The sequence below is a fragment of the Nematostella vectensis genome, chromosome 10, assembly GCF_932526225.1.
Source record: "Nematostella vectensis chromosome 10, jaNemVect1.1, whole genome shotgun sequence".
Classification (NCBI taxonomy): domain Eukaryota; kingdom Metazoa; phylum Cnidaria; class Anthozoa; order Actiniaria; family Edwardsiidae; genus Nematostella; species Nematostella vectensis.
Genome location: NC_064043.1, coordinates 1,378,851 through 1,507,803, shown reverse-complemented (window position 1 = coordinate 1,507,803; position 128,953 = coordinate 1,378,851). Strand labels below are relative to the sequence as shown.

General features: G+C 42.1%; 7 protein-coding genes across 14 annotated transcripts; 2 read left to right on the top strand and 5 right to left on the bottom strand.

The window, feature by feature from the left end:
- Positions 1-7,386: 7,386 nt before the first annotated feature.
- LOC5512143 (tenascin) lies at positions 7,387-18,131 on the bottom strand. 3 transcript variants are annotated; one of them, XM_032381518.2, is made up of 6 exons: positions 16,221-18,131; positions 15,594-15,952; positions 14,331-14,585; positions 10,063-10,419; positions 9,235-9,762; positions 7,387-8,796 (listed from the first exon to the last, which is right to left on the bottom strand). In XM_032381518.2, the coding sequence occupies exons 2-6, from the start codon at positions 15,787-15,789 to the stop codon at positions 8,150-8,152; spliced, it is 1,983 nt and encodes a 660-aa protein (XP_032237409.2). In that variant the 5' UTR covers positions 15,790-15,952; positions 16,221-18,131; the 3' UTR covers positions 7,387-8,149. The 3 variants fall into 3 exon arrangements, with proteins under 3 accessions (XP_032237409.2, XP_048589312.1, XP_032237410.1); XM_048733355.1 differs by having other exon boundaries at positions 15,594-18,131; XM_032381519.2 differs by lacking the exons at positions 15,594-15,952; positions 16,221-18,131 and adding an exon at positions 15,115-15,231.
- Positions 18,132-18,283: 152 nt separating this feature from the next.
- On the bottom strand, positions 18,284-24,764 carry LOC5512144 (lipoyl synthase, mitochondrial). The gene is made up of 11 exons (XM_001632437.3): positions 24,632-24,764; positions 24,047-24,204; positions 22,552-22,645; positions 22,218-22,298; positions 21,931-22,087; positions 21,540-21,597; positions 20,914-21,042; positions 20,090-20,235; positions 19,691-19,761; positions 18,877-18,988; positions 18,284-18,753 (listed from the first exon to the last, which is right to left on the bottom strand). The coding sequence occupies exons 1-11, from the start codon at positions 24,710-24,712 to the stop codon at positions 18,695-18,697; spliced, it is 1,146 nt and encodes a 381-aa protein (XP_001632487.3). The 5' UTR covers positions 24,713-24,764; the 3' UTR covers positions 18,284-18,694.
- Positions 24,765-24,805: 41 nt separating this feature from the next.
- Positions 24,806-35,928, top strand: LOC5512130 (ubiquitin-protein ligase E3A). Of its 2 annotated transcripts, XM_001632475.3 has the most exons (12): positions 24,806-24,956; positions 25,145-25,189; positions 27,400-27,626; positions 28,784-29,838; positions 29,949-30,093; positions 30,441-30,646; positions 31,522-31,686; positions 32,813-32,866; positions 33,014-33,115; positions 33,504-33,577; positions 34,184-34,327; positions 34,478-35,928. In XM_001632475.3, exons 1-12 carry the CDS (start codon positions 24,901-24,903, stop codon positions 34,596-34,598), a joined length of 2,394 nt encoding a protein of 797 aa, XP_001632525.2. In that variant the 5' UTR covers positions 24,806-24,900; the 3' UTR covers positions 34,599-35,928. The 2 variants fall into 2 exon arrangements, with proteins under 2 accessions (XP_001632525.2, XP_032237408.2); XM_032381517.2 differs by lacking the exon at positions 32,813-32,866.
- LOC5512129 (putative ammonium transporter 3) lies at positions 34,897-44,805 on the bottom strand. Of its 2 annotated transcripts, none has more exons than XM_001632436.3 (5): positions 44,202-44,805; positions 38,418-39,165; positions 38,082-38,141; positions 37,903-37,979; positions 34,897-37,288 (listed from the first exon to the last, which is right to left on the bottom strand). In XM_001632436.3, exons 2-5 carry the CDS (start codon positions 39,161-39,163, stop codon positions 36,633-36,635), a joined length of 1,539 nt encoding a protein of 512 aa, XP_001632486.1. In that variant the 5' UTR covers positions 39,164-39,165; positions 44,202-44,805; the 3' UTR covers positions 34,897-36,632. The 2 variants fall into 2 exon arrangements, with proteins under 2 accessions (XP_001632486.1, XP_048589314.1); XM_048733357.1 differs by lacking the exon at positions 44,202-44,805 and adding an exon at positions 40,358-43,280.
- A 138-nt stretch (positions 44,806-44,943) lies between these two features.
- LOC5512125 (uncharacterized transmembrane protein DDB_G0289901) lies at positions 44,944-51,609 on the bottom strand. 3 transcript variants are annotated; one of them, XM_032381520.2, is made up of 9 exons: positions 51,336-51,609; positions 49,944-50,044; positions 49,372-49,449; positions 48,442-48,939; positions 47,716-47,898; positions 47,402-47,446; positions 46,912-47,316; positions 46,386-46,760; positions 44,944-45,399 (listed from the first exon to the last, which is right to left on the bottom strand). In XM_032381520.2, the coding sequence occupies exons 1-9, from the start codon at positions 51,338-51,340 to the stop codon at positions 45,368-45,370; spliced, it is 1,722 nt and encodes a 573-aa protein (XP_032237411.2). In that variant the 5' UTR covers positions 51,341-51,609; the 3' UTR covers positions 44,944-45,367. The 3 variants fall into 3 exon arrangements, with proteins under 3 accessions (XP_032237411.2, XP_032237412.2, XP_048589313.1); XM_032381521.2 differs by lacking the exon at positions 51,336-51,609 and adding an exon at positions 50,445-50,704; XM_048733356.1 differs by lacking the exon at positions 51,336-51,609 and adding an exon at positions 50,268-50,413.
- A 6,302-nt stretch (positions 51,610-57,911) lies between these two features.
- On the bottom strand, positions 57,912-68,428 carry LOC5512145 (MAP kinase-activated protein kinase 2). Its single transcript, XM_001632434.3, has 10 exons — positions 68,115-68,428; positions 66,969-67,108; positions 66,427-66,491; positions 65,884-65,963; positions 65,298-65,424; positions 62,542-62,617; positions 61,895-62,019; positions 61,666-61,751; positions 60,982-61,062; positions 57,912-58,954 (listed from the first exon to the last, which is right to left on the bottom strand). The coding sequence occupies exons 1-10, from the start codon at positions 68,280-68,282 to the stop codon at positions 58,844-58,846; spliced, it is 1,059 nt and encodes a 352-aa protein (XP_001632484.2). The 5' UTR covers positions 68,283-68,428; the 3' UTR covers positions 57,912-58,843.
- A 1,255-nt stretch (positions 68,429-69,683) lies between these two features.
- LOC5512140 (zinc metalloproteinase nas-4) lies at positions 69,684-80,984 on the top strand. 2 transcript variants are annotated; one of them, XM_032381560.2, is made up of 9 exons: positions 69,684-69,934; positions 73,365-73,424; positions 77,126-77,323; positions 77,398-77,577; positions 77,993-78,166; positions 78,616-78,742; positions 79,117-79,292; positions 79,696-79,763; positions 79,843-80,984. In XM_032381560.2, exons 1-9 carry the CDS (start codon positions 69,823-69,825, stop codon positions 80,029-80,031), a joined length of 1,284 nt encoding a protein of 427 aa, XP_032237451.1. In that variant the 5' UTR covers positions 69,684-69,822; the 3' UTR covers positions 80,032-80,984. The 2 variants fall into 2 exon arrangements, with proteins under 2 accessions (XP_032237451.1, XP_032237452.1); XM_032381561.2 differs by lacking the exon at positions 69,684-69,934 and adding an exon at positions 73,089-73,291.
- The last annotated feature ends 47,969 nt before the right edge of the window (positions 80,985-128,953 follow it).

Genomic DNA, 128,953 nt, shown 5'->3' with positions numbered 1-128,953 from the left:
GAGGAGAATGAGGAGGAGAATGAGGAGGGGAATGAGAAGGAAAATGAGGGGGGGAATGAGGAGGGGAATGAGGAGGAGAATGAAGAGGGGAATGAGGAGGAGAATGAAGAGGGGAATGAGGAGGGGATAGAGGAGGGGAATGAGGAGGAGAATGAGGAGGGGAATGAGGAGGGAAATGAAGAGGAGAATGAGGAGGGGAATGAGGAGGGGAATGAGGAGGGAAATGAGGAGTTGAATGAAGAGGAGAATGAAGAGGAGAATGAGGAGGAGAGAATGAGGAGGGGAATGAGGATGGAAATGAAGAGGGGAATGAGGAGAGAATGAGGGGAATGAGGAGGGAAATGAGGAGGGGAATGAGGAGGGGAATGAGAAGGAAAATGAGGGGGGGAATGAGGAGGGGAATGAGGAGGAGAATGAAGAGGGGAATGAGGAGGAGAATGAAGAGGGGAATGAGGAGGAGAATGAAGAGGGGAATGAGGAGGAAAATGAGGAGGGGAATGAGGAGGAGAATGAGGAGGGGAATGAGGAGGAGAATGAGGAGGGGAATGAGGAGGAGAATGAGGGGGGGGATGAGGAGGAGAATGAGGAGGGGAATGAGGAGGAGAATGAGGAGGGGAATGAGGAGGGGAATGAGGAGGGGAATGAGGAGGGGAATGAGGAGGGGAATGAGGAGGGGAAAGAGGAGGGGAATGAGGAGGGGAAAGAGGAGGGGAATGAGAAGGGAAAAGAGGAGGGAAATGAAGAGGAGAATGAGGGGAATGAGGAGGGAAATGAAAAAGAGAATGAGGAGGGGAATGAGGATGGAAATGAAGAGGAGAATGAGGAGGGAAATGAGGAGGAGAGAATGAGGGGGAGAATGAAGAGGGGAATGAGGAGGGAAATGAAGAGGAGAATGAGGAGGGGAATGAAGAGGAGAATGAAGAGGGGAATGAGGAGAGAATAAGGAGGAGAATGAGGAGGGGAAAATGAGGAGGGGAATGAGGAGGAGAATGAGGAGGGGAATGAGGAGGAAAATGAGGAGGGGAATGAGAAGGAGAATGAGGGGGGGAATGAGGGGGAATGAGGAGGAGAATGAGGAGGAGAATGAGGGGGAGAATGAGGGGGGGAATGAGGAGGAAAATGAGGAGGGGAATGAAGAGGGGAATGAGGAGGAGAATGAAGAGGGGAATGAGGAGGAGAATGAGGGGGAGAATGAGGGGGAGAATGAGGGGGGGAATGAGGAGGAGAATGAGGGGGGGAATGAGGAGGGGAATTAGGAGGAGAATGAAGAGGGGAATGAGGAGGGGAATGAAGAGGGGAATGAGGAGGAGAATGAGGAGGGGAATGAGGAGGAGAATGAGGAGGAGAATGAGGGGGAGAATGAGGGGGAGAATGAGGGGGGGAATGAGGAGGAGAATGAGGGGGGGAATGAGGAGGAAAATGAGGAGGGGAATGAAGAGGGGAATGAGGAGGGGAATGAAGAGGGGAATGAGGAGGAGAATGAGGAGGGGAATGAGGAGGAGAATGAGGAGGAGAATGAGGAGGGGAATGAGGAGGAAAATGAGGAGGGGAATGAGGACAAGCACAAGGAGGGGAAGGAGAAAGAGGTGACTCCTTGTCATGACGGGCAACAGCTTATTAAAGATGAAGCCACGAAAACCACGCAAGTCTGAGAAGAAGAAAAGGCAGAAGAAGATGATGAATAAAAAACAGCAAAAAAGAATAGAAGAAGAAGAAAATAAGAATATGATGATCGATGAAGATGTTGGATAAACCCATGATGAAGAACGCAGAATTCCACGATAAATATTTCCCGTTTTTAGTGAGTGTATTACACACTATTGCATACTACCAGACATCGGGCATGTTCACCAGGCGTTCAAACGTCACAGAAACTCGCATGTATTAAAAACTAAGATGATAAGCATTTATTAGTGTATTCAATTGTAACTTGTCAAAAGTATTCACAGGTTAAAAACCTGACGTATATATTATTAAGCATATTATTTGAAGATTCCTTTATGCGCGTGCACTCCCCTAGTACGAGCCTGCTACTGAAATCCAAATCTGTGGATTTGAGATGTTCGTTTTTATTCAGTTAAACATTGTACTATAACTGCCCTTTTATCCGCCCAATGCTTACCTTTCTCACAACTGGGATTTAGTTTAGAATATTATTTAAAATTACTCCTTAATCTTAACACATTGACCCCTCAACCGGCCTGTACCGGCTTTGGGAAGTACCCACAACCCAAAAAATTCATAAATTCAAAATAAACACAACAAGATGAAGATACTCAGGCATCAGTCTAAGGGATGAATGGTCTTGCAGATATGCATCCAACCAAGGTGTTGGCATCTACTCTTAAGCCAAATAATAGCGCAGGTTCTTCTTTTCTCTCCTTGTTCGATCTCAAATCGAACAAGGAGAGAAAAGCAGAATCACCCCTCTCAATAAAACGCCCAAAATACCACACAAGGGAGAGAGATCAGCAAACACAGCTCAAGACACAAATAGATACCTTTATTCTGATCCTCCAGATACATTTCCTTGGCCTCAAAACACAATGTCCATTCCTTGAAGGATTGTACAACCACGAAAATATCTTTACGTATTGCAAAGCATTCTGGGAGATCCAGGAGGATCCAGGGAAAATTCACGAGGGGAGGGCCAGTCAACACTCCTCTCCCCAAATGGTCTTTTCACCCCGAAGCCAAACAAATCAATTCCAGGTTATACAGACCCAGAATAGCAGTGTAAACAATTTTGGAATCAATTTGGTTTCAGAAAAGACAGCATTTAGGAGAGCTGTGGTGATTCATTAGAAAATTATTTTCTCATCCGGGCAAAGCCAAACAAGAAAAAATCATCATGAATCCACCTTTGCTTGCAAATATCCATAAGCAAAGCACTCAATTATGCCCCAAAAGACTCAGCACAACGACGAGGGATTAAAAGTGGGGACCGCAAAGCACTGTTGGAAAGCTTGGATACCGCTGACTAGGTGCAGCTGTGTTTGACTTTGACGGGCTGTATAAAACTCAGAATAGGGGGGAGGTATCTGTTTTCAGTCTGTTTTTTTTTTGTAAATTCAGCTCCATAAAAGCCAGGAGTCAATGGGTTAACTAAATTTGCCTATGTTGTTCTGAGATCCATTGCGTGACTACATGGCGTGACTCTTAACTGAAAACAATGCGTGACTACATGGCATGACTCTTAACTGAGGTTATTGCGTGACTACATGGCGTGACTCCTAACTGAAAACAATGCGTGACTACATGGCATGACTCTTAACTGAGGTTATTGCGTGACTACATGGCGTGACTCTTAACTAAGGGCAATGCGTGACTACATGGCATGACTCTTAACTGAGGTTATTGCGTGACTACATGGCGTGACTTTAACTGAGGTTATTGCGTGACTACATGGCGTGACTCTTAACTGAGGGCAATGCGTGACTACATGGCATGACTCTTTACTGAGGTTATTGCGTGACTACATGGCGTGACTATTAACTGAGGTTATTGCGTGACTACATGGCGTGACTCTTAACTGAGGTTATTGCGTGACTACATGGCGTGACTCTTAACTGAGGTTATTGCGTGACTAAATGGCGTAACTCTTAACTGAGGGCAATGCGTGACTACATGGCATGACTCTTAACTGAGGTTATTGCGTGACTACATGGCGTGACTTTAACTGAGGTTATTGCGTGACTACATGGCGTGACTCTTAACTGAGGGCAATGCGTGACTACATGGCGTGACTCTTAACTGAGGTTATTGCGTGACTAAATGGCGTAACTCTTAACTGAGGGCAATGCGTGACTACATGTCATGACTCTTAACTGAGGTTATGGCGTGACTACATGTCATGACTCTTAACTGAGGTTATGGCGTGACTACATGGCGTGACTGTTAACTTAGGGTATTGCGTGACTACATGGCGTGACTCTTAACTGAGGTCAATGCGTGACTACATGGCATGACTCCTAACTGAGGTTATTGCGTGACTACATGGCGGGACTCTTAACTGAGGTCATTGCGTGACTACGTGGCTTGGCTGTTAACTTAGGTTATTGCGTGACTACATGGCATGACTCTTAACTGAGGTTATTGCGTGACTACGTGGCGTGACTGTTAACTTAGGTTATTGCGTGACTACATGGCGGGACTGTTAGCTTAGGTTATTGCGTGACCACATGGCGTGACTCGGGATGATTTCCAGATCTGATGTCTACTTGGTGCAAACCACACACGTTAGCTCCTTGTATCCCTGATAATGCTTGCACTGCGGCCTTCGCATGAAACCTGCACCGGCGATTCGCGTGGCTGCCTGGGAAGGCCTGCGCGTTTGTGTCGACGCAAACGTATTCATAATCATGCCTTTGAGCGTAATGTGACGTCATCAAGTAGCTCCAATACTCTCGGGTCCAGCCGCTCGGGCAGTCTGTGGTAGCGGGTATCATAATGTTAGCGGTGCGTGTTGGCGTGTTGGTGCGTGTAGTCATAGAGACCACGAGCGAAAATGGAGTTGTCGTTTACTTCGTACTCTGTTTGGTAGATGCAGCCACCGTTCTGGTACCCGTTTTTGAAGCGAGTTAACGAAGTAATAGATAGATAGGACTAGAAGCTCTCCAACACCCAGCTTTAATCGCCAAACGAAAATGGCGGCTATGCGATATCATGCGTCAAAACGCCCAAAGACGCTTGTAAACCAGCATAACAACCAGAACTCAACGCAAAAATCGGGCCCGTACCCAGGATTTTTCTTTGTGGGGGGGGAGGTGGAATCCGAAAAAGTGGACCTAATTTTTCTGGGGGCGGGAGGTGAATGAGTTCTCTGATAAAAATCTAACCAACCCCGAAAGAACAAAAAGGGATTTTTTTATGCCTTTGCAGTATCTTCACGGGACGTTTATTGTCGGATTTGGCTACGTACCAGAGTGATCTAGTTTATAGCTTCATAGTTTTGTCTACAAATAGCACGTCCATTGGGAACAGAAAGTGGACCTTCGGCTCCCTGGGTACGGGCCTGCAAACCAATACAAATCTTGTTATAACGGTCACTGGCTAAAATGAATAAATCATTTTAGTCTTTAGCCATACGATCGTAGAGACCTTAATCACTCCCTTCGCTAACATGATCTTATAATACTAACTTTAACCTTTCGATGGTGAGACTTGAATCACTCTCTTCTCTAACATGATCTTATAGTACTAACTTTAGTCTTATCATCGTAGAGACTAAGCAAAACAACCGCATGGTCAACAGCATTAAAACAACAATTAAAACAACAACAGCATTAAAATGTTTTGTTCATATTTTAGATATGGAACATAAGCACTTTATAATATTATATATTGGAAACCATAAAAAGATGTCCATAGGGTGTATACAGGTCTGCATTGCAAAGATAAAATGTGGCTTAATACGTATCCTGGATTGTGCATGCCAAATAACTTCCCCTACCCCCCCCCCCCCTCCCTTGGGATAATAAATGAACTATAATAAATGAAGTATAAAATTCTATGTACAGTTGCTATGGTTTGAAATTTGGGGAATTAACTATTTACATTATTAAGAATGTCAAAGGTATAAAAATATTGGCTATAAAGAGCCAGAAAGATCTAGTTCATCTATACCCCGCTTAAATGCGCGGTACCCTTCTATTTTTCTAAGTCCGTTTGGAATAGCATTCCAAATCCGGAGGGGGGGGGGGGGGGCAGATATCTAAACGATTTCAGCCCATATGTAGTTGTATTTACTTTTGGTAAAGTCATTTTTACATCGGGGGTTATAAATGGAGTCCCTGATATTGATCAGCCCAGAAATACTTGGAGCACCTTACTACTTTTAGAACCAATTTTGAAAACTATAGATAGCATTTTTTCTAGCCTTTGATTTCATACAGTTTTATGGCCGTTTGATTCTAGCAGTTTTTTGTAACCTGACTGGTGGTCACAGTATACGAAGCGAAGCACCCTTTCATTTACTTTTTCTAGTTTGTCAGAAAGTTGCGCTTGCTGCAGAAATGCCACGTTTCGGAGCAATCTAGCCTTTGATTTGCTACAGTTTTAAGGCGATGACGGTATTCACTGGACGAAAACCAGACAATGTTTGCTACAGAAATCCAGGCCACTGCCTAGGCGAAACATGGCATAAATAATGAATCAAAATGTTCTGACCGGCGGAACAGAAAAGCCGTAAACCCCCTAGGGAATGATAGCACTTTTCAAAAACATTTTTTAACCCTGTATAGATAGCACATTGGGTGAGGTCGAGGCAACTTCTAAAAATCCCTGTGATACCTGTGGGACCCCCAAAGCGATTGAAAAAGCGTAAGAATTTTATAGCAGTTGGAGGGGATGGACATCGCTATACATCGATTTAAATATGTATCTAGAATTCTTTAAAATGTATTCTTCGAGTGTCAGACTTTGCCAACTTCCTCTAAAAACAAATGCACTCGTATATATAACCACACGCTAGACGGAGCGCAACCACACGCTAGACGGAGCGCAACCTGTCAAATTTATGCTCGCACATAGAAGGTAGAGTGGACAAGAAAACTGAAGCTGCGAGGAACGTATCAACATGTCCCACTGGCAAAGCTTTATCAGCACCAATACAAGTATCCCTGGCTAAAAATGAGATTGACTTGACCAACTGCCGCGGGCATAGGCATATTAGTTCACCATGAATGAGCTCGGATAAGAAAGGAGGTTATGTGGGAATAGCTTTAAGTTAGCACCTGATGCCGAATATCAAGGATGCTGCCTTCATTTACTGAATCTAGTCATTTGCCACGTCTGCAATTCAGACTAAAAAAAAATCTGCTAAATTTTGCAGATTTGTTTCCTGAAGTTAAATAATCATTTGACTACCAGGTTGAGATATAAAGATGACGGTAAAAGTTGTAACCACACAACGTTCTTCAGCAATAACTAATGCCTAGTGCACACTAGCGACATAACAACATAACGGCATGGGTGCGCGCACTCTTATCTTCGACATAACGACATGGACATAACGACATGAGAGAAAAAACATGTTTTTTCTTTTATGTCATTATGTCCATGCCGTTATGTCGGGCTAAACATAGTGCGCGCGCCCATGTCGTTATGTTGCTAGTGTGCACTAGGCATAAGAAGACATGAAGATGGGAACCGGTTTAGCGCGCGCATATGTTTTCTCGTGTAATTTGGTTGACATCTCGATCTACGTCACAAATTACTGGACCCGGGCCTTTCAGTTTATGGCCTTTTTTCCGAAGTTTGACCAAAATACCTCAATATTACAGATTTTAGTTATTCGCGCGAACGCGTGTTTTATATGGTCCATACGAACCACATACCATTTGGAAGATGAAAATATAAAAAAAATTACAAAGTCTATCAACTCTGAAAGGTTATATGGACTTTAATATGTAACAGGAATTTGAAGCAGTCAACAGATTTGAGAACGTTATCCTCTCAAACGTCTTGCAGTCTTATTGGCGTTCCCAACAGATTTGATAACGTTATCCTCTCAAACGTCTTGCAGTCTTATTGGCGTTCCCAACAGACATGTGTATTAGCTATTAGAGCTAGTTAATTTAGTTCATTTAGGGGCACAGTAGACAATAATATCATGATCGAGACACTATTTAATAGTGTTAAAACATGTTAAAACATGGAAAGAATTGCACTAAGGTGTCTAAGGTTTAAAAACCTTTTCTGATTGCGATGACTACAGAATTTCCCTCTGAAAACGTGCCTGTAGTTCCTCGTGTTTCTAATTTTATCGACTGTTCCTATATTTATAAAGTTGAATTTAAATTTAAAATGGATAGACGACACAATGCACTTGAAAATCTCGTCATCCAAGGCGTTACAAGTATTTAAAAGCCATCAGCGTGTAGTTGATCACACCACAAAAATTCAATGTACTAGACAACAAAACGCGCTGCAATTCTATTGCATTTTGCGGAGTTTGTCTGCTAACAACGGCTGCTAACACGAAAGACCTTTATACTTAGCAGGGAAGGGAATAATTCAGGGATTGGGTTATATTGGTTCTTTGATTCCTCCGATGGCTGCCCATGACCATGTGGGCAGCGGTAATGCGCACAGTAATGTTATAGTTGCGTGAGATATTTGACCCACGTGGCCTTCATAGTCCATTGAATCATGGTTTCTTGGTTTTCTTGCGCTTTGGTCGAACCGCCATTTGTGTTTCTTTCATTGTGGACTCGTTGTTCTTCAAGAAATACCAAACCATGCCTTTTGGATCCTTATCACTCTGTTTGTATTGACCGTTCAGGTTCGAGTCGTGACAACTTTTGTACCACCATGCACCAATACTGGTCACCGCGCAGTTGGCTTTCGTATTAAGATCATTATCCCGGTCGAGCGTGGTCCACTGCATCCCATTGCTATAAGATAGCGAGTCGCCCGCGTTTCCTTCATACGCCCCTAAACTCAGGCGATAGTTCTCTTTCTCTTCGGCAATCTGAAAACTAGCGTATTTTGCAAATGCTTCGGTTCCTGCCCAATCTTTCACGTCGACGCGAAGCTCCATTTGATAGGCGTGCGACAGTCTGTAGATCTTGCTGTTACCGAGCCAAAACTCCTTGCTGCGGTCACCAAAGCCTGTTTTGTAGTCCCTCCAGCCACGGAAGAAGTTAACAGTCCCGGTGTACCTTCGCTGAAACACGTTCCATCCCCCCCTTGCCATGTCACAGTATATGTTGAAAGGGCCACGCCCATCAGGGTTGATTCGGTATACTCCATTCTCACGCACGCCACGCGCATACAGCATGGAGCAGTCTTTGGCTAAAATCACAACAAAACAGAATTCAGTTTACCTTCTACTATTTATGCGATTATGTTAAGAAAACTTTAAAACTTTAAGTTAAGGGAACTGTAGCATTTGGTTGCATACTGCCTCAACTTCTTCTTTTTATGAAGTGATCGTCTAGTTTTCCTTAATCTTCGCACCCCAGGGTTCGCCTCTGAGAAGGTAAAGGGATCTACCCTTATATACCTGACACTAGGAGGGGAGGAGATCTACCCTTACATACCTAACACTAGGAGGTGAAAAGATCTACCTTTACATACCTAACACTAACAAGTGAAAAGATCTACCTTTACATACCTAACACTAACAGGTGAAAAGATCTACCTTTGCATACCTAATACTAGGAGGGTAAGGAGTGAAGGAGAAAAGGTACGATAAGAGAAACAAGGAAAAATGTTCTACTGACGACTTACCGATCTTGACCCTTATCACAAAAGACGTCTTTGCGAGCAGCGGTCTACTGGTGGCTGTGCATGTGTACGTCCCTGTGTCTTCATACCTAAGATTCCTCAAAACCAGGGACTCCCCACTGGCTATGACCCGGGTCCCCCCCTGACACCGTTCCCATGTGATCTTAGGCGGTGGCTCGGCGCTTGCACTGCAGTTTACCCTTACAGTGGCTCCTGCGTATTGCTTGATTTTTCTCGGAGGGCGGACGGTGAATTTGGGACGGACGGCGACAACGAGATGTGTAGTAGACTTGGAGGATCCCAAAGGACTTGTCGCAGTGCACAAATAAAGACCGGAATCCGATCGACGGGTTTTTAGAATACTTAGTGTTTGGTCGGAGGTAATCGTCCGGCCCTCGGGCATTTTGTCGAAGACTTTTTGCCAAGAGACCACCGGGTTTGGGTAGCCTGTTGCCCGGCAACGGGGCAGTGTGATATTTTCACCTCTTACTGCGAACACTGGACCGCTGTCTAGATTGATGCGGGGCGCGCCTTCGAATGAAAATTGAACAAAGGTGTTATGGGTAATGTATAGCAGAAGAGTGCTTAGTGTATTTTGTAACTAAGAGGCGGGTGTGAAGAGAATTTTGGGGTAAGAGGATGAAGTCAGCTATGGAGCTTTGTCTCTATTTGGTTAATCATTTTTTAAGGAGAAAGATATTTTTTGTTTAGACTATTCCCAGAGGGTGGAAATAGATGTCACTTTGTTGTTCTTATGCCGAAATGTAACCTTACAAGAAAACGGGCTCACACCCCTTGATATTCGGACCACTAACATCCCTACTGACTTACCTCTGACTTTCAGCGTAACCAGGGCCCTCGCCATTCCGGACACGCTGTCCACTGTGCACATGTATGTACCGCGGTCCCGAAGCCTCACACGGCTGATCTTTAGCTTTCCCTGTCTGACCTTGATCGACTTTCGTCCAAGCATGTTTCCGTCCACCCTGCTCCACATTATGGTCGCCTTACCGGGGGTGGTGCTGGAACACGTAAAGGTCGCCGCGGCGTTCTCATTGACTGTTAGGGATGAAGGTTCTACCCTGATACCCGGAGCATTGATGGAGCCTGTTCTTTCCTCCTTGGGGTAAACTATCGGTTCTTTGCCATCATCGCCTGTATCGCTCTTCTGTGCAATCACGCTCCCGCCTAGATGGAGATGTTAGAAATGTAGATGTTAGTATTTTTTGTCTGCCTCAACATGTTCACAATAATAAATATGAGTCATTATGTAAGAATCGTCCTTGGGAATGGTAATTCTTATTTAAGGGACAAAGGATTCACATTCTCCATTGTAGAGTTGCTAAGCCAGGACAACTTGGATGATTATCGTAACTAGCAGTGTCTAAAAAGACGGGTTCTCTACCAAAAGGATGTTTTTTTTGCAGTTTTTTTTTTTCAGAGAGCCACATATCTTTAGTCCTGAGCCGAACCCAGACCCTCTGAAGTTAGGATCTGTTCATCAAAGCTTTCACTTCCCCGGTCCCCCTCCTTACCAGTACTAGACAGATATTAACCCATACCATTACCAGACAGATATTAAGCCATACCAGTACTAGACAGATATTAAGCCATACCAGTACCAGACAGATATCAACCATTACCAGTACTAGACATGTATTAACATATACCAGTACTAGACAGATATTAACCTATACCAGTACTAGACAGATATTAACCTATACCAGTACTAGACAGATATTAACCTATACCAGTACTAGACATATATTAACATATACCAGTACTAGACAGATATTAACCTATACCAGTACTAGACAGATGTTAAGCTATACCAGTACCAGACAGATATTAACCATTACCAGTACTTGACAGATATTAACCTATACCAGTACTAGACAGATATTAAGCTATACCAGTACTAGACAGATATTAAGCCATACCAGTACTAGACAGATATTAACCATTACCAGTACTTGACAGATATTAACCTATACCAGTACTAGACAGATATTAACCCATACCATTACCAGACAGATATTAAGCCATACCAGTACTAGACAGATATTAAGCCATACCAGTACTAGACAGATATTAACCATTACCAGTACTTGACAGATATTAACCTATACCAGTACTAGACAGATAATAACCCATACCATTACCAGACAGATATTAAGCCATACCAGTACTAGACAGATATTAAGCCATACCATTACCAGACAGATATTAAGCCATACCAGTACTAGACAGATATTAACCATTACCAGTACTAGACATATATTAACATATACCAGTACTAGACAGATATTAACCTATACCAGTACAAGACAGATATTAAGCCATACCAGTACTAGACAGATATTAAGCCATACCATTACCAGACAGATATTAAGCCATACCAGTACTAGACAGATATTAACCATTACCAGTACTAGACAGATATTAAGCCATACCAGTACTAGACAGATATTAACCATTACCAGTACTAGACAAATATTAAACTATACCAGTACTAGACAGATATTAACCATTACCAGTACTAGACAGATATTAACCTATACCAGTACTACACAGATATTAACCCATACTAGTTAGTACTAGACAGATATTAACCTATACCAGTCTTAGACAGATATTAACCCATACCAGTACTAGACAGATATTAACCTATACCAGTCTTAGACAGATATTAACCCATACCATTACCAGACAGATATTAAGCCATACCAGTACTAGACAGATATTAAGCCATACCAGTACTAGACAGATATTAACCTATACCAGTCTTAGACAGATATTAACCCATACCAGTACTAGACAGATATTAACCTATACCAGTCTTAGACAGATATTAACCCATACCATTACCAGACAGATATTAAGCCATACCAGTACTAGACAGATATTAAGCCATACCAGTACTAGACAGATATTAACCTATACCAGTCTTAGACAGATATTAACCCATACCAGTACTAGACAGATATTAAGCTATACCAGTCTTAGACAGATATTAAGCCATACCATTACCAGACAGATATTAAGCCATACCAGTACTAGACAGATATTAAGCCATACCAGTACTAGACAGATATTAACCTATACCAGTACTAGACAGATATTAACATATACCAGTACTAGACAGATATTAAGCTATACCAGTACTAGACAGATATTAACCTATACCAGTACTAGACAGATATTAACCATTACCAGTACTAGACAGATATTAACCATTACCAGTATTTGACAGATATTAACCTATACCAGTACTAGACAGATATTAACCTATACCATTACCAGACAGATATGAACCATTACCAGTATTTGACAGATATTAAGCCATACCAGTACTAGACAGATATTAACCTATACCAGTCTTAGACAGATATTAACCCATACCATTACCAGACAGATATTAAGCCATACCAGTACTAGACAGATATTAACCCATACCAGTACTAGACAGATATTAACCCATACTAGTTAGTACTACACAGATATTAACCTATACCAGTACTAGACAGATATTAACCTATACCATTACCAGACAGATATGAACAATTACCAGTATTTGACAGATATTAAGCCATACCAGTACTAGACAGATATTAACCTATACCAGTCTTAGACAGATATTAACCCATACCAGTACTAGACAGATATTAACCTATACCAGTCTTAGACAGATATTAAGCCATACCATTACCAGACAGATATTAAGCCATACCAGTACTAGACAGATATTAAGCCATACCAGTACTAGACAGATATTAACCCATACTAGTTAGTACTAGACAGATATTAACCTATACCAGTACTAGACAGATATTAACTTATACCAGTCTTAGACAGATATTAACCCATACCAGTACTAGACAGATATTAACCTATACCAGTCTTAGACAGATATTAACCCATACCAGTACTAGACAGATATTAACCTATACCAGTACTAGACAGATATTAACCATTACCAGTATTTGACAGATATTAACATATACCATTACCAGACAGATATTAACCTATACCAGTACTAGACAGATATTAACCATTACCAGTATTTGACAGATATTAACCTATACCAGTACAAGACAGATATTAACCTTTATATCCCAGTGATGAATTTTCACGCGCGCTCTTTGGTCAATACGGGTCACGTGCACAATTTCACAGGACAAATATCAGTCGATAACGTCCAGCCAAAGTGACATCTGTCCTGTGAACATTTTTGTGCAGTCAAAACTCACTTTTCGTCTGCTCAATAACTCCTCAAACAAACACCAATGTTTTCAAAACTCTATGAAGGCAGAGGAAGAATGCTTTATTTCTTTCATAGAATTATCATCAATATGTTTTTTTAGAATTTATCCTGAAAACGCGAAAGAAAAAGCACTGACAAAAAAATTCACAACAGCGCGCGCTCGTGGCGTCATTCCCGTGCACGTCAGCGGTCGCAGAAGACATTTCAAAATTGAAAACTTTTGCTTCAATTTCTATTTCAGCTGATATTAACCCATACCAGTACTAGACAAGCATTGCTTGCCTACTCCTTTGTCTCTTTTTTTTCTCCCCCCACACAACACCCCCCCCGTCCCTCAACTCTCCCAGGGGGGGTGGTGAATAGGGGTATGTAAATCCGCCGATCCGCAACATTTTCGGGGCAAATCCGTGGATCCACAGATATTTTTAGCTTCATGGTTTGACAGATAAACAATAGCATCGATTGAAATTTATTAAAGATTCAAATTCGACCGTCAAAGCAGTCAAAATCCGAGATCCGTGCCCAAATTGTCAACAGATCCGTGATCCGCCGTATTTCCAAAATCCGCCAATCCGCTGAAATAATAATCAAAATCCGTAATCCGTGAGCATTTCGGGGCTGAATCCGCCGATCCGCGAACCTATTCACCCCCCCCCCCCCCCTCTATGAGTACTCGGGAAGTTAGTTGGAATGAGCCTTGTATAATGAAATCCTAAGGAAATCAAATTACAAAAACGGGTATAAAAAGGCGGAACTATAGAAAGTTACCATCACACAAATATACATTTATTTGGAGTAACGCCTGTGAACTGCAAGACCAGTATTACTCACTCACCTACTCCAGGAATTCCTCTGTCTCCCTTCTCCCCCCGTACACCGGGATCCCCCTTAGGTCCTTGCGGGCCGGGCGGCCCAGGTGGACCACGCAAGCACAGTTTATCCTTTGGCTTACAGAATTGTTCGACAGCATACGAGACGGAGTCAACGACTTCTTCTCGAATCCATGGTTTGACGCACTGTTGACAGATAACTGGCATCGTGGGGTTGGGTGTGGGGTCGATTGCTCGTGCAAAGCGGTTGTGAAGGGAAGCTGTGGGATATAATTAAGGTAGATTTTCTTTGAAACGAGACCTAGAACATTCTTAAACATGGTTTTCGCCCCATTAATTATGACCTATAAGCTATGAAATCATGACCTGAATCATGATGAAATCATGACCTATAAAAGGTGAAGTCCCTTAACTGGAAGGGTTCAATGTGGGCCAGTTGTCTCTTTATTTTGTCCGTGTCTTTGTCACCAGATTACGTCCGGTCAATTACGTAATAATCTCCGGTGATTTTTAATGGAAAAGCGAAAAATATTTAAAAATTGTAAAAGTAGTGTCTGTTAGAAGTTTAATTGAGGTTGTGACTAATTGTATAGGCTAGAATCTTTAGGTTCTAAATTATTACTGTCTTCAGGCTCTTAATTGTTGTAATCAGTTAAGTGCTATATTTTTATTATTATTTTGATATGAATCTAAATAGAGACGGTTCAACTGGAGAGCAGGGTCATGTAGAAGCTATCAGAAGATTTCACCACATAGGATTGGTGCACCAGAGACGAAGAAAGAGGATACAATAGAACAATGTGGTAATCTATCCAATCCTTGTACCTTACACGGCATCGCAGTGCTCTTGTTCCTAATACGCCAGAGCTCTTGTCTCTATTCCTAACAGGAGTGTTAAGTGGCCGGAAACTATAAAAATATCGAACAATCACAACTCGCTGAGAATTTTAAAAGCCTGTTATTGGATTAAAACGATTATTGGCAAATCCTTAATTTTATATCTCTGCTATTACACGCGCACTGACTAAAAAAACGAGTTTAAGAGAAAAACATTATATGTCTTAGGAAATAAAAATCAGAGTCGGAAAGGCATGAATTATTGACATAAATTGTTTTCACATTTTTACTAATTTATTGGAATAATTGCGACTGCGTTTCAATAAAAATACAAGGATTTTACATACTTGCTCGTGACTTTCGTTTTCCTTACATCATAAAAAACCTCTTTCAGTCGAAGTTAATTGAAAAAGAGTAAAATAGTGACCTACCGTTATCTTTCTTGTAGCGCTCGTGCAGCAAAACCAACATTTGGACTTCTCTCTCTAGCGCTGCAATCTTGCCCTTGTGTGCTCCCAGCTGGACTTCCACACGAATAAAACCCGTGCAGCAAAGCATAACACACAGCGTACATAGCACAATGATCGCGACGAGCGCACACAACCAGTGATTGACTTTTTCGCTCATCCTTCAAGACGTCTCACAACACCAACATGTAATAACGGCTGAGTGCAGATTAAGATTGTTGTACCATCCTGGATCGTCAGAAATGCAAAAAGTCATATTTCGTAGGTCAAGCCCGCGGCCATGCCAACTGAAGGAAGATGATGGTTTTGCTGCATATAAATCCCTGTGGGACGCAAGGAGATAATCAGGATCAAATGGGGACAATCAAATGGAAAAATCGGTCTCTCTAGAAGAATCCCAAGTTGAACTTTGTTGTCCGCGCCGAGTCTGCGGTTCAATCGTTGAAACCCACGTAGCACTGGTTTCCACAAGCTATGCGACGCATCTTCACAGTGGCTACAAGAGCATGCTTATAATATATAGCCCACTTTGTTCAATCTTTTTGCACTTTTTATTGGTATATGTGCAACAAGATTTTTATGTCCTGTCACCTTTTAATCAACAAGTACTTCTTCTAACGAGAATATAAATGGTACCGATTCTTTACTCAGCTATCCTTGACAAAAGATGACTCCGTAATAGAATCTCAAACGTCCAGCATCCCGCCAGGCGGTTAGAATCTCAAACGCCGAGCATCCCGCCGGGCGGTGTCGACTTCTCGTATGGGGAAAACCGATCGTCAGATTTATTGGAGTTTTGCTTTGCTCGCGTTTTCACCTTTTCCTTACTTGCTTTCTTATTTGTGTTACTTGATTGTAAAACACAAAATCACGGAAGGCCTTGAAATAAAGCGGAAAATCATACAGACTTAAAAGGAAAAAATATATTGTTTAACGCGAATATATTCTGATAAGGTTTTGCATAGACAGCGCAAGCGAGACTCTATCCTCTGGGATATGTATCCCTCGGGTTCTATGAATAGTGCATGCAAAAATTAGCTGTTCAATGGAACAAAACAACCATTTTTAAGTAATAAAAAACAGTAAAAAACTTAGCTATTTTTATTTCCTTTCACCGCAAGGGGGTCTGCATTTGTCGCGACACACATAGTGTTTGTACAAAAACAGAGAAAGCCCCTCGGGCCGGCTCCTCTCCAACAGAGCCTTAACTACGGGGATCCATTACACCGTGAAAGGTGAGAAGTTTTTGTCTACAATACGTGTTAACTATATAAAAAAGGCGGCAGGGTAATCGGGTTCTGGTTGCTTTTCACCCGTGAATAGACATGAGGATGGTTGCTTTTCACCCGTGAATAGACATGAGGATGGTTGCGTCTCACCCGTGAATAGACATGAGGATGGTTGCGTCTCACCCGTGAATAGACATAAGGATGGTTGCTTTTCACCCGTGAATAGACATGAGGATGGTTGCTTCTCACTCGTGAATAGACATGAGGATGGTTGCTTTTCACCCGTGAATAGACATGAGGATGGTTGCTTTTCACCCGTGAATAGACATGAGGATGGTTGCTTTTCACCCGTGATTAGACATGAGGATGGTTGCTTCTCACTCGTGAATAGACATGAGGATGGTTGCTTTTCACCCGTGAATAGACATGAGGATGGTTGCTTTTCACCCGTGAATAGACATGAGGATGGTTGCTTTTCACCCGTGAATATACATGAGGATGGTTGCTTTTCACCCGTGAATAGACATGAGGATGGTTGCTTTCCAAGAGATTCCCCGTACCCTACACCCCTCTCTGTGGCATCGCCTTGTCACACACTCTCAGTTACTACTACAGACAGTTACTATCTTATCACCGCCCTCTCTGCCAGTCTCAAATTGCTCCCTAGACCTCCGTATCCGCCACACCACCCCTATCTGGCATCGTTTTGTCACAACGTACCCCCACACCACCCTCCCTGGTGGCGTATTTACCGTCTGAAGATGACCGTTGGCACGGAATGCCTTGTTAATGTAACCCAGGGGTCCTGGGTCTGGGGAGAATGCTCTTTAGATCTTCGCCTTGTCTCATATACAATCAAAGTGCACCATGGACAGTTTCATTTCCCCTCAACACCCATCTCAGGCGAAATTGTTTTACACTACCCCCCCTACCCTTAGTATCGAATTGCTCCTTGGATCTCGTGGCGAAAGGGAATCATAACCTATTAGCGCTCTGCTGTGATGACTATTTTAGAGCAACCGCAAAGAAGAATCTGGCATTAAGTCAAGCCCTACGGTGGAAGATGACCCTTAGGTCGCACGTAGGCCCAAGTCAAAAGTAAAGTAGAGGTCGTAAAAGCAGCAACAGGTGTTAAAAACAAGTTCCGTTCATTCTCCAGCCTTTTCTTGAATAATTCTAGTATAATTGTCAAGTATTTCAATACTTATTTAAAAATAACTAAAACATTCGCACGGGGCATGTGCTCGAAAAGCCGCAAAATCACAGCGGGGTGAGCACTTAATAAGACCACAAACAGCGCTTGGTTTTAGGACACAAAATTATGCTAGTGGTGTTATCTATTGAAAACACAGAAAAAGAATGTCGTATTACCGCAAATACCCGTTCAACCTAATGGCATACTGGGAAGGCAAATAAAGAGAGCGCTAAAAGATCAAGTTTATTTTACTTATTAAATGATTTCTCTGTTTACTCAAATCTTGAAGACTGTTACTTTTATATAATGTTATGTTCCTTCCAATAGTTTTACACCCTGATAACCTCGAAACGAATCTTGGCCATCTCTAAAAAATATTTAACGGTAGTTTACATTAGGCATGAGGCCTTTTTGGATAGACCAAAGAGTATATTGTTAGGTTGCATTTCATTGGCTAATGGCGCTGATTGGCTGTTGCTAGGTTGCCTCTGATTGGCTGGTTGTTAGGTTGCATCTGACTTGCTGTTGTCTTTGATTGTTGATGCTTCTTATTGGCTCTGTTTGTTAGGCACCCTCTGATTGACTGGTCGTAAGGTGTCATTTGATTGGCTGTTAACCCTGATTGGCTGTTGCTAGGTTGCCTATGGTTGGATCGGCCCACTACGCCTCGACTTCAATATGTTTTTGATGAAGAACTCGCCTAAACACAGAAACGTGGATAAAACGCCAACGGTTAGGTTCTTGAACAAGAATTATCGGAATAATGTCATAAGCCATTTAGTTTAATATCTGTGAAGAAACAGAAGGCAGGTTCAAGTCTTACCAGCTTTGTAGGATGACCGAACTAGAGGTCCGCTTGCTGTGTATGCAAAACCGAGCTCGTTACCAACATTCTCCCAGTGCTGGAACTTGTTTGGAGTTACATACTCTGAAACCTTGTAACAGAAGACCCCAAATAAGACTAAAGCATCGTGCAAATGCCGACAACACCTTCCAGTAGCTAGCACAGCTTTACTTGAGCACATAACAGGAAATGTCTGCACCTCTGAACAGGAAAATATTCTCTTATCCTCGCGAACGTGATAAAAAAGAAAAAAAAAAGAGCTCTGCTAGCAAGGAACCCCCAGCTGTACAAGTAGCGCCAGGTCATCAGTGCAGTGTGTTTCCAACAATCATCCATGCGCTTCAGGGCGGGGCTTAACAAATGTATTACATGCAACAGTAAGAGGCGCAATAAAATTGTTACACAACTGGTACTCTCGTATTCATCAACTTAAGCTAGCTGAGGCTCTGGAACCATGGAGTAACAAATGCTATAGATGACTGCTAAACAGGCAGCTAATATATATATAGCAACAACCGCGTACAAGGCAGTACACAAACGGCAACGTGGTCGCATAAAACATACCAACAGTACAGTCATTTTAAGGCACCGTCACCCTAGCTCATGGGGCTATGTTTGGGATTCCTGTGGTTGGCCTTGAGATGAGAGGAGCTGGGGAGAGTTTACAGGTGCGTCATATTATCAACCACAGGAATCCAAAAGCACCACAGGGAACCCGAAAAGAGCGCCAGGAACTAGACTGGACACACTGCAATATAAGTGCCAGTTAATGCTAACATGGAGTGTATGGTACCTTTAGGTGTAATCTAGTGGGTTGCATATACTGGCCAAGTGTCAAACAATCAACGCCAATACTCCTGAGATCTGAAACAACAACAGTATCAACACAAGCCAATACTCCAGAGATCCTAAAAAATAGTCTGTAACACATCATCTGTTTTGCTGCTATTTCCTCACCTTTCATGGTCTGTAACACATCATCTGTTTTGCTGCTATTTCCTCACCTTTCATGGTCTGTAACACATCATCTGTTTTGCTGCTATTTCCTCACCTTTCATGGTCTGTAACACTTCATCTGTTTTGCTGCTATTTCCTCACCTTTCATGGTCTGAAACACATCATCTGTTTTGCTGCTATTTCCTCACCTTTCATGGTCTGTAACACATCATCTGTTTTGCTGCTATTTCCTCACCTTTCATGGTCTGTAACACCTCGTCATCTGTTTCTCCCACACCTAACATAATGGAAGTCTTTGTTACCATCTCAGGCCGAACCTCCTTCACGTATCTCAGTACATCCAAAGACTGCTTGTAATTGGCACGTGGATCTCGCACTAACCTGGGTAGAACAAGGTCTCTATTATTTTAACAACCTACTAAAAAATACAATCTGCATCAACTGACTGTAATATTTCCTTGATTTGATTTGATAACACAAATATTTTAATTGGTTATTTTTTTGACATTTTACGACATTTTGTCTTCCTGATTGAAAATAAATACCAAAGGTGTGACTGTCGACCTAGATCGTACATGATATTTGGTTCTGTGTACTGTGGCAGCGTATGGATCAGAAGGTTGGGAAGCATCCAGAAAATGCCGTGACGTATAAATATAGGATGCCCTGATTTTTCAGGGGGGGGGGGGGGGGGTGCAACAGGGAAGAGAGGTAGAGTTCAAGCACCTTTTACATTATTTTGAATGAATGGCATTACTTAAGTTTGCATTTAAATTACTTTATTATTACTTTATTATTTTAAACTGAAGAGTTCATAAAGATGCATTATACAACTGATAGAGGGGTCTTCGCCCCCCACTTTTGGGACTGGTCCTACTGCCCCTGTTTTTTGCCTTTTAATAACTGTATATTTTACCATAATATTTTTGCTTTATACTCTGATTATAAATACTACTCAGGGTTTTATTTAGTATGCCACCTTAAGTTATCAAGATGTGTACAATTGTACAGTCAGACATTTGTTCCTAAACATCCAGTCATCAAGATGTATGTACATACAATTGCAGGCTCTTGACGGTCTCCACATTATGCGCATACACATCTAGTCCTGACTCTGCCACTGTTCTAATATGCTCACGGTTACCACGGAAATCTGGGGTCAGGCATTCTACCAACATCTTGGGGTTTCTGGGAAAAGCCAGGAGACAATTTTTAAGGATTTTAATCATATAAATAATTGCAGTAAAATGGTTAAATAGAAGACAATCTGTTTCAAAATATAAACAGGATAAAACAAATAAGCAAGGATTAAAATAAGTCCAGAAAATCATGTTTTATATTTATTGGAATTGGGCACATAGCTTAAGGGATCTTGCAAATTTAAAAAAAATATATTTGTAAAAAAACTGGATAGAGGTAGCCCTACCCATCGACCCTATCCAACTTTTTTGCACATTGATAAAAACAAACTCAACACTATATAATATGATATTCACAGCTCTTATATCTTGGTACAATATTTACAAAAAAAGAAATAGACATTGATTATCATTTTTTTTCGATCTTCCAATTTCCTATTATTATTTTTTTGAGTCGCACTCACCCTCCACCCCCCTTCCAAAGTTTCCTCAGATTTTGTATTTTTTTAAAAGATCCCTAAAAGATTCAAGAGAAAGGTCTCAAACCTTTTCTTTATCTGTCTGACAGTTTCTGCAAAATGCCCTGCTCCACCATCTGGAAGATCTGAAACAAGAATTTGGTGTTAATACAGTAGTATTAAAAAAAACCTTTATAAAACAAGTTGAATGCCAAATCTGGTTGGTCTGATTTTTGCATTTTCATAGTGGTCTGAAGGTCTGAGCACATCTATCAGTTAAGTAGCAACACAGAATGTATTCAAAGGGGTGCTGGCCTCCCTAGGAAAAAATACAACCAATTCCATGAAAAGGCCTCTTTTCAAAGAAGACACTATATATTTTTACTATAGTATAATTGATACTTTTGCGGGTCTCATAACGTTAGATAAGATTCTACTATTATTGGAATTTTTGTCCTTAAAAATCATTATCGACTTACCATCCCTGTCAACAGAAGTGATGACAATATAGTCCAGGTTCCAGCGGCTGATTGCCTCTGCTGTGTTGATTGGCTCATTGGGGTCTGGGGGGGGTGGAGCTTTGTTTGTTTTCACTGAGCAGAATCTACACCCTCTGGTACACTGGTCACCTAACACCTAAAAATGAGGTGATTAAAAAAATGCTTGATCAAGAAAATTGAAAAGAAGGAATACAAGGACAAAAACAAGACTCAGTTTGCAAGGTGTAGCAAAGGCTTCAGCTTAGTATTTTTATCATTGCAAGTACCATAATAGTCGCAGTTGCTGTGTTATCCTCGCCACCACCCCAACATTCTCCAATATTTGGACACTTTGCTTCTTCACAAACCTATGACAGAAAAATACCACCTTATCATTATGCGACAACATTAGGTAAAGACTGTCAAAAAGGGAGTCTGCCTAGAAGAAGTCTTTAAAGACGAAAATTTGGCAGTCTAATCCCAGTTTTTGGTTTATTGTATTTATTCTTCTGGTTCTCGAACATGACTATTTGGGCTCTTTGTATTTATTTGTCAAAAAGCGTGATATAGTAACAAAGCCATTGCTTGCTGATAGTTAGTAGCTTGTGTATAACTTCCTACCGTGCTCAGGTTCAACTCCCGAAGGTGGTCCTTGAGCTTTGAATAGTTCTTGCCAATTGGAATTTCTGTCTTCAGCCATGGGGCAAGTCTTAATCTATGTGTATCATATTGTTATTTTTACATCATCATATATATATCAGTCATAGAACAACTTTGGAAAGTTGCAAATTTTAACTCATAATCATCATCATCACCTTATTACCACTATCTGTTGCCTCATTGCATTTGAAATCACAGTCATGAGCATCACCATAACCATCATGATCTTCATCATTGTCATCATCAACATCATCACAAAAAACATTCCTACTCAATCTTGTTCCCAGAGCCCACATACCTTTGTGCCAGCGGCAAGATACAAGGCTCTGGGATAATCAATTTTTCACCAACAGAATCTGTTGGTTTCGGTTTTACTGCGCATGTCCAAACAAAATAGGGACCAAAAAGAACAAGAGCTGATCTCTTTCATTGATCGATCTAATTTGCGCTTAACAAATAAGAAAAAGTCGATGATTTTACGCTGAAAGAAATTTAATCCCAGATTTTGAAGTCAGTCATCGTTGATAGAAAGGATAGTTTTGGTGAATTTGTTGCCAACTGGTAGTGGTGAGGCATCCCTAATTCACGCAGTGCTTGGATTCACCAACGATTTGTTTGTGTCTTAAGGAGAGCGCAAATCCAGTTCAATTATTTTACTGATTTTGCCCTTGAATGCCTCAATGGAGGACAAGATTGAAAAGCTTTGCTCACACATTTTTTCTGTGCCCAGGCATGTGAGGATTCAATCGATTCACGATGTAAATATTGCATTTGTCCTCCTTGAAGTAGTTGTTAACGGACGGTGATTTTGATAATATTGCCTTCACATTGTCTCGTGTCGAAGAGCCGACACATACCGCAGAAGACTTTCAAAGGATTATTCCGCCGAGAACATGACCGGCATATATATTACGACTTTTCACGCTTCTGCATTTCTGCATAAGACCAAAAAAAAAACAATTGATTATTAAGGTACTAAACGTTTCTAGCAGCAATAATAAAATTTGGTTCTAAATGTATAGGCTGGTTTGTGGGACCGTTCTCTGCAATTTTATTTTCAAAACAGATCTTACTTGTAATGACAGAATGTGTGACAGGCATCGTGGACCTTTTCCATTGTTCTATTCACTGTCGTTTTATTTGCACATGCTCACTGAAGTAAGTTCGAGAGCCAGTAAGAATCGCCCTAGGAATTGATTATCCCAGAGCTTTGTACCTTGCCGCTGGCATAAAGGTAGTGGGCTCTAGGGACGAGATTGATCCCTAATCTACAGTACCATAATGGTTATTTCTACTATCATCATCACCATGATTATCACCATCATAATTTTTGTCATTTCTGCAATCAGTGTATTATAATTGACACCATCTACTATTACTGCTATCCTTTACATCATCTGTATGTCAACAACAACATCACCTGAGTGGCGTTGTCATCATGATCTCCTCCTCTCACCTTTTCCCTTTCTTTCTCTTGTATGGATTATCTTCTGTTTGGTCTGATCCAGAGATAAAGTCTCCAAGGCCTGGCCCCTGTGCTATGTGGTCCTTCTTGTCTTGTCTCAGTGAACTCAAGCTTCTGTGTGGTTGCCAGCGGCATGATTTAGAGGAGACCTTTCAACAAATATAAAAAAATCAAACAATGGTCAAAATGGAGGAGACAAATAATTATCATACTTTTAATAGATAAGAAAGTGATCAATCATCTAGTTAAACCGCTTTGTGACTGACAGACTTACTGATTGTTTGAGAAATAAGTATGAACACGGTTTGTTCAATATATTTGTTAGATAAATTAACACATTTTAAACACATTAAAGCATAAACTATAGCAACATTCTCTATTGCTGCAATTCAGTTATTAGCTCAATCTAGAAAACATATATATAAATCTACAATCTACATCTTACAAACAAACAAAAAGTTGCAATTTGTACATGATTACACGATTGATTGCATGATTACACACAATGACATCAGCAAATAAAAACATAATTTTGTAGAACACATAATTATGGAAAGTGTGCACATAGTTAACTACCTGGATATTTCGTAAAACGAGCCAATCAAAGACTGAATTAAAGGCAAGTCTTCTTGTTATAAAACTCGCTTTCGCCGCCATCTTCCTTATGCAACTAGTCACCAGTCTTACTCCCGGAAGTAAATAAGCAGGTAGAGCCCAGCCTACCCTCTCTATCATCTCCCATGCGGCATTGCGCTCACACGCTCTCTTCTCTGAAGCCACAGACATGAAAAATAACTAAATATAACGACGAATTTACCCATCCAAAATAACAATAGCTATCCTGAATGTCAAGTGATAACAACTGCTCGAAGACTGAATCAGAAAATTGTAAAACTTCAAGGTGAGAAACGGCATAGATTATGAGCTTTTTGTACCTTACACATATCACTACAAACGATGTGAAAAAGCTGTCACATCATCTGTAAAATTAGAGCCATCTTTGCTCTGTTATGGGATTTACTATAGATTGCAGAATTAATTTGTGCCTGGAGATTAATACTGCAGTTATTTGTGTGTTATATTTTATAGAGGATGCAGTGCAAAGAATGACATCAACCCTGAATCCAACAACATGTACGTGGAAACACTTTAAACGTGTCATGTTTTAGCCCAAAATGCCATAAATTAAAGTTAACTAGAGAAACCGTTAATATTGCTGAGGTTGACTGCCTTAATGTGATAAATTTGTTTAAACAAAAAAAGTAGAATATGCTTCAGTAGTTGTTGTTTTTGACATTAAGTATCATAATATTCAACCAAATTTATTTAAACCAAATCAGATGTTGTATATGGTATCTTAACACACATATCAAGAGATATATTGTAGACATTCTTGCTTTTACTTATACAGTCGAAGCGCTCTGAGTGACCGCTCTCGTAAGGGACCAGCCCCAATAACGACCACCATCATGAATCACCGATTGAATTGTCACACAAACTCTGTAATTCTAAGCTCTCGTAAGCGACCAACTTACTGGTGCGACCAGCTCCGTTAACGACCACAATTTCAAAACACCAACTGAGATTTTCTTTTATTTTTAAGCTCTCGTAAGCGACCACAATGATTTTTGGCATTACAACATCACTGAACACCTTTTAAACATCATATCCAATGCATGCTGAAATCACATATAAAGCAGAACTGTTGTAATGTTTCACAAAAGCTGCCTTTCCAGAAGGCAACCATTAAAAAATTTCATAATTTCAATTTTTTTACTTCAATTTCAACCATGGGATTGACATTTCTTTGTCTCCAGAAAATGTGTAAATGCAAGGAATCTCTAGTCCATTGCCAGCTCCACGATTTATCCTTTTTCCAGTTACAATAGCCATCCACTTGTTTGTTGCACGCTTTAGAAATTGACTATCAAAAGACGCCATGTGATCGTCGTAGACGCAGAAGATATTCTCATGACGAAAAGCTTAAGTTGTCGATATAAACGAGCATAACGAGCTACTTTGCGTAGATTTAATTGCTATTAAATTTAAGAAGTCACTCTCATGATAAGTCAAATACCTAGTTTTAAAATCAAGCAATAAACGAAAATATTACAGCGTTGTTATTATCACGATAACTTTTAGATTCCATTTTAATTAAGCTCCCGTAAGCGACCAACACCTATTGTTCAAGTTTTTGGCGCCCAGTGGTCGCTTTTGAGAGCAAGCTCTCGTAAAAGACCAGCTCCGTTAACGACCACAATTCTCAGTTCCCAAGGTGGTCGCTGACGAGAGCTTCAACTGTAATAAAAAGAACAGGGTGACTTATGGCAGGAGCATGCACTTGGACTGACCACTTGCAACACGGGCTCAAAATAATGCGCCATTGTTGTTCGTAATTCACTATTGTACGGGAATCACTTAAGCATTTCTGTATACAATCTAAATCTTGCCCTCAAAATGAATTTTTTTCTTGAATAGCTTTATTTCTCAATGAATTTTACACCGATTGCAACCAAATTTACCGGGAAATGTCAAGAGCTGCAAATAAACTATGTTTTTAACATATATATGACAGTTTTAATGATCAAATTGCTTAAATTTGTAATATGGCCTTTTGGAAGAACATTGAATATTTCCTCTAAAATCTGCTAGATGTCCAATTTTGTTATACTGTATATGCTTTGCAATGATGTATACAGTATACATATCAGTGTTTATGTTAAAAGGGAAGAACCTGTGTATTGCGCAAACCAAATAAACACAATAGATCAAAGTGAATCAAAAATTCATTAAAAAACTATTGAACTCAATTCCTACAAATTCCAATTTCTTGTTTAATCCACTAGCCAAATACTCAAACTTGAACAAGATTTGTTTTTCAGTCACAAATTTAATTAACACAAAATGTCATAATGTACAATACACTATGCGTAGTACTGAGCCCTTAAACTCTGTGTTGATTATAATTTTGCTTATTTGGTCGTATTCCGCTATTTTCCAAATTAATTAATCATGCTACCCATCTAAGCTAATGTTCATGGAACACACCGAGAGTTGAGATAGTGTGGTACAAAGCCTGCATTTTTTAGTAATTTGGTTTCAATAATTCTAGTTTTATGCAATTTCACAAATTTGTGACTAATTTACCAAAGTCTAGCTCCGCGAATCTAAGCTTGATTCCAACAGATAATAACAAACCTTTTACATCAGGAAATAGGGTATGTTTTTAATTCTTTGATTTCTACCTTCCAGTAGGTAGTTGGAAGTTGCCTGCAAAACTTGACAGAATGTTGGGAAATAGCAGTAATACACCTCCTAATCTAGCTGTATTTCCTGTTACCTAGGAAACGAGCAGAGCACTTGATAAAGCAGTACTTCTTCCAGCTGACAGATGGATGTGGTACGCCTGGCTGTGAAAATGAGAACTGCGCATCAAGTGGCCGCATTGGTAACCTTAGCAAAAATGAAGCAGCCGCCATGGCCTTGCAACTGTGTCAAAAGAAAGCCCGCCTGTGTGTCCTTAACCAGCCAAAGTCCAAACCAGAAAACAGTCATCTTAACAACCACGCAGGTACTGTACAGGGAAACAGTAATCTAGATAACCACACAGGAAAATTACAGGGAAACATTTTTATAATGGACCTTTAAGGCTTAAAGTTCCCCATTTTTATAAAGCTTTTGTGCAACTTATTTCAAGTTTTCAGTTCACACAGTTCAAATTTTGGTTTCATTCAATGGAAGCTTAGATTGGTTGTGCAACAGACTAACTGACATAGACCTTTGGGGCACATAGACCTTTGGGGCACATAGACCTTTGGGGCACATAGACCTTTGGGGCACATAGACCTTTGTAGCACATAGACCTTTGTAGCACATAGACCTTTGGGGCACATAGACCTTTGGGGCACATAGACCTTTGGGGCACAAAGACATTTGGGGCACACAGACCTTTGGGGCACATAGACCTTTGGGGCACATAGACCTTTGGGGCACATAGACCTTTGGACCACATAGACCTTTGGGGCACATAGACCTTTGGGGCACATAGACCTTTGGGGCACATAGACCTTTGGAGCACATAGACCTTTGGGGCACATAGACCTTTGGGGCACATAGACCTTTGGGGCACATAGACCTTTGGGGCACATAGACCTTTGGAGCACATAGACCTTTGGGGCACATAGACCTTTGGGGCACATAGACCTTTGGGGCACATAGACCTTTGGGGCACATAGGGGGGCGGGGCACATAGACCTTTGGGTCACATAGGGGGGCGGGGCACATAGACCTTTGGGGCACATAGGGGGGCGGGGGGGGGGGGGGGCGGGGTGTGCAGCCACACTTTTGCCACAATGCAAATCTAACCCTAACCCTGATCGCTATTCATAATGTAAAGAAACATTCTCTTCATATCTACATAATGGACACACTTCAAAGCTCTGAATTGAAATTCTTCAGTCAAACTCTGTACCTATATATCAAATTTATTTAGTAGTCGTTTTTTTTTTGCTCTGGAAGGTGTCTCTCATATGGAGGCTACATTGTGTGTTTTATTAAAATGATTAATCACTTGTAATCAGGAGGTTTTTGGCTGTCACTATAATATGTTATTTAAATGATTGATCTCTTGTTATCAGGGAGGTCTTTGGCTGTCACTATAATATGTTGATAAAAGTCAGTTTGGTTTGTCAGTTGGTCATGTTACTGATATAATTTCCTAAATTTCAGTCATTGAAGTCCCGTTCTTCACAGAAGAGTCCCTGCTATCTACTCTCAAGACTTGCAGAGATGAGGGGAGCTTCAAGAAGCTTGTTCATAGTATAGGTCAGGTATTCTCAAGTTCGGAGTCCCTTAATCAGAGCTTCCTACTCCCTACCCCTGCAAAGAGTTGTGGAATCCAAGTCTATGTTGATATCGAAGCTGTTAGGCGGTGCTACAAGGCACTCTTTGAAATAGGGGACGGCTCAATAGAGAATGCACTTCTTAATGCCTTGGTCAACCTTTCCCCTGAACTTGAGGTAGAAGTGAGATATAAGAACCCTTCTGCTAACCCACACTACATCAACCAATTCTTGATCATTATGGAAAATACAATGCTGCACAGTCCTGAATACCTGGAATCTGGACTTCCGAGCTTTTTGAAAGCCATGAGTCATCTGCCTGTGCCTGCTCAAGGACAGTTGGTGAAGATATGGTCCTGGTACCCTGTGGATCACATTAGACGCATGCTTGAGAGCCTTCAACAGCTCATCACATACCAGGTATTGACAGGACCAGCTGCAGTAGGGACTGCGCCGGTACATGAAGATGATGCTATTGTCAGTGCTACAAAGGTTATGAAGCTGATATACTTTGCTAGCATAATGGGTGGAGAGAGGCGTAATACGGTCACCATGGAGCAGGAAGCTGCAGTGGTGACACCAAGCGGAGCTTTCTTGGAAGACCCTTTGATGAAGGAACTTCAGCTCTTATCAATGGACTGCCGCCAGCCTTTGATTGATTATGAAGAATTTGTTAATGAACCACTGAATGACCAAATTGAAGTTGATAGGGATTTTACTCATTTCAAAAGTGAACAGCAAGGAAGGTTTTCCTTTCTAAGTCATAACTTTTTACTGAGTACAGCTACAAAGAGCTTAGGTCTGTTTTTTGACAACCGGGTTCGTATGTACAGTGAGCGTCGGCTAACACTTCTTTATAGCTTAGTGAGAAGGCAACAACCAACTCCTTATCTGCGCCTAAAAGTCAGAAGGGACCACCTTATAGAAGACGCCCTTGTCAGTGTAAGTCATCCTTACAGTAGTATTTTTATCCTGTAAGCCTGGTTCGTGGTGGTGCATTTTGAGGTTGAATTTAAAAATGTTCAAACTATTTTATGTTGTTATTTCTATAGCTAGAAATGGTTGCGCAGGATAATCCACTGGACCTGAAAAAACAGCTGTTTGTTGAGTTTGAAGGGGAGCAGGGTATTGACGAAGGGGGTGTGTCCAAAGAGTTTTTCCAGCTCATTGTTGAACAGATATTCAATCCAGACTATGGTAGGTGCTAAGAATGTAGATGCTGCTTATTAGGCGTGTATCCACAGAGGGGGTGGAGCGGGTTGGGGGGGGGGGGGGGGGGAGGGAGGCAAAGTGTCTGGACCCCAGCTATTAGAAATGTTGCTTTACCACTGAATATCAATTTGATCTTGGTTGACACCCTGTAGTTAGATGATTAATTTCAGGGTGCATATGGATATAGTAGAAGTTACTATGTAGATAGTTCTAGTGACCTATTGCCATAGCTAAGGATACCATATTAAAGCAAAGTCAGTAACCCTACCATCCCTACTCTGAACAGTTCCGCGTTACACATCTTTACTCTAAATACTTACCTTGTTCCACAGGCATGTTTACTTATGATGAAGCAACAAGAATATGCTGGTTCAACCCAACATCATTTGAGAGTGATGCTCAATTCTGTCTGATTGGCCTGGTTCTGGGCCTTGCCATCTATAATAATATCATTCTGGATATCCACTTTCCTATGGTGGTCTATAGGAAGCTGTTTGGAAAGCCAGGCACTGTAGAAGACCTAAAGGATTCACATCCAGTGAGTAACAGTGTCTGAGATAAGTCCTTATTGCCTGCCTGCTGATTCAAACATATTGTGATTAGAGGGGGCTGGCAAAGGCTAGGTTATAGAGGGTTAATACAAAAACATTTGTTTAATGAAAGGTTGGTGGCTAGCTACCCAGTCAACCACTTTCTTCCTACATCTACCCTTGTAAGGGACAATTAATAAAATGAAGGGGGAGGGGGGGACAAGAAACAAACAAACAAACAAAAAAATCATACACAAACCTGGAAAAAAATGTTTTGAATTTCTCCTGCTAAGAAGGGCTGGCTGAATTACTGTGATGCTTATGTATTATAGGGAACTAGCAGACAAATAATGCTTTGGGATAACCCTGGTGTGAATTACTATTGCTAAAACAGGGGGTGTAGTGGAAAATGGGGGGATTTTGCTGGAGACCACTTTCCATTGTTGACTTGCCCTAAAAAATCTCACAGAAGCTTGACTTTGACATTGAGAAAATCAGCATTTCAATCATGTTGTTTGGCATGCACGTTTTTACAGCACGTTAGGCAAGGATATTATAATCTCTCACTTCAAGAATTAATTATCAAAGAAATATCAAGAATTTTAAAAAATCACCTGCCCTAAAACTCTGCATGCATATGCATAGCATGGAAAAGGGCTGAATATTGTTCTAGGTCCTGTACAAGAGTTTGACATTACCCACCCCATATCTATAGCATTGAAAAGGGCTGAATATTGTTCTAGGTCCTGTACAAGAGTTTGACACCACCCGCCCCATATCTATAGCATTGAAAAGGGCTGAATATTGTTCTAGGTTCTGTACAAGAGTTTGACACCACCCGCCCCATATCTATAGCATTGAAAAGGGCTGAATATTGTTCTAGGTTCTGTACATGAGTTTAACAGAGCTGTTGACTTATGAGGGCAATGTGGAGGAAGACCTTATGTGTACCTTCAAGATTGGCTACACTGATGTGTTTGGATCTGATCTGACCCATGAGCTTAAGGCGAATGGAGAGAGCATACCCGTCACCAAGGAGAACAGACAGGTACTTGATGGAAAATTTGCTATAAAACTCTACTAATTTTTTAGATCTTCTAGCTCTCTACACAATATATATCAATCAATCCATTTTGTTTTCATCCTCACACAATATATTTACAATATACATTGTTTTGAGTTGTATTTGAAAGCAGCACTTGTTGGTCGTAAGAACCCAGGGTACATTTGCCTATATACATGCCTATTGTAGTGCTGTTATACAGTAGCTCAAACCAAAGGATTCACGTTCTATCGAGGGTGAAATCTGCCTTGTATATTTTTGTTTGATCTGATTTTCTACATTTCTACCAGACTATTGATCCCTCGTCTTATGATATAAAGGGAGTTAGGATAGTGTTCCAAATCTCTCATTGCACTTCTTAGTATCCATTTGTATTGAGAGATTTAACATGGTATTTCCCATCTTCAGTGACAGTGCTTACACACTGACCCACAGGCATGCATGTAGACTGTGTGGATCATTTTGTATGAGTTACACTCGTTTTCAGTCCCACGTACAGTCTGTGCCTTTCATTAACAAGTCACAACAGTGTTTTGGTGGACGTCAATCATGACTTTTGAATTCTTCCAATGTATCTGTCAGAGCTGTAGATCCATCACAACCAAACAATCACCTTCTTAGCTTCATTCACAGAGAAAATACCAACAAACACAATTTCATATTGTTTCTTAGCCTTGCCTTGTTGATTCAGTGTGTGTGCGTTTGTATCTCTTGTCTGCTTTGTTTACGCTTGGTGCTTTTTGGCGCTCTCTCATTGGTTTGTGGTCTAACGTCCACCATAACTGAAATGGCTTTGGTCATCAAAAACCAGTAGTGAAACGAAATCCACAAGGTGCATAATGTGTGGTTGAAAACGAGTATACAGTTAGTCAGTCGAGTATACAGTTAGTCAGTCGAGTATACAGTTAGTCAGTCGAGTATACAGTTAGTCAGTCGAGTATACAGTTAGTCAGTCGTATGTTAAGTGCACTCGAAAATGTCTTGTTAATTTTTGCAATTCAAATACATTTTTCCTTATGCAAGATTAAAGCTAAGGTTATGGTTAGACCTGGTTTGGGCTCTTATAAAATCCAGCACTTGAACCTGGCCAACTTCTAAGTTGTGATTGCAGGAGTATGTAAATCTTCACGCTGATTTTATCTTGAACAAGTCGGTGGAGAAGCAGGTGAGAGCCTAATCAAAGCGCTTAGCAGTCAAGGCCATAGCAGGCCTTAAGGGGGGGGATGAGGAGCCATGACCCTTTGGGGGGGCATATAATGCATACCATAATTGCTTTATCAATGTCTTGATTTTAAGTGCCCTTTATTTCTAGTTCACTGCATTCAAGCGTGGGTTTGATATGGTGGTAGATGAGTCCCCCCTGAAGATATTTTTCCGTCCTGATGAGGTTGAGATGCTTGTCTGTGGTAGCAAGGTCTGTACTACTTTGATTTTTCCCCAAAGCTATAACTGTAACCTACTAGAAAAAAAGGGAGGTTAGGTTAGGTTGGTGATGCTGTCCCAGACTCCCAGCTGTAAAAAGTGGGGTGGATGAACTATCAAATTGGGAAGGGGGAAGGAGGGAAGGGAGGGACACTACACCCCTCCCCCTCCTGGATCCACCCTTGCTTGTATGTATTTACTTGCTACTATGTATTAGAGAATCTATTACCTGTAAACTATGTTTGCTAAACCACAAAAGTTGGAAGTTGACTGACAAATGTTTTTTTTTTGTTAAGACTGGCAGTCGACTACCAGTTTTTAATTAGTAATTTGACTGCTATGTTATTTGCTATAGTTTATGGGTGCTTTTCTTTTTCCAGGATTTTGATTTTGATGCGCTAGAGAAGGCAACTGAGTATGATGGTGGACTAACAAAGGACTCTGCCCTTATAAGGTGATGTTTATTGACCATGAATAGCTTACAGTCCAGTCATGGTATTACCATGAACAGCTTACAGTCCAGTCCTGGTGTTATAAATACTCGGATATAAGGTGATGTTTATAGACCATGAACAGCTTACAGTCCAGTGGTGGTATTATGAACACTCGGATATAAGGTGATGTTTATTGACCATGAACAACTTACAGTCCAGTCATGGTATTAACATGAACAGCTTACAGTCCAGTCGTGGTATTATGAACACTTGGAAAATCGAATTTTTTCAGTGTGGGTGTCCAGTGAGTGGACGTCCCAGTGATGGGTGAGTGGGGAGGGTCTTGCTTCGATAATACTCATGTTTTTTTTTTATGTTGTGGAATAATATGAACCTTATTTCATAGTTAGACTAGGGGACTCTTGGGGATCGTTTCGGGTCCTGGGATCGTTTCGGGTCCTGGGATCGTTTCGGGTCCTGGGATCATTTCGGGTCCTGTACATCCCGACCCCTGTTATATGATATAATAGATGTCAATAGGAGTGAGATGTTCATACATATACATAAGGGGAGTATTGTCTTGTACAGAGGCTATAACTTGTGATATGTTTGGTTGGTGTGAGTAGGTGGTTCTGGGAGATTGTACACAGCTTTGATATGGAGCAGAAGAGGCAGCTGTTGATGTTTACCACTGGCAGCGACCGCATCCCTGTTGGTGGGCTCGCCAAACTCAAGCTGATCATCGCCAAAAACGGGCCAGACTCTCCTAGGTACCGAGCATGTTAACATTTACTCGGGATCACGGTCAGAATAGTGCTTCTTATTCACAGTCAACCCTAATTTTGTCATCCCTTTTCTCTCCCCCGTAAGAGGGTTAAATTATTTTAATTCAGTTTTTCTAAAGTAGGTGTTTTCTCTAGATTGCCTACCGCCCATACATGTTTTAATGTGCTGCTGCTCCCGGACTATGCCACCAAAGAGAAGCTTGAGGAACGTCTTTTAAAAGCCATCACACACGCAAAAGGATTTGGCCTGCTTTGATACTAGTCTCTGACCGTTTGGCGAAGTGTAGGGTGTTAAAACTAAAGCTTGCTTATGGATTGATCATGAGTTCATCGTGATGTTCAATCCTTGGAATGAGAATGTGGGAATTGCTAGGAAGAGGGGGGGGGGGGGGCGTTGTTGCTTTTTCTGTCATGGACTGATCATAGCTTCTGGGTGCCTTAAGGCCAAGCTTGCCTTGGGTCTACTGGATGTTCTCAGGTTAAAGTACTGTAAGATGTTTGGTAATTTGTAAGTTTTTTTGTATTATTGGCTTGATTAGACATGTAGAATGTTATGCAGTCATTCAACGTCATTTCTTGTTTTTGTGAGCTGATATTCTTTCAGTGAGATAAACTTTGAAGGTGGTATTCCAGCCACCCTTGCAGATTAATTGAGCTACTGTACTTTATGTCAAGGCAAATGTTTTTCAGGATTTCGCGGTATCAAAAGTACACTGGTACAGTACCAGAAAGATTGGAACATGTTTCTAGACAATGATATCGACTCCCTAGTCAAGGATGGGTGAAACACACTAAGGATTGGGGCTGATCGCTGAGCAGTTCGACCGTGGCCCACATCAGATCCAGGCACTATTCCATTAAGCGATCTGTAGTGTTTAATTAATGGCAAAATTATTGGGTAGTTCCAGAGGACTGGTTATTCATCTTATTTCTCTTAAAACAAAATGTTCCCGACTCCTTGCTCGATAGAATTCCTGACGTATTTTGTTGCCTTCACCTAAATGTCTTTAAAAACTTGAGCAGGGTATTGGGGGCAAACGTGGCATTATCATCTAATTGACGCAAAACTTGAAAAAGTCCAAACATTGACAACAAATAAGAAAACCCACAGTAATGCCGAGTGAACCCTCCTGTGTCGTTTGCACACTATTGTATGTACATACACCTATTTCAATAAAGGTTGTCAGTGCAAATGGCAAATGGCGATTGGCAAATGGCAGTTGAACGACCGAAAGTAACCATGCGTCTCGAAGAATATGGATAAATCAAAACAATTATCCATTTAAGGTTGCCAATGCTTGGCTCTGACATTACTGGACTTTATTTGACACCTTTAATTTTACGAATAATTAGTACCCATAAACCATTTGCCATTTGCACTAGGTGCAAATGGCGAATGGCACCTGAAATAGGTGTATGAGGTTGCGTGGTTTTGGGAAAACTTTGCCAGCATAGATTCAAAAACGTTGTGAAATGTTGCTCTTTCTGCAAGGGTTACAAGTTTAAAGTTTTTCTCACGCCAGGAATGTTGCTTGTTGGTAAACAGTACAGAGTGAAAATAATAAATGAAAAACAGTTCGACCAAAGCCATTATACTGTTTGAAGTGCAGTGTAGCCCTCGAGCACCCCGCTAACTGGAACTCAGATAACTCGAGCACCCCGCTAACTGGAACTCAGATAACTCGAGCACCCCGCTAACTTGAACTCAGATAACTCGAGCACCCCGTTAACTCGAACTCACATAACTCGAGCACCCCGCTAACTCGAACTCACATAACTCGAGCACCCCGCTAACTCGAACTCACATAACTCGAGCACCCCGCTGACTCGAACTCAGATAACTCGAGCATCCCGATAACTCATACTCAGATAACTCGAGCACCCCTCGAACTCGGATAACTCGAGCACCCCGATAACTCATACTCGGATAACTCGAGCATCCCGCTAACTCGAACTCAGATAACCCGAGCACCCCGCTAACTCATACTCAGAGAACTCGAGCACCCCGCTAACTCGAACTCCGATAGTCATGCACCCCGATAGTCATGTGCGTCACCACCATTAGCATAGAACCATCCCGGGATTCCGTTTTCTTAGGTGCGCCGTGCAAACACTAATGCTTTCGCTTTTAATTGTCTGATACCGTCATGCTTTGCAATCCATTGCGTAATACCGTCTCCTGTTGCCCTGCGCCCGCGGTAATTGTGTTCTAGTCTCTACTTATTCACACTTTGGCGATAGTGCGCTTCAAATACGCGTAAATAGGTCGTTCAGTAGTCTGAGGTAGGCCTCAGTTCACTAGCGCTGTTGTAGAAGCTCCGCGCGGTACTTGCCCTACACCTCCCGGTTTACTTTCCTCGAAATCTTCCATTGAGATAACATTTTCATTAATGCAGCCCGTGATGAAGTTATTCTGCATCACTGATGGCGCATGACATCTTGTGGACACCGCTGGGTTATTCTGCATCACTGAGGGCGCATGACATCTTGTGGACACCGCTGGCGACTCCCTCTCCTCGGCGTTATTTTCTTCATACTGACAGAACTGCAAATGGATGCCGTGCTCCCATATATCCGCGCCGTCAAGCTCCATGGCTAGTGGCATTCTCAACCCAACAACTTTATCGATCACGTACAGTAAGATGAAGTTTGTTACCGCCGCCCACGCGCCGATAGATACGACCACGAGAAGCTGGATCCCTAGCAGGTGCCAGCTACCACCCTTGAAGACGCCAAACTCCGCGGAAAAGTTCTCTAAATTATCGACCTCCACAAATAAGCCTACCGCAAGCAGCCCCCAGATACCGGCCATGCCGTGTGTGGCGATACAACCTACTGGGTCGTCTATACGCAGCTTTTTCACCAGTGCGTCACCAACACATGCTATCATTCCCCCGATAAAACCGATCAACAGGCTCTCCCACTGGCGCACCACGGCACAGATAGCTGGGGACAGTAGAACACTGTTAAAACTAAATGTGTATAGGCGTGGATTGTGTTAATGTATAAGGTGTAGATTGTGTTAATATATATAGGCGTGGATTGTGTTAATGTATATATGCGTGAATTGTGTTAATGTGTATATAGGCGTGCGGATTGTGTTGATGTATATAGGCGTGGATTGTGTTAATGTATATAGGCGTGGATTGTGCTTGAGAGGAACACATACATCATGGTATATGTGTTGTGAATAATTACAATTGGTGTGACTGGGGGAGATGGACAGCTGTGGCAGAGAGAGGCAGACAGCTGAGACAGAGACAGACAGCTAATGCAGAGAGAGACAGACAGCTAAGTCAGAAAGAGAGGCATACAGCTAAGGCAGAGAGAGACAGACAGCCAAGAAAGAGAAAGAGGCAGACGGCTAAGTATAGAGAGAAGCATACAGCTAAGGCAGACAGAGAGATGCAGACAGCTAAGGCAAAAAGAGGCAGACAGCTAAGACAGAGAGAGACAGACAACTAAGACAGAGAGAGATAGACAGCTAAGGCAGAGAAAGAGGCAGATAGCTAAGGAAGAGAGAGACAGACAGGCATACAAACGGAAATTTTATTGCTCACCTGTTATACCAACAAGGCCGCCCAAGATTCCCGTCACGAAGACATCTACCATTAGCTTGTTGGCATGCGCAATGTAACTAAAGAAAAACTGAATTGAAAACATGTGTGTACCCCACAAACTGTCCTCTTAAGGCAAACGCCGAATTAAGAAATAATATCTTTAACGATAAGAGCCGTACCTATAGAATGTGGCAAATATTCCTCCACCGATTGAGCCATTAATGGTCACGACAGCAGCTCTGTAAGAAGTAACAAGGCTCACAAGCATTTTATATCTTTTACTTGTTATATTGGATTTCATTTGAGGCTACATCCAAGCACCATGACGTGAAACTGTCTATGCTAGATAAAACACGAGCTCAAGGCCTGGAATACAGAAAGCGCCCGCCTATAAGATCCTAAAGGCTGAAATTCGGTATTATAAGCATCCATTTTATAAAACCTAATCAGCATGGCGGGAAAGAGTAGGTTCCTATTTGAAAGATCAAATGTTGTTTTAGTGATTATGTACAAACCTTGATGCCAGTTTCCACTTTCCGCCGCTGATCCCAAACGTGCTTCCGCAGTTGAACCCAAGCCATCCCCACCACAGCATGAAGGTACCAAGGAGGACATTGGTAGGGGATCCCATGGGTTTCTCCACCAGCTCACCCTTCGCGTTAAACCTCCCGGTGCGGGCACCGAGGAACAGGGTTGCCACCAAACCACTCACCCCTCCAACCAGATGCACGGGACCACACCCAGCGATATCAATGGCGCCCATGCGTGCTAGCCACCCGTCACCCGCCCACACCCAGTGCGCAGGGAAGCAATAAGATAGGGTGTTAAGGAAAGAGTACAAGATGTAAGCCTTGAGGGACACCCTTTCAGCCATCGCACCAGATACTATAGTCGTCGCGGTTGTTGCGAAGGAAAGCTGGAAGAAATACTTCGCGAACATCCCCATGTTACTTTCGTCGGCGTCCGCGAAAAAGTACGAGAGCCCACAAAAGGCGTTGCTGATTGGCTGGCCAAAACTGAATGCGAAACCAAATATCCAATAAGCTAGCCCCCCGTAAATGACGTCTATAGCATTCTTTGTCATAATGTTGGTCTCGTTTTTCCTAGACACCATTCCGGATTCCAGCAGTCCAAATCCCGATTGCATGGTAAAGATGATGAAGGCGCTGGTCAGGATCCACGTGGCGTCATCAGGGCGAAGGTTCATGGGGTATTCCATAGGGGGTGGGGTCAGGGTGGTGTTTGTTGTGTTATTGGCCATAACTGGGGTAAAATCATAATAATAGTTAACTATAACAATGATAATGTTAACCAAAAAGATTATCCAAACTAATGCAACAACAGATTCTTTTCTTTTCTAATATAATGAAAGTATAAGAAAGGAAATGCCGCACAGGCTACAACAAAGAAAACGAAAAACAGAAACTGTCGCTACATAGCCACCGCTCTGTACTCTTAAGATATTATCTAGCCTCTGATAAAAAATTCTTTACTCAAAAAATATATAATAATATGCAATAACATTTTTAATGAGAAGAATAATAATGATTATAAAATATATAGATTTAGGCATTGCTTAAAAGCGGAGCTCCAAACGACCAAATCTTTGGTTATTTTCTCTTTATGATTAAAGAAATATATATTATTATATTGTTACATATTGTTACATCCTCCTTGACACCTACATGACACCTGCCGAATTTGGTTGCCATATGATTTTTCCTTCGTGAAAAATTAATTATTTTTTATTTTGATGACGTTTTACTTCTAGTGACGTCATCGATGACGTCACAAATCACGTTGTCACAGTTTTGCACCTCCCTTGACACATACATGACACCTGCCAAGTTTGGTTGTCATACGATGCTTTTTGGGGACGGACGGACAGACGGACATCGCGTCAAAAAAACTCGAGTCGATGGGTTACCAATATATTATGATATAACAATAATAATATATTATGATATAACAATCATAATATATTATGATATAACAATAATAATATATTATGATATAACAATCATAATATATTATGATATAACAATAATAATATAATATGATAAAAAATAATAATAAATTATGATTTAAAATAATAATATACTATAATATAACAATGATAATATATTATGATATAAAAATAATAATATATTACGATATAACAATAATAATATATTATAATATAACAATGATAATATATTATAATATAACAATAATAATATATTATGATATAACAATAATAATATATTATGATATAACAATGATGTATATTTTTTGAGGGGAGGTAGTAGCTATCAAGGCCAAAGCTATCCTTAACCTGAAGTCTTTCAAATGAACTTCACGTTCCTAGTAGCAATGCCATGGCTCTTGTTTTTCGATAACTTGAGGGTTTGTTATTCATCTGGGGCAAAATAATATATAGATTTAGGCACTGCTGTTGAATATTCTGTTATAGCACCTTTTCGCGGACGCCAGCTCTCTCCTGCGCATCACTTTTACATCGCGACAAATTCTTATCTAAGGAAGTGACGGTGTTCAAGAGGCAGCCCCGCGTGACAAATTCTTATCTAAGGAAGTGACGGTGTTCTAGAGGCAGCCCCGCGTGACAAATTCTCATCTAAGGAAGTGACGGTGTTCTAGAGGCAGCTCCGCGAGACAAATTCTTATCTAAGGAAGTGACGGTGTTCAAGAGGCAGCCCCGCGAGACAAATTCTTATCTAAGGAAGTGAGTGACAGTGTTCTAGAGGCAGCCCCGCGAGACAAATTCTTATCTAAGGAAGTGACGGTGTTCTAGAGGCAGCCCCGCGAGACAAATTCTTATCTAAGGAAGTGAGTGACGGTGTCCTAGAGGCAGCCCCGCGAGACAAATTCTTATCTAAGGAAGTGAGTGACAGTGTTCTAGAGGCAGCCCCGCGAGACAAATTCTTACCTAAGGAAGTGAGTGACAGTGTTCTAGGGGCAGCCCCGCGAGACAAATTTTTATCTAAGGGAGTGAGTTATGGTGCTCTAGAGGCAGCCCCGCGAGACAAATTCTTATCTAAGGAAGTGAGTGACAGTGTTTTAGGGGCAGCCCCGCGAGACAAATTCTTATCTAAGGAAGTGAGTGACAGTGTTCTAGAGGCAGCCCCGCGAGACAAATTCTTATCTAAGGAAGTGAGTGACGGTGTTCTGGAGGCAGCCCCGCGAGACAAATTCTTATCTAAGGAAAAGAGTGACGATGTTCTAGAGGCATCCCTGCCAGAAAAATTCTTATCTAAGGAAGTGATGGTGTTCTAGAGGCAGCCCCGCGGGACAAATTCTTATCTAAGGAAGTGACGATGTTCTAGAGGCAGCCCCGCGAGACAAATTCTTATCTAAGGAAGTGACGGTGTTCTAGAGGCAGCCCCGCGGGACAAATTCTTATCTAAGGAAGTGGGTGACGGTGTTCTAGAGGCAGCCCCGCGAGACAAATTCTTATCTAAGGAAGTAAGTGACAGTGTTCTAGAGGCAGCCCCGCGGGACAAATTCTAATCTAAGGAAGTGATGGTGTTCTAGAGGCAGCCCCGCGGGACAAATTCTTATCTAAGGAAGTGACGATGTTCTAGAGGCAGCCCCGCGAGACAAATTCTTATCTAAGGAAAAGAGTGACGATGTTCTAGAGGCATCCCTGCCAGAAAAATTATTATCTAAGGAAGTGATGGTGTTCTAGAGGCAGCCCCGCGGGACAAATTCTTATCTAAGGAAGTGACGATGTTCTAGAGGCAGCCCCGCGAGACAAATTCTTATCTAAGGAAGTGACGGTGTTCTAGAGGCAGCCCCGCGGGACAAATTCTTATCTAAGGAAGTGATGGTGTTCTAGAGGCAGCCCCGCGAGACAAATTCTTATCTAAGGAAGTGAGTGACGGTGTTCTAGAGGCAGCCCCGCGAGACAAATTCTTATTTAAGGAAGTGATGGTGTTCTAGAGGCAGCTCCGCGAGACAAATTCTTATCTAAGGAAGTGGGTGACGGTGTTCTAGAGGCAGCCCCGCGAGACAAATTCTTATCTAAGGAAGTAAGTGACAGTGTTCTAGAGGCAGCCCCGCGGGACAAATTCTAATCTAAGGAAGTGATGGTGTTCTAGAGGCAGCCCCGCGGGACAAATTCTTATCTAAGGAAGTGACGATGTTCTAGAGGCAGCCCCGCGAGACAAATTCTTATCTAAGGAAGTGAGTGACAGTGTTCTAGAGGCAGCCCCGCGAGACAAATTCTTATCTAAGGAAGTGATGGTGTTCTAGAGGCAGCCCCGCGTGACAAATTCTTATCTAAGGAAGTGATGGTGTTCTAGAGGCAGCCCCGCGAGACAAATTCTTATCTAAGGAAGTGATGGTGTTCTAGAGGCAGCCCCGCGTGACAAATTCTGGTCTAAGGAAGTGAGTGACGGTGTTCTAGAGGCAGCCCCGCGAGACAAATTCTTATCTAAGGAAGTGATGGTGTTCTAGAGGCAGCCCCGCGGGACAAATTCTTATCTAAGGAAGTGACGATGTTCTAGAGGCAGCCCCGCGAGACAAATTCTTATCTGAGGAAGTGAGTGACGGTGTTCTAGAGGCAGCCCCGCGAGACAAATTCTTATCTAAGGAAGTAAGTGACAGTGTTCTAGAGGCAGCCCCGCGGGACAAATTCTTATCTAAGGAAGTAAGTGACACTGTTCTAGAGACAGCCCCGCGAGACAAATTCTTATCTAAGGAAGTGATGGTGTTCTAGAGGCAGCCCCGCGAGACAAATTCTTATCTAAGGAAGTGAGTGACAGTGTTCTAGGGGCAGCCCCGCGAGACAAATTCTTATCTAAGGAAGTGAGTGACAGTGTTCTAGAGGCAGCCCCGCGAGACAAATTCTTATCTAAGGAAGTGAGTGACGGTGTTCTGGAGGCAGCCCCGCGAGACAAATTCTTAAATAAGGAAAAGAGTGACGATGTTCTAGAGACAGCCCCGCGAGACAAATTCTTATCTAAGGAAGTGATGGTGTTCTAGAGGCAGCCCCGCGAGACAAATTCTTATCTAAGGAAGTAAGTGACAGTGTTCTAGAGGCAGCCCCGCGGGACAAATTCTTATCTAAGGAAGTAAGTGACAGTGTTCTAGAGACAGCCCCGCGAGACAAATTCTTATCTAAGGAAGTGATGGTGTTCTAGAGGCAGCCCCGCGGGACAAATTCTTATCTAAGGAAGTGATGGTGTTCTAGAGGCGCCGGAGCCCCGCGATGAAAACAGCTGTACCAACAGGAGTCGTTGGTGGATGAAAATCCATCGCATTCGATAATCATGTTTATAAAGAAGGATATCTTTTTAAGCTCTTCTAAAAAAAACAACAAATAAACAAATCTATATTTCGTTCAGTATACTACGATAAAGTAAATGCAGCCCTTTTTAGCGAGTAAATAGGTAAGACGACAATTTTGAAAAAAAACTTGAAATAAAAAAAGTATTTTTTTACAAACAAATTGTACCTTAAGCTTACTGCTTATTCCTTACAATTATTTAGAGATTAATTTTCATCTTTGAAGTGTGAATTTCTTGAAAAGCCAAAGAAAACCAGCAGTACATGTTCGACGAAAGTATCATCATGATGAAAAAAACCACCCATCGGGATATATAATAATTTTCTCTCCACTGGCAAGAAATAGAGAATGATTTTATATTGTCTGTTTGCTATGCAAATAGAAAATACTGTATAAACCGAAAAAGGCATATATTACTAGAATCCAAGACAACCTCTAATTACGTAATTTTTTTCTAACAAACGAGTGTCGAAACAGGTGTCGAAAAATATTGTATAACAAATATCTGACATTTATTTTTGTCCTTTAGTGGGGTAGCAATGGAATAATGGTTCTATATATTTTTTCGAACTCCTTCGGTTTAATTACACGGGTGTTGAAAATCTTCTTACATGTGTTTTTTCGTACTTTGTTTATTTTGAATTATGGACCTAAAGTATAAATTACTGAAATTGTTGTTTGCCACTGTTTGCCACAGGAACTGATATATATATATATGTGTTATATATGTTATACCCGTATGTTTGGTAATAAAAAAATCCTTCAACGCCCGATATCTCAACATCAATTTTACATGATACCTGCAGGTCATTTGTACTGTTAGTTTATTGATCCTCTTGAGTTACCGATAAAATAACGTGTTGATCGCGTTTGTCTCAAGCCTTTGCAGACACGAAAAACTTCTATTTTATTGGGGTCTTCTTTTGGGGTCTAGGCGACGCAATTGTGTTGATGTACTTGATATGAACAGTTCAACAGGCCGATTCATATAAAAAGAATCCATGTTACTTACTTGTTACTGTAGGTCGAGTGAGCTTTCTGGAAGGAGAAGATAACTTTTCTAAACTGCTCCTTTTCCGCTTTAGCTGGCGTTGGCCGGTTTGTTGTTATTGCGAAACGCAAACATTGAGCTGGGCTGCTCGGCCGCGAATTCCAAATGATTTCAAACCCGCGCCGCCAGAGAATACTTGCAGCTGTTGTGTGCGCATGCGTACTAAGATGAGCTACCAACAATTGCACATTGAAACTAAAGCAATTAGAGACACAATTCGCCTCGAATTGTCTACCATATAGAAAAATGGAGGAAATAAGAAAAAGTTTATTAGTGGAAAATTTTACCAGAGCAATACCCTCAGAGATAGACTAAACTTTTTCGAGAAATTTCATAACACCAATTAACGGTGAAGCCTTCCCTTCGGTAAACGTTTTTGAAGTAATGGGATAAGCGTGTACAATTAAGACCACTAATTGCATTTGCTGAGAGTTTTAAAATTTTGACCCATTAAATATTCATTTGTTCTAATGATTGCGTGCGCTAAGCTTCAACACTTAATAAGGTCTCCCCACACATAACCCTTTACAGGGGGTTCCAGAGTGAAAGACCCCCTCCCCTTTGGCTGTAAAGTGCATATATAGAAAATATCAAAACCGCGGAGTAAACAACAATCCTTCCATTAGCAAAGCCCTGAATCTGCCAAGAAAAGCTACTGAAATGGCTTATAAGGCCCACACACAAATAATTTCCATGACATTGGTCATGTTTTTAGACTTTGTTTATTGCTCGCGCACAAAATTGACATAATGAATTGTACCTTTTCTTTGCCAATCTTTTCTCTACAAGAACAACGCTAAAAATTCTAAAAAGCCAAGATCATTTATTTGTTTCCCTTATCATATATTTCAGCTTCCCCTTTTGTGATGTAATTGTCCATATTAATTAATTATTTTTGGCTACAAAGCGAGACTAAACACAGAAGCACGCATTAGAAAAAAACTAGTCGATACTCGAGTTAAGTTGATATGTTATCTTCAGAAATGACAAAATACCTAATCTGTGTTTTAGCAGAATCATTTCGCTGTTGATGGTAAGACAAGATTGAAATATTCCAATCAACAACTCCTGTTGTCGGCGCCTTATGGGACTTGGGGACTTGATCGCTTAAACAGCCTGTGGTGCGCTCACGCTGAGGAGGCAGGAGTGCATTTGCCATCTGAAAGAAAAACACATTACGATAAGCGGGTGAATCCCTACCACACAGACCATTTTTTCATAAATAATGCGGTAGGAATACAGCTAAACGAGAAGTCGTTGCACAATGCCGGTTTTTTTATGAATAATGCGGCTGGAATACAGCTAAACGAGGAGTCGTTGCCCAATGCAGGTCTTTTTCATGAATAATGCGGTTGGAATACAGCTGAACGAGGAGTCTTTGCCCAATGCAGGTCTTTTTCATGAATAATGCGGTTGGAATACAGCTGAACGAGGAGTCTTTGCCCAATGCAGGTCTTTTTCATGAATAATGCGGTTGGAATACAGCTAAACGAGGAGTCGTTGCCCAATGCCGGTCTTTTTTATGAATAATGCGGTAGGAATACAGCTGAACGAGGAGTCTTTGCCCAATGCAGGTCTTTTTCATGAATAATGCGGTTGGAATACAGCTAAACGAGGAGTCGTTGCCCAATGCCGGTCTTTTTTATGAATAATGCGGTAGGAATACAGATAAACGAGGAGTTCTTTGCCCAATGCAGGTCTTTTTCATGAAAAATGCGGTTGGAATACAGCTGAACGAGGAGTCTTTGCCCAAAGCCGGTCTGCTACAAGGCTACTAGTTATCATAGAATAAATCCTCATCCTATGGATGCCTTCAAAAGCTTAATAAATCTTTCCATCATATTTTAGAAATACACGGAAACATTACGTTGATAGACGGACATCCAGTGCGCATTTTCGGGTCCCCAAAATCTGTCATCACTAAATAAATAAATGGGCTACTCATTATTACGATACTGTGAGTTTATTACCTGGCTTCTATTCATAGCGGATTTATTATCTGGGAAAGTGGGTTTACTACCTGGAATAGTTATTTATTACCTGAAATAGTGGGTTTATTACCTGGAATAGCGGGTTTATTACCTGAAAGAGTTGGTTTATTATCTGAAGTAGCGGGTTTATTACCTGGAATAGCGGGCTAATTACCTTGCTTTTTTTCACAGACCACGCCCATCTTTGTTGTCCCGTCACCTTTCATCTGTAGCCCCGCCCTCTGACTGATGGATCCGTGCGTCCCCGAGCCCCCAGAGGAGGACGCCCACTGAGCATTGCCCAGGTTAGCGCCACTCGTCCACTTCCACACGCTACTCGCTTTCTCTAACCCGACATGCCACTCGTTACCATAGCCATTAGCCGCCAACTCCACAAGACTCTTGACGTATGACCACTCTCCGTCTGTTTCTATGGAAACAAGGTCCCCACCCTTGGACTGACAGGTTTTTCGGCCCTCGGCCCAGGACTCTCCCTTGGTTACGAGAGAGTAACATGAATCACCCGTGAAACCACCACTGGAACTAGTACCTAGAAACAGGAGAAATGTGTAATTTCATTACCAAATCATAATTCAATTCAAGAGCAAAGCTCCAAATCAAATCATTGACAAGTTGAGTCCTCGATATCAAATAAGTATGGACATTTAAAGTTGAGATCTAGAACTGAGATTGTGACTCACCATTTCCTGAAGGTGAGGCTGTCGGTGATTCAGTAGTTGCCGCCGGTGCCGCCGTGGTCCCTTCCGGTGCCGTCGTGGTCCCTCCTGGTGCCGCCGTGGTCCCTCCTGGTGCCGCCGTGGTCCCTCCTGGTGCCGCCGTGGTCCCTCCTGGTGCCGCCGTGGTCCCTCCTGGTGCCGCCGTGGTCCCTCCTGGTGCCGTCGTGGTCCCTCCTGGTGCCGCCGTGGTCCCTCCCGGTGCCGCCGTGGTCCCTCCCGGTGCCGCCGTGGTCCCTCCCGGTGCCGCCGTGGTCCCTCCCGGTGCCACCGTGGTCCCTCCTTGTGCCGCCGTGGTCCCTCCTGGTGCCGCCGTGGTCCCTCCCGGTGCCACCGTGGTCCCTCCTGGTGCTGCCGTGGTCCCTCCGGCTGCTAAAGTTGTCATTAAAGAGATTGTTCACAGTAAAAAAAAGGAAAAACTAAGATTTTTCTAGACTGACTAGTTTGCATTCCGAACCTGTTGTCTTATTTGCTCCAGGTGCTGATGTGGGTGCCGGGGACCCTGTGGAAAAGTGGATATGGCTATTATCAATATATCGAAATACCAGCTTATGTTTATAAAAATACGCGCCGCTGTATCTGGAGCCTACTTGTGAGCGGAGAGGGAACTGGTGTTTGAAGTGGCTATAGCAGGGCATCGGGCGTCTGTGTTGAGAAAAAGGCGTGTAGTCGTAAACATGGTTGGGTGTCTATGGAGGATGTTTTTCTATTTGAATGTAAGGGAACTAGGTGTGGGTTGTGTAGTGGGTGTGGTCCGGCTCCTGTACTCACCTCCTTTACGTGCGAAGCACCACTTTCTTCCCTCAGCGTCATAGAATTTGAGACTTTTCTCACTCATAAACATATCGTCATAGCAACAACTCGCCTTGACACATTCCTCGGGAGTGACAAAAGGTGCCTTTAGATCATTGTTACAGAGCTCTCTTTCGGTCGAGCGTAAGTCACATGCTGGCTCTAGATAAGATATTTGTATTTGTTATTTCGTGACAGGCATCACATCACATTAGATGGAGAGAACGTTGTAGGAATAGTAAGATCTAGAAAGCAGGTATAGGGAAAGCCATATACACCAATATTAAGTGAAGGGGGGGGGCAGAGGAAGAGAAGTCAAGGGGCAGGGGTTGGAAGGGGGCATGAAAGTGGACAGATGGGACAAAGGCACTGAATAAAGGCAGAAAAGGAAAAAGACAAGAGTAGGAAGATAGGGAGGGGAACAAATAGAGGGGCATGAAAGTGGGCAGAGGGGACAAATGCATTGAATAAAGGCAGAGAAGGAGGAACTAGAAGACAGGAGTAGGAAGAGAGGGAGAGGAACGAATAGAAGGGCATGAAGGTGTCCAAGGAGGATGAACAGGGGGAAGATAAGAAGGGAAAGGGATAGACGGGCATGAATGGGAAGGCGGGACAAGTGGAGGATGGTGAAGGAAGGGCCAAAAGAGGGAAGAGGACAGGCAGCTGAAGACGGGGTCAGAAGAGTAGGGAGATTGAAGAGAGTACCTGGGTCCTTCCTTGGAAGCACATTTGCCGGAGTAATCTTTTCAAGCTCAAAGCTTTGGTGAGGAGATGGCTGGTAATGCGTGGTTACGTACGTGCCATCATCTTTCTTAATATTCAACCCACAACCGATCTTTTCAATTGATTTCCATACCACTGCCTGGAAATGACCAACTGCCTTGCCGTTACCCTTGCCAGTCTGGTAATTATAGTCATTCTTGATCTCGGAATACCATCCTCGTACGGCACCAGGGATTGCTCCCTCCATGGTCTCCATCCCTTCCCATCCCCAGCCCTTCCATGAGATACTTTCTGTAACCTTTTTTTTGTCAAGTTCTTCTGGCTCCAAATGTTTACTGTTCCCCTGCCTTGCTTGCTCATCCGTCCACTCCTGTGCGGACTTGGCAATCGTGTTGTCGCACTTAACGGGAGGGACTTTATGCAAAGCGCGGTAGTAGTTGTGCATTTTCAGGCAGAGGAGCTGGCAGTCTGGGCCGCATGCTGAAACGGCAAATGAGAATCTGAGAAAAAGCATAATCGTACATGAGGAAGGATATTACATTGTAAAAACGGACATAGTGTTTGGTAAATTAACAATAATCAAATAAGAATAATAAAATAGTTGCTGGAGAGAAGGGCCATTTCTAGTAAACGTTATTATTATCATCATATCATCATTATCATCATCATCGTCGTCGTCGTTGTTGTTGTTGTTGCTGTTGTTGTTGTTGTTGTTGTTGTTGTTGTTGTTGTTATTATTATTTTATATTTTTCCTAGGGGCCTTTGAACCCTATCATTTCCCTTCCCATAAACCTCAATGCGCATTTCTTGTGGTTTTTTTTTCCGTTTTGCTCTTGCGTTCTCTTATATCTCCCTAACAGCCTTTATGTACCATAACCGACTACTGGGTTTCTTGAACATCAGACACGTACTCAGACCCTGGCCGCAGTCCCCCACTTTCATCCATGAAGTGTCGCCGTCACCGTAGACTTCGTCATTCAGATAACTCGCTAGAAGAGGACAGGTTGGGAGAAATAAGTCCTTATCACGCTACAATCTGCTTAAATACGATCCTAGGATAAATTAGAGTTAGTGTAAACAGACTGACACTAGTGGATCTAGGGGGAGGGTTTAGGGGATTTTTGCAACCCCTTTCTTGGGCTGCCAAGGGTAAGTTTCCTATGAAAAAAATGCATGCATAATGTTTCTATTGTGTACTTCTCTTTTGCTACGTTTTTTTCAGACAAATCCCCAGAGAATGGAGGAGCTTTAGAGCCCAGGAAGGTATAAAACAATACAGTACTTTCTTCATTCAAACACTTTTTTGTACACTTCTGTACATTATATAGATGAAACAGCCTTCTTAAAGATAGGAATGTGTCTTTGTGAGTCTTGAGGCCAAACGTATCGGAAAAAGTTGCATCTTTCCATTGTCATCGAGCCTTTCCATTGTCATCGAGTCAAACCACCCTTCATCAAAAAGCTATATCCGTCGCCGACTTACCTAACTCATAATAAGGGTGATTTACGGCCCAGGCATGTTGGGGCAAATGGTGTATCAGCACAGCAAGCGTGAAGATGGTCAGCATGGTGATGCAGTACTCTCTTTGGACGCAAAATTGAACAAGCAAAATATTCAAAGAAACTGTGACTTCCGAACATCATTTTCACTTTTTTATACTCGAGACTCACTTTAATTTATCAATTTACTTAAGTAAATATTTTTTATATGTTAATATAATTATTTTAAGAATGTGTGCAAACTGGAAGGAAGCAATCAACACGTTTTCACAGCCTCAATGAGGGTCAAAAACCCTCTGAAGACCACCTGCAAATGAGCCTCTTGAATTATCTACTTCTCCTCTCTGATAAATCAGGTTAGCAAATGATCCGTGCGATTTTCTTGTCGATTTAGTTTACCATTACCTTTCTTTACCTTAAAATAAATGAGACAAAGACTTATTCTTTAAGCATAAATTCACATAAACGGGTAATGAAAATGTACTTTTGTAGATGTTATTTCCTCCTTATTTGTTTGATCTTCTTTTGCTAAGGCTACAAAGCGTGACTGTTTGATGTTGTTGTTGTTGTCATCTTATTTGTTCAAGTTCGGCATCCGATTCAATGCGTGTTACTCAAGTAGCTTTTCTGTGGAAACATACACGGAATAGGCTGTATATGTCTTAGGGCGAGAAAAAAAAAAGAAGAAGAAGAAGCTGTGAAATAATGCAATTCGAAAGAGCACCGGCTCCGCCCCCCTATGATTGTAAGGGTCAACAAACCACTACATACCACCTGTTTTTTTTGCCGTTTTCGTTTTTTTAGCTGGCTTAGGTTTTAGAATACAAAGAAGCAGAAACAAATCCCTAAATAAGAGGAGAGGCTTTTATGAATCGGCAATTCTAAAAACGCCTTTTAAGATTATTCTTACCAGTTTGTTTAATCTTATTTGTTCAAGTAGCGAGTCGATCGATAATCGGGATAATAGGATAAATAGCAGTAGCTTAACTGAGATTGTGTTCTGAATAGGCCTGACATTTTAATTGACAGGATAGAAAACAAAGACTGCCATAAAGATAACCCGACTAAGACGATGCGTAAAAGTAGAAGCATTTTTTTCATCTATTTGGCGTGTTATTTGTTAAAGAAGCAAGTGGAATTTGTTAGTTATATAAAAAGACGTGGGATTGGTAGACCTGGGGTGGGATGGCTTTAAAGGTGTTTCCTGAGTTGAATGCTTGGATTCACGTGTTTTTAAGTAGCCCTTGCGTCTACTCCCCCTAAATCTTATTTCCAGACCACGTCACAGACCCGCATAGGCGGGACTAAAACTTGTCCTATATCGATATCAAACAGTTTCTTCATTAATTCCATTAACAATTGCATTCCCTCTTACCTCATTTAAAACTCTCCCCTTCTTTCCGCTGTTTCCCTGAATGAACTATAATTGAATGAATTGCTTGTCCGACCGTCACATACTCGACAAGCACAGGGTGCCACCGGACTCTATGTGTTTGTTGTTATTAGACCGTTAAGCTGGACATCGATCCCAAATAGCATGACATGTTTGAGGGATTCTGGCAATTATTTCGAAGATTGTTAAATAACGATAGTGATGTATTGAAACTTTTTTTTATCTCATGGCAAAAGAAAACGTTTTCTAGTTTCTGCGATAGTTCGGGTTTGCTGTGGTTTACCGGGAAGGGATTGGGTGAGAGGTTTCCCGATTGGCGTGACGTGACCTATAAACGTTTATTGCTCATTAACAAAACAAAAGCAATATTCTTATTGTGGTTGGTGTCCCTGGCCAAGTTCCCACACTTTCGCATCAGGGTAGAGGGTTTAACTATGGTCCTAGGTGTCGCATCAGGGAAGAGGGATCAACTAGGGTCCTAGGTGTCGCATCAAGGCAGAGGGTTTAACTATGGTCCTAGGTGTCGCATCAGGGCAAAGGGTTTAACTATGGTCCTAGGTGTCGCATCAGGGGAGAGGGTTCAACTATGGTCCTAGGTGTCGCATCAAGGCAGAGGGTTTAACTATGGTCCTATGTGTCGCATCAAGGCAGAGGGTTCAACTATGGTCCTAGGTGTCGCATCAAGGCAGAGGGTTTAACTATGGTCCTAGGTGTCGCATCAGGGAAGAGGGTTCAACTATGGTCCTTGATGTCGCATCAGGGCAGAGGGTTCAACTATGGTCCTAGGTGTCGCATCAGGGTAGAGGGTTTAACCATGGTCCTTGATGTCGCATTAGGGCAGAGGGTGCAACTATGTTCATAGGTGTCGCATGAGGGCAGAGGGTTTAACTATGGTCCTAGGTGTCGCATGAGGGCAGAGGGTTCAACCATGGTCCTAAGTGTCGCATCAGGGTAGAGGGTTCAACTATGGTCGTTGATGTCGCATGAGGGCAGAGGGTTTAACTATGGTCCTAGGTGTCGCATCAGGGCAGAGTGTTTAACTATGGTCCTAGGTGTCGCATGAGGGTAGAGGGTTCAACTATGGTCCTAGGTGTCGCATCAGGGTAGAGGGTTTAACCATGGTCCTTGATGTCGCATGAGGGCAGAGGGTTCAACTATGGTCCTAGGTGTCGCATGAGGGCAGTGGGTTTAACTATGGTCCTTGGTGTCGCATCAGGGTAGAGGGTTCAACTATGGTCCAAGGTGTCGCATCACGGCAGAGGGATCAACTATGGTCCTAGGTGTCGCATCAGGGCAGAGGGTTTAACTATGGTCCTAGGTGTCGCATCAGGGCAGAGGGTTTAGCTATGGTCGTTGATGTCGCATGAGGGCAGAGGGTTCAACTATGGTCCTAGGTGTCGCATCAGGGCAGAGGGTTTAACTATGGTCTTTGATGTCGCATCAGGGCAGAGGGTTTAACTATGGTCCTAGGTGTCGCATCAGGGTAGAAGGTTCAACTATGGTCCTAGGTGTCGCATCAGGGCAGAGGGTTTAACTATGGTCCTAGGTGTCGCATCAGGGCAGAGGGTTTAACTATGGTCCTAGGTGTCGCATCAGGGGAGAGGGTTCAACTATGGTCCTAGGTGTCGCATCAAGGCAGAGGGTTTAACTATGGTCCTAGGTGTCGCATCAGGGAAGAGGGTTCAACTATGGTCCTTGATGTCGCATCAGGGCATAGGGTTCAACTATGGTCCTAGGTGTCGCATCAGGGTAGAGGGTTTAACCATGGTCCTTGATGTCGCATTAGGGCAGAGGGTGCAACTATGTTCATAGGTGTCGCATGAGGGCAGAGGGTTTAACTATGGTCCTAGGTGTCGCATGAGGGCAGAGGGTTCAACCATGGTCCTAAGTGTCGCATCAGGGTAGAGGGTTTAACTATGGTCGTTGATGTCGCATGAGGGCAGAGGGTTTAACTATGGTCCTAGGTGTCGCATCAGGGCAGAGTGTTTAACTATGGTCCTAGGTGTCGCATGAGGGTAGAGGGTTCAACTATGGTCCTAGGTGTCGCATCAGGGTAGAGGGTTTAACCATGGTCCTTGATGTCGCATGAGGGCAGAGGGTTCAACTATGGTCCTAGGTGTCGCATGAGGGCAGTGGGTTTAACTATGGTCCTTGGTGTCGCATCAGGGTAGAGGGTTCAACTATGGTCCAAGGTGTCGCATCAGGGTAGAGGGTTCAACTATGGTCCAAGGTGTCGCATCACGGCAGAGGGATCAACTATGGTCCTAGGTGTCGCATCAGGGCAGAGGGTTTAACTATGGTCCTAGGTGTCGCATCAGGGCAGAGGGTTTAGCTATGGTCGTTGATGTCGCATGAGGGCAGAGGGTTCAACTATGGTCCTAGGTGTCGCATCAGGGCAGAGGGTTTAACTATGGTCTTTGATGTCGCATCAGGGCAGAGGGTTTAACTATGGTCCTAGGTGTCGCATCAGGGTAGAAGGTTCAACTATGGTCCTAGGTGTCGCATCAGGGCAGAGGGTTTAACTATGGTCCTAGGTGTCGCATCAGGGCAGAGGGTTTAACTATGGTCCTAGGTGTCGCATCAGGGGAGAGGGTTCAACTATGGTCCTAGGTGTCGCATCAAGGCAGAGGGTTCAACTATGGTCCTAGGTGTCGCATCAGGGAAGAGGGTTCAACTATGGTCCTTGATGTCGCATCAGGGCAGAGGGTTCAACTATGGTCCTAGGTGTCGCATCAGGGTAGAGGGTTTAACCATGGTCCTTGATGTCGCATTAGGGCAGAGGGTGCAACTATGTTCATAGGTGTCGCATGAGGGCAGAGGGTTTAACTATGGTCCTAGGTGTCGCATGAGGGCAGAGGGTTCAACCATGGTCCTAAGTGTCGCATCAGGGTAGAGGGTTCAACTATGGTCGTTGATGTCGCATGAGGGCAGAGGGTTTAACTATGGTCCTAGGTGTCGCATCAGGGCAGAGTGTTTAACTATGGTCCTAGGTGTCGCATGAGGGTAGAGGGTTCAACTATGGTCCTAGGTGTCGCATCAGGGTAGAGGGTTTAACCATGGTCCTTGATGTCGCATGAGGGCAGAGGGTTCAACTATGGTCCTAGGTGTCGCATGAGGGCAGTGGGTTTAACTATGGTCCTTGGTGTCGCATCAGGGTAGAGGGTTCAACTATGGTCCAAGGTGTCGCATCACGGCAGAGGGATCAACTATGGTCCTAGGTGTCGCATCAGGGCAGAGGGTTTAACTATGGTCCTAGGTGTCGCATCAGGGCAGAGGGTTTAGCTATGGTCGTTGATGTCGCATGAGGGCAGAGGGTTCAACTATGGTCCTAGGTGTCGCATCAGGGCAGAGGGTTTAACTATGGTCTTTGATGTCGCATCAGGGCAGAGGGTTTAACTATGGTCCTAGGTGTCGCATCAGGGCAGAGGGTTCAACTATGGTCCTAGGTGTCGCATCAGGGTAGAGGGTTTAACCATGGTCCTTGATGTCGCAAGAGGGCAGAGGGTTCAACTATGGTCCTAGGTGTCGCATGAGGGTAGAGGGTTCAACTATGGTCCTAGGTGTCGCATCAGGACAGTGGGTTTAACTATGGTTCTTGATGTCGCATCAGGGCAGAGGGTTTAACTATGGTCCTAGGTGTCGCATCAGGGCAGAGGGTTTAACTATGGTCGTTGATGTCGCATGAGGGCAGAGGGTTCAACTATGGTCCTAGGTGTCGCATCAGGGTAGAGGGTTTAACCATGGTCCTTGATGTCGCATGAGGGCAGAGGGTTCAACTATGGTCCTAGGTGTCGCATGAGGGTAGAGGGTTCAACTATGGTCCTAGGTGTCGCATCAGGGTAGAAGGTTCAACTATGTTATTTGGTGTCGCATCAGGGCAAAGGGTTTAACTATGGTCCTTGATGTCGCATGAGGGCAGAGGGTTTAACTATGGCCCAAGGTGTCGCATCGGGGCAGTGGGTTTAACTATGGCCCAAGGTGTCGCATCAGGGCAGTGGGTTTACCTATGGCCCAAGGTGTCGCATCAGGGGAGAGGGTTTAACTATGGCCCAAGATGTCGCATCAGGGCAGTGGGTTTAACTATGACCCAAGTGGTCGCATCAGGGCAGTGGGTTTAACTATGGCCCAAGGTGTCGCATCAGGGCAATGGGTTTAACCATATGCCCAAGGTGTCGCATCAGGGGAGAGGGTTTAACTATGGCCCAAGGTGTCGCATTAGGGCAGTGGGTTTAACTATGGCCCAAGGTGTCGCATCAGGGCAGTGGGTTTAAGCATATGCCCAAGGTGTCGCATCAGGGCAGTGGGTTTAACTATGGCCCAAGGTGTCGCATCAGGGCAGTGGGTTTAACTATGGCCCAAGGTGTCGCATCAGGGCAGTGGGTTTAACTATGGCCCAAGGTGTCGCATGAGGGCAGAGGGTTCAACTATGGTCCTAGGTGTCGCATCAGGGCAGAGGGTTTAACTATGATCCTAGGTGTCGCATCAGGGCAGTGGGTTCAACTATGGCCCTAGGTGTCGCATCAGGGCAGTGGGTTTAACTATGGTCCTTGATGTCGCATGAGGGCAGAGGGTTTAACTATGGCCCAAGGTGTCGCATCAGGGCAGTGGGTTTACCTATGGCCCAAGGTGTCGCATCAGGGTAGAGGGTTTAACTATGGCCCAAGTGGTCGCATCATGGCAGTGGGTTTAACTATGGCCCAAGGTGTCGCATCAGGGCAGTGGGTTTAACTATGGCCCAAGGTGTCGCATCAGGGCAGTGGGTTTAACTATGGTCCTTGATGTCGCATGAGGGCAGAGGGTTTAACTATGGCCCAAGGTGTCGCATCAGGGCAGTGGGTTTAACTATGGCCCAAGGTGTCGCATCAGGGCAGTGGGTTGACCTATGGCCCAATGTGTCGCATCAGGGTAGAGGGTTTAACTATGGCCCAAGTGGTCGCATCATGGCAGTGGGTTTAACTATGGCCGAAGGTGTCGCATCAGGGCAGTGGGTTTAACTATGGCCCAAGGTGTCGCATCAGGGCAGTGGGTTTAACTATGGCCCAAGGTGTCGCATCAGGGCAGTGGGTTTAACTATGGCCCAAGGTGTCGCATCAGGGCAGTGGGTTTAACTATGGCCCAAGGTGTCGCATGAGGGCAGAGGGTTCAAGTATGGTCCTAGGTGTCGCATCAGGGCAGAGGGTTTAACTATGATTCTAGGTGTCGCATTAGGGCAGTGGGTTCAACTATGGCCCTAGGTGTCGCATCAGGGCAGTGGGTTTAACTATGGCCCAAGGTGTCGCATCAGGGCAGTGGGTTTAACTATGGCCCAAGGTGTCGCATGAGGGCAGAGGGTTCAACTATGGTCCTAGGTGTCGCATCAGGGCAGAGGGTTTAACTATGATCCTAGGTGTCGCATCAGGGCAGTGGGTTCAACTATGGCCCTAGGTGTCGCATCAGGGCAGTGGGTTTAACTATGGTCCTTGATGTCGCATGAGGGCAGAGGGTTTAACTATGGCCCAAGGTGTCGCATCAGGGCAGTGGGTTTACCTATGGCCCAAGGTGTCGCATCAGGGTAGAGGGTTTAACTATGGCCCAAGTGGTCGCATCATGGCAGTGGGTTTAACCATATGCCCAAGGTGTCGCATCAGGGCAGTGGGTTTAACTATGGCCCAAGGTGTCGCATCAGGGCAGTGGGTTTAACTATGGTCCTTGATGTCGCATGAGGGCAGAGGGTTTAACTATGGCCCAAGGTGTCGCATCAGGGCAGTGGGTTTAACTATGGCCCAAGGTGTCGCATCAGGGCAATGGGTTTAACCATATGCCCAAGGTGTCGCATCAGGGGAGAGGGTTTAACTATGGCCCAAGTGGTCGCATCATGGCAGTGGGTTTAACTATGGCCGAAGGTGTCGCATCAGGGCAGTGGGTTTAACTATGGCCCAAGGTGTCGCATCAGGGCAGTGGGTTTAACTATGACCCAAGGTGTCGCATCAGGGCAGTGGGTTTAACTATGGCCCAAGGTGTCGCATCAGGGCAGTGGGTTTAACTATGGCCCAAGGTGTCGCATGAGGGCAGAGGGTTCAAGTATGGTCCTAGGTGTCGCATCAGGGCAGAGGGTTTAACTATGATTCTAGGTGTCGCATCAGGGCAGTGGGTTCAACTATGGCCCTAGGTGTCGCATCAGGGCAGTGGGTTTAACTATGGTCCTTGATGTCGCATGAGGGCAGAGGGTTTAACTATGGCCCAAGGTGTCGCATCAGGGCAGTGGGTTTAACTATGGCCCAAGGTGTCGCATCAGGGCAGTGGGTTTACCTATGGCCCAAGGTGTCGCATCAGGGCAGTGGGTTTAACTATGGCCCAAGTGGTCGCATCATGGCAGTGGGTTTAACTATGGCCCAAGGTGTCGCATCAGGGCAGTGGGTTTAACCATATGCCCAAGGTGTCGCATCAGGGCAGTGGGTTTAACTATGGCCCAAGGTGTCGCATGAGGGCAGAGGGTTTAACTATGGTCCTATGCGTCTCTGTCATCGCATCAGGGCAGTAATATTTTCGTGACCACAAAAGACATCAAATAACACACCATTAAACTTTCAAGACATTTATTAGCATCCAACGACATATTTTTTTACGATGTATACGATTAGGTTTGTAATCAAAAACTACATAAAATAATAATACATCATCTTGAAAATACGACTGGTTGTGACTGATAATATTAGATAGAAAATGTGAGAAAAGGTATAAAACCAGTAAAGTGACATTTTCTACTGATATCTGATATCCCTGTATATCTGTTCAATTCCTTATCAAATCCAACATCAAAACCAGCCACAATCGAATTTTCCAAAGGGTTAACTAAATAGTGCTTTTAATACAACAACCATATGATGAGTGATCTTAACGACGAATTCCCTAACCGGATATACGGAATACTTGATTGTCTTTAAAAATGTACAGCACGTATTGGTGACTGCGACCGCCCATTCTCTGGCCATCGCTATGAGATCACATGTACGATGGGTTAAAAAGGATTAAAAAGCATTATATCGTAGAAATCACGATCGAGAATTGATCTTATTTAAACTACTTTCCTTCCGTCTTTGAATATTCTTAATGACAACAATCCCATTGTTACCAAAACCCAGGGCTGTCTGGACAATAGTGCGAACATTACTTCTTAAAGCAGATAATCCAAAAATCACTTATCTACTGATAAACTACCAATTTTGAATAGGAAAATATCTTCAATTTTATTATTTAGCTACCTGACAATTCCTACTAATTCAATATGATATAAATAGCCTGTTAAAACCCAGGGGGGGGGGGTACGTTAGGCTGCTGCATAATGTATAGTGTTGGCCACACCCAGAAATGCTCTTTAAATGTAATGAGGTGTTCTATGTAAATTTAGTACCAAATGAGCAAAACTCTCGCAAAAGTTAACACCATATTCGAAATGGTATGGAAGCGAAATTAGACCTAGGGCTAAAAAACAGTTAGCCCTAGCGCACTATCTACCTCTTGCGCCTGTTCAGGAGAGGGTTTGACGACTGGCTCACGTCCTTCAGCTTCGTGACTTTGTCGTATTCCACCCGCATTGTGGCTAAAGCGTTCGTCATCTCGTCCTGTAAAGACAGAAAAGCGCCAAGTAGAATAAGTAAATTACATGCTGCTTGTATTACATACTCATCTCAAATAAGACTGTGTACGGTTAATCCATGTGTCGTAACCTGTACTGCTTTAGGGCTATCAAATACAAGCAAATAAGCGTAAAAAAATCCAGGTTTGGAAAGTTGAGGCATTTTTGTCTCTGTGTCACCTAACATCTAATGGCTTTCAGAGTCCAGTATTCAGCCAAAAATGTTATCCATGACCCATTGCGGGTTACCCCGCATGCATTATTGAGCGTAACCTATTTGAGATAGGAGGTCCGAAAACAAATCAAATCTTACCAATCTGAACACTTAAGGAAATCAGGAAAAAGCAAATAAGTAACATCTGATCTTTGGTCTATAATTCTAATAAAGGGCTAACAATCAGCAAAACTGCTCTGTGTTTACAATGGCGTAATTAGTTTGCCATCCCCTCCCCCTGATAACTACCTGCACGTCTTGCCAATTCTCTATTGGTGTAATAAGTCCGCCACCCCCCTCCCCCTGATAACTACCTGCACGTCTCGCCAATTCTCTATTGGTGTAATTAGTTCGCCGCCCCCCTCCCCCTGATAACTACCTGCACATCTTGCCAATTCTCTATTGGTGTAATAAGTCCGCCACCCCCCTCCCCCTGATAACTACCTGCACGTCTCGCCAATTCTCTATTGGTGTAATTAGTTCGCCGCCCCCCTCCCCCTGATAACTACCTGCACGTCTTGCCAATTCTCTATTGGTGTAATAAGTTCGCCACCCCCCTCCCCCTGATAACTACCTGCACGTCTTGCCAATTCTCTATTGGTGTAATAAGTTCACCACCCCCCTCCCCCTGATAACTACCTGCACATCTTGCCAATTCTCTATTGGTGTAATAAGTTCACCACCCCCCTCCCCCTGATAACTACCTGCACGTCTTGCCAATTCTCTATTGGTGTAATTAGTTCACCACCCCCTCCCCCTGATAACTACCTGCACATCTTGCCAATTCTCTATTGGTGTAATAAGTTCACCACCCCCCTCCCCCTGATAACTACCTGCACGTCTTGCCAATTCTCTATTGGTGTAATAAGTCCGCCACCCCCCTCCCCCTGATAACTACCTGCACATCTTGCCAATTCTCTATTGGTGTAATTAGTTCACCACCCCCCTCCCCCTGATAACTACCTGCACGTCTTGCCAATTCTCTATTGGTGTAATTAGTTCACCACCCCCTCCCCCTGATAACTACCTGCACATCTTGCCAATTCTCTATTGGTGTAATAAGTTCGCCACCCCCCTCCCCCTGATAACTACCTGCACGTCTCGCCAATTCTCTATTGGTGTAATTAGTTCACCACCCCCTCCCCCTGATAACTACCTGCACGTCTTGCCAATTCTCTATTGGTGTAATTAGTTCGCCACCCCCCTCCCCCTGATAACTACCTGCACATCTTGCCAATTCTCTATTGGTGTAATAAGTTCGCCACCCCCCTCCCCCTGATAACTACCTGCACGTCTCGCCAATTCTCTATTGGTGTAATTAGTTCACCACCCCCTCCCCCTGATAACTACCTGCACGTCTTGCCAATTCTCTATTGGTGTAATTAGTTCGCCACCCCCCTCCCCCTGATAACTACCTGCAAGTCTTGCCAATTCTCTAATGGTGTAATTAGTTCACCACCCCCTCCCCATGATAACTACCTGCACATCTCGCCAATTCTCTAATGGCGTAATAAGTTCGCCACCCCCTCCCCCTGATAACTACATGCATGTCTTGCCAATTCTCTATTGGTGTAATAAGTTCACCACCCCCTCCCCCTGATAACTACCTGCACGTCTTGCCAATTCTCTATTGGTGTAATAAGTTCACCACCCCCTCCCCCTGATAACCACCTGCACATCTTGCCAATTCTCTAATGGTGTAATAAGTTCACCACCCCCTCCCCCTGATAACTACCTGCACGTCTTGCCAATTCTCTATTGGTGTAATTAGTTCACCACCCCCTCCCCCTGATAACTACCTGCACATCTTGCCAATTCTCTTCCTCCTCCTTAAGCACAGCGGCCGTGTGTAGGGGTGTTGAGGGCACTTCAGTGTAAGCCTGGAAAAGACAGATAATATATAACCATCAAAAGTTTTTGCTAGGGTTGGGCATTGAGACTCAAGGCTGTTACTGTGAAGCCAAGGTGATTTCAAATTCCCATCTTTGGCATGATTTAACTCCCAGCAGTTAAACTTGTGCGGATGGCACAACAGAGCGGGCCTCCAAATCAAGTGTCCACATGTGTGTATTGTTAGTAAGCACTTTTACTGAGGGTGGTCACTGCCAGAGGGTTTATTGCACCCTTAGGGCACGTTGTTTTCCTATCATTCTGGAATGGAAATGGTTGCTAGAGAATATTCAGAATGGCATTGGATTCATTATGGGAACGTGGGATAAACGAAAGCATGCTTTTTCTATTCTAATCATTCTTATTCCGGTATCACAAATAAAAAAACCTGCCTTAGTGATTCTCTTTTGTCCCTTTGATTTGGGTTATTGAGATGCAGTTTGAAGAGACGGGACTTCCAGTTAAGAGTTGTTATCAGAAAAAAATTCCCAGCCATGTCCAGGATTCGCTTCTTGGCCACAGTGGCAATAGACCACCATGCTAAAACACTAGGCCACCAGTGCTCCCAAGGGACACCGATAGACCATACTAACCTTAATCCACGGGTTGTTCATGACTTCTTCTACTGTGAACCGTTTAGTTGGATCTGTCCTCAACAATCCCCTGATTAGATCTTTGGCTAAAAAATAGACACAGACCAAGAGATGAATGTGACTGTAAAAAGAAAATTGCCAGTATCACACGTTTTTTTAATTTGCCCCCTTTCGTTGTTACTCATCTCTCTGGGTTACTTTTAGCATGTGGTACTGTTGCTAGCCTCACCTTGCTGTGACACATAACTCCACTCTGGATTAGGGAAGTCATATTGACCCTGTCGTATTCTCTTTTTCATGCCAGGCGAGATGGCAGCTCCATGATTACTGTAGAATGGTGGGAATCCACATAACCTGAAAACAATATGCACACGAATACCAAGAATAAGCTATGTACACAAATACCCAATATAAGCTATGCACACGAATACCGAGTATAAGCTATGCACACGAATACCCAGTATAAGCTATGCACACAAAATACCCAGAATAAGCTATGCACACGAATACCGAGTATAAGCTATGCACACAAATACCCAGAATAAGCTATGTATGCTACAGGTGAAGCCCTAATTTTTTTTGGAAAAAAATTGTAAGGGATGGGATGCAAAAAAGAGTTGGAGTACCCTTAGTTTTGCAAACACAGTTGACATTAAGGGTGAGATCTAAGACATCGTTTATGGATATTCGAGGCATTGAACACTTCTCTACATTATGAGATGTTACTGTTCATCCTTATTAGTCTATTTTTCAGTTTGCTTTACTATCATGTTAAAAACCAATACCTACAGTTCAGCAAGGTCTAATGATAGTTATTTTTGGTACATAAATAATTTTGCTCAGCTCAACAAAGAAAAATTACCAAGTGTTACTTACAGAATATACATAATTACTCCTAATGACCACATGTCACATGACTTATCATATCGCTCAGGGCCCAACACCTCAGGAGCTGAAAATAAGATAAAATCAGAGTGGATTGTAAATAAGATAAAATCAGAGTGGATTGTAAATAAGATAAAATCAGAGTGGATTGTAAATAAGATAAAATCAGAGTGGATTGTAAATAAGATAAAATCAGAGTGGATTGTAAATAAGATAAAATCAGAGTGCATTGTAAATAAGATAAAATCAGAGTAGATTGTAAATAAGATAAAATCAGAGTGGATTGTAAATAAGATAAAATCAGAGTGGATTGTAAATAAGATAAAATCAGAGTGGATTGTAAATAAGATAAAATCAGAGTGGATTGTAAATAAGATAAAATCAGAGTGGATTGTGTATATTTCACATTTTTGAAAAACGATCATAGTCAACAGCTGCATGGCCATGATATGCTGGAGAATGGGGAGAGGGGGGGGTAAGTTTTTTTAAACTAACAGGGGTTGGGTAGTGCAGAGTGTCAGCCTCTGGGACCCACAGTAGGAGGGTGAGCAGCCATACTGTCGATTAAACATGCAAAAGAGCAGGGTGGGGTGGGGGTGCCCAATAACTACTTGTCTAGTCAATTAAAAGAAAGTAAGTACTGCTATACTCAGAGGAAGACATCCTGGGTGCCCTTGTGTACTCACACCAGTAGTTATGCCCTAGTGCATACTAGCGACACATCGACATAATGACATGGGCGTGCGAACTCTTATCTTCGAAAAAACATGTTTTTTTCTTTTATGTCATTATGTCCATGTCGTTATGTCAGGCTAAACATAGTGCCCGCACCCATGCTGTTATGTTTTTATGTTGCACTAGGCATTACTGTTTGTCATCTTGGTTGATAAGAATAAAAGATTCCTTACCAACATAGTATGGGGTATATCCAAATGCATTGGAGCCCTTACCAACTATGGGGTATATCCAAATGCATTGAAGCCCTTACCAATATAGTATGGGGTATATCCAAATGCATTGAAGCCCTTACCAACATAGTATGGGGTATATCCAAATGCATTGGTTGAAGCCCTTACTAACATAGTATGGGGTATATCCAAATGCATTGGTTGAAGCCCTTACCAACATAGTATGGGGTATATCCAAATGCATTGGAGCCCTTACTAACATAGTATGGGGTATATCCAAATACATTGGTTGGAGCCCTTACCAACATAGTATGGGGTATATCCAAATGCATTGGTTGGAGCCCTTACCAACATAGTATGGGGTATATCCAAATGCATTGGAGCCCTTACCAACTATGGGGTATATCCAAATGCATTGAAGCTCTTACCAATATAGTATGGGGTATATCCAAATGCATTGAAGCCCTTGCCAACATAGTATGGGGTATATCCAAATGCATTGGTTGAAGCCCTTACTAACATAGTATGGGGTATATCCAAATGCATCGGAGCCCTTACCAATTAGTATGGGGTATATCCAAATGCATTGGAGCCCCTACTAACATAGTATGGGGTATATTCAAATGCATTGGTTGGAGCCCTTACTAACATAGTATGGGGTATATCCAAATGCATTGGTTGAAGCTCTTACCAACATAGTATGGGGTATATCCAAATGCATTGGTTGGAGCCCTTACCAACATAGTATGGGGTATATCCAAATGCATTGGTTGGAGCCCTTACCAACATAGTATGGGGTATACCCAAATGCATTGGAGCCCTTACCAACATAGTATGGGGTATATCCAAATGCATTGGTTGAAGCCCTTACCAACATAGTATGGGGTATATCCAAATGCATTGGTTGGAGCCCTTACCAACATAGTATGGGGTATATCCAAATGCATTGGAACCCTTACCAACTATGGGGTATATCCAAATGCATTGGAGCCCTTACCAATATAGTATGGGGTATATCCAAATGCATTGGTTGGAGCCCTTACCAACATAGTATGGGGTATATCCAAATGCATTGGTTGGAGCCCTTACCAACATAGTATGGGGTATATCCAAATGCATTGAAGCCCTTACCAATATAGTATGGGGTATATCCAAATGCATTGGTTGGAGCCCTTACCAACATAGTATGGGGTATATCCAAATGCATTGGTTGGAGCCCTTACCAACATAGTATGGGGTATATCCAAATGCATTGAAGCCCTTACCAATATAGTATGGGGTATATCCAAATGCATTGGTTGGAGCCCTTACCAACATAGTATGGGGTATATCCAAATGCATTGGTTGGAGCCGTTACCAACATAGTATGGGGTATATCCAAATGCATTGAAGCCCTTACCAACATAGTATGGGGTATATCCAAATACACTAGTTGAAGCCCTTACTAACATAGTATGGGGTATATCCAAATGCATTGGAGCCCTTACCAATATAGTATTGGGTATATCCAAATACATTGGTTGGAGCCGTTACCAACATAGTATGGGGTATATCCAAATGCATTGGTTGGAGCCCTTACCAACATAGTATGGGGTATATCCAAATGCATTGGAGCCGTTACCAACATAGTATGGGGTATATCCAAATGCATTGGAGCCGTTACCAACATAGTATGGGGTATATCCAAATGCATTGAAGCCCTTACCAACATAGTATGGGGTATATCCAAATGCATTGGTTGGAGCCGTTACCAACATAGTATGGGGTATATCCAAATGCATTGAAGCCCTTACCAACATAGTATGGGGCATATCCAAATGCATTGGTTGAAGCCCTTACCAACATAGTATGGGGTATAACAGGGTGTCTGCAAGGTAAGTGCAGCATCGGTTTCTTTGGCAAATCCAAAGTCTGTCAGCTTCAATGCAGCATTCTCAGAGTGGTTAGCATAGAGTAAGTTCTCTGGCTGGAATAGAATAAAGTACTTCATTAGCTTTTTTGAGGAAACTTGCCAAACAAACAATGTGTTGGATTCTCCAGCATGTTTTGTAAAATTATTAAAGTCTACAGTCGAAATGGTGTACCATGTTTTTACGTAGTCTTAGGGGATAGCTTATACTACAGGACTGCCTATGACATTAAAATTTATGGAAAATCCTCCATATTAAAAAGAATAATCTGGCGGAACTACTGTACAACTAATTATTAACAGCAAATTAATACTTTTAAATGGAAACTTCATGCATTACTGATATTTCTACCTTATATACTTAATTCAAAGCATTAGGCTTTGGACTTTTCTGGTACATAATTTTTGGCAGCAACAGAGAGAAATTACAAGATATTCTGATGAAATTTATCTTTAAATCAAGACAGCTCAAGGCTTTAGTTCCAGCAGGGGTATCGATTTTAATAGATAACTCACCTTGAGATCTCTGTGAGCGATGTTTAGTGAATGAAGGTGTGCTAGTGCTGTGGTAACTTGTCTGACAACAGAGGCAGCTTCTACAGAAAGGAAAACAATAAGATAAAAGAGGCAGCTTCTACAGAAAGGAAATGATAAGATAACAAAGGCAGCTTCTACAGAAAGGAAATGATAAGATAACAAAGGCAGCTTCTACAGAAAGAAAAAGCAGAGAGAATGAATACAGACAAGTGGCATGCCAAATGCAAAACATATTAAAAATAAAATAAAATACAAATTAACATAAATTTTATTGATTTTACCAGGACACCCACCAGTGGAAAAATGCCAGAAATTTAGCCAGTTGAAAAGAATTGTTAATCTTTTGCTATAAAAAAAAGCTGATACCCTTCTCTCCCAACAAAAACATCCAGCTAAAAAGTGTACCCTAGCTAGAAAATTTTCTCTCTATATATATCAGCTTGTATTTGTATTTTTATTTTACCTAATTGCTCATATACTGTAATTCTTTCCCAAATGTAACTCCCCCTAAGTGGCAAATACCTCTTTCTGTGAAAGGATTGTCTCCTCTCCTTTGTATTCTTTCAAATAGCTCCCCTCCAGACATACTAAAGAAATAAGCAAATCTTTTCATGAAATAATATATAACAATTATTTCTACAGTATGACCATGAGACTGAGGCTATTGACCTAGAGTATAAAAGGTGAGAGGAATATAGTTGTTTTAGTCAAATCACACTTTAGTAGGTATATTTTGGGAGCCAAAAATGTTGTCTGGTCTGCTAATTTGCCATTTTTTTTGCTTCAAATTTGTCAACTTTCGCAACTGATAACCCACTTAAAGGTCAACCAATCAGAATGCAGCAATTATGATATAGACCACTAACACCAGTATGATGTGACCCATATACAATACTAAGAATGCTGCCCTATGTAGGACCATCTTCAGGGTCTTTTAAGTACGGTACACCATAAACATACATAAAGCTGTTATTTCTAGCATTCCATCTTAAGGTTGAAACCAAGCTTTCTCAAAAGAGGTGCCTTCCAAACTAATACTGATCACTAGATCAAACTTCACTCACCATTCCATGACAACCAAGAGGCAGTCATTCTTGGCATATTTATTCTCATATACATCTTTAATGCCAACTATATATGGACACAAGGAAGACTTCCAGTGCAACTCCACTTCACGACGTGCTTTTAAATTGTCATGTAGCACCTAATGAAGGCAATACAAGAGAGACAGGACCATCTCATACACACACACACACAAATATTTTTCAACATAAGGTTGAAACAGGTATGCTTTCTGCTCGGTGAAATGCTTGAAACATCAGAGAGAGACTTCTATGTTTTCACAGAGGCTCAAAACATACTGTTTTTACCTTGTGTTAAAAAATTATCTGATTCCACACTGCATAGTCTGTACTCTTTCACTTCAATAAGAAATTACACACTTTTTGGCGGCCAAAAGGGGTGGTTTTGTGCATTCCCCCTTAGTTATGTGCCTGAATATTATAATACAATAAAACAATAATATAACTAGCTCACATAGGGTCTAGCTAATAGTTTAAGGAAATCAAGTCACCAGTAACAATTTATAAACAATAATGAATTTCTGACAATCAAACAAAGATGTGTGGGGATTTAATAATTGAATAAAATACATTGATTTTGAGGGACATTCATCATACATTATAAATTGACTTTCTCTTTATGAAACAACAGACCATAAAAATATAAGCTAAGCAAGAACTAAGTTATATTTCGACACATGTCATGTGATATTTTTTATGCCATTTCACAATCATCAAAAAACCAAACATTATAAAATCAATGTAAACTTTAAAAAACACAGTAAGCTAGCCTAATTGAATAGAGCTGCAAAAATAACATTCAGAAGCTTTTGAGAGAAATAGACATCGTAAATTTGGTAGACACACTAAAAAATGTGTTTGACATCAAAATGTTTAAACACAGATAATTTCTCACAAAATCAAAAATCATGACTGTCATTTCATTCCAAAAACTAATTGGCTAGAAAAAAAAAACAAACACGGAATTGTTCGGCTTGGTAATTCGAGACGGAAGTATTTACGCAAAGAAACAGTACTTTATAAATACAATTCTAAGCATTTTTGAACTTTCATTTTCCATAAACGATGGCCTTTTGAGATATATAGACTAAGCGTCTAAATCAATTTATAGCTACATATCTCCTCTACCTTTAGCGCGTGTTTATCGTTGGTTTTCTTATCGAAACACTCCAGAACTTTTCCGTTTATGCCAACACCAAGAACTTTCTGTGTTATATTGTAGTCGTTGGTTATAAGCGTTTTCTTCGGTTGTAAGGCCGGCGGAATCTTGAATAAAGGTTTCATCGCTTTGGACATGCTCCTACTACAAAATGAAGGAGTTTTGGGCTGTTTGTTCCTCAACTGAGCTCTTTTAGCTCGTAAAACAGCGCTATCAATGTTGCACCACAAAAATACAGCTTTACTTATCGGAAAGCCGCCATTACGAACGTGTGAAGGACTGGGCTCTAGTCGGCTGCGAGTTATTTCTAGAACTCAATACAATACTCAATACAACATCCACCTGCCCGAAAACACGGAAAATAATCCAACTAGCTAAAAATGGCGCGAGACCTCGCACAAAGAATTACACACGATTTTTTGAGAGTTATATTACGAATTTTTATATCCAACATGGAAGAACAAGTGGATTAATTAAGAACACCCAGACCTCATTTTAGGGAAAAAACAGTACCATTTATATAAGAAGACATTTAGCCTAAAAAATGAAAGTTGTTCTTATATGAGAAAATATTAGACATCAACACTACTTTTCATTGCACCCATAATAGTTCCACCCAATTTTATGTAACAAAATATTTAACGAAATACTGATTTAAATCATTTTTTTGCTTAAAACATACTTTGTATCACACATTTCCCGAAAAAGCTTATTCTATTTACTTTGTTTTAAGAACACTTAAGAACACTTTGCAGGCTGATTTTGCAGATTATTAACCATTATATAAAAAACAAATCAGCCTGAACCGCCAAAATAGGTGTTCTAATATACTAGAGTATATAGCACCAGTCCGTTTTTTTTCTTGGGGGGGGGGGGGGGGGGGGGGGTGGGAGGGGGGATTGTGAAGGGTATTTCAGTACTCATGCCTATTTTCGTCCAGTCCTCGTTTCCGTGTGTGTGGTATCTCCGAGGATGTGTGATAACTACCATTCCGGTGATGGAGGCATTTTTCGCGGAAATAATAATCCACCTAAGTAGCCTAGTTTACCTTCACTTCTTCGTGAATCGTGAAGACCTTCCCTTCCCTTCTTTTCCTTTCGAACAATGAACAATGCGCACGATGGCTCTTGAGTTCTTGCTCGCCTACATTTCTAAAAAAAATTGAGGAGCGCAAAAGGCGCACACAAAAACAAGCGATTGTTTTTTCAATGTTTTGTTTTGTTTATTTGTTTATGTTCATGTTGGTTTGTTCGCGTTTAATCAAACACTCTTGAATAAAACTAGCCGTTCTCGCATTGCCAAAAGTCTAGCCATAAAAAGCTCTCGCACAAAAAAATTAACCAAGAACTTTAGATGGCCCTAACAGCACTTTCTAATACAGTAGCGTTACTCTGTCACACTCGTCATCATGCCGTTGCTGTCACACTCAGCATGGCGTTACTGTCTTGTGTGACCTCTAACTCCTTCTCAGCTCACTACATATCAAATTGCGCATTCCCAGCCCGCGCACATCAAATGCTTTCACTGGGTGGTATGCGGTTACATGTAAACGAACAAACACTTCTCGACCAACGTCATATTTTTAGTTCTCTGGCTTGAAATTATTTCATGTAGTAACTTCTTGGCCGGTGCCAAGTCCCTAAAGATGGTATAGACGACGTTTTGAGTGTGTCAAGGATGGATATAAAGATTTTAGCGGTGTTATTTGCTTTTCTGGCAGTTTGTTGTGCCGCGTTTCCTTATCAGGAGAGACGGACGTTCTACCGAAACAACTGGGGACCGCGTACAGGTAAAAGCTACATTTTGTGACAAACTGTAGTCTCTGGCTTGACAAAATAACTTTATCTCGTATGTTGTTTTTTAATAATTTTACCAGAACAAATAGTATCTGCGTATCTTGTTCTTTGGTATAACTTCCTCTTACAAATTCCATCTTATTTCTCTAGATTTCCTCTTACAATACAAACAGTTATCAATCCAGGAATATCTATCTACCCGGACACTGCAGCTCAGTACACAGAAATGCCCCCTTTTTCAAGATGATTGTTATTCATATAGAAATTATTTTTAAATAATACTTAATAATACTTAAAAGTTTTGATAAGAAATCAATGGTGACGTCATATCGTCTGCATGAATTACCAACTAATGTCCCGGTTTACACCGCGCGCAGACATTTCAGCCTAATTTCAGCCCGGCTTGTCAGTAATAAGTCGGTTCACCCATTGTTTAGTTGCTATAAGTCTTCAAGTTGCGGTATTTTAAGAGCCATAAGAGTGTTTTAATTTACGCGCAATCGGGTAGGTCTCCCAAACACGAGACAGTGATCGGGAGAGAAGAACAAGCGACTGTGAAAGCGAAAGTCAGCCCTCCTTCTAAGGGACTTTGTTTTTAGTTTTAAAATGACGTCTGGAATAAGATAACAATGGCATCCTCTCACTTTTAAATGAGAGCTTAAAAGCTTTTCTTTTGTTTCCTGTTTGTTAAGGTTCTCCCTCTATTAGGCAACGATTCATATTTGAATTGTATGTATTTGAAACGGTACAATAATTATCAGGAGTCGGTTATGAAGTCTGGTAAGAAGGTTCAACTTAATTTTAATCACGCTGCGCTCATTCTTGCCCCCCCTCCCCCCACCCTGGGTCCCCTTGCACCGCCCTTGTTTAGAACCGTAATTTAGCCTATAAGCGCCTGCTCATCTTTAGAGATGTATTCGGATATAACAAATATATAATAATGGAAATCCTGTAGCGTATGCGAAGGCCGGAGGTGCACAAGCGTAGTGTTCCCCAATGCACCTCGGCCTTCGCGCGCCACAGAACCCCCGAAAATAAGACATATCCATATAAGCCCCGAGTGAGAGCCGGGGGACTAGGGGATAACAAGTGTAAGGTCTCTGAAACAAGGCTGGTAAAAATCATGTGTTTACAGAGTATAAAGCAGCTAAAAGCGGCTTTTTCTCATTCTTTGAAAATAATAAAGCATTGCAAACTAGCTCGACTACCAATCAAGCGCGTTAATTAATTAAGCTCAATTTCTATAGCCCGATAAAAAGAATTAAAGTAGCCCATTCAAAAGAATTACAATCTAAAATGATGTCGTTTTTCAAGTGAAATTTAACGTGGAATTCAGGAATCGATGTTGAAGTATTCTTATGTTTAAATTATTTCCGATTGATGTTTAATGTTGTGTAGTTGCTGTCGTTACAAGTATCTATCTGCTTTATTTGTAGTTTAAAGAATGCTTAAACAAAGAAAACACGTCAGCTATTTTATCTGTCCCCCGCATCTACCCACGCAAGTGACGTCTGCCCAACATTACGCCTCGTACAAGACATCCGTACACGGGATATCTATTAGGCATTTTAGCCTTTTGCGCATGCTAGCATTTCTAACGTTAAAAGTTGTCACAAAATACTGAGTATTTTTGCTTGGTTTCGGACTATGATAAGATTTTTTTTCTGTTATTAAGGCAAAGTTGGTGAAAAAAATCATTAAACATTTGATTAGAGAGTGTAATTCGAAAAAGCCTATTAGCAGTATCGAATTTATTACTTCTTTTAGCTTAATTTTATAGCTTTATAACGGACTTCCATTTGATTCAAATGATAGAACCTCGATATGACAGACCCCGCGGGACCCTAGCTGAAATGTCGGATATAATATGGCCACCATGACAAACGCCCCCAGAACTCAAGCAAATGCTCGCTAAATCAAACTTCACTAATAAGCAGGGTCGCTTATTAGGGATGCTGGCATAAGCTGAGATTAGGATAATACTTAGGAGAATTTTGTCATGGTATTAGAAAACGCTTTCGCTTTTTAGCGTGGTTATTCCCTGTTAACAGAGATCTCTTTTCTATGTTTTGCGCCGGTCGCGGGGCTGGCATTCGCGGCAACAGCTACAACCGTTTGTAAATAAAAGTGTGCCAAAGGGAGATCGTTATAATGCCCACAAATATAAAAAAGTAATATATAGTAATATATTAAAAGGAATGGGAAAAAAATAGGAAATAAGAAGAAATGGGAAATTAGAATTATTGAAATATGGAAAACAAATGCCCAGGCAAATACGGTGAATAGCGCACAGTGTGTATTTAAAGAAAGAAACGTTTTCGAGATATGTGATAGCAAGGTTTTTTTGTATGTGTGACGGATCTTTGAAAAGCCCTAATTTATCATCCATTCTGTCTGTTCGCTATTTATTTAGTTGGTCGTTTTTGTTTCACATACAAAAAATTGTGAAATTGATACATGTGTAGAATAAATATTGAATTTTCAGACCAGCATTTTCGAGTACAAATATCGTCGCTCCAAAATAATGAGTTTCTAAGTACAAGGAATAAGAACTTATTTAGCCTTCCACCTGCAAACGCTGGATTTCCTTATCAATTTATTTTCCTTTTATTTTTCATCATAAAGATTATAAGTCTTTTTTTTCTAGCATGGGTCTCTTTAATGATACAGTGTAAGATGTTTTTAAGCGTGTCTGGAAAGTGTTTTAGCAAATAAATACATTTTTAATCTAATTTGTTAAATTTTCCCGCCGAGGAACTAAAAAATGAACCCTAATTTGCTGAGGAGTATATAAGTTTTAAGTATTTCCAACAGCGATCCAGGAAACAAAGATGTCTTGTTTTCTACTGACGTGAAACGCCTTAAGTTTGATCTCTGATCATATAATGGAGATATTAGAATAATACGAAGCAGAGAGAGGACATAGCACAGACATCTAGATATATACAAGCATATCGAGTTTATTACGAAGTTTGTGCTTTACGGCTTTCAATTACTCTACAAATTACCCCCATCTCCTCTTCATCTGATGAAAAATCGCATACTCTATCCTCTTCTAGGTCACCATGACGATTTTGAATTAATTCGCGCTCAATCCATCCATGTAGAAACAATGCAAATATAACCAAACACATTAGCATAAAAACAAGAGCAAAGTATGTGGGACATTTCAACAGACAGTTGTATTGCTAATAAGGACTTCGATATGCATTGCCTTCACCATTGAGTTGAATCGTTACCTTCTTTCGCCATAATGGGACATAAAAATTGGCGAAATTTTAGTTTACTGTGGTGTTTACTGTGTATTGTAGTTATTGGGGGGAGTCAACAGGCTTCGTTAACCAGAGAAGGTAGGAAAGACTACTTGGACTGTAGCATGTTCTCTCCGGGTACTCTGTACTGATGGAGTTTTGCTTGTGTCAGATAACGGAGGGATATTCGAAGGCTATAACGACTATGACGATACAGACGGCGAACTATCAGGTATGAAAACCTTTTCAATAATCAGTCAACGGGAAGCTTTGCCCCCACAACTTACATTAACCATCGCAACACTTGTTTTATTAACATGATTAAATTCATCATTTACTTCTAGTCTTTACGTGTACAAAATGCCCACTTCTGTAGCCGTACTAAAGAAATCATTTTGCTATCATGATCAGATATTACACGCAAAAAAAAAGAAAACGTTGTTTCTGTATTGTAGAAGTTATTATTTGATTTCGGGGGGCGTAATGGTTTAGAGTTAACCAAATCTATGGCGTATTTCTTCCTGAATAGGCGCAGTTTCATGACAGGAAAGTGAGGATTCGTGTTATGACTGCGTTGTGTGTAACTTTTTATTGCTCTTTGTAGGGGTAAGGATATATGGTTTTTTCAATAGGCGTCAGGAAATACAACCTGTAGTGTTGTGAGTGATCAGAACAGGGCGATTATTCTTGCAATCGCACCGCTATGAAAATATAACAAACCGTCTTATATGAATATTTAAAATCAAAGGCTTATGGCTTCAAAAAGTCGATAGAATCAGCCCAATTTAAACTATACAATGTACTCCCTTTTGCTCTCTCAAATAAAGTTTTGCGTTTCAAGTCTCTTCGTATATTACAAGCAATTTATTTTGTTGATAAGTAAAGAGAAGTCACTCGCGTACAATAGTCATGGTTTTTCATGAGCCTATTCGGCATTGCGCTTTCGGTATACCGTTTAAACTTCGCCATAATGATTTTCTAAGTGTGGCTGATATTTCACCATGGATATAAGTCTAAATAAAAAGAAATCTCATCTATAATCTTTACGTAGCTACCCTAGGTGTAATTACAGTTTCTTGCCTTTCTCTTGACATTATTTATTCTTTAGTTTCCGTTCACTGCTGATTAGTTTCAAAGCTCCTAAATTGAAATTGTTTGGATTGCTTTTATTTCGCCCTCCGCTGTGACTTGAGCAATGTTCTCAAAGTCTTCAAAACAGGATACAAAAAGGTGAAAATTTACAAAGTTCCTGCTGAAGTAATGTGCGCATAATTTATTTCGAACTAACTTGATAATCAAATTTTTCTCCCCACGGCTGTAAAGAAGTAGTTTGTGGTTTTGCTGTGGACAGAATGTAATTTTTTAGATTGAGCTGTTTTTAAAATTTCGGTTCTTTCCCCTGAGCATGAAACAGGATGCGCCATTTCTCAGTTTTGATACCAAATAAATCACTTTATATGCATAAAGTTCCTTTTTCTTGTTTGAGACGCGGAGCAGAGATAATAATTATTACCCCGAGCCGCTATTTAGTCTAAACCATCATTCACCCATTTGCCGTATTAAAGCAATTTGTGGTTATACCAATTCGTGTATTTTTCGGAAACTCGTGCCTACCTATAAAAGAGAACCAATCAGCATTTTCTAAAAACTATTTCAATTCTAATCATTGCAAACTGTTAGGAAATTATTTGTTTTTCAAATAATTTGGTTGCTTTTCCACTTGAAGTGCATTTTTCAGAAAAGAATGTGATATTTTCAAATTTTTTTTATATTATTAACAATTGATAGCGTTGAGTACATCCGAAAAAATATTTTTTGTTTTTGTTTCTGATTTATAGAGAAGTTTACCGTAGGAGTGTTGCGTGTTTTATGATATTATATTTTCTGCTTCCTGACTCACGCACTAAATCGCTTTTGATCGCCTACGGTTGGCTTGTTCTGACGTGGATGAACGATATTCGTTTAAACATGTTCCACTTCGATAATCATGACCCGCTTATTGTACGATTTTGGCTTGAACAATGTCCTCCAATCAATCTCACGAAAAAATAGTAATAAAATAAATAAGCGCGACCTTATATAGAATTCAAACTTGACCGAGTTATTTCAGAAAAGCGTTTTATTAATCCCTAACTCGAGCGCAACAAGATAATGGTCACCGTTTCGGGGACTACGAATAATGTTTGCAGCGGCCATTTTTGTGTGGGCGAAAATGCAAAGCTTGGAGCTGAGTTCAGTCAAAATTGATCCGAAATTCTTCCCCTGCTGCGCCATTCGAAATTCCATTGTGTTCGCCATTCCACCTTGTGCTATTTATTTATTTGCTTATTTATGTCTGAAGATCGTTCTTTTTATTTTTTTATTTTTTTGGTCACATTTTTCAGCCGCTGACATTACTTACAAGAAATTTACAGCCTTTTTTGTCTTCCAGTATATTGATTTTGAACCTTTCATGGACCTCATACTAGCCACCCCCCCCCCCCCCCCCCAAAAAAAAAGAAATATTTTATACCTGGTGACACTTCTAACAGTGTATCCATTCATATCAAGATTATTTGGCAACTTGACACAGTGCTGTCTTAGGAAATCTCTTTCCCTTTTCCCTAATCTGTGTGATATCCCGAACCCGGTTTGATTAGTTTTGATATGTCACTTTTGTCACTTCATTATTGTACCCATTGAACTTGTAGCTCTAATAAGATCACAGCTAGTCGATTCAATATCGCCTATATAAAAGCTCTTGTCAGATGGCTTACGACTATTCCATATTTCCGGTAGACACTGACTTGAAATGCTATCTCTGTATTCTATTATAGGCCCTCTTGCCGCCATCTCGCGCCCTTAATTTTCAATATCACAATGAGTGGGGGACTAGAATGATCTAAAAGGCTCTTAAATTGAATATATTACCGGAAAAATAAGTATTACATCGAGAGCATATAGAAACATTACAATACTTTATTTGGTCTGCTATATTTAAAGCGGATTATTTGAGATAAGGGTCTTTTTATCAGTTGTTTCTGAGCTCTCATTTGGCATCTTTTGGTGTTGTTAAAGCCCTTTTCAATATAATATTTTAAAATATATTTCAGCACAGCAATACATGTATTACCCGCGCATCTTATTTTAACATCTATGCCGCTTTTATAAACCAATAATTGCCGGCTTTGAAGTTCCATTTTTTGGGGAAAAAATTCGTGTGTATTCACTGCGGTTTCGTGTTCGTTAAACCTCAAATATCACCCAGTCATGTGCCGTTTTTATCATAATTTGTGAAACTTCATAACACATCTACGTTAATCCATTATTTTTCCCGGGTGATTTACCTCTAATGGAAATTTGCCCCTTCAACTAAAGACGCTTTTTATCAATGTAGAAGCCAGCACATATATATAGCAGATAATGTTTTAAATTTGGTAACATTGAATTGTACTCTGCAATTACTCTGAAGTCTGAGCTTTGGTTTCCGATTTATTTTTCGATAAATTGGTGTGTTTAATCTTTTTGCAAATCGCTGATGTTTTTATGCCAGATTTCTTTTAAAAGAGGTTAGAAGAAAGTGAGCACACATCCATTATATCCGACCATTCGCGCTATTACGTGCTAAAAGGAAGTTAATTGAAATTGGGTTAAACTTTGAGCCTTTAGTTGTTCATCTTTGGATCAATGTGTCTCACGTTCTCAAAACAAAGGCTGCGGTAATGCGGTTCTTGTTTTTTTGTTGCTGAAAATTTGTACTCCTCTTACAAAAAACCTTCTATAGTTCTGGCTTGATACGTGTTATAGATAAGACAAAACCATAGTAATTGCCCCGATGGTCCCATCAAATTCACCAGAGTGCCTTTGCATGGTAAACCAGAGTTTTACGGAAAATGTGCGAGGCTTCCTTTTATCATCAGGACTTAATAAACGCATTTTATTTCATGATAACAGCTCAACAGAAAAAAGAGTACGCTTGGCGCCAAGCGCAGCGAACACGTGACCAAGCTGACGATGACGTATTGCGCGGCACGGAGTCTGAGGACGAGTCTGTGGAGGACGAGCGTGCGCGGCAGAGGAAAGAATGGTTTATGAATGCTATGGAGAAGTTCACAGACGTGACAAATAACGACAACTTCGAAGTTAACTTTAGTAAGTCGTATCTGAAGCATCATTAATGCAGCAGACAATTTAATCCTTAGTGAACTCTCCAAATCATTTCTTAGAAACAAAAGAAGCATCACGTGATGACGCCCACGACAAAACAAGTCAGCGGCTAGAACCAGGAGAAACCGATGAGGATCGGTTGGCGTTGCTACGCGAAGAGGCGAAGATGAAGAGACAGGAGAAGAAAAAGAAATCTAAAGAGTCTGAGAATAAGAAAGACTTCGTCCCCATCCCTGGCCGTAAGTGCTGCCTACACTGACGAAAAGATGGACGTGGAGGTGGTGTGTGTGTGGAAGGGGGGGGGGGGGGGGGGGGCTGGAGCTTTGGGTATTCAATCCCGTTCCTGATTTTCCAATGATTTGAGATTCCAATTCACTGCATGGGGGGAGAGGGGGGTATGTAACTGCGATTCCAGATATCTTTACCATTGCGGATGGGATTGACATACCCAAGCCTTTTCTTTTTGTTTCCATGTTACAAGTAACTTTTCTTTTTTTTTTTTTTAGAGAATAATCCAGTACAGTCGCAATCTATGTAGTAGTCTCTATTTAGGACCAAACTCGCTGAGCTAACTGAAATATGCTTCATTTGTTTTAAACCAAATCAACTTCTCACGATGTATATACCTGACTGATATTTTAATCCAACCTTTAGAGCTCTTCGAAGGGGACATTGTTATGACGGAGCACTTTCGTAACCACGTATTGGGTAATAATGTGAAGAGGGATGGAATGCAAGACAAAGATAAGTTATGGCCGAAAGACGAGAAAACCGGACTTGTCAGAGTTCCGTACGTCCTTAGCAAGGATATCCACTACAACGATTATAGTAAGTGCTCCATACCCCTCGAAATAATGTTCTTGTACAATAATAAACGAAACATGTCTCGCAGCCTAATCACGATCAACCCTCCCCAGTATTAGCGTAAGCTACTTTATACTATTGTATAGGGGAGTAATTTATTAAAGTATATTAAAGGAATAGAGTCAGTTTACGGTCGCTATCTCCTCGCCTCATGCGCAAATTATTGCTCGCGTGAGCAAGTAAAGATTACAAATCGACTGATTTGTTAGGGATTTGTTTACACGTTTACGCTGACGAACACGGCATCAATAATACCATAATAACAGTCAAAAGTACTACACTACCCCCAGTAAATTGTACTAAACTTCCGCCAGTATATTTTTTTGTTAAGTTGTTACATAACCCACAGACACAATAGGAACAGTTGAAAATGATAAGTTAAAAAAAATCCAAGCCGTTGTCTTTGTTAACAGGCAAGACAGAGAAGAAAATTAGGATTGATGATGCAATCTCAACCTTTAATCGCTTATCCTGCATTCGATTTGTGGAGAAAACGCCAGAAGACAAAGACTACGTCCATTTTATCGTCAACAAGTCGATGTGAGTACATCAGTTTAGTGCCAAGGCTTTGCTTCTGAAGCAAGAAGAGTCACGCAAGAAGAGTCACGCAAGAAGAGTCACACTTAATCCAGGGTTACTTTTTATGTTGTATATCCCTCGTATTCTAAGTACAAGTCTTGAAATCCTATAACAAATGTGAATGAAAATTTCAGTGGACAAAAAAAATTTTTTGGGAGAGACAATAATACCTTATTCTCAAACAAATATCGTTTTTTTTACTCGGTAGGGTTTGATAATGGCTGAAAGAAGCCTTGACCTGATAAGTATATCATTGTTAGGAGGGATGTGGGGCCCCACCTATACCTCTCCACCTCATTCCCTCTCATTTTTCTTATTCTACTGTTGATTGACAGGTGCTACTCAAGTGTTGGTCGTCAGGGTGGCGAGCAAAAGATCTCTATTGGTAATGGCTGCGAGCGATTGGGCACTGTTGAGCATGAGATGCTTCACAGTTTGGGCTTTATACATGAACAGTCACGTCCTGACAGAGATGACTACGTAGAGGTCAAATGGGACAACATCAAGAAAGGCAAGTAGCACTTTGACTACACAAAGGTCAAATGGGACAATATCAAGAAAGGCAAGTAGCACTTTGACTACATAGAGGTCAAATGGGACAACATCAAGAAAGGCAAGTAGCACTTAACGGAAATGTTTCTTCAAAGGTTTATACTTTTTTACTCCTCCTCCTTTATTTTTCTTCTTTTTCGATGATGATGATGATGATGATGGTAATTACAAATCTTCATCATTATCATTTTCATTATCTTTTTTTTCTTCTGTTGATGAAGTAATGATCATTGTTACATTTCCAGCTTCATCATTATTTCTACTTTTACTTTTTACCTGTTTAACAACCTTTGTAAGAAAAATCCTTTTACAAATGTGTCACATACTGCATAAGGTCTAAAAGAGCTATTTTTGAATTGCAGGATTGAGTCACAATTTCAGGAAATACCCCAGATACCTCGTCAAAAGCTTGACACCATACGACTTCGATGTAAGTATTCAACTGAACATAGACAATAGATAAGAATTACAAATAAAAGGATTATATTGATAATGTTATTACGTTCCAGTCATGTCTGCATTACCACAACAAGGCGTTCACAAATGATGGAGAGCCCACCCTTATAGACAAGGAGGACCCCAGTAGAGTGTTTGGACAAAGAAAGCAAATGAGTAAAAATGATGTCCGTCAGCTGAACAAAGAGTACGCTTGTGAAGGACCGTCCAAGGAGCTATTGGACGAACTCGAATACGAATAAGATCAGCATTAACTGATTAGGGGTTCCTTATAAGACCTACTCATCTCATCCCTACCTGTAGATAACTCGAATTTCCCTTTAACTCCAACACGAATAACACGAAATTTCCCTTAACTTTTTAATCCATACTATCACGCGAGATTCCATGCATTTTCTGACAGCCTATTTTATTCTTCCTGCGAAACGAGAAAATTAGAAAACCGAGCTTATATTGAGTGTTTGGAGGGTGTTCTTTCTTCACATACCGTTAACTGGGCTTGTAAATCTGCTAAATGTCCGGGCAACGTTTTTCAAACATTGTATTCTCGTAATCCAAGGTTGTTGTTCAATTTTTTCAATTTTATTGCTTGTCATTCTCGATTGTAGCGAGAGTAGTTTATAATGCCTGCATTTTCCTACCCTTTCAAAATGGGAATAATTGTTGTTGCTTACTGTGGAGTACCTGATTTTCTCCCAATGATTTATTTGGTTGTTAACCATCGCACTTTTACAACTCATCGTAAAGTAAATCCGAGCCAGGACATCTACAGTAGAGCAATAATATTGTTATTTTAATTTATTTATTGATTGTGATATGATGGGGCATGGTGTAATTATGGTTACCATAAAGGTGGAATCATGCTTATTCCTTGAAGAGCTGTGTCGCTCGTCTTTTCTTCTAAGAAAAACAAGCAATCCACAAAGCTCTTCAACGAGATTTATTTAGTTAGTAAAAAAGGGTTAAAGTAATGATAATTTGAATGTGCCTTTGGTTCTTTCATCGTACTTTTCTACGTTCGAGCACTGACATTAGTGTGTTGCTGTATGGAGAGATACCTCGCCGTGCAGTGATGACGTATCTTGCGCTTAACCAATAACAACTCGAGGTTGAGGGAGGTTCTAACGTCAAGTCACCGCAAGCAACTTTTCATACTTGCAGAAAAAGCATGTTGAATAAAATAATCGTTACCGTATGTGTATACTGCGTATTTCTATCTCTATTTTCTAGACGAAATAATCCGAATCTTATTTATTCCTTGGCTACCAACATATACTGTGAAAGTGCAAAAAATATGGAATGGGTCCTAGCAAAGGGGGAATATGGAATGGGTCCTGGTAAAGGAGGAATATGGAATGGGTCCTGGCAAAGGCGGAATATGGAATGGATCCTAGCAAAGGGGAAATATGGAATGGGTCCTAGCAAAGGGGGAATATGGAATGGGTCATAGCAAAGGGGGAATATGGAATGGGTCCTAGCAAAGGGAGAATATGGAATGGTTCCTAGCAAAGGAGGAATATGGAATGGGTCCTAGCAAAGGGGGAATATGGAATGGGTCCTAGCAAAGGAGGAATACGGAATGGGTCCTAGCAAAGGAGGAATACGGAATGGGTCCTAGCAAAGGAGGAATATGGAATGGGTCCTGGCAAAGGAGGAATATGGAATGGGTCCTGTCAAAGGAGGAATATGGAATGGGTCCTGGCAAAGGAGGAATATGGAATGGGTCCTGGCAAAGGAGGTATATGGAATGGGTCCTGACAAAGGAAGAATATGGAATGGGTCCTGGTAAAGGAGGAATATGGAATGGATCCTGGCAAAGGGGGTTTGGGGGATTCCCTAGTCGTCCTTGCTGCCGAAAAAAGGAAGCACCGGATCCACGAGCAAAACCCTTGTCTCATTAGGGGCAAAAATTAATGATGATGCTGGTTTAATAGACAGGATTTTGGTCTCGCACAAAGCAATCACCGGATACACGAGCAAAGGGAAAGGGGGGAATTTCTCTTACAAAGATAGGCTTAATGACTGAAGATGTTTCTACTGATTTTCTTTAAGAAATAAGCATTATAGCCAGGATCGTTGCTTGAACACACAGAAAACCTTTGTCTCTTTACTAGGGCCAAACGGCGCGCTGATTAAATAATAGACAGAATTTTGGTATCGCACAATCTCGCGATCACCCGATCCTAGATATGATGATTTCTAGTATACAAACGAGTCTCTTAGTATCGCGATCACCCGATCCTAGGTTAGCGATTTCGTGTATACAAACGTTCGAGTCACTAAATCTCGCGAACAACTGATCCTAAGGTATGTCAATTTCGGGTATACAAACGAGTCACCAAGTCTCGCGATCACCTGATCCTAAGGTATGTCGATTTCGGGTATTCAAACGAGTCACTAAATTTCGCGATCACCTGATCCTAAGGTATGTCGATTTCGGGTATACAAACAAGTCACTAAATCTCGCGATCACCTGATCCTAAGGTATGACGATTTCGTGTATAAAAACGAGTCACTAAATCTCGCGATCACCTGATCCTAAGGTATGACGATTTCGTGTATAAAAACGAGTCACTAAATCTCGCGATCACCTGATCCTAAAGTATGTCGATTTCGTGTATAAAAACGAGTCACTAAATCTCGCGATCACCTGATCCTAAGGTATGTCGATTTCGGGTATACAAACGAGTCACTAAATCTCGCAATCACCTGATCCTTAGGTATGTCGATCTCGGGTATACAAACGAGTCCCTAAATCTCGCGATCACCTGATCCTAAGGTATGTCCATCTCGGGTATAAAAACGAGTCACTAAATCTCGCGATCACCTGATCCTAAGGTATGACGATTTCGTGTATAAAAACGAGTCACTAAATCTCGCGATCACCTGATCCTAAGGTATGTCGATTTCGTGTATAAAAACGAGTCACTAAATCTCGCGATTACCTAATCCTAAGGTATGTCAATTTCGGGTAACAAACGAGTCACCAAATCTCGCGATCACCTGATCCTAAGGTATGACGATTTCGTGTATAAAAACGAGTCACTAAATCTCGCGATCACCTGATCCTAAGGTATGTCGATTTCGGGTATACAAACGACTCCCTAAATCTCGCGATCACCTGATCCTAAGGTATGTCGATTTCGGGTATACAAACGAGTCACTAAATCCCGCGATCACCTGATCTTAAGGTATGTCGATTTCGGGTATACAAACGAGTCACTAAATCTCGCGATCACATGATCCTAAGGTATGTCGATTTCGGGAATACAAACGAGTCACGAAATCTCGCAATCACCTTATCCTAAGGTATGTCGATTTCGGGTATACAAACGAGTCACCAAATCTCGCGATCACCTGATCCTAAGGTATGTCGATTTCGGGTATACAAACGAGTCACGAAATCTCGCGATCACCTGATCCTAAGGTATGTCGATTTCGGGTATACAAACGAGTCACGAAATCTCGCAATCACCTTATCCTAAGGTATGTCGATTTCGGGTATACAAACGAGTCACTAAATCTCGCGATCACCTGATCCTAAGGTATGTCGATTTCTGGTGAAAAAAACGAGTCACTAAATCTTGCGATCACCTGATCCTAAGGTATGACGATTTCGTGTATACAAACGAGTCACTAAATCTCGCGGTCACCTGATCCTAAGGTATGTCGATCTCGGGTATACCAACGAGTCACTAAATCTCGCGATCACCTGATCCTAATTTATGTCGAATTCGGGTATTCAAACGAGTCACTAAATTTCGCGATCACCTGATCCTAAGGTATGTCGATTTCGGGTATACAAACGAGTCACTAAATCTCGTAATCACCTGATCCTAAGGTATGTCGATCTCGAGTATACAAACGAGTCACTAAATCTCGCGATCACCTGATCCTAAGGTATGTCGATTTCGGGTATACAAACGAGTCACTAAATCTCGCGATCACCTGATCCTAAGGTATGTCGATTTCGGGTATACAAACGAGTCACTAAATCTCGCGATCACCTGATCCTAAGGTATGTCGACCTCGGGTATACAAACGAGTCACAAAATCTCGCGATCACCTGATCCTAAGGTATGTCGATTTCGGGTAACAAATGAGTCACCAAATCTCGCGATCACCTGATCCTAAGGTGTGACGATTTCGTGTATAAAAACGAGTCACTAAATCTCGCGATCACCTGATCCTAAGGTATGTCGATTTCGGGTATACAAACGAGTCCCTAAATCTCGCGATCACCTTATCTTAAGGTATGTCGATCTAGGGTATACAAACGAGTCCTTAAATCTCTCGATCACCTGATCCTAAGGTATGTCCATCTCGGGTATACAAACGAGTCACTAAATCTCGCGATCACCTGATCCTAAGGTATGACGATTTCGTGTATAAAAACGAGTCACTAAATCTCGCGATCACCTGATCCTGAGGTATGTCGATTTCGGGAATACAAACGAGTCACGAAATCTCGCAATCACCTTATCCTAAGGTATGTCGATTTCGGGTATACAAACGAGTCACGAAATCTCGCGATCACCTGATCCTAAGGTATGTCGATTTCGGGTATACAAACGAGTCACGAAACGAAATCTCGCGATCACCTGATCCTAAGGTATGTCGATTTCGGGTATACAAACGAGTCACGAAATCTCGCAATCACCTTATCCTAAGGTATGTCGATTTCGGGTATACAAACGAGTCACTAAATCTCGCGATCACCTGATCCTAAGGTATGACGATTTCGTGTATAAAAACGGGTCACTAAATCTCGCGATCACCTGATCCTAAGGTATGTTGATTTCGTGTATAAAAACAAGTCACTAAATCTCGCGATTACATGATCCTAAGGTATGTTGATTTCGGGTAACAAATGAGTCACCAAATCTCGCGATCACCTGATCCTAAGGTATGACGATTTCGTGTATAAAAAAGAGTCACTAAATCTCGCGATCACCTGATCCTAAGGTATGTCGATTTCGGGTATACAAACGAGTCCCTAAATCTCGCGATCACCTGATCCTAAGGTCTGTCGATTTCGGGTATACAAACGAGTCACCAAATCTCTTGATAACCTGATCCTAAGGTATGTCGATTTCGGGTATTCAAACGAGTCACTAAATCTCGCGATCACCTGATCCTAAGGTATGTCGACTTCGGGTATACAAACGAGTCCCTAAATCTCGCGATCACCTGATCCTAAGGTATGTCGATTTCGGGTATACAAACAAGTCACTAAATCTCGCGATCACCTGATCATAAGGTATGTCGATTTCGGGTATACAAACGAGTCACGAAATCTCGCGATCACCTGATCCTAAGGTATGTCGATTTCGGGTATACAAACGAGTCACGAAATCTCGCAATCACCTTATCCTAAGGTATGTCGATTTCGGGTATACAAACGAGTCACTAAATCTCGCGATTACCTGATCCTAAGGTATGTCGATCTCGGGTATACAAACGAGTCACAAAATCTCGCGATCACCTGATCCTAAGGTATGTCGATTTCGGGTATACAAACGAGTCCCTAAATCTCGCGATCACCTGATCCTAAGGTATGTCGATTTCGGGTATACAAACGAGTCACTAAATCTCGCGATCACCTGATCATAAGGTATGTCGATTTCGGGTATACAAACGAGTCACGAAATCTCGCGATCACCTGATCCTAAGGTATGTCGATTTCGGGTATACAAACGAGTCACGAAATCTCGCAATCACCTTATCCTAAGGTATGTCGATTTCGGGTATACAAACGAGTCACTAAATCTCGCGATTACCTGATCCTAAGGTATGTCGATCTCGGGTATACAAACGAGTCACAAAATCTCGCGATCACCTGATCCTAAGGTATGTCGATTTCGGGTAACAAATGAGTCACCAAATCTCGCGATCACCTGATCCTAAGGTGTGACGATTTCGTGTATAAAAACGAGTCACTAAATCTCGCGATCACCTGATCCTGAGGTATGACGATTTCGTGTATAAAAACGAGTCACTAAATCTCGCGATCACCTGATCCTAAGGTATGTCGATTTCGGGTATACAAACGAGTCCCTAAATCTCGCGATCACCTGATCCTAAGGTATGTCGATTTCGGGTATACAAACGAGTCACTAAATCTCGCGATCACCTGATCCTAAGGTATGACGATTTCGTGTATAAAAACGGGTCACTAAATCTCGCGATCACCTGATCCTAAGGTATGTCGATTTCGTGTATAAAAACAAGTCACTAAATCTCGCGATTACCTGATCCTAAGGTATGTCGATTTCGGGTAACAAATGAGTCACCAAATCTCGCGATCACCTGATCCTAAGGTATGACGATTTCGTGTATAAAAACGAGTCACTAAATCTCGCGATCACCTGATCCTAAGGTATGTCGATTTCGGGTATACAAACGAGTCCCTAAATCTCGCGATCACCTGATCCTAAGGTATGTCGATTTCGGGTATACAAACGAGTCCCTAAATCTCGCGATCACCTGATCCTAAGGTATGTCGATTTCGGGTATACAAACGAGTCACTAAATCTCGCGATCACCTGATCATAAGGTATGTCGATTTCGGGTATACAAACGAGTCACGAAATCTCGCGATCACCTGATCCTAAGGTATGTCGATTTCGGGTATACAAACAAGTCACGAAATCTCGCAATCACCTTATCCTAAGGTATGTCGATTTCGGGTATACAAACGAGTCACTAAATCTCGCGATTACCTGATCCTAAGGTATGTCGATCTCGGGTATACAAACGAGTCACAAAATCTCGCGATCACCTGATCCTAAGGTATGTCGATTTCGGGTAACAAATGAGTCACCAAATCTCGCGATCACCTGATCCTAAGATGTGACGATTTCGTGTATAAAAACGAGTCACTAAATCTCGCGATCACCTGATCCTGAGGTATGACGATTTCGTGTATAAAAACGAGTCACTAAATCTCGCGATCACCTGATCCTAAGGTATGTCGATTTCGGGTATACAAACGAGTCCCTAAATCTCGCGATCACCTGATCCTAAGGTATGTCGATTTCGGGTATACAAACGAGTCACTAAATCTCGCGATCACCTGATCCTAAGGTATGACGATTTCGGGTATACAAACGAGTCCCTAAATCTCGCGATCACCTGATCCTAAGGTATGTCGATTTCGGGTATACAAACGAGTCACCAAATCTCTTGATCACCTGATCCTAAGGTATGTCTATTTCGTGTATAAAAACGAGTCACTAAATCTCGCGATCACCTGATCCTAAGGTATGTCGATTTCGGGTATACAAACGAGTCCCTAAATCTCGCGATCACCTGATCCTAAGGTATGTCGATTTCGGGTATACAAACGAGTCACCAAATCTCTTGATCACCTGATCCTAAGGTATGTCGATTTCGGGTATACAAACGAGTCACTAAATCTCGCAATCACCTGATCCTAAGGTATGTCGATTTTGGGTATACAAACGAGTCCCTAAATCTCGCGATCACCTGATCCTAAGGTATGTCGATTTCGGGTATACAAACGAGTCACTAAATCTAGCGATCACCTGAAAATAAGGTATGTCGATTTCGGGTATACAAACAAGTCACGAAATCTCGCGATCACCTGATCCTAAGGTATGTCGATTTCGGGTATTCAAACGAGTCACTAAATTTCGCGATCACCTGATCCTAAGGTATGTCGATTTCGGGTATACAAACAAGTCACTAAATTTCGTAATCACCTGATCCTAAGGTATGTCGATCTCGGGTATACAAACGAGTCACTAAATCTCGTAATCACTTGATCCTAAGGTATGTCCATCTCGGGTATACAAACGAGTCACTAAATCTCGCGATCACCTGATCCTAAGGTATGTCGATTTCAGGTATACAAACGAGTCACTAAATCTCGCGATCACCTTATCCTAAGGTATGTCGATTTCGAGTATACAAACGAGTCACTAAATCTCGCGATCACCTGATCCTAAGGTATGTCGATTTCTGGTATAAAAACGAGTCACTAAATCTCGCGATTACCTGATCCTAAGGTATGTCGATTTCGGGTAACAAATGAGTCACCAAATCTCGCGATCACCTGATCCTAAGGTATGACGATTTCGTGTATATAAACGAGTCACTAAATCTCGCAATCACCTGATCCTAAGGTATGTCGATTTCGGGTTATTTAAACGAGTCCCTAAATCTCGCGATCACCTGATCCTAAGGTATGTCGATTTCGGGTATACAAACGAGTCACTAAATCTCTCGATCACCTGATCCTAAGGTATGTCGATTTCGGGTAAACAAACGAGTCACAAAATCTCGCGATCACCTGATCCTAAGGTATGTCGATTTCGGGTAACAAATGAGTCACTAAATCTCGCGATCACCTGATCTTAAGGTATGTTGATTTCGGGTATACAAACGAGTCACTAAATCTCGCAATCACCTTATCCTAAGGTATGTCGATTTCGGGTAACAAATGAGTCACCAAATCTCGCGATCACCTGATCCTAAGGTATGACGATTTCGTGTATAAAAACGAGTCACCAAATCTCGCGATCACCTGATGCTAAGGTATGTCGATCTAGGGTATACAAACGAGTCCTTAAATCTCTCGATCACCTGATCCTAAGGTATGTCCATCTCGGGTATACAAACGAGTCACTAAATCTCGCGATCACCTGATCCTAAGGTATGACGATTTCGTGTATAAAAACGAGTCACTAAATCTCGCGATCACCTGATCCTAATGTATGACGATTTCGTGTATAAAAACGAGTCACTAAATCTCGCGATCACCTGATCCTAAGGTATGTCGATCTCGGGTATACAAACGAGTCACAAAATCTCGCGATCACCTGATCCTAAGGTATGTCGATTTCGGGTAACAAATGAGTCACCAAATCTCGCGATCACCTGATCCTAAGGTATGTCGATTTCGGGTATACAAACGAGTCCCTAAATCTCGCGATCCCCTGATCCTAAGGTATGTCGATTTCGGGTATACAAACGAGTCACTAAATCTCGCGATCACCTGATCCTAAGGTATGACGATTTCGTGTAAAAAAACGGGTCACTAAATCTCGCGATCATCTGATCCTAAGGTATGTCGATTTCGTGTATAAAAACAAGTCACTAAATCTCGCGATTACCTGATCCTAAGGTATGTCGATTTCGGGTAACAAATGAGTCACCAAATCTCGCGATCACCTGATCCTAAGGTATGACGATTTCGTGTATAAAAACGAGTCACTAAATCTCGCGATCACCTGATCCTAAGGTATGTCGATTTCGGGTATACAAACGAGTCCCTAAATCTCGCTATCACCTGATCCTAAGGTATGTCGATTTCGGGTAAACAAACGAGTCACCAAATCTCTTGATATCCTGATCCTAAGGTATGTCGATTTCGGGTATACAAACGAGTCATTAAATCTCGCGATCACCTGATCCTAAGGTATGTCGATTTCGGGTATACAAACGAGTCTTTAAATCTCGCGATCACCTGATCCTAAGGTATGTCGATTTCGGGTATACAAACGAGTCACTAAATCTCGCAATCACCTTATCCTAAGGTATGTCTATTTCGGGTATACAAACGAGTCACTAAATCTCGCAATCACCTGATCCTAAGGTATGTCGATTTCGGGTATACAAACGAGTCACCAAATCTCGCGATCACCTGATCCTAAGGTATGTCGATTTCGGGTATACAAACGAGTCCTTAAATCTCTCGATCACCTGATCCTAAGGTATGTCCATCTCGGGTATACAAACGAGTCACTAAATCTCGCGATCACCTGATCCTAAGGTATGACGATTTCGTGTATAAAAACGAGTCACTAAATCTCGCGATCACCTGATCCTAAGGTATGACGATTTCGTGTATAAAAACGAGTCACTTAATCTCGCGATCACCTGATCCTAAGGTATGTCCATCTCGGGTATACAAACGAGTCACTAAATCTCGCGATCACCTGATCCTAAGGTATGACGATTTCGTGTATAAAAACGAGTCACTAAATCTCGCGATCACCTGATCCTAATGTATGACGATTTCGTGTATAAAAACGAGTCACTAAATCTCGCGATCACCTGATCCTAAGGTATGTCGATCTCGGGTATACAAACGAGTCACAAAATCTCGCGATCACCTGATCCTAAGGTATGTCGATTTCGGGTAACAAATGAGTCACCAAATCTCGCGATCACCTGATCCTAAGGTATGTCGATTTCGGGTATACAAACGAGTCCCTAAATCTCGCGATCCCCTGATCCTAAGGTATGTCGATTTCGGGTATACAAACGAGTCACTAAATCTCGCGATCACCTGATCCTAAGGTATGACGATTTCGTGTAAAAAAACGGGTCACTAAATCTCGCGATCATCTGATCCTAAGGTATGTCGATTTCGTGTATAAAAACAAGTCACTAAATCTCGCGATTACCTGATCCTAAGGTATGTCGATTTCGGGTAACAAATGAGTCACCAAATCTCGCGATCACCTGATCCTAAGGTATGACGATTTCGTGTATAAAAACGAGTCACTAAATCTCGCGATCACCTGATCCTAAGGTATGTCGATTTCGGGTATACAAACGAGTCCCTAAATCTCGCTATCACCTGATCCTAAGGTATGTCGATTTCGGGTAAACAAACGAGTCACCAAATCTCTTGATATCCTGATCCTAAGGTATGTCGATTTCGGGTATACAAACGAGTCATTAAATCTCGCGATCACCTGATCCTAAGGTATGTCGATTTCGGGTATACAAACGAGTCTTTAAATCTCGCGATCACCTGATCCTAAGGTATGTCGATTTCGGGTATACAAACGAGTCACTAAATCTCGCAATCACCTTATCCTAAGGTATGTCTATTTCGGGTATACAAACGAGTCACTAAATCTCGCAATCACCTGATCCTAAGGTATGTCGATTTCGGGTATACAAACGAGTCACCAAATCTCGCGATCACCTGATCCTAAGGTATGTCGATTTCGGGTATACAAACGAGTCCTTAAATCTCTCGATCACCTGATCCTAAGGTATGTCCATCTCGGGTATACAAACGAGTCACTAAATCTCGCGATCACCTGATCCTAAGGTATGACGATTTCGTGTATAAAAACGAGTCACTAAATCTCGCGATCACCTGATCCTAAGGTATGTCGATTTCGGGAATACAAACGAGTCACGAAATCTCGGAATCACCTTATCCTAAGGTATGTCGATTTCGGGTATACAAACGAGTCACCAAATCTCGCGATCACCTGATCCTAAGGTATGTCGATTTCGGGTATACAAACGAGTCACGAAATCTCGCGATCACCTGATCCTAAGGTATGTCGATTTCGGGTATACAAACGAGTCACGAAATCTCGCAATCACCTTATCCTAAGGTATGTCGATTTCGGGTATACAAACGAGTCACCAAATCTCGCGATCACCTGATCCTAAGGTATGTCGATTTCTGGTATAAAAACGAGTCACTAAATCTCGCGGTCATCTGATCCTAAGGTATGACGATTTCGTGTATACAAACGAGTCACCAAATCTCGCGGTCACCTGATCCTAAGGTATGTCGATCTCGGGTATACCAACGAGTCACTAAATCTCGCGATCACCTGATCCTAATGTATGTCGAATTCGGGTATTCAAACAAGTCACTAAATTTCGCGATCACCTGATCCTAAGGTATGTCGATTTCGGGTATACAAACGAGTCACTAAATCTCGTAATCACCTGATCCTAAGGTATGTCGATCTCGGGTATACAAACGAGTCACTAAATCTCGCGATCACATGATCCTAAGGTATGTCGATTTCGGGTATACAAACGAGTCACTAATTCTCGCGATCACCTGATCCTAAGGTATGTCGATCTCGGGTATACAAACGAGTCACTAAATCTCGCGATCACCTGATCCTAAGGTATGTCGTTCTCGGGTATACAAACGAGTCACAAAATCTCGCGATCACCTGATCCTAAGGTATGTCGATTTCGGGTAACAAATGAGTCACCAAATCTCGCGATCACCTGATCCTAAGGTGTGACAAATTCGTGTATAAAAACGAGTCACTAAATCTCGCGATCACCTGATCCTAAGGTATAACGATTTCGTGTATAAAAACGAGTCACTAAATCTCGCGATCACCTGATCCTAAGGTATGTCGATTTCGGGTATACAAACGAGTCACTAAATCTCGCGACCACCTGATCCTAAGGTATGTCGATTTCGGGTATACAAACGAGTCACTAAATCTCGCGATCACCTGATCCTAAGGTATGACGATTTCGTGTATAAAAACGGGTCACTAAATCTCGCGATCACCTGATCCTAAGGTATGTCGATTTCGGGTGTACAAACGAGTCACTAAATCTCGCGATCACCTGATCCTAAGGTATGTCGATTTCGGGTATACAAACGAGTCACTAAATCTCGCGATCACCTGATCCTAAGGTATGACGATTTCGTGTATAAAAACGGGTCACTAAATCTCGCGATCACCTGATCCTAAAGTATGACGATTTCGTGTATAAAAACGAGTCACTAAATCTCGCGATCACCTAATCCTAAAGTATGTCGATTTCGTGTATAAAAACGAGTCACTAAATCTCGCGATCACCTGATCCTAAGGTATGTCGATTCCGGGTATACAAACGAGTCACTAAATCTCGCAATCACCTGATCCTCAGGTATGTCGATCTCGGGTATACAAACGAGTCCCTAAATCTCGCGATCACCTGATCCTAAGGTATGTCCATCTCGGGTATACAAACGAGTCACTAAATCTCGCGATCACCTGATCCTAAGGTATGACGATTTCGTGTATAAAAACGAGTCACTAAATCTTGCGATCACCTGATCCTAAGGTATGTCGATTTCGTGTATAAAAACGAGTCACTAAATCTCGCGATTACCTAATCCTAAGGCATGTCAATTTCGTGTAACAAACGAGTCACCAAATCTCGCGATCACCTGATCCTAAGGTATGACGATTTCGTGTATAAAAACGAGTCACTAAATCTCGCGATCACCTGATCCTAAGGTATGTCGATTTCGGGTATACAAACGACTCCCTAAATCTCGCGATCACCTGATCCTAAGGTATGTCGATTTCGGGTATACAAACGAGTCACTAAATCTCGCGATCACCTGATTTTAAGGTATGTCGATTTCGGGTATACAAACGAGTCACTAAATCTCGCGATCACATGATCCTAAGGTATGTCGTTTTCGGGAATACAAACGAGTCACGAAATCTCGCAATCACCTTATCCTAAGGTATGTCGATTTTGGGTATACAAACGAGTCACCAAATCTTGCGATCACCTGATCCTAAGGTATGTCGATTTCGGGTATACAAACGAGTCACGAAATCTCGCGATCACCTGATCCTAAGGTATGTCGATTTCGGGTATACAAACGAGTCACGAAATCTCGCAATCACCTTATCCTAAGGTATGTCGATTTCGGGTATACAAACGAGTCACTAAATCTCGCGATCACCTGATCCTAAGGTATGTCGATTTCTGGTATAAAAACGAGTCACTAAATCTCGCGATTACCTGATCCTAAGGTATGTCGATTTTGGGTAACAAATGAGTCACCAAATCTCGCGATCACCTGATCCTAAGGTATGACGATTTCGTGTATAAAAACGAGTCACTAAATCTCGCAATCACCTGATCCTAAGGTATGTCGATTTCGGGTTATTTAAACGAGTCCCTAAATCTCGCGATCACCTGATCCTAAGGTATGTCGATTTCGGGTATACAAACGAAACACTAAATCTCTCGATCACCTGATCCTAAGGTATGTCGATTTCGGGTATACAAACGAGTCACAAAATCTCGCGATCACCTGATCCTTAGGTATGTCGATTTTGGGTAACAAATGAGTCACTAAATCTCGCGATCACCTGATCTTAAGGTATGTTGATTTCGGGTATACAAACGAGTCACTAAATCTCGCAATCACCTTATCCTAAGGTATGTCGATTTCGGGTAACAAATGAGTCACCAAATCTCGCGATCACCTGATCCTAAGGTATGACGATTTCGTGTATAAAAACGAGTCACCAAATCTCGCGATCACCTGATGCTAAGGTATGTCGATCTAGGGTATACAAACGAGTCCTTAAATCTCTCGATCACCTGATCCTAAGGTATGTCCATCTCGGGTATACAAACGAGTCACTAAATCTCGCGATCACCTGATCCTAAGGTATGACGATTTCGTGTATAAAAACGAGTCACTAAATCTCGCGATCACCTGATCCTAATGTATGACGATTTCGTGTATAAAAACGAGTCACTAAATCTCGCGATCACCTGATCCTAAGGTATGTCGATCTCGGGTATACAAACGAGTCACAAAATCTCGCGATCACCTGATCCTAAGGTATGTCGATCTCGGGTATACCAACGAGTCACTAAATCTCGCGATCACCTGATCCTAATTTATGTCGAATTCGGGTATTCAAACGAGTCACTAAATTTCGCGATCACCTGATCCTAAGGTATGTCAATTTCGGGTATACAAACGAGTCACTAAATCTCGTAATCACCTGATCCTAAGGTATGTCGATCTCGGGTATACAAACGAGTCACTAAATCTCGCGATCACCTGATCCTAAGGTATGTCGATTTCGGGTATACAAACGAGTTACTAAATCTCGCGATCACCTGATCCTAAGGTATGTCGATTTCGGGTATACAAACGAGTCACTAAATCTCGCGATCACCTGATCCTAAGGTATGTCGATCTCGGGTATACAAACGAGTCACAAAATCTCGCGATCACCTGATCCTAAAGTATGTCGATTTCGGGTAACAAATAAGTCACCAAATCTCGCGATCACCTGATCCTAAGGTGTGACGATTTCGTGTATAAAAACGAGTCACTAAATCTCGCGATCACCTGATCCTAAGGTATGTCGATTTCGGGTATACAAACGAGTCCCTAAATCTCGCGATCACCTTATCTTAAGGTATGTCGATCTAGGGTATACAAACGAGTCCTTAAATCTCTCGATCACCTGATCCTAAGGTATGTCCATCTCGGGTATACAAACGAGTCACTAAATCTCGCGATCACCTGATCCTAAGGTATGACGATTTCGTGTATAAAAACGAGTCACTAAATCTCGCGATCACCTGATCCTAAGGTATGAAGATTTCGGGAATACAAACGAGTCACGAAATCTCGCAATCACCTTATCCTAAGGTATGTCGATTTCGGGTATACAAACGAGTCACGAAATCTCGCGATCACCTGATCCTAAGGTATGTCGATTTCGGGTATACAAACGAGTCACGAAATCTTGCGATCACCTGATCCTAAGGTATGTCGATTTCGGGTATACAAACGAGTCACGAAATCTCGCAATCACCTTATCCTAAGGTATGTCGATTTCGGGTATACAAACGAGTCACTAAATCTCGCGATCACCTGATCCTAAGGTATGACGATTTCGTGTATAAAAACGGGTCACTAAATCTCGCGATCACCTGATCCTAAGGTATGTTGATTTCGTGTATAAAAACAAGTCACTAAATCTCGCGATTACATGATCCTAAGGTATGTTGATTTCGGGTAACAAATGAGTCACCAAATCTTGCGATCACCTGATCCTAAGGTATGACGATTTCGTGTATAAAAAAGAGTCACTAAATCTCGCGATCACCTGATGCTAAGGTATGTCGATTTCGGGTATACAAACGAGTCCCTAAATCTCGCGATCACCTGATCCTAAGGTCTGTCGATTTCGGGTATACAAACGAGTCACCAAATCTCTTGATAACCTGATCCTAAGGTATGTCGATTTCGGGTATACAAACGAGTCACTAAATCTCGCGATCACCTGATCATAAGGTATGTCGATTTCGGGTATACAAACGAGTCCCTAAATCTCGCGATCACCTGATCCTAAGGTATGTCGATTTCGGGTATACAAACGAGTCACTAAATCTCGCGATCACCTGATCATAAGGTATGTCGATTTCGGGTATACAAACGAGTCACGAAATCTCGCGATCACCTGATCCTAAGGTATGTCGATTTCGGGTATACAAACGAGTCACGAAATCTCGCAATCACCTTATCCTAAGGTATGTCGATTTCGGGTATACAAACGAGTCACTAAATCTCGCGATGACCTGATCCTAAGGTATGTCGATCTCGGGTATACAAACGAGTCACAAAATCTCGCGATCACCTGATCCTAAGGTATGTCGATTTCGGGTAACAAATGAGTCACCAAATCTCGCGATCACCTGATCCTAAGGTGTGACGATTTCGTGTATAAAAACGAGTCACTAAATCTCGCGATCACCTGATCCTAAGGTATGACGATTTCGTGTATAAAAACGAGTCACTAAATCTCGCGATCACCTGATCCTAAGGTATGTCGATTTCGGGTATACAAACGAGTCACTAAATCTCGCGATCACCTGATCCTAAGGTATGTCGATTTCGGGTATACAAACGAGTCACTAAATCTCGCGATCACCTGATCCTAAGGTATGACGATTTCGTGTATAAAAACGGGTCACTAAATCTCGCGATCACCTGATCCTAAGGTATGTCGATTTCGTGTATAAAAACAAGTCACTAAATCTCGCGATTATCTGATCCTAAGGTATGTCGATTTCGGGTAACAAATGAGTCACCAAATCTCGCGATCACCTGATCCTAAGGTATGACGATTTCGTGTATAAAAACGAGTCACTAAATCTCGCGATCACCTGATCCTAAGGTATGTCGATTTCGGGTATACAAACGAGTCCCTAAATCTCGCGATCACCTGATCCTAAGGTATGTCGATTTCGGGTATACAAACGAGTCCCTAAATCTCGCGATCACCTGATCCTAAGGTCTGTCGATTTCGGGTATACAAACGAGTCACTAAATCTCGCGATCACATGATCCTAAGGTATGTCGATTTCGGGTATACAAACGAGTCACCAAATCTCGCGATCACCTGATCCTAAGGTATGTCGATTTCGAGTATACAAACGAGTCACGAAATCTCGCGATCACCTGATCCTAAGGTATGTCGATTTCGGGTATACAAACGAGTCACGAAATCTCGCAATCACCTTATCCTAAGGTATGTCGATTTCGGGTATACAAACGAGTCACTAAATCTCGCGATCACATGATCCTGAGGTATGTCGATTTCTGGTGGAAAAAACGAGTCACTAAATCTTGCGATCACCTGATCCTAAGGTATGACGATTTCGTGTATACAAACGAGTCACTAAATCTCGCGGTCACCTGATCCTAAGGTATGTCGATCTCAGGTATACAAACGAGTCACTAAATTTCGCGATCACATGATCCTAAGGTATGTCGATTTCGGGTATACAAACGAGTCACTAAATCTCGTAATCACCTGATCCTAAGGTATGTCGATCTCGGGTATACAAACGAGTCACTAAATCTCGCGATCACCTGACCCTAAGGTATGTCGATTTCGGGTATACAAACGAGTCACTAAATCTCGCGATCACCTGATCCTAAGGTATGTCGATTTCGGGTATACAAACGAGTCACTAAATCTCGCGATCACCTGATCTTAAGGTATTCCGATTTCGTGTATAAAAACGAGTCACTAAATCTCGCGATCACCTGATCTTAAGGTATGTCGATTTCGGGTATACAAACGAGTCCCTAAATCTCGCGATCACCTGATCTTAAGGTCTGTCGATCTAGGGTATACAAACGAGTCCTTAAATCTCTCGATCACCTGATCCAAAGGTATGTCCATCTCGGGTATACAAACGAGTCACTAAATCTCGCGATCACCTGAACCTAAGGTATGACGATTTCGTGTATAAAAACGAGTCACTAAATCTCGCGATCACCTGATCCTAAGGTATGTCGATTTCGGGAATACAAACGAGTCACGAAATCTCGGAATCACCTTATCCTAAGGTATGTCGATTTCGGGTATACAAACGAGTCACCAAATCTCGCGATCACCTGATCCTAAGGTATGTCGATTTCGGGTATACAAACGAGTCACGAAATCTCGCGATCACCTGATCCTAAGATATGTCGATTTCGGGTATACAAACGAGTCACGAAATCTCGCAATCACCTTATCCTAAGGTATGTCGATTTCGGGTATACAAACGAGTCACCAAATCTCGCGATCACCTGATCCTAAGGTATGTCGATTTCTGGTATAAAAACGAGTCACTAAATCTCGCGGTCATCTGATCCTAAGGTATGACGATTTCGTGTATACAAACGAGTCACTAAATCTCGCGGTCACCTGATCCTAAGGTATGTCGATCTCGGGTATACCAACGAGTCACTAAATCTCGCGATCACCTGATCCTAATGTATGTCGAATTCGGGTATTCAAACAAGTCACTAAATTTCGCGATCACCTGATCCTAAGGTATGTCGATTTCGGGTATACAAACGAGTCACTAAATCTCGTAATCACCTGATCCTAAGGTATGTCGATCTCGGGTATACAAACGAGTCACTAAATCTCGCGATCACCTGATCCTAAGGTATGTCGATTTCGGGTATACAAACGAGTCACTAAATCTCGCGATCACCTGATCCTAAGGTATGTCGATCTCGGGTATACAAACGAGTCACTAAATCTCGCGATCACCTGATCCTAAGGTATGTCGTTCTCGGGTATACAAACGAGTCACAAAATCTCGCGATCACCTGATCCTAAGGTATGTCGATTTCGGGTAACAAATGAGTCACCAAATCTCGCGATCACCTGATCCTAAGGTGTGACGATTTCGTGTATAAAAACGAGTCACTAAATCCCGCGATCACCTGATCCTAAGGTATGACGATTTCGTGTATAAAAACGAGTCACTAAATCTCGCGATCACCTGATCCTAAGGTATGTCGATTTCGGGTATACAAACGAGTCACTAAATCTCGCGATCACCTGATCCTAAGGTATGTCGATTTCGGGTATACAAACGAGTCACTAAATCTCGCGATCACCTGATCCTAAGGTATGACGATTTCGTGTATAAAAACGGGTCACTAAATCTCGCGATCACCTGATCCTAAGGTATGTCTATTTCGGGTGTACAAACGAGTCACTAAATCTCGCGATCACCTGATCCTAAGGTATGTCGATTTCGGGTATACAAACGAGTCACTAAATCTCGCGATCACCTGATCCTAAGGTATGACGATTTCGTGTATAAAAACGGGTCACTAAATCTCGCGATCACCTGATCCTAAGGTATGTCGATTTCGGGTATACAAACGAGTCACTAAATCTCGCGATCACCTGATCTTAAGGTATTCCGATTTCGTGTATAAAAACAAGTCACTAAATCTCGCGATCACCTGATCTTAAGGTATGTCGATTTCGGGTATACAAACGAGTCCCTAAATCTCGCGATCACCTGATCTTAAGGTATGTCGATCTAGGGTATACAAACGAGTCCTTAAATCTCTCGATCACCTGATCCAAAGGTATGTCCATCTCGGGTATACAAACGAGTCACTAAATCTCGCGATCACCTGAACCTAAGGTATGACGATTTCGTGTATAAAAACGAGTCACTAAATCTCGCGATCACCTGATCCTAAGGTATGTCGATTTCGGGAATACAAACGAGTCACGAAATCTCGGAATCACCTTATCCTAAGGTATGTCGATTTCGGGTATACAAGCGAGTCACCAAATCTCGCGATCACCTGATCCTAAGGTATGTCGATTTCGGGTATACAAACGAGTCACGAAATCTCGCGATCACCTGATCCTAAGATATGTCGATTTCGGGTATACAAACGAGTCACGAAATCTCGCAATCACCTTATCCTAAGGTATGTCGATTTCGGGTATACAAACGAGTCACCAAATCTCGCGATCACCTGATCCTAAGGTATGTCGATTTCTGGTATAAAAACGAGTCACTAAATCTCGCGGTCATCTGATCCTAAGGTATGACGATTTCGTGTATACAAACGAGTCACTAAATCTCGCGGTCACCTGATCCTAAGGTATGTCGATCTCGGGTATACCAACGAGTCACTAAATCTCGCGATCACCTGATCCTAATGTATGTCGAATTCGGGTATTCAAACAAGTCACTAAATTTCGCGATCACCTGATCCTAAGGTATGTCGATTTCGGGTATACAAACGAGTCACTAAATCTCGTAATCACCTGATCCTAAGGTATGTCGATCTCGGGTATACAAACGAGTCACTAAATCTCGCGATCACCTGATCCTAAGGTATGTCGATTTCGGGTATACAAACGAGTCACTAAATCTCGCGATCACCTGATCCTAAGGTATGTCGATCTCGGGTATACAAACGAGTCACTAAATCTCGCGATCACCTGATCCTAAGGTATGTCGTTCCCGGGTATACAAACGAGTCACAAAATCTCGCGATCACCTGATCCTAAGGTATGTCGATTTCGGGTAACAAATGAGTCACCAAATCTCGCGATCACCTGATCCTAAGGTGTGACGATTTCGTGTATAAAAACGAGTCACTAAATCTCGCGATCACCTGATCCTAAGGTATGACGATTTCGTGTATAAAAACGAGTCACTAAATCTCGCGATCACCTGATCCTAAGGTATGTCGATTTCGGGTATACAAACGAGTCACTAAATCTCGCGATCACCTGATCCTAAGGTATGTCGATTTCGGGTATACAAACGAGTCACTAAATCTCGCGATCACCTGATCCTAAGGTATGACGATTTCGTGTATAAAAACGGGTCACTAAATCTCGCGATCACCTGATCCTAAGGTATGTCTATTTCGGGTGTACAAACGAGTCACTAAATCTCGCGATCACCTGATCCTAAGGTATGTCGATTTCGGGTATACAAACGAGTCACTAAATCTCGCGATCACCTGATCCTAAGGTATGACGATTTCGTGTATAAAAACGGGTCACTAAATCTCGCGATCACCTGATCCTAAGGTATGACGATTTCGTGTATAAAAACGAGTCACTAAATCTCGCGATCACCTAATCCTAAAGTATGTCGATTTCGTGTATAAAAACGAGTCACTAAATCTCGCGATCACCTGATCCTAAGGTATGTCGATTTCGGGTATACAAACGAGTCACTAAATCTCGCAATCACCTGATCCTTAGGTATGTCGATCTCGGGTATACAAACGAGTCCCTAAATCTCGGGATCACCTGATCCTAAGGTATGTCCATCTCGGGTATACAAACGAGTCACTAAATCTCGCGATCACCTGATCCTAAGGTATGACGATTTCGTGTATAAAAACGAGTCACTAAATCTTGCGATCACCTGATCCTAAGGTATGTCGATTTCGTGTATAAAAACGAGTCACTAAATCTCGCGATTACCTAATCCTAAGGTATGTCAATTTCGTGTAACAAACGAGTCACCAAATCTTGCGATCACCTGATCCTAAGGTATGACGATTTCGTGTATAAAAACGAGTCACTAAATCTCGCGATCACCTGATCCTAAGGTATGTCGATTTCGGGTAAACAAACGACTCCCTAAATCTCGCGATCACCTGATCCTAAGGTATGTCGATTTCGGGTATACAAACGAGTCACTAAATCTCGCGATCACCTGATTTTAAGGTATGTCGATTTCGGGTATACAAACGAGTCACTAAATCTCGCGATCACATGATCCTAAGGTATGTCGATTTCGGGAATACAAACGAGTCACGAAATCTCGCAATCACCTTATCCTAAGGTATGTCGATTTTGGGTATACAAACGAGTCACCAAATCTTGCGATCACCTGATCCTAAGGTATGTCGATTTCGGGTATACAAACGAGTCACGAAATCTCGCGATCACCTGATCCTAAGGTATGTCGATTTCGGGTATACAAACGAGTCACGAAATCTCGCAATCACCTTATCCTAAGGTATGTCGATTTCGGGTATACAAACGAGTCACTAAATCTCGCGATCACCTGATCCTAAGGTATGTCGATTTCTGGTATAAAAACGAGTCACTAAATCTCGCGATTACCTGATCCTAAGGTATGTCGATTTCGGGTAACAAATGAGTCACCAAATCTCGCGATCACCTGATCCTAAGGTATGACGATTTCGTGTATAAAAACGAGTCACTAAATCTCGCAATCACCTGATCCTAAGGTATGTCGATTTCGGGTTATTTAAACGAGTCCCTAAATCTCGCGATCACCTGATCCTAAGGTATGTCGATTTCGGGTATACAAACGAGTCACTAAATCTCTCGATCACCTGATCCTAAGGTATGTCGATTTCGGGTATACAAACGAGTCACAAAATCTCGCGATCACGTGATCCTTAGGTATGTCGATTTTGGGTAACAAATGAGTCACTAAATCTCGCGATCACCTGATCTTAAGGTATGTTGATTTCGGGTATACAAACGAGTCACTAAATCTCGCAATCACCTTATCCTAAGGTATGTCGATTTCGGGTAACAAATGAGTCACCAAATCTCGCGATCACCTGATCCTAAGGTATGACGATTTCGTGTATAAAAACGAGTCACCAAATCTCGCGATCACCTGATGCTAAGGTATGTCGATCTAGGGTATAAAAACGAGTCCTTAAATCTCTCGATCACCTGATCCTAAGGTATGTCCATCTCGGGTATACAAACGAGTCACTAAATCTCGCGATCACCTGATCCTAAGGTATGACGATTTCGTGTATAAAAACGAGTCACTAAATCTCGCGATCACCTGATCCTAATGTATGACGATTTCGTGTATAAAAACGAGTCACTAAATCTCGCGATCACCTGATCCTAAGGTATGTCGATCTCGGGTATACAAACGAGTCACAAAATCTCGCGATCACCTGATCCTAAGGTATGTCGATTTCGGGTAACAAATGAGTCACCAAATCTCGCGATCACCTGATCCTAAGGTATGTCGATCTCGGGTATACAAACGAGTCCCTAAATCTCGCGATCACCTGATCCTAAGGTATGTCGATTTCGGGTATACAAACGAGTCACTAAATCTCGCGATCACCTGATCCTAAGGTATGTCGATTTCGGGTTATTTAAACGAGTCCCTAAATCTCGCGATCACCTGATCCTAAGGTATGTCGATTTCGGGTATACAAACGAGTCACAAAATCTCTCGATCACCTGATCCTAAGGTATGACGATTTCGTGTATAAAAACGGGTCACTAAATCTCGCGATCACCTGATCCTAAGGTATGTCTATTTCGGGTGTACAAACGAGTCACTAAATCTCGCGATCACCTGATCCTAAGGTATGTCGATTTCGGGTATACAAACGAGTCACTAAATCTCGCGATCACCTGATCCTAAGGTATGACGATTTCGTGTATAAAAACGGGTCACTAAATCTCGCGATCACCTGATCCTAAGGTATGACGATTTCGTGTATAAAAACGAGTCACTAAATCTCGCGATCACCTAATCCTAAAGTATGTCGATTTCGTGTATAAAAACGAGTCACTAAATCTCGCGATCACCTGATCCTAAGGTATGTCGATTTCGGGTATACAAACGAGTCACTAAATCTCGCAATCACCTGATCCTTAGGTATGTCGATCTCGGGTATACAAACGAGTCCCTAAATCTCGCGATCACCTGATCCTAAGGTATGTCCATCTCGGGTATACAAACGAGTCACTAAATCTCGCGATCACCTGATCCTAAGGTATGACGATTTCGTGTATAAAAACGAGTCACTAAATCTTGCGATCACCTGATCCTAAGGTATGTCGATTTCGTGTATAAAAACGAGTCACTAAATCTCGCGATTACCTAATCCTAAGGTATGTCAATTTCGTGTAACAAACGAGTCACCAAATCTTGCGATCACCTGATCCTAAGGTATGACGATTTCGTGTATAAAAACGAGTCACTAAATCTCGCGATCACCTGATCCTAAGGTATGTCGATTTCGGGTAAACAAACGACTCCCTAAATCTCGCGATCACCTGATCCTAAGGTATGTCGATTTCGGGTATACAAACGAGTCACTAAATCTCGCGATCACCTGATTTTAAGGTATGTCGATTTCGGGTATACAAACGAGTCACTAAATCTCGCGATCACATGATCCTAAGGTATGTCGATTTCGGGAATACAAACGAGTCACGAAATCTCGCAATCACCTTATCCTAAGGTATGTCGATTTTGGGTATACAAACGAGTCACCAAATCTTGCGATCACCTGATCCTAAGGTATGTCGATTTCGGGTATACAAACGAGTCACGAAATCTCGCGATCACCTGATCCTAAGGTATGTCGATTTCGGGTATACAAACGAGTCACGAAATCTCGCAATCACCTTATCCTAAGGTATGTCGATTTCGGGTATACAAACGAGTCACTAAATCTCGCGATCACCTGATCCTAAGGTATGTCGATTTCTGGTATAAAAACGAGTCACTAAATCTCGCGATTACCTGATCCTAAGGTATGTCGATTTCGGGTAACAAATGAGTCACCAAATCTCGCGATCACCTGATCCTAAGGTATGACGATTTCGTGTATAAAAACGAGTCACTAAATCTCGCAATCACCTGATCCTAAGGTATGTCGATTTCGGGTTATTTAAACGAGTCCCTAAATCTCGCGATCACCTGATCCTAAGGTATGTCGATTTCGGGTATACAAACGAGTCACTAAATCTCTCGATCACCTGATCCTAAGGTATGTCGATTTCGGGTATACAAACGAGTCACAAAATCTCGCGATCACGTGATCCTTAGGTATGTCGATTTTGGGTAACAAATGAGTCACTAAATCTCGCGATCACCTGATCTTAAGGTATGTTGATTTCGGGTATACAAACGAGTCACTAAATCTCGCAATCACCTTATCCTAAGGTATGTCGATTTCGGGTAACAAATGAGTCACCAAATCTCGCGATCACCTGATCCTAAGGTATGACGATTTCGTGTATAAAAACGAGTCACCAAATCTCGCGATCACCTGATGCTAAGGTATGTCGATCTAGGGTATAAAAACGAGTCCTTAAATCTCTCGATCACCTGATCCTAAGGTATGTCCATCTCGGGTATACAAACGAGTCACTAAATCTCGCGATCACCTGATCCTAAGGTATGACGATTTCGTGTATAAAAACGAGTCACTAAATCTCGCGATCACCTGATCCTAATGTATGACGATTTCGTGTATAAAAACGAGTCACTAAATCTCGCGATCACCTGATCCTAAGGTATGTCGATCTCGGGTATACAAACGAGTCACAAAATCTCGCGATCACCTGATCCTAAGGTATGTCGATTTCGGGTAACAAATGAGTCACCAAATCTCGCGATCACCTGATCCTAAGGTATGTCGATCTCGGGTATACAAACGAGTCCCTAAATCTCGCGATCACCTGATCCTAAGGTATGTCGATTTCGGGTATACAAACGAGTCACTAAATCTCGCGATCACCTGATCCTAAGGTATGTCGATTTCGGGTTATTTAAACGAGTCCCTAAATCTCGCGATCACCTGATCCTAAGGTATGTCGATTTCGGGTATACAAACGAGTCACAAAATCTCTCGATCACCTGATCCTAAGGTATGACGATTTCGTGTATAAAAACGGGTCACTAAATCTCGCGATCACCTGATCCTAAGGTATGTCAATTTCGTGTATAAAAACAAGTCACTAAATCTCGCGATTACCTGATCCTAAGGTATGTCGATTTCGGGTAACAAATGAGTCACCAAATCTCGCGATCACCTGATCCTAAGGTATGACGATTTCGTGTATAAAAACGAGTCACTAAATCTCGCGATCACCTGATCCTAAGGTATGTCGATTTCGGGTATACAAACGAGTCCCTAAATCTCGCGATCACCTGATCCTAAGGTATGTCGATTTCGGGTATACAAACGAGTCACCAAATCTCTTGATCACCTGATCCTAAGGTATGTCGATTTCGGGTCTACAAACGAGTCACTAAATCTCGCGATCACCTGATCCTAAGGTATGTCGATTTCGGTTATACAAACGAGTCCCTAAATCTCGCGATCACCTGATCCTAAGGTATGTCGATTTCGGGTATACAAACGAGTCACTAAATCTCGCGATCACCTGATCCTAAGGTATGTCGATTTCTGGTATAAAAACGAGTCACTAAATCTTGCGATCACCTGATCCTAAGGTATGACGATTTCGTGTATACAAACGAGTCACTAAATCTCGCGGTCACCTGATCCTAAGGTATGTCGATCTCGGGTATACCAACAAGTCACTAAATCTCGCGATCACCTGATCCTAATGTATGTCGATTTCGGGTATTCAAACGAGTCACTAAATTTCGCGATCACCTGATCCTAAGGTATGTCGATTTTGGGTATACAAACGAGTCACTAAATCTCGCAATCACCTGATTCTAAGGTATGTCGATCTCGGGTATACAAACGAGTCACCAAATCTCTTGATCACCTGATCCTAAGGTATGTCGATTTCGGGTATACAAACGAGTCACTAAATCTCGCGATCACCTGATCCTAAAGTATGTCGATTTCGTGTATAAAAACGAGTCACTAAATCTCGCGATTACCTGATCCTAAGGTATGTCGATCTCGGGTATACAAACGAGTCACTAAATCTCGCGATCACCTGATCCTAAGGTATGACGATTTCGTGTATAAAAACGAGTCACTAAATCTCGCGATCACCTGATCCTAAAGTATGTCGATTTCGTGTATAAAAACGAGTCACTAAATCTCGCGATTACCTGATCCTAAGGTATGTCGATTTCGGGTAAACAAACGACTCCCTAAATCTCGCGATCACCTGATCCTAAGGTATGTCGATTTCGGGTATACAAACGAGTCACTAAATCTCGCGATCACCTGATTTTAAGGTATGTCGATTTCGGGTATACAAACGAGTCACTAAATCTCGCGATCACATGATCCTAAGGTATGTCGATTTCGGGAATACAAACGAGTCACGAAATCTCGCAATCACCTTATCCTAAGGTATGTCGATTTTGGGTATACAAACGAGTCACCAAATCTTGCGATCACCTGATCCTAAGGTATGTCGATTTCGGGTATACAAACGAGTCACGAAATCTCGCGATCACCTGATCCTAAGGTATGTCGATTTCGGGTATACAAACGAGTCACGAAATCTCGCAATCACCTTATCCTAAGGTATGTCGATTTCGGGTATACAAACGAGTCACTAAATCTCGCGATCACCTGATCCTAAGGTATGTCGATTTCTGGTATAAAAACGAGTCACTAAATCTCGCGATTACCTGATCCTAAGGTATGTCGATTTCGGGTAACAAATGAGTCACCAAATCTCGCGATCACCTGATCCTAAGGTATGACGATTTCGTGTATAAAAACGAGTCACTAAATCTCGCAATCACCTGATCCTAAGGTATGTCGATTTCGGGTTATTTAAACGAGTCCCTAAATCTCGCGATCACCTGATCCTAAGGTATGTCGATTTCGGGTATACAAACGAGTCACTAAATCTCTCGATCACCTGATCCTAAGGTATGTCGATTTCGGGTATACAAACGAGTCACAAAATCTCGCGATCACGTGATCCTTAGGTATGTCGATTTTGGGTAACAAATGAGTCACTAAATCTCGCGATCACCTGATCTTAAGGTATGTTGATTTCGGGTATACAAACGAGTCACTAAATCTCGCAATCACCTTATCCTAAGGTATGTCGATTTCGGGTAACAAATGAGTCACCAAATCTCGCGATCACCTGATCCTAAGGTATGACGATTTCGTGTATAAAAACGAGTCACCAAATCTCGCGATCACCTGATGCTAAGGTATGTCGATCTAGGGTATAAAAACGAGTCCTTAAATCTCTCGATCACCTGATCCTAAGGTATGTCCATCTCGGGTATACAAACGAGTCACTAAATCTCGCGATCACCTGATCCTAAGGTATGACGATTTCGTGTATAAAAACGAGTCACTAAATCTCGCGATCACCTGATCCTAATGTATGACGATTTCGTGTATAAAAACGAGTCACTAAATCTCGCGATCACCTGATCCTAAGGTATGTCGATCTCGGGTATACAAACGAGTCACAAAATCTCGCGATCACCTGATCCTAAGGTATGTCGATTTCGGGTAACAAATGAGTCACCAAATCTCGCGATCACCTGATCCTAAGGTATGTCGATCTCGGGTATACAAACGAGTCCCTAAATCTCGCGATCACCTGATCCTAAGGTATGTCGATTTCGGGTATACAAACGAGTCACTAAATCTCGCGATCACCTGATCCTAAGGTATGTCGATTTCGGGTTATTTAAACGAGTCCCTAAATCTCGCGATCACCTGATCCTAAGGTATGTCGATTTCGGGTATACAAACGAGTCACAAAATCTCTCGATCACCTGATCCTAAGGTATGACGATTTCGTGTATAAAAACGGGTCACTAAATCTCGCGATCACCTGATCCTAAGGTATGTCTATTTCGGGTGTACAAACGAGTCACTAAATCTCGCGATCACCTGATCCTAAGGTATGTCGATTTCGGGTATACAAACGAGTCACTAAATCTCGCGATCACCTGATCCTAAGGTATGACGATTTCGTGTATAAAAACGGGTCACTAAATCTCGCGATCACCTGATCCTAAGGTATGACGATTTCGTGTATAAAAACGAGTCACTAAATCTCGCGATCACCTAATCCTAAAGTATGTCGATTTCGTGTATAAAAACGAGTCACTAAATCTCGCGATCACCTGATCCTAAGGTATGTCGATTTCGGGTATACAAACGAGTCACTAAATCTCGCAATCACCTGATCCTTAGGTATGTCGATCTCGGGTATACAAACGAGTCCCTAAATCTCGCGATCACCTGATCCTAAGGTATGTCCATCTCGGGTATACAAACGAGTCACTAAATCTCGCGATCACCTGATCCTAAGGTATGACGATTTCGTGTATAAAAACGAGTCACTAAATCTTGCGATCACCTGATCCTAAGGTATGTCGATTTCGTGTATAAAAACGAGTCACTAAATCTCGCGATTACCTAATCCTAAGGTATGTCAATTTCGTGTAACAAACGAGTCACCAAATCTTGCGATCACCTGATCCTAAGGTATGACGATTTCGTGTATAAAAACGAGTCACTAAATCTCGCGATCACCTGATCCTAAGGTATGTCGATTTCGGGTAAACAAACGACTCCCTAAATCTCGCGATCACCTGATCCTAAGGTATGTCGATTTCGGGTATACAAACGAGTCACTAAATCTCGCGATCACCTGATTTTAAGGTATGTCGATTTCGGGTATACAAACTAGTCACTAAATCTCGCGATCACATGATCCTAAGGTATGTCGATTTCGGGAATACAAACGAGTCACGAAATCTCGCAATCACCTTATCCTAAGGTATGTCGATTTTGGGTATACAAACGAGTCACCAAATCTTGCGATCACCTGATCCTAAGGTATGTCGATTTCGGGTATACAAACGAGTCACGAAATCTCGCGATCACCTGATCCTAAGGTATGTCGATTTCGGGTATACAAACGAGTCACGAAATCTCGCAATCACCTTATCCTAAGGTATGTCGATTTCGGGTATACAAACGAGTCACTAAATCTCGCGATCACCTGATCCTAAGGTATGTCGATTTCTGGTATAAAAACGAGTCACTAAATCTCGCGATTACCTGATCCTAAGGTATGTCGATTTCGGGTAACAAATGAGTCACCAAATCTCGCGATCACCTGATCCTAAGGTATGACGATTTCGTGTATAAAAACGAGTCACTAAATCTCGCAATCACCTGATCCTAAGGTATGTCGATTTCGGGTTATTTAAACGAGTCCCTAAATCTCGCGATCACCTGATCCTAAGGTATGTCGATTTCGGGTATACAAACGAGTCACTAAATCTCTCGATCACCTGATCCTAAGGTATGTCGATTTCGGGTATACAAACGAGTCACAAAATCTCGCGATCACGTGATCCTTAGGTATGTCGATTTTGGGTAACAAATGAGTCACTAAATCTCGCGATCACCTGATCTTAAGGTATGTTGATTTCGGGTATACAAACGAGTCACTAAATCTCGCAATCACCTTATCCTAAGGTATGTCGATTTCGGGTAACAAATGAGTCACCAAATCTCGCGATCACCTGATCCTAAGGTATGACGATTTCGTGTATAAAAACGAGTCACCAAATCTCGCGATCACCTGATGCTAAGGTATGTCGATCTAGGGTATAAAAACGAGTCCTTAAATCTCTCGATCACCTGATCCTAAGGTATGTCCATCTCGGGTATACAAACGAGTCACTAAATCTCGCGATCACCTGATCCTAAGGTATGACGATTTCGTGTATAAAAACGAGTCACTAAATCTCGCGATCACCTGATCCTAATGTATGACGATTTCGTGTATAAAAACGAGTCACTAAATCTCGCGATCACCTGATCCTAAGGTATGTCGATCTCGGGTATACAAACGAGTCACAAAATCTCGCGATCACCTGATCCTAAGGTATGTCGATTTCGGGTAACAAATGAGTCACCAAATCTCGCGATCACCTGATCCTAAGGTATGTCGATCTCGGGTATACAAACGAGTCCCTAAATCTCGCGATCACCTGATCCTAAGGTATGTCGATTTCGGGTATACAAACGAGTCACTAAATCTCGCGATCACCTGATCCTAAGGTATGTCGATTTCGGGTTATTTAAACGAGTCCCTAAATCTCGCGATCACCTGATCCTAAGGTATGTCGATTTCGGGTATACAAACGAGTCACAAAATCTCTCGATCACCTGATCCTAAGGTATGACGATTTCGTGTATAAAAACGGGTCACTAAATCTCGCGATCACCTGATCCTAAGGTATGTCAATTTCGTGTATAAAAACAAGTCACTAAATCTCGCGATTACCTGATCCTAAGGTATGTCGATTTCGGGTAACAAATGAGTCACCAAATCTCGCGATCACCTGATCCTAAGGTATGACGATTTCGTGTATAAAAACGAGTCACTAAATCTCGCGATCACCTGATCCTAAGGTATGTCGATTTCGGGTATACAAACGAGTCCCTAAATCTCGCGATCACCTGATCCTAAGGTATGTCGATTTCGGGTATACAAACGAGTCACCAAATCTCTTGATCACCTGATCCTAAGGTATGTCGATTTCGGGTCTACAAACGAGTCACTAAATCTCGCGATCACCTGATCCTAAGGTATGTCGATTTCGGTTATACAAACGAGTCCCTAAATCTCGCGATCACCTGATCCTAAGGTATGTCGATTTCGGGTATACAAACGAGTCACTAAATCTCGCGATCACCTGATCCTAAGGTATGTCGATTTCTGGTATAAAAACGAGTCACTAAATCTTGCGATCACCTGATCCTAAGGTATGACGATTTCGTGTATACAAACGAGTCACTAAATCTCGCGGTCACCTGATCCTAAGGTATGTCGATCTCGGGTATACCAACAAGTCACTAAATCTCGCGATCACCTGATCCTAATGTATGTCGATTTCGGGTATTCAAACGAGTCACTAAATTTCGCGATCACCTGATCCTAAGGTATGTCGATTTTGGGTATACAAACGAGTCACTAAATCTCGCAATCACCTGATTCTAAGGTATGTCGATCTCGGGTATACAAACGAGTCACCAAATCTCTTGATCACCTGATCCTAAGGTATGTCGATTTCGGGTATACAAACGAGTCACTAAATCTCGCGATCACCTGATCCTAAAGTATGTCGATTTCGTGTATAAAAACGAGTCACTAAATCTCGCGATTACCTGATCCTAAGGTATGTCGATCTCGGGTATACAAACGAGTCACTAAATCTCGCGATCACCTGATCCTAAGGTATGACGATTTCGTGTATAAAAACGAGTCACTAAATCTCGCGATCACCTGATCCTAAAGTATGTCGATTTCGTGTATAAAAACGAGTCACTAAATCTCGCGATTACCTGATCCTAAGGTATGTCGATTTCGGGTAACAAACGAGTCACCAAATCTCGCGATCACCTGATGCTAAGGTATGTCGATCTAGGGTATACAAACGAGTCCTTAAATCTCTCGATCACCTGATCCTAAGGTATGTCCAACTCGGGTATACAAACGAGTCACTAAATCTCGCGATCACCTGATCCTAAGGTATGTCGATTTCTGGTATAAAAACGAGTCACTAAATCTCGCGATCACCTGATCCTAAGGTATGTCGATTTCGGGTATACAAACGAGTCACTGAATCTCGCAATCACCTTATCCTAAGGTATGTCGATTTTGGGTATACAAACGAGTCACCAAATCTTGCGATCACCTGATCCTAAGGTATGTCGATTTCGGGTATACAAACGAGTCACGAAATCTCGCGATCACCTGATCCTAAGGTATGTCGATTTCGGGTATACAAACGAGTCACGAAATCTCGCAATCACCTTATCCTAAGGTATGTCGATTTCGGGTATACAAACGAGTCACTAAATCTCGCGATCACCTGATCCTAAGGTATGTCGATTTCTGGTATAAAAACGAGTCACTAAATCTCGCGATTACCTGATCCTAAGGTATGTCGATTTCGGGTAACAAATGAGTCACCAAATCTCGCGATCACCTGATCCTAAGGTATGACGATTTCGTGTAAAAAAACGAGTCACTAAATCTCGCAATCACCTGATCCTAAGGTATGTCGATTTCGGGTATACAAACGAGTCACTAAATCTCTCGATCACCTGATCCTAAGGTATGTCGATTTCGGGTATACAAACGAGTCACAAAATCTCGCGATCACCTGATCCTTAGGTATGTCGATTTTGGGTAACAAATGAGTCACTAAATCTCGCGATCACCTGATCTTAAGGTATGTTGATTTCGGGTATACAAACGAGTCACTAAATCTCGCGATCACCTGATCCTAAGGTATGACGATTTCGTGTATAAAAACGAGTCACCAAATCTCGCGATAACCTGATGCTAAGTTATGTCGATCTAGGGTATACAAACGAGTCCTTAAATCTCTCGATCACCTGATCCTAAGGTATGTCCATCTCGGGTATACAAACGAGTCACTAAATCTCGCGATCACCTGATCCTAAGGTATGACGATTTCGTGTATAAAAACGAGTCACTAAATCTCGCGATCACCTGATCCTAATGTATGACGATTTCGTGTATAAAAACGAGTCACTAAATCTCGCGATCACCTGATCCTAAGGTATGTCGATCTCGGGTATACAAACGAGTCACAAAATCTCGCGATCACCTGATCCTAAGGTATGTCGATTTCGGGTAACAAATGAGTCACCAAATCTCGCGATCACCTGATCCTAAGGTATGTCGATTTCGGGTATACAAACGAGTCCCTAAATCTCGCGATCACCTGATGCTAAGGTATGTCGATTTCGGGTATACAAACGAGTCACTAAATCTCGCGATCACCTGATACTAAGGTATGTCGATTTCGGGTATACAAACGAGTCACTAAATCTCGCGATCACCTGATCCTAAGGTATGACGATTTCGTGTATAAAAACGAGTCACTAAATCTCGCGATCACCTGATCCTAATGTATGACGATTTCGTGTATAAAAACGAGTCACTAAATCTCGCGATCACCTGATCCTAAGGTATGTCGATCTCGGGTATACAAACGAGTCACCAAATCTCGCGATCACCTGATCCTAAGGTATGACGATTTCGTGTATAAAAACGAGTCACTAAATCTCGCGATCACCTGATCCTAAGGTATGTCGATTTCGGGTATACAAACGAGTCACTAAATCTCGCGATCACCTGATTTTAAGGTATGTCGATTTCGGGTATACAAACGAGTCACTAAATCTCGCGATCACCTGATTTTAAGGTATGTCGATTTCGGGTATACAAACGAGTCACTAAATCTCGCGATCACATGATCCTAAGGTATGTCGATTTCGGGAATACAAACGAGTCACGAAATCTCGCAATCACCTTATCCTAAGGTATGTCGATTTTGGGTATACAAACGAGTCACCAAATCTTGCGATCACCTGATCCTAAGGTATGTCGATTTCGGGTATACAAACGAGTCACGAAATCTCGCGATCACCTGATCCTAAGGTATGTCGATTTCGGGTATACAAACGAGTCACGAAATCTCGCAATCACCTTATCCTAAGGTATGTCGATTTCGGGTATACAAACGAGTCACTAAATCTCGCGATCACCTGATCCTAAGGTATGTCGATTTCTGGTATAAAAACGAGTCACTAAATCTCGCGATTACCTGATCCTAAGGTATGTCGATTTCGGGTAACAAATGAGTCACCAAATCTCGCGATCACCTGATCCTAAGGTATGACGATTTCGTGTATAAAAACGAGTCACTAAATCTCGCAATCACCTGATCCTAAGGTATGTCGATTTTGGGTTATTTAAACGAGTCCCTAAATCTCGCGATCACCTGATTTTAAGGTATGTCGATTTCGGGTATACAAACGAGTCACTAAATCTCGCGATCACCTGATTTTAAGGTATGTCGATTTCGGGTATACAAACGAGTCACTAAATCTCGCGATCACATGATCCTAAGGTATGTCGATTTCGGGAATACAAACGAGTCACGAAATCTCGCAATCACCTTATCCTAAGGTATGTCGATTTTGGGTATACAAACGAGTCACCAAATCTTGCGATCACCTGATCCTAAGGTATGTCGATTTCGGGTATACAAACGAGTCACGAAATCTCGCGATCACCTGATCCTAAGGTATGTCGATTTCGGGTATACAAACGAGTCACGAAATCTCGCAATCACCTTATCCTAAGGTATGTCGATTTCGGGTATACAAACGAGTCACTAAATCTCGCGATCACCTGATCCTAAGGTATGTCGATTTCTGGTATAAAAACGAGTCACTAAATCTCGCGATTACCTGATCCTAAGGTATGTCGATTTCGGGTAACAAATGAGTCACCAAATCTCGCGATCACCTGATCCTAAGGTATGACGATTTCGTGTATAAAAACGAGTCACTAAATCTCGCAATCACCTGATCCTAAGGTATGTCGATTTTGGGTTATTTAAACGAGTCCCTAAATCTCGCGATCACCTGATCCTAAGGTATGTCGATTTCGGGTATACAAACGAGTCACTAAATCTCTCGATCACCTGATCCTAAGGTATGTCGATTTCGGGTATACAAACGAGTCACAAAATCTCGCGATCACCTGATCCTTAGGTATGTCGATTTTGGGTAACAAATGAGTCACTAAATCTCGCGATCACCTGATCTTAAGGTATGTTGATTTCGGGTATACAAACGAGTCACTAAATCTCGCAATCACCTTATCCTAAGGTATGTCGATTTCGGGTAACAAATGAGTCACCAAATCTCGCGATCACCTGATCCTAAGGTATGACGATTTCGTGTATAAAAACGAGTCACAAAATCTCGCGATCACCTGATGCTAAGGTATGTCCATCTCGGGTATACAAACGAGTCACTAAATCTCGCGATCACCTGATCCTAAGGTATGACGATTTCGTGTATAAAAACGAGTCACTAAATCTCGCGATCACCTGATCCTAATGTATGACGATTTCGTGTATAAAAACGAGTCACTAAATCTCGCGATCACCTGATCCTAAGGTATGTCGATCTCGGGTATACAAACGAGTCACAAAATCTCGCGATCACCTGATCCTAAGGTATGTCGATTTCGGGTAACAAATGAGTCACCAAATCTCGCGATCACCTGATCCTAAGGTATGTCGATTTCGGGTATACAAACGAGTCACTAAATCTCGCAATCACCTGATCCTAAGGTATGTCGATTTCGGGTTATTTAAACGAGTCCCTAAATCTCGCGATCACCTGATCCTAAGGTATGTCGATTTCGGGTATACAAACGAGTCACAAAATCTCTCGATCACCTGATCCTAAGGTATGTCGATTTCGGGTTATTTAAACGAGTCCCTAAATCTCGCGATCACCTGATCCTAAGGTATGTCGATTTCGGGTATACAAACGAGTCACAAAATCTCTCGATCACCTGATCCTAAGGTATGACGATTTCGTGTATAAAAACGGGTCACTAAATCTCGCGATCACCTGATCCTAAGGTATGTCGATTTCGTGTATAAAAACAAGTCACTAAATCTCGCGATTACCTGATCCTAAGGTATGTCGATTTCGGGTAACAAATGAGTCACCAAATCTCGCGATCACCTGATCCTAAGGTATGACGATTTCGTGTATAAAAACGAGTCACTAAATCTCGCGATCACCTGATCCTAATGTATGACGATTTCGTGTATAAAAACGAGTCACTAAATCTCGCGATCACCTGATCCTAAGGTATGTCGATCTCGGGTATACCAACGAGTCACTAAATCTCGCGATCACCTGATCCTAATGTATGTCGATTTCGGGTATTCAAACGAGTCACTAAATTTCGCGATCACCTGATCCTAAGGTATGTCGATTTTGGGTATACAAACGAGTCACTAAATCTCGCAATCACCTGATCCTAAGGTATGTCGATCTCGGGTATACAAACGAGTCCCTAAATCTCGCGATCACCTGATCCTAAGGTATGTCGATTTCGGGTATACAAACGAGTCACAAAATCTCGCGATCACCTGATCCTAAGGTATGTCGATTTCGGGTAACAAATGAGTCACCAAATCTCGCGATCACCTGATCCTAAGGTATGTCGATTTCGGGTATACAAACGAGTCTCTAAATCTCGCGATCACCTGATCCTAAGGTATGTCGATTTCGGGTATACAAACGAGTCACTAAATCTCGCGATCACCTGATCCTAAGGTATGTCGATTTCGGGTTATTTAAACGAGTCTCTAAATCTTGCTATCACCTGATCCTAAGGTATGTCGATTTCGGGTATACAAACGAGTCACAAAATCTCTCGATCACCTGATCCTAAGGTATGACGATTTCGTGTATAAAAACGGGTCACTAAATCTCGCGATCACCTGATCCTAAGGTATGTCGATTTCGTGTATAAAAACAAGTCACTAAATCTCGCGATTACCTGATCCTAAGGTATGTCGATTTCGGGTAACAAATGAGTCACCAAATCTCGCGATCACCTAATCCTAAGGTATGACGATTTCGTGTATAAAAACGAGTCACTAAATCTCGCGATCACCTGATCCTAAGGTATGTCGATTTCGGGTATACAAACGAGTCCCTAAATCTCGCGATCACCTGATCCTAAGGTATGTCGATTTCGGGTATACAAACGAGTCACCAAATCTCTTGATCACCTGATCCTAAGGTATGTCGATTTCGGGTATACAAACGAGTCACTAAATCTCGCGATCACCTGATCCTAAGGTATGTCGATTTCGGTTATACAAACGAGTCCCTAAATCTCGCGATCACCTGATCCTAAGGTATGTCGATTTCGGGTATACAAACGAGTCACTAAATCTCGCAATCACCTTATCCTAAGGTATGTCTATTTCGGGTATACAAACGAGTCACTAAATCTCGCGATCACCTGATCCTAAGGTATGTCGATTTCTGGTATAAAAACGAGTCACTAAATCTTGCGATCACCTGATCCTAAGGTATGACGATTTCGTGTATACAAACGAGTCACTAAATCTCGCGGTCACCTGATCCTAAGGTATGTCGATCTCGGGTATACCAACGAGTCACTAAATCTCGCGATCACCTGATCCTAATGTATGTCGATTTCGGGTATTCAAACGAGTCACTAAATTTCGCGATCACCTGATCCTAAGGTATGTCGATTTTGGGTATACAAACGAGTCACTAAATCTCGCAATCACCTGATCCTAAGGTATGTCGATCTCGGGTATACAAACGAGTCACTAAATCTCGCGATTACCTGATCCTAAGGTATGACGATTTCGTGTATAAAAACGAGTCACTAAATCTCGCGATCACCTGATCCTAAAGTATGTCGATTTCGTGTATAAAAACGAGTCACTAAATCTCGCGATTACCTGATCCTAAGGTATGTCGATCTCGGGTATACAAACGAGTCACTAAATCTCGCGATCACCTGATCCTAAGGTATGACGATTTCGTGTATAAAAACGAGTCACTAAATCTCGCGATCACCTGATCCTAAAGTATGTCGATTTCGTGTATAAAAACGAGTCACTAAATCTCGCGATTACCTGATCCTAAGGTATGTCGATTTCGGGTAACAAACGAGTCACCAAATCTCGCGATCACCTGATGCTAAGGTATGTCGATCTAGGGTATACAAACGAGTCCTTAAATCTCTCGATCACCTGATCCTAAGGTATGTCCAACTCGGGTATACAAACGAGTCACTAAATCTCGCGATCACCTGATCCTAAGGTATGACGATTTCGTGTATAAAAACGAGTCACTAAATCTCGCGATCACCTGATCCTAAGGTATGACGATTTCGTGTATAAAAACGAGTCACTAAATCTCGCGATCACCTGATCCTAAGGTATGTCGATTTCGGGTATACAAACGAGTCACTGAATCTCGCAATCACCTTATCCTAAGGTATGTCGATTTTGGGTATACAAACGAGTCACCAAATCTTGCGATCACCTGATCCTAAGGTATGTCGATTTCGGGTATACAAACGAGTCACGAAATCTCGCGATCACCTGATCCTAAGGTATGTCGATTTCGGGTATACAAACGAGTCACGAAATCTCGCAATCACCTTATCCTAAGGTATGTCGATTTCGGGTATACAAACGAGTCACTAAATCTCGCGATCACCTGATCCTAAGGTATGTCGATTTCTGGTATAAAAACGAGTCACTAAATCTCGCGATTACCTGATCCTAAGGTATGTCGATTTCGGGTAACAAATGAGTCACCAAATCTCGCGATCACCTGATCCTAAGGTATGACGATTTCGTGTAAAAAAGCGAGTCACTAAATCTCGCAATCACCTGATCCTAAGGTATGTCGATTTCGGGTTATTTAAACGAGTGCCTAAATCTCGCGATCACCTGATCCTAAGGTATGTCGATTTCGGGTATACAAACGAGTCACTAAATCTCTCGATCACCTGATCCTAAGGTATGTCGATTTCGGGTATACAAACGAGTCACAAAATCTCGCGATCACCTGATCCTTAGGTATGTCGATTTTGGGTAACAAATGAGTCACTAAATCTCGCGATCACCTGATCTTAAGGTATGTTGATTTCGGGTATACAAACGAGTCACTAAATCTCGCAATCACCTTATCCTAAGGTATGTCGATTTCGGGTAACAAATGAGTCACCAAATCTCGCGATCACCTGATCCTAAGGTATGACGATTTCGTGTATAAAAACGAGTCACCAAATCTCGCGATCACCTGATGCTAAGGTATGTCGATCTAGGGTATACAAACGAGTCCTTAAATCTCTCGATCACCTGATCCTAAGGTATGTCCATCTCGGGTATACAAACGAGTCACTAAATCTCGCGATCACCTGATCCTAAGGTATGACGATTTCGTGTATAAAAACGAGTCACTAAATCTCGCGATCACCTGATCCTAATGTATGACGATTTCGTGTATAAAAACGAGTCACTAAATCTCGCGATCACCTGATCCTAAGGTATGTCGATCTCGGGTATACAAACGAGTCACAAAATCTCGCGATCACCTGATCCTAAGGTATGTCGATTTCGGGTAACAAATGAGTCACCAAATCTCGCGATCACCTGATCCTAAGGTATGTCGATTTCGGGTATACAAACGAGTCCCTAAATCTCGCGATCACCTGATCCTAAGGTATGTCGATTTCGAGTATACAAACGAGTCACTAAATCTCGCGATCACCTGATCCTAAGGTATGTCGATTTCGGGTTATTTGAACGAGTCCCTAAATCTCGCGATCACCTGATCCTAAGGTATGTCGATTTCGGGTATACAAACGAGTCACTAAATCTCTCGATCACCTGATCCTAAGGTATGTCGATTTCGGGTATACAAACGAGTCACTGAATCTCGCAATCACCTGATCCTAAGGTATGTCGATCTAGGGTATACAAACGAGTCCTTAAATCTCTCGATCACCTGATCCTAAGGTATGTCCATCTCGGGTATACAAACGAGTCACTAAATCTCGCGATCACCTGATCCTAAGGTATGACGATTTCGTGTATTAAAACGAGTCACTAAATCTCGCGATCACCTGATCCTAAGGTATGTCGATCTAGGGTATACAAACGAGTCCTTAAATCTCTCGATCACCTGATCCTAAGGTATGTCCATCTCGGGTATACAAACGAGTCACTAAATCTCGCGATCACCTGATCCTAAGGTATGACGATTTCGTGTATTAAAACGAGTCACTAAATCTCGCGATCACCTGATCCTAAGGTATGTCGATTTCGGGTACAAACGAGTCCCTAAATCTCGCGATCACCTGATCCTAAGGTATGTCGATTTCGGGTATACAAACGAGTCACTAAATCTCGCGATCACCTGATCTTAAGGTATGTCGATTTCGGTATACAAACGAGTCACTAAATCTCGTAATCACCTGATCCTAAGGTATGTCGATCTCGGGTTTACAAACGAGTCACTAAATCTCGCGATCACCTGATCCTAAGGTATGTCGATTTCGGGTATACAAACGAGTCACTAAATCTCGCGGTCACCTGATCCTAAGGTATGTCGATCTCGGGTATACCAACGAGTCACTAAATCTCGCGATCACCTGATCCTAATGTATGTCGAATTCGGGTATTCAAACGAGTCACTAAATTTCGCGATCACCTGATCCTAAGGTATGTCGATTTCGGGTATACAAACGAGTCACTAAATCTCGTAATCACCTGATCCTAAGGTATGTCGATCTCGGGTATACAAACGAGTCACTAAATCTCGCGATCACCTGATCCTAAGGTATGTCGATTTCGGGTATACAAACGAGTCACTAAATCTCGCGATCACCTGATCCTAAGGTATGTCGATCTCGGGTATACAAACGAGTCACAAAATCTCTCGATCACCTGATCCTAAGGTATGTCGATTTCGGGTAACAAATGAGTCACCAAATCTCGCGATCACCTGATCCTAAGGTGTGACGATTTCGTGTATAAAAACGAGTCACTAAATCTCGCGATCACCTGATCCTAAGGTATGACGATTTCGTGTATAAAAACGAGTCACTAAATCTCTCGATCACCTGATCCTAAGGTATGTCGATTTCGGGTATACAAACGAGTCCCTAAATCTCGCGATCACCTGATCCTAAGTTATGTCGATTAGGGTATACAAACGAGTCACTAAATCTCGCGATCACCTGATCCTAAGGTATGACGATTTCGTGTATAAAAACGGGTCACTAAATCTCGCGATCACCTGATCCTAAGGTATGTCGATTTCGTGTATAAAAACAAGTCAATAAATCTCGCGATTACCTGATCCTAAGGTATGTCGATTTCGAGTAACAAATGAGTCACCAAATCTCGCGATCACCTGATCCTAAGGTATGACGATTTCGTGTATAAAAACGAGTCACTAAATCTCGCGATCACCTGATCCTAAGGTATGTCGATTTCGGGTACAAACGAGTCTCTAAATCTCGCGATCACCTGATCCTAAGGTATGTCGATTTCGGGTATACAAACGAGTCACTAAATCTCGCGATCACCTGATCTTAAGGTATGTCGATTTTGGTATACAAACGAGTTACTAAATCTCGTAATCACCTGATCCTAATGTATGTCGATCTCGGGTATACAAACGAGTCACTAAATCTCGCGATCACCTGATCCTAATGTATGTCGATTTCGGGTATTCAAACGAGTCACTAAATTTCGCGATCACCTGATCCTAAGGTATGTCGATTTTGGGTATACAAACGAGTCACTAAATCTCGCAATCACCTGATCCTAAGGTATGTCGATCTCGGGTATACAAACGAGTCACTAAATCTCGCGATCACCTGATCCTAAGGTATGACGATTTCGTGTATAAAAACGAGTCACTAAATCTCGCGATCACCTGATCCTAAGGTATGACGATTTCGTGTATAAAAACGAGTCACTAAATCTCGCGATCACCAGATCCTAAAGTATGTCGATTTCGTGTATAAAAACGAGTCACTAAATCTCGCGATTACCTGATCCTAAGGTATGTCGATTTCGGGTAACAAACGAGTCACCAAATCTCGCGATCACCTGATGCTAAGGTATGTCGATCTAGGGTATACAAACGAGTCCTTAAATCTCTCGATCACCTGATCCTAAGGTATGTCCAACTCGGGTATACAAACGAGTCACTAAATCTCGCGATCACCTGATCCTAAGGTATGACAATTTCGTGTATAAAAACGAGTCACTAAATCTCGCGATCACCTGATCCTAAGGTTTGACGATTTCGTGTATAAAAACGAGTCACTAAATCTCGCGATCACCTGATCCTAAGGTATGTCGATTTCGGGTATACAAAGGAGTCACTGAATCTCGCAATCACCTGATCCTAAGGTATGTCGATCTAGGGTATACAAACGAGTCCTTAAATCTCTCGATCACCTGATCCTAAGGTATGTCCATCTCGGGTATACAAACGAGTCACTAAATCTCGCGATCACCTGATCCTAAGGTATGACGATTTCGTGTATTAAAACGAGTCACTAAATCTCGCGATCACCTGATCCTAAGGTATGTCGATTTCGTGTATAAAAACGAGTCACTAAATCTCGCGATTACCTGATCCTAAGGTATGTCGATTTCGGTTAACAAACGAGTCACCAAATCTCGCGATCACCTGATACTAAGGTATGACGATTTCGTGTATAAAAACGAGTCACTAAATCTCGCGATCACCTGATCCTAAGGTATGTCGATTTCGGGTACAAACGAGTCACTAAATCTCGCGATCACCTGATCCTAAGGTATGTCGATTTCGGGTACAAACGAGTCCCTAAATCTCGCGATCACCTGATCCTAAGGTATGTCGATTTCGGGTATACAAACGAGTCACTAAATCTCGCGATCACCTGATCTTAAGGTATGTCGATTTCGGTATACAAACGAGTCACTAAATCTCGTAATCACCTGATCCTAAGGTATGTCGATCTCGGGTTTACAAACGAGTCACTAAATCTCGCGATCACCTGATCCTAAGGTATGTCGATTTCGGTATACAAACGAGTCACTAAATCTCGTAATCACCTGATCCTAAGGTATGTCGATCTCGGGTATACAAACGAGTCACAAAATCTCTCGATCACCTGATCCTAAGGTATGTCGATTTCGGGTAACAAATGAGTCACTAAATCTCGCAATCACCTGATCCTAAGGTATGTCGATCTCGGGTATACAAACGAGTCACTAAATCTCGCGATCACCTGATCCTAAGGTATGACGATTTCGTGTATAAAAACGAGTCACTAAATCTCGCGATCACCTGATCCTAAGGTATGACGATTTCGGGTATAAAAACGAGTCACTAAATCTCGCGATCACCTGATCCTAAAGTATGTCGATTTCGTGTATAAAAACGAGTCACTAAATCTCGCGATTACCTGATCCTAAGGTATGTCGATTTCGGGTAACAAACGAGTCACCAAATCTCGCGATCACCTGATGCTAATGTATGTCGATCTAGGGTATACAAACGAGTCCTTAAATCTCTCGATCACCTGATCCTAAGGTATGTCCAATCCGGGTATACAAACGAGTCACTAAATCTCGCGATCACCTGATCCTAAGGTATGACAATTTCGTGTTTAAAAACGAGTCACTAAATCTCGCGATCACCTGATCCTAAGGTATGACGATTTCGTGTATAAAAACGAGTCACTAAATCTCGCGATCACCTGATCCTAAGGTATGTCGATTTCGGGTATACAAACGAGTCACTGAATCTCGCAATCACCTGATCCTAAGGTATGTCGATCTAGGGTATACAAACGAGTCCTTAAATCTCTCGATCACCTGATCCTAAGGTATGTCCATCTCGGGTATACAAACGAGTCACTAAATCTCGCGATCACCTGATCCTAAGGTATGACGATTTCGTGTATTAAAACGAGTCACTAAATCTCGCGATCACCTGATCCTAAGGTATGTCAATTTCGTGTATAAAAACGAGTCACTAAATCTCGCGATTACCTGATCCTAAGGTATGTCGATTTCGGGTAACAAACGAGTCACCAAATCTCGCGATCACCTGATCCTAAGGTATGACGATTTCGTGTATAAAAACGAGTCACTAAATCTCGCGATCATCTGATCCTAAGGTATGTCGATTTCGGGTACAAACGAGTCCCTAAATCTCGCGATCACCTGATCCTAAGGTATGTCGATTTCGGGTATACAAACGAGTCACTAAATCTCGCGATCACCTGATCTTAAGGTATGTCGATTTCGGTATACAAACGAGTCACTAAATCTCGTAATCACCTGATCCTAAGGTATGTCGATCTCGGGTTTACAAACAAGTCACTAAATCTCGCGATCACCTGATCCTAAGGTATGTCGATTTCGGATATACAAACGAGTCACTAAATCTCGCGGTCACCTGATCCTAAGGTATGTCGATCTCGGGTATACCAACGAGTCACTAAATCTCGCGATCACCTGATCCTAATGTATGTCGAATTCGGGTATTCAAACGAGTCACTAAATTTCGCGATCACCTGATCCTAAGGTATGTCGATTTCGGGTATACAAACGAGTCACTAAATCTCGTAATCACCTGATCCTAAGGTATGTCGATCTCGGGTATACAAACGAGTCACTAAATCTCGCGATCACCTGATCCTAAGGTATGTCGATTTCGGGTATACAAACGAGTCACTAAATCTCGCGATCACCTGATCCTAAGGTATGTCGATCTCGGGTATACAAACGAGTCACAAAATCTCTCGATCACCTGATCCTAAGGTATGTCGATTTCGGGTAACAAATGAGTCACCAAATCTCGCGATCACCTGATCCTAAGGTGTGACGATTTCGTGTATAAAAACAAGTCACTAAATCTCGCGATCACCTGATCCTAAGGTATGACGATTTCGTGTATAAAAACGAGTCACTAAATCTCGCGATCACCTGATCCTAAGGTATGTCGGTTTTGGGTATACTAACGAGTCCCTAAATCTCGCGATCACCTGATCCTAAGGTATGTCGATTAGGGTATACAAACGAGTCACTAAATCTCGCGATCACCTGATCCTAAGGTATGACGATTTCGTGTATAAAAACGGGTCACTAAATCTCGCGATCACCTGATCCTAAGGTATGTCGATTTCGTGTATAAAAACAAGTCACTAAATCTCGCGATTACCTGATCCTAAGGTATGTCGATTTCGGGTAACAAATGAGTCACCAAATCTCGCGATCACCTGATCCTAAGGTATGACGATTTCGTGTATAAAAACAAGTCACTAAATCTCGCGATCACCTGATCCTAAGGTATGTCGATTTCGGGTACAAACGAGTCTCTAAATCTCGCGATCACCTGATCCTAAGGTATGTCGATTTCGGGTATACAAACGAGTCACTAAATCTCGCGATCACCTGATCTTAAGGTATGTCGATTTCGGTATACAAACGAGTTACTAAATCTCGTAATCACCTGATCCTAAGGTATGTCGATCTCGGGTATACAAACGAGTCACTAAATCTCGCGATCACCTGATCCTAAGGTATGTCGATTTCGGGTATACAAACGAGTCACTAAATCTCGCGGTCACCTGATCCTAAGGTATGTCGATCTCGGGTATACCAACGAGTCACTAAATCTCGCGATCACCTGATCCTAATGTATGTCGAATTCGGGTATTTAAACGAGTCACTAAATTTCGCCATCACCTGATCCTAAGGTATGTCGATTTCGGGTATACAAACGAGTCACTAAATCTCGTAATCACCTGATCCTAAGGTATGTCGATCTCGGGTATACAAACGAGTCACTAAATCTCGCGATCACCTGATCCTAAGGTATGTCGATTTCGGGTATACAAACGAGTCACTAAATCTCGCGATCACCTGATCCTAAGGTATGTCGATCTCGGGTATACAAACGAGTCACAAAATCTCGCGATCACCTGATCCTAAGGTATGTCGATTTCGGGTAACAAATGAGTCACCAAATCTCGCGATCACCTGATCCTAAGGTGTGACGATTTCGTGTATAAAAACGAGTCACTAAATCTCGCGATTACCTGATCCTAAGGTATGTCGATTTCGGGTAACAAATGAGTCACCAAATCTCGCGATCACCTGATCCTAAGGTATGTCGATTTCGGGTATACAAACGAGTCTCTAAATCTCGCGATCACCTGATCCTAAGGTATGTCGATTTCGGGTATACAAACGAGTCCCTAAATCTCGCTATCACCTGATCCTAAGGTATGTTGATTTCGGGTTATTTAAACGAGTCCCTGAATCTCGCGATCATCTGATCCTAAGGTATGTCGATTTCGGGTATACAAACGAGTCACAAAATCTCTCGATCACCTGATCCTAAGGTATGACGATTTCGTGTATAAAAACGGGTCACTAAATCTCGCGATCACCTGATCCTAAGGTATGTCGATTTCGTGTATAAAAACAAGTCACTAAATCTCGCGATTACCTGATCCTAAGGTATGTCGATTTCGGGTAACAAATGAGTCACCAAATCTCGCGATCACCTGATCCTAAGGTATGACGATTTCGTGTATAAAAACGAGTCACTAAATCTCGCGATCACCTGATCCTAATGTATGACGATTTCGTGTATAAAAACGAGTCACTAAATCTTGCGATCACCTGATCCTAAGGTATGTCGATCTCGGGTATACAAACGAGTCACAAAATCTCGCGATCACCTGATCCTAAGGTATGTCGATTTCGGGTAACAAATGAGTCACCAAATCTCGCGATCACCTGATCCTAAGGTATGTCGATTTCGGGTATACAAACGAGTCTCTAAATCTCGCGATAACCTGATCCTAAGGTATGTCGATTTCGGGTATACAAACGAGTCACTAAATCTCGCGATACCTGATCCTAAGGTATGTCGATTTCGCATATCAATATTTGGGTGACCTTCAAACCCGCCCGGTCAATCACTTGGAGGCCTGGGTCTAAGGACTTTATAGGATTAGTAAGGAAAAGATTTGACCAAGCGAGCAAGTTTTGGTTAATAATTTTTGCCGCGAGTCGCAAATTGACAGGAATGAGTATTTTTCACCATGTTTTCTGGAGATCAGGGAGCGGGAAAACTTTAGCTCTTCTAAATATGGGCATCTATGACCATATAAGGCAATACATACGAAGGACACTATCCGTGGGGAATATGTTTGATATGGGTTATTTAAACGAGTCCCTAAATCTCGCGATCACCTGATCCTAAGGTATGTCGATTTCGGGTATACAAACGAGTCACAAAATCTCTCGATCACCTGATCCTAAGGTATGACGATTTCGTGTATAAAAATGGGTCACTAAATCTCGCGATCACCTGATCCTAAGGTATGTCGATTTCGTGTATAAAAACAAGTCACTAAATCTCGCGATTACCTGATCCTAAGGTATGTCGATTTCGGGTAACAAATGAGTCACCAAATCTCGCGATCACCTGATCCTAAGGTATGACGATTTCGTGTATAAAAACGAGTCACTAAATCTCGCGATCACCTGATCCTAAGGTATGTCGATTTCGGGTATACAAACGAGTCCCTAAATCTCGCGATCACCTGATCCTAAGGTATGTCGATTTCGGGTATACAAACGAGTCACCAAATCTCTTGATCACCTGATCCTAAGGTATGTCGATTTCGGGTATACAAACGAGTCACTAAATCTCGCGATCACCTGATCCTAAGGTATGTCGATTTCGGTTATACAAACGAGTCCCTAAATCTCGCGATCACCTGATCCTAAGGTATGTCGATTTCGGGTATACAAACGAGTCACTAAATCTCGCAATCACCTTATCCTAAGGTATGTCTATTTCGGGTATACAAACGAGTCACTAAATCTCGCGATCACCTGATCCTAAGGTATGTCGATTTCTGGTATAAAAACGAGTCACTAAATCTTGCGATCACCTGATCCTAAGGTATGACGATTTCGTGTATACAAACGAGTCACTAAATCTCGCGGTCACCTGATCCTAAGGTATGTCGATCTCGGGTATACCAACGAGTCACTAAATCTCGCGATCACCTGATCCTAATGTATGTCGATTTCGGGTATTCAAACGAGTCACTAAATTTCGCGATCACCTGATCCTAAGGTATGTCGATTTTGGGTATACAAACGAGTCACTAAATCTCGCAATCACCTGATCCTAAGGTATGTCGATCTCGGGTATACAAACGAGTCACTAAATCTCGCGATCACCTGATCCTAAGGTATGACGATTTCGTGTATAAAAACGAGTCACTAAATCTCGCGATCACCTGATCCTAAAGTATGTCGATTTCGTGTATAAAAACGAGTCACTAAATCTCGCGATTACCTAATCCTAAGGTATGTCGATCTCGGGTATACAAACGAGTCACTAAATCTCGCGATCACCTGATCCTAAGGTATGACGATTTCGTGTATAAAAACGAGTCACTAAATCTCGCGATCACCTGATCCTAAAGTATGTCGATTTCGTGTATAAAAACGAGTCACTAAATCTCGCGATTACCTGATCCTAAGGTATGTCGATTTCGGGTAACAAACGAGTCACCAAATCTCGCGATCACCTGATGCTAAGGTATGTCGATCTAGGGTATACAAACGAGTCCTTAAATCTCTCGATCACCTGATCCTAAGGTATGTCGATTAGGGTATACAAACGAGTCACTAAATCTCGCGATCACCTGATCCTAAGGTATGACGATTTCGTGTATAAAAACGGGTCACTAAATCTCGCGATCACCTGATCCTAAGGTATGACGATTTCGTGTATAAAAACGAGTCACTAAATCTCGCGATCACCTGATCCTAAGGTATGACGATTTCGTGTATAAAAACGAGTCACTAAATCTCGCGATCACCTGATCCTAAGGTATGTCGATTTCGGGTATACAAACGAGTCACTGAATCTCGCAATCACCTTATCCTAAGGTATGTCGATTTTGGGTATACAAACGAGTCACCAAATCTTGCGATCACCTGATCCTAAGGTATGTCGATTTCGGGTATACAAACGAGTCACGAAATCTCGCGATCACCTGATCCTAAGGTATGTCGACTTCGGGTATACAAACGAGTCACGAAATC

Excerpts from the sequence above, each read along its gene's own strand:
- LOC5512143 (XM_048733355.1), bottom strand. The coding sequence starts at position 15,789 with ATGAGCGAAAAAGTCAATCACTGGTTGTGTGCGCTCGTCGCGATCATT. Across the intron at positions 14,586-15,593 it reads GCGCTACAAGAAAGATAACG|CTTCCCTTCACAACCGCTTT; the intron begins GTAGGTCACTAT and ends TATATCCCACAG. Across the intron at positions 9,763-10,062 it reads GGTTACGCTGAAAGTCAGAG|GCGCGCCCCGCATCAATCTA; the intron begins GTAAGTCAGTAG and ends TTTCATTCGAAG.
- LOC5512144 (XM_001632437.3), bottom strand. The coding sequence starts at position 24,712 with ATGGCGGCGAAAGCGAGTTTTATAACAAGAAGACTTGCCTTTAATTCA. Across the intron at positions 20,236-20,913 it reads ACCGTCAAGAGCCTGCAATT|GTTAGTGCGAGATCCACGTG; the intron begins GTATGTACATAC and ends TGTTCTACCCAG. Across the intron at positions 19,762-20,089 it reads GGTGTTACAGACCATGAAAG|ATCTCAGGAGTATTGGCGTT; the intron begins GTGAGGAAATAG and ends TTGTTGTTTCAG.
- LOC5512130 (XM_001632475.3), top strand. The coding sequence starts at position 24,901 with ATGTCAAGTGATAACAACTGCTCGAAGACTGAATCAGAAAATTGTAAA. Across the intron at positions 24,957-25,144 it reads GAAAATTGTAAAACTTCAAG|AGGATGCAGTGCAAAGAATG; the intron begins GTGAGAAACGGC and ends TATATTTTATAG. Across the intron at positions 32,867-33,013 it reads ACAAGTCGGTGGAGAAGCAG|TTCACTGCATTCAAGCGTGG; the intron begins GTGAGAGCCTAA and ends CTTTATTTCTAG.
- LOC5512129 (XM_001632436.3), bottom strand. The coding sequence starts at position 39,163 with ATGGCCAATAACACAACAAACACCACCCTGACCCCACCCCCTATGGAA. Across the intron at positions 37,980-38,081 it reads ATATTTGCCACATTCTATAG|TTACATTGCGCATGCCAACA; the intron begins GTACGGCTCTTA and ends GTTTTTCTTTAG. Across the intron at positions 37,289-37,902 it reads CGGCCTTGTTGGTATAACAG|CTATCTGTGCCGTGGTGCGC; the intron begins GTGAGCAATAAA and ends TACTGTCCCCAG.
- LOC5512125 (XM_032381520.2), bottom strand. Across the intron at positions 48,940-49,371 it reads GGACTGCGGCCAGGGTCTGA|CATGCGGCCCAGACTGCCAG; the intron begins GTACGTGTCTGA and ends TTGCCGTTTCAG. Across the intron at positions 45,400-46,385 it reads GGTCTGTGAAAAAAAGCAAG|ATGGCAAATGCACTCCTGCC; the intron begins GTAATTAGCCCG and ends TTTTTCTTTCAG.
- LOC5512145 (XM_001632434.3), bottom strand. The coding sequence starts at position 68,282 with ATGTCCAAAGCGATGAAACCTTTATTCAAGATTCCGCCGGCCTTACAA. Across the intron at positions 65,964-66,426 it reads CAATCCTTTCACAGAAAGAG|AAGCTGCCTCTGTTGTCAGA; the intron begins GTATTTGCCACT and ends TCCTTTCTGTAG. Across the intron at positions 61,063-61,665 it reads TGAACAACCCGTGGATTAAG|GCTTACACTGAAGTGCCCTC; the intron begins GTTAGTATGGTC and ends TGTCTTTTCCAG.
- LOC5512140 (XM_032381560.2), top strand. The coding sequence starts at position 69,823 with ATGGATATAAAGATTTTAGCGGTGTTATTTGCTTTTCTGGCAGTTTGT. Across the intron at positions 77,324-77,397 it reads CAACTTCGAAGTTAACTTTA|AAACAAAAGAAGCATCACGT; the intron begins GTAAGTCGTATC and ends ATCATTTCTTAG. Across the intron at positions 79,764-79,842 it reads TGACACCATACGACTTCGAT|TCATGTCTGCATTACCACAA; the intron begins GTAAGTATTCAA and ends ATTACGTTCCAG.